The 108,941-nt window shown below is 38.4% G+C and overlaps 1 protein-coding gene and 1 long non-coding RNA gene across 3 annotated transcripts; one reads left to right on the forward strand and one right to left on the reverse strand.

Moving 5' to 3' along the window:
* Positions 1-7,427: 7,427 nt before the first annotated feature.
* Positions 7,428-10,371, reverse strand: LOC135183424 (uncharacterized). Its single transcript, XR_010305554.1, has 2 exons — positions 8,815-10,371; positions 7,428-8,676 (listed from the first exon to the last, which is right to left on the reverse strand). It is a non-coding gene; the product is annotated as an uncharacterized LOC135183424 (long non-coding RNA).
* On the forward strand, positions 9,531-106,257 carry LRPPRC (leucine rich pentatricopeptide repeat containing). 2 transcript variants are annotated; one of them, XM_064158399.1, is made up of 38 exons: positions 9,531-9,802; positions 23,743-23,948; positions 26,943-27,065; positions 27,674-27,795; positions 27,884-27,942; positions 28,660-28,746; positions 29,207-29,333; positions 30,384-30,528; positions 31,242-31,384; positions 31,658-31,763; positions 31,840-31,947; positions 37,660-37,778; positions 38,480-38,573; positions 42,107-42,176; positions 46,060-46,087; positions 48,294-48,351; positions 49,445-49,551; positions 49,764-49,841; positions 50,186-50,239; positions 50,926-51,039; positions 52,191-52,321; positions 53,631-53,716; positions 55,326-55,530; positions 62,921-63,045; positions 63,634-63,740; positions 76,388-76,456; positions 77,749-77,839; positions 81,049-81,191; positions 81,292-81,379; positions 87,516-87,639; positions 91,192-91,280; positions 94,659-94,863; positions 96,272-96,411; positions 96,570-96,685; positions 99,719-99,793; positions 101,650-101,734; positions 104,710-104,852; positions 106,140-106,257. In XM_064158399.1, the coding sequence occupies exons 1-38, from the start codon at positions 9,693-9,695 to the stop codon at positions 106,194-106,196; spliced, it is 4,137 nt and encodes a 1,378-aa protein (XP_064014469.1). In that variant the 5' UTR covers positions 9,531-9,692; the 3' UTR covers positions 106,197-106,257. The 2 variants fall into 2 exon arrangements, with proteins under 2 accessions (XP_064014469.1, XP_064014468.1); XM_064158398.1 differs by having other exon boundaries at positions 9,611-9,802; positions 23,746-23,948.
* Positions 106,258-108,941: the final 2,684 nt, after the last annotated feature.

Consider the following 108,941-nt stretch of genomic DNA (forward strand, 5'->3'; position numbering starts at 1 on the left):
TGTGCTTAGCGTTGCCATCCATTCACTTTGCAATTTAGAATCACAGAATCATAGAATCAACCAGGTTGGAAGAGACCTCCAAGATCATCCAGTCCAACCTAGCACCCAGCCCTAGCCAGTCAACTAGACCATGGCACCAAGTGCCTCAGCCAGTCTTTGCTTGAACACTTCCAGGGACAGTGACTCCACCACCTCCCTGGGCAGCCCATTCCAATGCCAATCACTCTCTCTGGCAAGAACTTCTTCCTAACATCCAGCCTAGACCTCCCCCAGCACAACTTGAGACTGTGTCCCTTTGTCCTGTTGCTGGTTGTCTGGGAGAAGAGACCAACTCCCACCTGGCTACAACCTCCCTTCAGATAGTTGTAGACAGCAATGAGGTCCCCCCTGAGCCTCCTCCTCTCCAGGCTAAACAACCCCAGTTCCCTCAGCCTCTCCTCACAGGGCTGTACTCCAGGCCTCTCACCAGCTTCATCACCCTTCTCTGGACACCTTCCAGCACCTCAACATCTCTCTTGAATTGAGGGGCCCAGAACTGGACACAGCACTCAAGGTGTGGCCTGACCAGTGTTGAGTACAGGGGAAGAATAACCTCCCTCGTCCTGCTGGCCACACTGTTCCTGATACAGACCAGGATGCCATTGGCTCTCTTGCCCACCTGGGCACACTGCTGCCTCATCTTCAGCTACTATCCATCAGTACCCCCAGGTCCCTCTCTGCCTGGCTGCTCTCCAGCCACTCTGTCCCCACCCTGTAGTGCTGCTTGGGGTTGTTGTGGCCAAAGTGGAAAACCCTGCACTTGGCCTTGTTAAATCTCATCCCATTGGCCTCTGCCCACCCATCCAGCCTGTCCAGGTCCTTCTGCAGGGCTCTCCTACCCTCCAACAGATCAACACCTGCTCCTAGCTTGGTGTCATCTGCAAACTTACTGATGCTGAACTTTATTGATGATCGTCCAGATCATCAATAATGATGTTGAACAGGACTGGGCCCAGCACTGATTCTTGGTGTACACCACTAGTGACAGCTGCCAACTGGACGTGGCACCATTCACCACCACTCTCTGGGCCTGGCCTTCCAGCCAGTTCTTGACCCAGCATCGAGTGAATCTGTCCAAGCCACGAGCTGCCAGCTTGGCCAGGAGCTTGTTGTGGCAGAAGGTGTCAAAGGCTTTGCAGCAGTCCAGGTAGACTCCATCCACAGCCTGCCCCACATTCACCAGGTGGGTAACCTGATCATAAAAGGAGATCAGGTTGGTGAGACAGGACCTGCCCTTCCTAAACCCATGCTGGCTGGGCCTGATCCCTTGGCCATCCTGTAGGTGCTTTGTGATGGCACTCAAGATGACCTGTTCTTCAGTCATGAAGCTCTGCACTCTCATTCTAATGACCACACATTTACTGCTATGGTTCCCATAAACCAGTTCAACCTCCCCCCATATGAAATAAGAGTCCCTCGTTCTCCTAATGCATTGCTGTTTAGGGTACTTTGAATTAGCCAGCACTTGGACTCTGCTTTGTCAGCCAGTTGCATCCTTACTGCTCCTCGTTCTGCACAAGCCCAGAACAGCTGCAGTTTGATCTAGATTGAAATTTGTATTTAAGATTTTAGTTCCTTGTAGACCAATGTGTAAAGAGGCCAGACCAATAAACAATATAAACTGTTACCAACATTCAGAGCAATAAATAAGTTTCTGTAAGGTCCTAGCTGGATCAGAGTACCTGCCACTTTAACACACATGAACAACAGAAAATGCCCATTGTTATGAGTAAAAGTTAGAAATACAAAGGAAAATGTGCTGCTCAAGACCAGAATAAGGAGTTGTGACATTTTCAAGAAATCTGAGTTTAGAAACATAAATGTAGCCATTAATGTACAAATAAATGCATGTACAGGACTGGTTTTTTTCATAACTGGTAGATCATGATCTCGCTATCTGCAGGTCTAAAGATCTGGAATCAGCTTTATCCAAACCACAACCCGTCCTACACTTCATGAGCAAGGGATTCTATTACTATAAAGCATTGAGTCAGCCAGGTGGTAGTAATTATAATGTGATCTGGGATTATCCCTTCTGTTCAAGCTCTCACTCTAAACCACCACCCGGCTGGATACAAGATGGCAGAGACATACATGTGGGTGCACCTGCACAGATGACCCTTCTCACTCTTTTCTCAAGGACCCACATCTGACACTGGCAGCAGGAGGGGGAAGGAACCTGTGCCAGAGGGACACTCTCTGCTTGGATCGGGAGAGAATAATTCCCTGCAGTTTTTATTTTAAAGACAAGGGGGAAACAATAACGACTCAGAACAAAACTAAGACAGAAACCATGTTTCTTAAGCCTCCAGTCCTTTTATATACTTACACAGTGAAGACAGGCAGTGGTGGCTGTGAAACCATGCCACCTAACCCCAGGCAAGATTGACTTGGCACCATACTACTTAATTTTCCTTAAAATCAAATTAGATGCCTAAAAATAGCAACACTGGCCAAAACGTTTTATGTTTTTGGCTTTGCTTGGCTGTCTTTGCATTCAGAGCTGCTTTCCTCTCTTGCACTATACCTCTGGTTAGATTACATATCTCCTAGTTGTGGGAGCTGGGATTATGCCTGAGCTGGGAACTAGAGGGAATTCAGTAAAGCAGCCTAAAAGGGTAGGGTGAGTATTTCTGACATCCCTCCCAGTGAAAGCAAGCAGCAATTGACAAAACATACTATACATCCACACTCACTGCTTAACACACTGTGTGAAAGGGGCAGCCCTTGATCTCTCTGTCTTGACTTACTGCATTTCCCACAAGGTATTACCTTTGTTGACAGATTCCATCCTTCTGGTCAATGAGGACTGTCACCTGGTCCCTCTTGACTGCTTCAAGTGGTCCTTTAGTTTGCTTTTATTTCTGGATGCCATGCTATCACTGTTGCCAGGATTTTGTACGTGAGCATTACTATAACTAAATGATTGCTCCTCAGTTTTAAAAAAGAAACAAAAATACTTAAAAAAATAAGGTTGTAAGAAATATTCTTGGTTTTCTGTTGATTGCATTTAACATTTCTAAGTGTCACATCCCTCATTTTCTTCATTCCCATCTGCTGCCATCAAGTAGCTCTGAATGACTTTCAACCTCACTGCCAACTACTGCAAAAAAGAATAAATCAGGTAGTAACTGGTTTCAGCCAAACTCTACAGTGATTCTTACTGGCATGGCTAATTCACAAGGGGCTTACAAAGCACTGAGATGGCAGAGATTGTTGTGGCAGAAGCAACTGGAAAATGTCCTGAGATTGAAACACAGATATATTAACATTACCCTTGTGGATGGTAATGACTTGCACTTAAAAATGCCAGAGGCTCATACTGCCAGCTAAAACAAAGAAAACCCCCACAATTTTACTCTCCAAAGACTTTAGATCTTTCCAAACTCTGAGGGCAAATTCAGCTATAATGTATTTTTGCAGTAGAGCAGAGCAGCTCATGCATGCCACTGGGGGAATCATTGCCTGGAGTAGCTGTAGGCAGTGTAGTCGGTATAGCTAAATAAAACAGCAGCTGAAAACCTTTGAGAGGTTAAACTAGTAATGAAGCATTCCATAATGCAATGCAATCAAACCTAAACAGTTTGAAGGCGTATCTTGCTGATGCTCACAGCTCTTGTCTTTCTCACTGAAATGGATTTAAAGGAACAACCAGCAAACCTAACGATTTCTCCAAGAGCTTTACAATTTAAATTGGCACCTGATTAGAAAATAGTTTACTCTTTTGATTTAGTAACAATGTCCTACTTAGACATTTCTAGATGAGGAATTCTTTTAAGAGCTTAGGAGTAATGGCAGATTGGCCTGTATCAGGAACAGTGTGGCCAGCAGGACGAGGGAGATTATTCTGCTTCTGTACTCAGCACTGGTCAGGCCACACCTTGAGTGCTGTGTCCAGTTCTGGGCCCCTCAGTTCAAGAGAGATGTTGAGGTGCTGGAAGGTGTCCAGAGAAGGGTGATGAAGCTGGTGAGGGGCCTGGAGTACAGCCCTGTGAGGAGAGGCTGAAGGAGCTGGGGGTGTTTAGCCTGGAGGAGAGGAGGCTCAGGGGTGACATCATTGTTGTCTACAACTCCCTGAAGGGAGGTTGTAGTCAGGTGGGGGTTGGTCTCTTCTCCCAGACAACCAGCAACAGAACAAGGGGACACAGTCTCAAGTTGTGCTGGGGGAAGTATAGGCTGGATGTTAGGAGGAAGTTCTTAGAGAGTGATTGGCATTGGAATGGGCTGCCCAGGGTGGGGGTGGAGTCACTGTCCCTGGAGGTGTTCAAGAAAAGACAAAGCCTGGCTGAGGCACTTATTGCCATGGTCTAGTTCACTGGACAGGACTGGGTGCTAAGTTGGGCTGGATGATCTTGGAGGTCTCTTCCTACCTGGTTGATTCTATGAAATTGAAAGGTAACAGGAAAGGAAGTAAATCAGATGCTGACAATTTCTGTACAGGCCCACTCCTTGTCATTACACAGTGTTGCCACAAACATCTGCATGGCTGTGATGTGTAAAGGGCTGGGGAGATGATCTTGCTTAAAACTAGATGAGACTGATATACCCATCTGGTTCATCAAATAGCTATGGAAATACTTGTGCCAGCAGAAAAGGATGGTGCAGGTGAGGACTCAAAAGAAAAATATAGATTAAGGGAAATACTTAAAAATGGAAGGTTTCTCAGCTCTTAGTGACAGACTGATTTCCCCAAAGATATCAGACTGCATTTATTTAACAGCACCCCACTTTGCTATCTACTCATTGTCTCAGAGAGGACAATAACTGTTCAATGTATAAACATCAGGCTAAGCTTATTTTAATGATTAATCAAAACATTTTAAGACATTTATATATTACCCTGACTCTTAGAATAGAATCAACCAGGTGGAAAGAGACCTCCAAAATCATCCAGTCCAACCTATCACCCAGCCCTGTCCAATCAACTAGACTATGGCTTTTTTTTAACACCTCCAGGGATGGCGACTCCACCACCTCCCTGGGCAGCCCATTCCAATGCCAATCACTCCCCTGCTATTTTGCCCTGCTCCAGCACCTTTATCTGACTTTGATGCCCTGCTAGACCCAAACCAAAGTAAAATAACATGCCTTACTATCAAAGCTATGCAGTTAGGCTTCCATGGACTACGAGAACAGCTGTAACTTAAACTACAGCAAGGGCAAGAGCTTGCTTTATTGTGGCATGAGGGGAGTAATTGACACATGACACTTGAATGACAAATGGCCCAAAGGCATCAAAGCTACAAAACTGAACCTTAAATATCCATGGAAAAAAAAATCCATGGATTGCCAGTGTCTTCTTGCAAGTGAGCTGCACTTACTTGCATCTTGGTTTTGGGAGGCAAACAGCAGTCCTTCCATCCAGTCAGCACCATTACCAGTTACTGAGTTACTGTCATCTCACAAATTTCTTCTTTCTGTCAAACTACAGTTATCACTCTTCTCCACTTTTTCTTGAAAAACATGGTTTGTACCATGTCCATCTCACTTCTATAGCTCTAACTTGACTTTTTATCCTAAACAAAACCAACCCAAACCCACCCCTGACTAGTTCAAAACACTTGTTGACTTGAATTTTATGTGTAACTTGAGATGGAAAACCTGCCCTGCTGCAGGTAAAGCAACACTGGCCAGATTATGAGACCTGAAAGACAGTTGTAGATTAGCACACAATGGACTCCATCAGGGCATGCAGAATCAACTTTATTACAGCCAGAGCTACTTTTACACCATAATACAGAAAGAGCATTAACATAATACAAATGATTTATAGTTCTGTTTTGAACTTACCTCTTCCACTTATTTTCATTCCTTATTAGACTTCCACTGAGTCTCCTTCTCTTCCACAAGGGAGACACCCTGTGACTCTCACAATTAACACTCTTCATAGCTAATCATTTTTCTTTATTGTGTGCCTCTTTCTTGCATTCCCACAGACACTTAAGTACTAAAAGTTGAAGGTAATTTGGGATCCTGGAAAAAATACCATAAATTATTGCCAACATTAAACAACACAATATGGGGGTATTGGTAGATAGTAGCTGAAGATGAGCCAGCAGTGCGCCCAGGTGGCCAAGAGAGCCAATGGCATCCTGGCCTGGATCAGGAACAGTGTGGCCAGTAGGATGAGGGAGGTTATTCTTCCCCTGTACTCAGCACTGGTCAGGCCACACCTTGAGTGCTGTGTCCAGTTCTGGACCCCTCAATTCAAGAGAGATGTTGAGGTGCTAGAAGGTGTCCAGAGAAGGGCAATGAAGCTGGTGAGAGGCCTGGAACACAAACCCTATGAGGAGAGGCTGAGGGAACTGGGGTTGTTCAGCCTGGAGAAGAGGAGGCTCAGGGGGGACCTCACTGTTGTCTACAACTACCTGAAGGGAGGTTGTAGCCAGGTGGGGGTTGTTCTCTTCTGCCAGGCAACCAGAAATAGAGCAAGGGGACAGAGTCTCCAGTTGTGCTGGGGGAGGTCTAGGCTGGGTGTTAGAACTTCTAAGTTCTGGGAGAGGTAGTATGCATGTAGTTAATGCCCATCTGTCAGCCTGAATAACCAGAAGCAGTCTGGAGACTTCAAGTGGACTGCAAGAGTTTGGCCAGAGTTCTTATTTTAAAATCCTCCTGCTCTCCAAGACAGCTAGGCATTGCCAAACTGCCTACTAGCAGCAGCCCCAACCTAATGCTAACTCCTCAGACTATGCCAGGCAATTGTCTGCCACAGGCTGAAAACTTAAGAGAACAGGAACTCAATACTAGAGACAGCTCCAGAGCCTCAGAACATAACCTGGCACTGATCAGTTATCTCCAGGAATAGTCTCTTTGGAATGATAAACAACAGGAATAAACTCTCTGGGCAGAGAGAATCAGGCCAAGAATCTTGGAGGATGTGGTCTGTTCAGAAAAAGGATAAAAATTCAGTAGAGGATTTATTTTAACTTTCTGAAGCTATTCTTTCTTTCATTGGTGGAACCAACAAACCAGATTTCACTAGACTGCCTCCTTTATCTCTTGTCTGCCACATTTTCCTTTCCATCTCTATTAGCCTGGACTTCTCAACATCCGATTTTTCACTTGCTCCTCATGAAGCAGACCACAGCTTTTCCTTCTACAACTTACTCCTTTCTCTAGCACATCTTTTGCAATCTTCCTAATTGGATGACGACCTTCATTTGCCTCTCTGGATATGTTTGTGCTTTTGGCCTTTTCTATATCCTTGTACCTCTGGATTTTTATTTTCTATAAATATAGCGTAGCTACTGTACTGTGCACCCACAGATACACCTCAAGTTTTGTCCATACTGAAATCCCAGTGCCTCATTCACATTTTGTATACAATTCAAGCATGGCATGGCATAACTACTTTTTCACCTAATAACCCATTTCTCAGCTACTAGAGGTAATTACTATCATACAGTGCTAGATTTTCACATACAAGCATCAGCAATTTTTCTGCACAAATTACACATCTAATACACAACTTAGTTTCATCCAAAGAAGTAAAACTCTTGACTAAACATCGTTTCAATCTACTGATTGTTTTTTTTCTGTTTTTCAGATCTTGATGTGAACTAGATTCAATCATTCAGAGAACTTTAGTGAATGTAACTTCCTGTCTATGGTTTCACCTATAGCTCATTTTTAATTAATTCCTCAAGACCTCCTATTCTTTTCACATCCAGCAAATAGCTCTTTATATCTAAAACATAGTAATATCTATAACCTCTCACATGGCAGTGAAAAGACAGTTCCTCTTAGAGCAGCTCATCATTTCAGTTCCTGTTATCCACTGATCAGATTGTCAAACCTTTGCACTTTTGTTGTCCTTTGAAGGAGTTCCTGGAGAGCACTTGTCACATTGTTCTCCTAAACACTTCTCAAAACGGTTCTTTCAGTAGCAGTGAAGTCTCCACAACAAGAATTTACTATTATGCTGATGATCCTCATATCAATATTCTTTCTTACTCTTTCAGTCATTAGTTTTATCATTTTTGCTCCTTACTGTAAGAATTGTAGATGTTCTTTTATCGTGTTACTACAGTGAGCTCCCAGGAGCACTACTTCATAACAAAGTTCACTAAGTGCATAACTAAGCCAGCCCAATAGCATATGCTACTGGGTTTGTACTTGAGTTTAAAATAAATGAAATGCTGCCCTTCTTCATTAAGACTGAATGCAGAATTCATTAATGCTGTATTCCATGAAATACTGATCACAATGCCATATGACAGAAGCCCTGATGAGCAGTAACATTACAAATATTGCCCTGCTAGATGCAGTTTATGGTTGAGTTATCCTTATAAATAAGAAAAGCACCTGGGCCTTCCAAAAGTCTTTGCAAGTGTTTCCAAGTAATGAGGAACAGCTGACTGTAGAAGATTTGACAAAAGAAATCATTCTGGCCTGCAATAATTATTTACAGTCTATGGCAAACATAACTACATTATTTTTTTGTATGAAAACATGCAATTAACTTGTTAAATAGCAATCCAAGTTAACACTATGACATCGGAAGCAGCTTAACTTGCATGCTAAAATCGAGTGTCAGTGCAGATGGCCTATTAGTAAATCTAACCAAGCTCAAGCAGAGATGTACAGTTAAAAGGTTTATTAGAGTTCGTTCAGGTGCCACTCACTCTCGGTTGGTTCCTCACAGTATCACAGTATCATCAGGGTTGGAAGAGACCTCACAGATCATCAAGTCCAACCCTTTACCACAGAGCTCAAGGCTAGACCATGGCACCAAGTGCCACGTCCATCCTTGCCTTGAAGTGCCCCTTGAAGTGCCTAGAAGGAAGCAGGGGGTAACAAGATTTCACAGGTCCCAGTCGCCTTGTAAAGGCTCATGGCAGCGTCACAAGTGGCTTTCCCAGCCCTACCGTGGAAGAACTGCTTTCTGGGAGCAACGCGGATAATCCATTAAAACGGGAGCTTTCCTTACTCTAGAGAAGGGAAAGCTGAGGAAGTTCTTCGCGCTGGCACGTTACCTCCCGTGTTCTTGGCGTCTGAAATAACCCACGGCGAATGGCAGTTCCGTCCCGCCTCAGTCCCCGGGAGAGCAAAAGCCCCCCGGAACCGCCCTTCTTCCTCAGGGCCGTCGCCGTCCCCGCGCGGCCGCAGAGCGCCGGGAGCCCCATAGCCCAGGTCACTGCCACCTGTGGAGGAGAGCAGGCGGGTGCCACCCACACGCCAGACGCTCAGGGGTCCCCCATCACGCAGCTCAGAGCCGCACGGACGGGACGGCGCACACACGAGTGACCTGCTCCAAGAAGAGCCTGCTGGGAAAGTCGCTACTTCCACCTGTTTCCTTCCGCCTCCGGGGGCGCGGCGAATCACCCCCAACCCACGCTTCCCTCCGCGGCCGGCTCACAGCACCCTTCAACCGCCTTCCGCTGGAAGCAACTCCAGACTGGCTACCGACCCGCCCAACCAGGAGCCGGGGCTGTACCGCGACCTGGCGCGGGATGTCTCATCACTGGCAGAGCCGGCAGTGAGGAGCAGGCCCCTCCCGAGAGCCGGGCCCGCAGCGCCCACCCGCGAACAATGGTTCCGTCCGTCACGTGGGCGAGCGGGGGCGGAGCGCCGGCGCCTGCCGCCCCTTGCCCCCTGCGCGCCTGCGCAGTGGCGCGGCGCTGGGTTCACGTGCTCCTCCGCGTCTGGCGGTCATGGCTGCGCTGCTCAGCTCCGCCGGGCGCCTGCGGGCGCTGTGCTCGCGCCTCCTCCCGCTCCTCCGCCCGCCCGCCGCCGCCATCGCCCGCCCGCCGCCGCCCGCCAGGTGAGACTTCATGCTGCGGGGCTGCGGGCAGGCCGATGAGGCGGTACGGGGCGCGGCGGGGCCGGCAGAGGCGTCAATCCTCATGCCCAAGGGCATTGCCGGCTAGGCCATCTCGTGCGCCCGAGGCCGTAGCCCTGCGGCCCTTGGCTCCAGTTGCAACGGACCCCGGGGCGACTGGCGGGAGCCCTAAGGCCCGGCCGACCAGGTGTCTTCCCGCCACCTGCGCGCGGTAGGGTGACGTCGGGGTCAAAGGTCGCGGACCACCCCCGCGGAAATCCCTGCGGCTGGGTCGGCGAGGGTGAACTTTCTCCTTAAGGAGAATGTTTTCTTTGGGTTCACACAAAATCTGAGTGCTCGCCTTTGCGAAGAGCAAGAGGTTCAGGTCTCCGGAGGCTGCCGTTAGAGTGGGAAAGGCTGTGTAGAGGGAGAATCGAGGGAGAGGGGAGAGACCATGCAGAAATGAGCAGTGATTGAAGGTGGGTGGCTTCACAGTTGAAATCTAGGCTTCTTCCTCTGCTGGTCAGACTCCACTGAGTTCGCTGCCACGAGGAAGGAATAGCATGATTCCTTTCCTGTGGCTCCCTATCGTTTGTCACATAGGTAGGATGGAAAACTCAAGCCACCTGTGTGCATCCCAGTCACTGTGTTAACCACTAGCACGTGGTTGGTGCCTTGTGCATCTGAACTTCCTGCAACTCCTCCCTTAACATGAGAACATTTTATATTGCTTTGGGGGGAGGTAAACATTCTATCTAGTGGTGACGCACTGCAGCTTCACATTTGGGATGTTTGTTGTGGTCACACACACCTGGTTATAGAAATGCACCAGGTTCAGCCCTAAATACATGAACAAACATATCAGAAGCTGTGTTTATAGGGAACACACAGTATTTCAGGATTTTTTTAAATAGACCTTTTTAAAAAGGAGCTCACAAAGATTCCAGTGGCAACCTGGCTTGCATCAGGAATGGTGTGGTCAGCAGGAGCAGGGAGGTCATTCTGCCCCTGTACTCTGCACTGGTTAGACCACACCTTGAGTACTGTGTTCAGTTCTGGGCCCCCCAGTTTAGGAGGGACGTTGAGATGCTTGAGCGTGTCCAGAGAAGGGTGACAAGGCTGGTGAGAGGCCTTGAGCACAGCCCTACGAGGAGAGGCTGAGGGAGCTGGGATTGGTTAGCCTGGAGAAGAGGAGGCTCAGGGGAGACCTTATTGCTGTCTACAACTACCTGAGGGGTGGTTGTGGCCAGGGGGAGGTTGCTCTCTTCTCTCAGGTGAGAGGACACAGCCTCAGGCTGCGCCAGGGGAGATTTAGGCTGGAGGTGAGGAGAAAGTTCTTCACTGAGAGTGTCATTGGACACTGGAATGGGCTGCCCGGGGAGGTGGTGGAGTTGCCGTCCCTGGGGCTGTTGAAGGCAGGATTGGACATGGCACTTGGTGCCATGGTCTGGCCTTGAGCTCTGTGGCAAAGGGTTGGACTCGATGATCTATGAGGTCTCTTCCAACCTTGGTGATACTGTGAAAGATGATGTTAGCATTCTGGGATATAGTCAAGCTTGTCGCTTTCTTAATTTCTTCCTTAATTGCCTGTCCTAAGAAGGCAGCACCTTGTGTAGATGATAACTTGTCAGAGTTTGGTGTTTATTGTTCTGTATGGTATGTGACAACTAGGCAGTTACAACTACAAAAAGATGTGTACAGATTATTTTTTAGCGCTGAAGGTTACTTGTCAGCTAGTCCTCAGACTGCTTGTGAATGAGAGTAAGGTTTGCTTATGACTTGAGTCTCAAAGAGATGAGGTTTTTGTTGTCTGCCATGCTCAGTTTCTAAATCTTGAAAGAGGGAGTTTGCAATAGATTGAGATGCTTAACTTACATGTACATCTGATAACTTGCTGTAACTACAGTTGATAACTAGAAATTTGTGTAAAAGATAAAGTAATTATAAATAATTTCTAAAGGTGAGTGCCTAGGTAAATAGAAGGTTATATCTTTTTCTCTAAGGCTATGTCCATTTGCTGTATTTTTTACATTTCAAAACCTAGTGAGGATCCAGTGTGAGAAGAGGATATGATGCTCCTGATGTGTGGAAGTGTCACCTTACAAACTATTCAATTAGCAGCTAATGTTGCCATTAGCTCTGTATATGGGAACACAGCATTATTATCTGAAAGAAAAATATTTGCCTGTAGCTTCAGTTAGCGTTAGTAACTGCTTTTATTAAATAACCAAAGAATGGTATAGACAAAATTGTCATGAAATTTTAGGATATAAAAACATTAAACATACAGACAAAGTTTTATGAGCTGATGTAACAATGTAGTGCTAATAAAGGGGAGAGAGCTCTGTTTTGGCTTGCCTGTGCCTTGTTACAGCCTCGATGCTCCCTCTTTGTCAATGTTAATTTCAGGTAGAAAACCAGAACAGTTTTCTGCTTTGGTAGATAAGTATGTTCAGCAGAGGACTGATTTGGGAGACAGGGATGGAAACATAAGAGTCAGAGAGATAGAGGGAAGTCTCACTACTAAAATGCTGTAGTCATTGCTGCTTGCACTAGCTTTATTGCTTGTCAATCTTATTGTGAGTTGATTTAGTTTGGAAGCCTGACCAAAATCTTACCTAAAAAAAGAATGTTTTTCTGCTGGTTTTAGTAGTTGATAGATTCATAGAATGGTTTAAATTGGAAGGGACCTTAAAGATCATCTAGTTTTGGTAGACCAGGTCACTCAGGACCTTGTACTTGGCCCTGTTGAACTTCATGAGGTTGGCTTGAGCCCACCTCTCAAGCCAGTCCAAGTCACTCTGGATGGCATCCTTTCACTTCAGTGTCAGCTGGACCATACAGCTTGGTGTCATCTGCAAACTTGCTGACAGTACACTCAATCCCATTTTCTGTATTGCTGACAAAGATGTCAGCACTGGTCATAGTACTGACCTCTAAGGGACACCTCTTGTCACTGGTCTCCATTTGGACATTGAGGTGTTGACTGCAACTCTCTGAGTGTAGCTACCCAGCCAATTTCTTGTCCAGTGAGCAGACCATTTTCCAATTTGGTGACCAGGATGTCATGCAGGAGTGTCTAATGCTTTACACAAGTCCAGGTAGATTACATCAGTTGCTCTTCCCTTATCCATTGATACTGTAACTCCATCGTAGAAAGCTACCAAGTTTGTCAGACATGATTTGCCTTTGGTGAAGCCATGTTGGTTACCACCAATCACCTCTTCTTGATTTTGTTTGCTTTAGCAAATTCTTCAGGAACATCTGCTCCATGATCTTGCCAGGCACAGATGTGAGACTGGATGGCCTGATTTCCAGGGTCTTCCTTTTTTCCCTTTCCGAAGATGGGGGTTATATTTCCCCCTTTCCAACTAGCAGAGACTTCACCAGGCAGACATGACTGAAGTGTAAGATTGTTAAATGCCAAAGTCGATACGACAGGTGGGCAGCAATGACCAGGGAACCAGGAAAACACCAGTTACCAACAGAACTGCAAGTTTAGTTAGCTGAAAATCATAAACGATTTTTTCTGCTTTGATTTTACTTTTTCCTCAACTGGCAGTATGTGAGTTTGTTGCAAGGAGTCATATTCACCGAAATTCACATGTGACTTCTTGAAGGACTAACTGCTTTTTTTTTTCCCCCTATAGCTGCATTTCTGGAAGGAAAGTTAGGAGTGCTTTATGTGATGATAATTTGACTCTTTAATAGTTGGGGTTTGGTTTTTTGATTGTGTTTTTTTTCCTGCACAAATGATACTTTTTATCCTTCACAAAATTACTCCCTTTTATACATTTTCAAGTATAAATGAGATCATATGTGGGATATCATGCTGAAATCCTAGCTAGGTTTAGTTAACTAGGTGATCTTTGAGGTCCCTTCCAAACCTAAACTATTCTGTCATTCTGTGTGGGAAAGGTGCTTGATAGAGAACAGGAAGGAGCTGTGGTATTTATTTAGTTGCTTTTAGATTTTGGTCTAAATGGTGACTTACTGGACTAAGACTGACCAGCACACGTAAATTTGTGCATTCTTTCTGTCCAGTACTTTAGTTCCTAAATAAATTTTTACACAGAATCTTTGTCCTACAGTCACTTTGCTGTTTGTGTTTAGGTATCCAAGCATAGAAGTGATGCTCTAGTACCAAAGTATAAAGCAAATATAAAACTTAGGAGCTGCAGTGGCACATACAAGCACATGATCTCGTGCAATTTATTTTTACCTTAAGTAACTAGTGACTCTTGGGTTTTTTCAGCCTGAGCCTTTATTTCTGGAATGCCTGAATCTTTACTTCTTGAAGGACTAGAATGATGTACAGACAACATTTTGACTTGCTGTGTTTGCTCTCCAGGTCTCGAGATGGTACACAGGTCTTGAGTAGAACACAGTCTGCTGCAGTAAATTCCAGAGAAGTTCTAATTGGACTAGTGGGGTGAAAACCCCACCGTTTTAAGAGCAAATAAATGTCAAAGAATAATCTTAGTATTTGCAAGAGCACTGGGGAAATGATTATGCTTACATGTGTTTGGTATAGTTGCTTTTAGCACTGAACATAATACAGTTAGTTCAGAGACAGATTTGAGACTTTCATTGCAATAGTGGCTACGGAAAAATTACATATTTATTAACGTCTTTAGACATGTGTTCACTTTCAAGAAGAGATTTTATTGAAGCATTATATTGCTCTAAAGTTGAATTTAAACACCATCCCAAAATGGGTTGGGACAGTAGGCGGGTATCCCACTGCATGTGATGGTTGAGAAGCATTTCATAGCAAATCTGATCTAAAGCAAATTTACTGTTTCCCTCTACTACATAATGTGAGTTCTGTTTTCCCACTGCTGTGCTGCACCTCTACTATGTGATGTGAAATTTACCGAGCTGCATGTTGTTCCTCTCATGCCATGCAGTTACAGCCAGTACAACAAACATCAGATCTACAGCAGCAAATTTTAGTACTTTCCTAATTCATGTAGTACAGGTGATTTGTTGAAACTTTTTGTTCACAGGAGTGCTTTAACAAGCCTCTCAGTTGATGAGTGTTCAGAATAGATTTTGAATTAACATCATAATATCCTTTGGGGACTTCATTCTGCATATTGTAGGTGATTATGTTATAGTTTGATGTTACATCATGCTGCTGTGGGAAACTTAGGGTTGGGAGGAAGGATATCCCTCCCATTGCTGGCCAGCTGCATTGGTGAACTGTACTTCAGAATGTGTCAGTGCTGTTGTACTCATTCTGTAGCTGACACCGTATCTGTCCTGAGGGAAGGAGGACATTTAGGCTTCTTAGGCACAGATCATGAAAGCATAGCTGAGGAAGAAAATCAGTTGGAATCTCTGCATGCAGGTCTTTGAAAATATCTTTGGCTTTGCTCTCACTTCTACAGTGTGAGATTCTCATCTTTGAGTTTAAATGTAGGTTTTCGGGACCGCAGAGCGAAGAACATCTCTCCAAACTCTATACTGTGATGTGGAGAAACCTGCTTTCAGCAGGATCTGTGTTCTCTTCAGAGGAGTTGGAGTTGGTAAGAGACGGCCACACACAATGTTTTGCAAATTGTCGTTGCAAAAAACTTGGTGAGTTGGGAATAATACACTTAGAAAGAATCTTGCTTCAGATACAAGCGTGGTGTAAGCCAAACATTAAAAACTCAAGTTGCCTTTGGCAATTCACCATCCTACTCAGCAGTCCATCACCAGTGGACAAAAATGTAAAGCAGAATGCTTAATTAGACTAGCAAAATGATAGTCTTAATGTGCTTTAAGCGCAGAGGTGATGTTCAGTAGGTTTGCATTTTGTAATACTGAAGCAATGCTTTGTTCCAGTATAGTTTTACAGTCTGTGCTGTTCAATTGTGTTCTACTGACAGACATAAAATATCCAGATATTTTCTCAGAAATAGCACAAACCAAAGGTTTTTTGCTTTGCTTCTTGCAGATGATTTAGGCAGAGTTTTTAGATCTTCTCCAAGAAACTTGAGGTTTCTCAGTCTACATGAAAAAAATACAATCTTTACTGTCTTGTAGGATCCTATTCTATCTCACTGAAATAAGGATATGCTGACCTGAATGTTGTGGTCCTTTTTTGAGGGTGACCATAGCTAAGTCAGGGGAGATAGACCCTGTGACTAGGGAGTCCCCCCCTTTAGCAGTCATGTAAATCATACTAAACCTTCAGAAGTGGTATATTTAGTCTTCTGTCTAGTAAAATTAACTTGTGCAAAGTCTGTACTGCTTTCATGTACAGTATTGAATTTCAACTCTTAAGTTTGCCATTGTTTAACTTTGAGCATGGCTTATATAGAATAATAGAATGGTTTAGGTTGGAAGGGACCTCAAAAATCACCTAGTTCCAACCCCCTGCTATAGGCAGGGACACCTCCCACTAGAACAGGTCGCTCAAGGACTCATCCAGCCTGGCCTTGAACACCGCCAGGGAGGGGGCAGCCACAACCTCCCTGGCAACCTGTGCCAGTGTTTCATTACCTTCACTGTAAAGAACCTCCTAACATCTCCCTTCATCCAGTTTAAACCCACTGTTTTGTGTTCTGTTGTGATGGTTTGGGTGTTCCCTGCCCGCCCCCCTCCCCAACTTTAGAAATCACCCAGATTAGACTCAGCCGGCTCTGGAAATTGAATGAAGCTTATATTTACAGCTAGCACAATGTACAAGCAGATATTTACAGTATATACAGTTATAGACAGAAATAGACAAGGTAAAAGGTGATACAGAAACACAACAGCCTTCCCAGAAACCTGAGTCCCCAGGAGGGGCTCTCAGTCACCCCTTCACCTTTCCCCTACCCCTCTCAACCTTACCCCAGTCCCAAGGAAGAATGGAAGCTTGGCCAAGGAGTTAGGAAGCAAAGTGTATTAGTCCAAAATGGAGTGAAAGGTTAGAGAGTAAGATGCAGCTCAGCCCATTCCCCAGGAGCAGCGAGAGAAGACTCCCTTATCTGTGTTTTGCTTTTATTCTTATACATCTCAACAAGCCTATGAGTGAAGTAGCCATCACCATTGTTTTCCTTTCACAGCCTGTGATCTAGTCCTTCTCACAAGAGCATTCTAGCTACCTTCAAACTAGCACATCTGTCTTTACAAGACCTTGTAAATAGTCCCTCCCCAGCCTTCTTGCAGGCCACTTCAGATAAGTCATAGCAATTACCTTAGTGTGGCTTCAGTAAAGGGAGGCAAATAGCTGTATGATGGCTTCTGTTTTTTTTTAAATGTTGGAATTAGTGAAGTTCTGCAGGAAGTAAACCTTCTGCTGCCAGAGAGAGCAGTGGAGCTACCTACTTTTTGAGTTCTGGGGAAGAGGGACATTTTTTACCGAGGCTGTTGTGTCAGATTTGTACCAGAATGAAAATTTAAGGCACTGCTCTGGAAATATGGAATAAGAACTGTGCTAACCTATCCTCAACTACTTTACAAACGTTGTAAGCTAAATTGGAGGTGAAAAGTTAACACTAGGGATTTGTGTGTTGGCATTAGGAGCATATAACGGTTTAATCTTTCCTGTATATGTAAGGTCTACTCTTTTAATCCTCACATTGTAGAGACAGTTTGAGCTGTTCTGGGTAGGTACTAAGAAACAGTTTTGAAGCACAGTAAACAAGACATGCTGGGGAAGAATGAGATTGCTAATTCAAACAGATCTGAAGTTCATTGTGCAGCTTCATGTGCTTGCAAGTTCAGGGTTTCACATGGCGAGTCTTAATATGCTGAAGTTAATTGATGAAATAAATAATTGGCACTCATTGAAGCCCTTGGAGAGGTATGCATTTTTTTTTGGTGTAGCACAGCATTTAGTTCTAAACAAAATTAATTAAAATAACTGAAAAAATAGGATTAAAGCATAAGATTATGTAATCCAACACTTAGCACTGAGGCTTTACCAGAAATGTCAAGGTCATGCATTATAGTTTTTCATTTGGATTTTTTGGGGGGGAAATATTTTCAGTGTTTTTTGTTTCGTTGAGTGGTTTATGTTGCTTAAATTTATTTTTCATTTTGTTTGTTTTTTTGTGTTTTTTTTTTTCCCTTCCTAATCTTACTTTATAAGCTTCCAACTGAGAAAGTTTCACTGTCCAAGTATTCTGTTTTAATATTTCATTACAGCTAAATGTTACAATAGTTATATGTTACCGGTGTGATGCATGATGGATTAGGTACAGCTGCTTCTCTCCTTGAGAGCAGGATGGGAGAGATGAGTGCAGACTCTCTATAGATGAGTCTTATTTTTTTTTCTGACTAAACACAACATGATAAATAATTCTCTGTTTTACCTATGTTACATTTATAAGGAGTTGAAGATTTTTTTCTCTTTTGCTGCACGATGATGCGTGTATATCAGTGGCTCATTTTCAGTACCTTTCTGGTTGTACTGTTAGCTAGCCAACTGTACACCATCTTATGTTTCTCTGTGTGTTTGGTGGTGTTGGTTGGGCTTTTAGTTTTGGGTTTTTTTTGTCCAAGGCATACTGCTTTCTTTGGTCTGTATTGAATTTTTTTGTTGATTCCAAGCCATTGCATCAAGTAATCAAGATAACTGAAGCCTGAGGCTCTCTTAAAGAGTTTGCTACCCTTATGGTGTCACACATAAATTGTCCAAATTTATTAACTGTTCTCTCACCCAGATTGGCAATGAGATTATTGAGTGGATGTGAATTGTGCCAGTCCTGTCCTAGCTGGGTCATGAGATAGCTTAATTTAGAACCTCACAAAATACATGCCTGATTTTGCAGCAAACACTGCTCTGCATGTTTTAATTTTCTATGTATATGTGGTTTTTAAGTTAACTACTGCACCCATATTTTTGTAGCTAGAAGTACATTGTATCTCCTTGTTTTGCTTAGCAGATTGTTGTGTACATTGTCCAGTCAGGTACAAAATTGTACATCAGTCTGTATTTTTAGTGATTATAATCATGTTCCTCCCAAAAATTTTAATGATGTTTTGAAGGTTATTCCAAAGTGCTGGAGAGCGAATCAGGTCTTAAATATAGCATATCTTAGTTTCCAGAACTCACTTCACTTGTGCAGCTGTACTCTTACCAACATAGTATATTTGCGTTTCACATTGTTCAAAAGCTAAACAAGATATGATCTGTATTTATTTATATTTAAGAGGTACATGTATTTTCTAAAATAATCTTTATTATATTTAAAAGGCTTACTGCAGTCTTATTACTTCCTTACAGCAGTGGTTAACATGGCCTTCTTGATTTTCATCTTTGCTTTTCCTTTTTTTATTTGTCCTAATTATGAGTTCTTTCTCAACTTGTGAAGAATCACACAAGGTCGTTGAAGATACCTGATGCATGAATAACTGCTTCGTTTTGTGAGCTGCTTTTTCTGTGTCGTAGGGAGGTTGTGCCATTAGTATCAATTTGCAGTAAGTGTGTGGTTTTCTGTTCTTCACTTGAGTGCCTGAAATCAAACCTGATACCGCGTCCCTTAATTTGTTTGCCTTTTTTTTAAGCTATCTTTTGGTCTGCTCTTCAGTCTTTGAGGATAGTGAGCTCTTAGAAGTTCTTTTTCCCCTCCTAAGTTTTATGTACTTAGGTGAGTTGTAGTGCTAAGAACCAAATTCAAGACACTGCATGCCTGCAGCTTCATTCAGCTTCTGAAGCCAGAGTTGCTTTTAACAAATATTCGCTGTGGCTTAGTATTGCACAGTGCCTTAAATCATGCTAAAAGTCTGCACCTGATGCTAGATGTATCTCAGATTGGTAGTGATAATTTAGGTGGATACCTGTGGAATTTTGAGTTCCTCAGGTTTTGTACTCTCATACTGTTCTCCCCTGTCTAAAGCTGAAGCTCATACTCTAATGTTGCCATTTCTTAAAATCTCTTTAAGCAGTATAAATTCACAGAAACATCTGTACCAAATTTGATAACCTGGTATATGTGTAGGGTGTAAATAGAAATACCCAGTTTTGCTGATCTTTCAGAAGGTTAAGTGATTGCATGAAGAAAATAGCTAGTGTATGACTATAATATTTTACAGTGTGCAACTGATATAATATTCTAAACGTAAGTTTTAAACAGCGTCATCCTACATGCTAAGCAAGGAGAGTTCAGTAACAAATGGAACACTAGTATCCTCTCATACTGTTTTGGTCCTCAGACAATCTGGTGGAGCTATGGAAATGCTTTAAAATGTTTGATGGCTTTCTCAAAACAGATTGACATTTAATCTAAGAAATGCAGACATCAATTTGTGGTTACAAGTGTGCTGTGTTACATAAAATCTAATTCAGGCACTTGCAAAATACTGTAAAACAACAGCAAAACAGCAGGTTGTAGAAAAAAGACACATTAATCTGAAGCACAGTAATTTTGTTTGTTTAAACTTTGATTGCTACTGGAAATCAAAGTATGAATTTCTGTATTACAAAGGTTTGTTTCCAAATCATTTTTCCAACCTGACTTGAAATAGTAAGAAAAGCTTTCAAGTAGCTTTTTTTTTAATGAGTGGATAATAAGTCTTTTGTTTTCTTACCTGTATCTTTAAGAAAAAACAAATGATTTGTAATTATTATGTTTTTGGAGCTGAACATTGCGATTCATGTGTTATTAAAGACTTGAAGTTGTGGACATCTCATTTGCTTATTGCATCCAATAGGACTTCAGGTTTAGTATTTGAACTGTTTTTTCTTGACCTACTGCTTGATTTTACTCTAGTTAGATTAAGGATTTCTGGTTTATGGAATGCACCCTGTCTGATTATATGAGGGAAAAGAGGGAAAAGAATTAAATAATCAGGAGAAATGACGCCCTCAGAAATACTTCCAAGTGAGAGATGACATTAGTAGTAACAAAAAACAAGTTTCCAAGTGATGATGTGAGTAGCTGCTTACTGTCAGAAGTGGTTTGTTTTTTCCATTTCAGGTTGGGGTTTTTTTCCCCCTAGTTCCTCTGGTTTTAGGACCTATTTCTACTCCTTTTTTTCTGGTTCGCTCTGGTCCATTATGTACTTCTGTGAGATGTTTCCGCTCTAACCTCATGGAGCACTATTTGGTTTTCTTTGTTTTTGTTTTGTTTTGTTTTGTTTTTAGAAGGGGCTGAGTTGGTGTTGGGCTGAGTTAGTGAGTTAATTTCACAGAGGGATGCGAATATAGTGCGAGCTATCCCAAAGGAATGGCTGGGAAAGAGATGGCACTGAGACTGAAAGAGAGTATCTCTCCTTTTTGGGCAGGGTTTTTCACCCTCCTTCAGGTCTTTTCATTGTCTTTTCTCTAGTAAAATGAAATGTAGATAATTTGCTGGAAAATCTTTCATGAGGAAACTTGAGGAGATTGAGCAGTGTAAAATTTGCCTGCACGAAACAGATAATGCTAGATGGCACTGATGTTCCTCATTACTAAGGGATTTTATTTTTTCTAATGCCTTCAAAAGCCAAACATCTACTAAACTTTAGTCACAGCTCCTTTACTAAAGAGATTCTTCTTTAGGCTGGTTTAATTTAAAGAATTTAACTCCTACACTTTTGACCTGCTTCATTGTCAGATCAAGATTTCAAGCAGCAAGGAAAAAGGTGGTCTTTGGGCTGCTTCCTACTCACAAGAAGCAACTAGATGGTAAATCACTGGTCTTGTTTTTAACGTCACACTGATAGGCACCACACTAATTTCCCTGGCATTTAACAGCTCGCTCCAGTGCTGCTGCAACAGTGGACAACCAGGGGGGTGCCAGTTAACTGGAAGTTAGCAAATGTAATCTACAGCAAGGACCAGAAGGATGATCTGGGGAAGTACAGGCCTGTGAGTCTGATGTCAGTGTGGGATAAGGTTATGGAGCAGATCATGTTGAATGCTGTCACATGGCATGTAAGGATAACCAGATGATTGGGCCCAGTCAGCATGGATTTATGAAAGGCAAGTCCTGCTTGACTAACCTCATCTTCTGTGACAGGGTGATAGTGCATGAGAGAAGAAGCTGTGAATGTTGTCTACTTGGAATTTAGTAAAGCCTTTGACACCATGTGCTGTACTATCCTGCTGGAGAAACTGCTCATGGCTTGGGTGGGCGTTAAATCCAGTTGTCAGCTGTTCACAAGTGCTGTTCAGCAGAGCTCAGTGCTGGGGTGAGTTCTCTTTAATATCTTTATCGATGATTTGGACAGGAGGATTGAGTGCACTCTGAGTAAGTTTGCAGATGACACCAAGTTGGGTGCAAGCATTGTTCTGCTTGAGGGGGGAACGCGAACTCTGGATAGGCTGGATCAATGGGCCAAGGTAAATGGTTTGAGGATCAACAAAGCCCAAGTCCTGGGTCTTTCACTTCAGTCAGAACAAATGCAGGCAACACTACAGGCTTGGGGTAGAGTGGCTCGAAAGCTGCTGGGTTGAAAAGGACTACAGGATGCTGGTCAACAGCTGAATGTGAGCCAGTGGTGTGCCCAGGTGGCCAAGACCAACAGCATCCTGGCCTATATCAGAAATAGTGTGGCCAGTGGAACTAGGGAATTGTCACCCTGTACTTTGCACTGATGAGGTCACACCTTGAGTGCCATATTAAATTTTGGGCCCCTCACTACAAGAAGAGCATTTAAGGTCTTGGAGCATGTCCAGAGAAGGACAGCAAACCTGGTGAGTGGCCTTGAGAGCAAGTGTTATGAGGAGCCACTAAGGGAACTGGAGGTGGTCAGTCTGGAGAAGAGGAGGCTGAGTAGAGACTTTATTGCTTTCTACAGCCATCTGAAAGGATGCTGTAGTGAGGTGGTTATAGATCTCCTAAGCAACAAGCAATAGGACAAGGAGTGCCATCAAGTTGTTCCAGTGGAGGCTGGATTTGGACATGAGGCAAAATTTCTTCACCAAGAGGTTTGTAAAGCACTGGATGAGGCTGTCCATGGAAGTGGTAGAGTCACCATCTCTGGAGATGATGTGCTGCTTAATGACTTGGCAGTTGTGTTTTAGGCTGACATTTCAACAAAATGTGCAGCTATTTCTGCATAGGACTCCTGAAGCATCTGTAACAGCAGTGCTGCAACTGGTTTTTGTGAACTAGTCTATAGATCTTACAAAACCTTAGCTCAGGACCTGTCTTGAGAGGCAGAGATGAGGGAGGACAATTTCAGAAGTGACTGCAATCACTTCTTGCCATCCGACATGTATTGCTTCTGGAGGAGAGTAGTCTGGTTTATTTTATGCAGTTGTGAGGATAGTTGAGAGCTGACTTCCAAAAATGCTTGTATCTAATAATTGAGTTGGGTTTGGGTTTTGTGAGTGGCAAGCTTTTACTGTTTTGACAGAAATAAAACTTTCTCATTGTTTCTTTTTGTTGTCGTAGTTTATTTTGAGAAAATAAACAGTAAATGCATCCAAAGTTGATATTTGGGCTGCATCATAGGATGGCTGCTTCATACCTGTTAGTGTAAATTCTGCAGCTGTCTAAAACGTTTGCCTCATCATTAGTTTTTGTGTGTTTATAATTGAAAAGAAAGGTTGCATTTGCTGCATTGCTTTGTTGTGTTCTGGGATAGATTGCCCTGATTGTTCTCAAAGTGATTTTTGAAATACATGTTAAGTTTTTCTGAGAAGCTGTAATGGGACTGCAGGCTTTAACTGCACTTTGATGACTTCAAAAATAGGGTGTGTTTTATTGTTGTTGGTGGTGTTTTGGGCAGTGGGGGGATGGGTTGTTTTGGGGGGATTTTTTTGACTAGTATTTGAACCATTTCATTCATGAGGTGAGTCCAACTGAAAAGCTCAGGGAAACAGTTGTCACTGTAAGACAGTATACTCAACTGTATCTTTTAAAGTAGAAAGACACCAAAATAAATCACATGTATTTATTTGTTTCTCTAAAATATTCCATAGTGATGTAAATTATACATCATCAAGAAGTACATCATCTTTCTGATGTTGTGTGACCACTGTGGTTGGAAATGATTCACAGAATTGTAATCAATATTGTTTGGTTTTATTTAAGCAGAAATCAAATACACCAAATAAGGTTCCTTACAGTTGCACCTCAACAGGAGGGGAGTATTAAAGAAGAAGCAATTCCAGAAATTCAAACCAGGCGGCCCTGGCAGTTTGACCTGGCACTAAGTAAGATGGATAACTCTGTCAGAAAAACTGGCCGCATCCCTAAAGCCCTTCTACTAAAAATCTTCCATGATGTATGCAAAACAGGTAAGTTTCTTCCAATTAAAACAAAATAAAAACTAAATTTACAGCTGCAATATAACAGTTTATTAAACCAAGGAAACCAGTTGAAAGAATTCTGATTTATATTTTGTCTTTGAACGTTTTATCTGCTGCATATTTTGATTAAAAGATTTTAGATGCCTTAGAGATGTTATTTTTCTGTGAACACACACACACACATTTACCTTTTTTTTTTTCCTCTTTGGAGATGTCTAAGTTTTGTAAAAATATCTAAGAAATATTGCCTTGCTTATTATGGATTTTTTTATTGGGTGATATTACACCTTCCTCAGGTAACTCTGTTGTGCATTCTGAAGGGGATCATACCTGTCTGGTTTACACAGTATATCTTTACAATGTCTAATAAATGGTGCTGTTCTCAAGGGGTTATTTTTTCGAATGGCTGTTTAAAAAAAAATTCTTTCTCTTATAAAGGGAGAAAATGTTGGGTGGTTTTGGTTTTTTAATTATCCAAAATTGAAGTGAAGGCAGGTTTAATACCCCTTTGGCTAGACTAGCTATACTGTATTAATGTTTTGTAAACCAGGTACAACAATTGATGAGGTTTGGTAGCAGCTACTATCAGCAGAGATATTTTCTAAGCATACTCACTGAGTACTACTGCCAGTATTTATTAGTGGCATCATGCAGTGTTTAATTTTAATTGTAAACTTTGCTGTGTGTTGCTCTGGACTGTTGTATACCTGGGGTTACACCTTTTTTTTTGGGTTGTTCTGCCTTTAAGGTTTTAAAGCTGAGTCTTCAATTTGTACCCTTTCTGTTCAACTCCTTAGTTTTTGCTTGTGATATACTTTCTGATCTTTACTGCTTTGTTTTTTTTTGAAGTATACACTTGTAATTTGCAAAAGTGGGATGGCAAGAATGTATTATCTCTAAGGTTATCTGCAAATTATAGTTCTTCATGATCTTTGAGTTACACTGTAGGAAGCTCTATTAAAAAGATTCACTGCTTATTGTGGTTTTTTTTCCTATGTAAGTATATTGAAAAAAAACCTAAGCACTTCACAAGAGGTTCAGCTAGACTGCAGCTGATGTAGATGACAAACATTTCCATATGAAATAATGTCTATCAAAACCTAATTTAGCAAAGTGTGGGAAATTAGTTTTTTTTGGTAACACGAACAAGCAAATCTTCTTGTTCTGCCATTTCTAAGTGTAACACGAGAAATGCCCAAAGAAAGTGTTTGCTTTTACACTGCCAAAACTCTTTTCTGTTTCTTTCTCCTTTCAAGGCTGCTAATATAACATTGACATTGTGAAACTGAAGATGTGCTGGTATTTTTATTGCATGAACTAATTGTATGCAGGGTTTTACAAGTTAGTCAGGTGTGACTTACCACTACATTTTACCTTTAGAAGTTAACATTCCCATTTGCAGTTTGTACCTGATTTGTCAATGTTTTAACTTATGTCTTTTCTTTTCTCATAATTATTTATTCCCTACTACTAGCTGTGTTTTCTTCCACTTGAGCTTACTCTGTGTAAATAACTTTCCTTCTTTAGTTTGCGCTCCTGAAACAGTTTTCAATAGTTGTGTGGTGTCCTAGGTTTCCTTTTTGGTACCTGTGGATCCAGTTCTAGACAGTGTATAACTTTCTGTTGCAGAGGAATTCTCCACCCCACCCCCACCATTAATTTATAGCTGTGTAGCTGTTTCTACAGCTCTATATAATTAAAAATTACACTTACAGTAATCAGCAGCGTCTGGAGATGTCTTTACTGCCAAGAACGCCTGCCTCTGTACTGGGCTATGCGCACTTTCAGTGTTTGCATGATCTGAAAGTAACTTACAAAGCATTGATAGTGCTTTAGACTTCAGGTCACTTTGAAACTCTGAATCTGTCAAGTCTGCATGTTTGTCTCTTAGACAGAAAACCTGAGTTATTTTTCTTCACCATTTACGTTGTGTGTGAACATGTTGTATCATTCCTCTGTAGGTGAAATTGCTTCTAAAGTGTACCTTTCTCTGTGAGAAAGGAATAAACGTGGTTTTTGGCCTCCCCCCCTTATTTTTTTTTACAGTATGCTGGTTTCTAAAGAAATTCATTTTCTTAGAAGCTTGTGGATTTGCATCTGAAGACATGATTGAAAAAAAATGTTTCTATCTTATTAGGTAGTCTTTGATAGATTCTGCAGCTCTGCTTTTCTTTGTCTCGGGTGGAGTAATGAAGTCCAAGAAAAGACATAGGATTTAATAGTTTTTCAACATAATGTGATTAGTGCAGAGAAGCTAGACATTCTTACAGTTTCCTTCACTGTGCTGTAGATGTAAATAATCTAATTTATGTTGATCATGGGCAGAAGTGCAAATAGAAATTTAAATGCACAATGTCTCAAAATGTCAGTTTTGGAATAGTATGGAATGGGTATGAAGTATTTTGACATTTTTGAAATGTACCAGAAAAGTATGTCCCTGTTAGGATGAAATGATCTATGGATCTTGGATGGGGAAACTAAGTACTAGATCATCTGAGTTTAATATTTGTGGTGCACTTTATTTCTGCTCAGCTGAGCTCATTAATGCCCCAATTCTTTTGAAATTAGAGAAGAGCAGATTTAGATTTTAAAGAACTTTTCCCTAACATCCAGTAAGGGTGGTTGAGCACTGGAACAGGTTGCTTAGAGAGGTGATTCAGGTCTTATCCCTGGAGATGTTCAAGGTGAGGCTTGACGGGGCTCTGGGCAACCTGCTCACTGCACAGGGTTTGAACTAGATGAGCTTTGAAGGTCCTTCCAACCTGCATGATTCTATAATTAGGATGTTTTATCATAAATCTTTTTCATTATAGCCTTAATAGTGTTGTTATTTAATCATTTGGGTATTGTGTTTAGTAATAATCTTTATTTTATAGTATACAGAATGGTTAAGTATTTCAGTTGGTCAGTCTCTAATTTTTTTTCCTAATCTTAAACACATAATTATTTATGAAGATACTTATGGTTGTTTTTCACTTGCAGGGTGTCCAGGGGGTAACCAGACCTTGCTTTTGTTGCGAAGTTGTGGTGCTCTTTTACCAGAGATACTGCCACCTGAAAGAACAGAACTAGCCCATATGATATGGGACAAGATGAAGGAACTGGGTAGGTTTGTTTTGTTAGTCCCTCTTGCAAGAATAGCAATGTGCTTTAGTTGCTTTGTTTGTAATAGAAGACTGAATGTATTTTAATAGTGTTTAAGTGAATATTCATTACTGAATAAACACCAGGTTTTATTGTTCAGGTGAGAGACCTATTTCCTATTCTGGGAGTTATACTGACATCTAGGGGTATTAATCTCATGGACTTTGCTTGCTTTTGATTATTTTAAGAATGTATTTTACCGTTCTGTTAAATGCTTCCTTGCTGCTATCTGATGGGTTGAGTATTCTTATTACTACCAAATATTCTATTGGCTGTATCTAAAACAGTTTTTAGTAATTTTCTAGGGACTAAGACTTGTTTCTTGATTAGTAAAATTGCTGAGTCTGTAAAATAAACACAGCTGAGGAGTCTGTGGAATAGCAAGCACATGAGCATTGATGTTACTGTGCCTTTTGTAATTGTGTGCTGTTAAGTTGATCTTGGGTATTTCCAAGGTGGGTAAAATGATTATACATGAAGTTCATACAGAATGAAGTTACCAGAGAAAGCTATTAAAATCATGTTGAATGTAAAGACTCTATATTTACTCAATGTGAATCTTCCCTTAGGTGCTGTGTATGATACAAGCCATTACAATGCTTTACTTAAAGTCTACCTTCAGAACGAGCACAAATTTTCTCCAACAGAATTCTTGGCCAAAATGGAGGAAGCTAATGTGCAGCCCAACCGAGTGGGTACCCCTTTATGATATCTTAATTCCTAATAGTAGTATCCATTTGTTGGATGGAGGTAATTAACTTCCCTTTCCTTTTTCATAGGTTACATACCAAAGGTTGATTGCTGCATATTGTGATGAGGGAGACATTGAAGGGGCAAGGTATTCTTATGCATTTATTTAAGGGGATTTCCATGAAGTCTATTTCTCATATTGCCTTCCCTTAATGATAAGACTCATTTCAATATAATTATTATAAACTGATCAAAGTAAACAGGGAGTTTATTTTAACCAAGCACTAAAGAGCATTTTCTTAGATGTGAGCTACACAAGCAAAATGTAACTGATACACCAGTGTTTTCAAATCTGATTGTATTCAGGTTGCTCTGAACATAACTTATCATTTTTAAGAGCCAGTATGGAAAACTGTAAGATCATGGAGAGTTACTGCCCATGAAAGAAAATTCCTACTAAGAGAGGCATTTGAAAACTAAGTGGGCTAGGGAGCAAGTAGTAGTAATTCTGGGTTTTGTTGTCTGTATATAGGACTGGATATCTAACATTTTAATTTTAGCAAGCTAAAGTTGTAATAGTGTGATTGCTGAAATAGAGAAATAAGTAAAAGGAAGATAAAAATACAAAATACCAGCCCAACCCTTGTGTCTGCATGCTTCAAAGTGACAAATACAGTTAATCTGAAGGAATATTAACAAATTATGTGGCTACTACACAGTACCTCCCAATACAGTTGCTCAGTAGTGTAAAGATTTGGTTTTGTTTGATGGTAGAGTATTTGTCCAGCAGAACAGAAATCGCTCAGTAATTTCTCTTTTTGAAGGCCAAGAAAATGTATTTATTCATTGTCTTGTATTTTTGCAGTACAATTCTTGGATTTATGAAGAACAAAGATCTCCCAGTGACTGAAGCAGTATTCAGTAGCCTTGTAAAAGGTCATGCAAGATCAGGGTAATGTTTAATACCTTTTTTCTTTTCTTTTAATCTTACTACAATATGGAGTAATACTGTACAGAAAAATGGCATGCTGCAGAATAGTGTGATAGGTTTAAATAGTAATGTATAAAAGACTGTCTTTTTGTACTTTCTTGAAGCAGATCAGGGCCATTTCACAAAGGAAGTAGACTTTCTTGTTTTGCTTGAATATCTGGAAATTTACTATTAATGTACATTTACACTGTTTGGAAAACAAACTCTTTGCACTTAGTTTAAAACTTCTTCACCTGTTAAATTGAAAGAGTATAATAAGTAATAAAATAATTCAAATATTTGCATTTTGAGCTGTCACAATTTGCTTAGTTAAAATAAATTTCACTATGCTTGTTGCAATCCGTTTTCAGGCAGTGTGGATGTCACAGTAAACATTATAATGATTAAATGTATTAAGAGTCTTTGTTTTGCATTCTGTTAGAGATATAAAGAATGCAGAAAATATCCTTTCAGTCATGAGGATGGCAGGTGTTGAACCAGGTCCAGACACCTACTTATCGCTGCTGAATGTGTACGCCGAAAAGGGTGATATTGATAGCATCAAAAAGGTATTGTAAGTTTGAATTTAAATACAGATTACTTGATCTTTTTTTCAATTTAACTTTGGAATGCTCTTTTTATCCATGCAGGAGAAACAGTAATAAGTTTTATAAACTTGTGCCCTCTTAGTCCACATCAATTAAACTTCTTTTAAAAAGTGTGAACAGATGGCTAACTGAAAGCAGTCCAAATCTTCATGAAAAATATTTGCCTTTTGAGAGTTACCTTTCACTCTGAGAAGATTGGTTTGCCTGTGAGTGATTTCATAAATCAGGTTTTGTTTTCAGAGGCAAACACTGCATGTGAGATATTTCTAAGTTTATTTATAAAAATAAGTTAAAAGTTAAACTTGATTATCCAGCTTCTACTGAAGCCACAGAATTTTTTTTTTGAGAGTTCATGCCAACAACTTAGGTATTCATGAAGCATGGATAAGGTGATGCACTACATCCCTTTGTGTAGCCTTTTGTTTTTCAAGTACTTTTTCTTATTTAAAAAAAAAAAGGAAGAAATTAGAAAAGAAAATTGGTTTGAGCTTAATAAGTTCCATCAGATGGAGAGGACTATATCAATGAAGAGATTGTAGGAAGTGTAATATTGTTCTGTGACTCATAAATTAGACAAATCTTCATCAACCAGTCTCCTTGCAAACACTTTAAAATTCTGATTAATTACTTCCCTTTTCAAAGCAATTTCTTTTGGAAGTCATCTCACAATGGAAATAACTGGTATCTGTCTGTGATTTTCATATATTATTAGGTATTGGAGGGAAACTATAACACCCTCTTTTCATGTCCTTTTCTTTGGTTGGGTATTTTTGGTTTGGGTTTTTTTGTTATAATCTAAAAGTGTATGATGCTGTCTCTGTGGAATACAGCAGAGAGAATATCCAAGAGCTATGTCTCTAAACCCACGATTTTAGAAAAGAGAAAAATCCTCAGGTTTTCGTGGGTGTGGTGGTGGTGTTGTTTTCGTGCTTTGTTGATTTGTTTTGTTTTGTTTTTTTCACTCACTTTGGAATTAATATATATATTGGTTAAATTTATTCTGGTTTACAGACTCTGGAAGAGATAGAGAAGACTGAAGGGTACCTTATGGATAGGATTTTGATGCAGGTAATTTTTAGCCTTGCCAAGGCTGGATATCCTCAGTACGTTGAAGATATTAAAGAACGCATAAGATTTGAAAGGGAATTAATTCCAGGTATGTCCTTGGTTACTACGGCAGTGTTTTGCTGGAGTGGGGAGGGAAAGCATTTTCTTCCTTTTCTCTCTTTTGTCTTTTTTCCCCAACAAGTATGTTACCAAAAATAAGTAATGTTATACTTTTTTGACTACATCAATTCATTTGTGCAGCTGTAGATGAATTTTAAAGAAATTAAACACAAGCAGGTTTTCATAATTTACGTAGAAAAATAATAATCTTTTTTTGTGTCTAAAATTCCTTGAGATTTGATAGGAATGCAGAATGTGTGTCTTCAGACAGCACTTCTGCAATTCCTATTCTGTAATTCACACAGATTTCTGTGAGTGCCACAAAAAAGGGAGACTAAACACTGACTATAGTTAAAGGAGCTTTTGGATCCCAGTTTGTAATCTAATATTTATTGGTTTGTTTTTTTGGGTGTTTTTGTCTCTCAGTGTGTCTGGTAATGTGTTTCTCTTGTTTAGTATCATTTTGTTAGGCCACAGTGCTGATGTTTAATTTTTGGCATGGTCTTCTAATGGGAAAAAGTAATTCAATAAAAATCTGAAAAGGGGAATCTTAAATTTGATTGGTTGATGCCATTTAGAAGTTTGCTAATGATACATGAAAAAACATTTTTTCCCCCTGGCTTTCACTCATTTTAGTAGTCTAATGTGAAAATAGTTGCATGCACTTCTAAATTCTGTTGTTCTCTGCTTTTCAATTGCTAGATGCAATGAACCTGTGTTTGACTCTGGTAACTCATGGCTTTGAAGATATAGGCTTCCATATTTTGAAGTCTTTTCATCATTTATCACGTGAGAATATGGACCAGGGTAGCTTCTTCTTGCAGCACTGTGTAACTAGAGATATGGTATGCACAATAGTAATACTTTTTTTTTCTTAATATGCTATTAACAGTGTATTTATTCATTGCAACTGTGAAGATGGATAGTAGTGGATTGTGTTTTTTACACTGTTCTTATGGAGTAAAATAGGGATATCAATTTGCATAGTAAATTGAAAATCACAAAGGAGTTTTTGGGCATGTGTGATACCTATTTCCTAAACATGAGAAGAATCTGACATTCTTAACAATTTGAGAAAGTGAAGAAAGTATTAAATTACTGTTTCTTATTATTTGCAGCCTTTGAACAAACTGAAGCAATTTTGTGTTGAGTTAAAAGAAGCAAAAATGCACTCAGCACCATTACCATTTATTTTGCGTTGTGCTTTGGAGGCAAACAAATCAGGTACTCTGCTTATTTAGTTACTTTTACATATGAGTATTCAAAATACTTGATCTAATCATCTTGTGAATGTTTTCAGCCTTGGCTGTTGATGTAATGAAGATGATGAAAGAGGAAGGCTTGCCACTCAGACCTCACTATTCCTGGCCACTGCTAGCTCAGTTCCAGAAGGAGAAGAATCTTAAAGGTTTGTTACCTGAGAAGTGCTCTTCCAGCTTCATTGCACAAATCTTTATGGAAAATATTGCTATGAGATTCAGCAAACTCTTTGAGACTAGATGAAGACCTTGCTGCGTGTCTTACTTGGCTGCAAACAGGTTTTTTGTTCAGAGTGGTGTTTTTTAAAACCTACTTTCCTACTTAATCGCAGTACAGTTCTATAAATTTTTGCATAGAAAGATGCAAGAGAAGGTTTAATCTTTTTAACTCTTGACATTCTTTCTGCCTTCCATGTGTTCTTTTTGCCACTCATTACATTTCAGAGTTCACTCTTGAAGAAACAGAAATGGAGAAGATGTAAAAGTAAGGTTATGTTGTAAGAGCTCTCTCTGACTGCAAACCCAATCTTTTTTTCAAGCCAACTTCTTACCAGATAGGCCAAATGTGATTTTCGTTACAGTAATAAAAACTGCAGGAGAACTTATATTGCTGAATGTGTGAGTCTGACCTGACAGCACACTGATTGAAGGACAGAAATGCTCAATCTTTGGGATTCTTAAGTAGGTTTAAGCATTTAACATACTTTCCCCTGTTACACATGGGGATGGCTACAGGATATGAATAAGAATTGAACAAATACTAAATTTTAGAGTACAGTATCTAATTCTTTGGTTTGCGTTATTGGTAATTCAGATAGAATGGTATTGTAAAAAGGTGCTTTTAAGAGAAGTACTTCCCCCTTGGGGAAACAAAAAACCGTCTTTTTCATCTTATCTCACAGTATAATGTGCTTTAGAATGAGATGCAGAGTTGTTAGTGTGACACTGGGTGACAAACAAAATGCACAAACAAAAAAAAAGTGCTTTTAGCAGACTCTTCACATCGCAATTTTATCTTAAATATACAGTCACATTCCAGTTTGGAAGAAATGCTGAAACAAGTATTCCCTAATTGTTTCTGGCTATAAAAATGTCTCAAGTCTTTTTCAAAAAGCCTTCATGAAAACAATATTCAGTTTTTATTAACTCTTTAGTTTCTGTTCCTGCTAGACTACTTCCGAAGTTTATCTTCTCCCAGGTTTTCAAATGCTTTGAAAGTTTTATGGTATTTTAAAAAGTCTGGCACCTTTGTTTTGTTTGGGTCCTTTATGACTTACTTGAAGTATAATATTGTCAGAAATAAGCATATTAAAGTTGGTATCATACTTGTACAGGGATGCTGCCAACTGAAAAAAAAACATGCTTCTGGAACTCTGGAAAACTTTTATCTCACTAACACCATTATGTGAGACATGAGGAATCTTTCTAGGTTTAGACTTGGCTTCTAAAATGGAAGCAACATCACGAAACGTAAGTGTTCGTATCCCTTTTGATCTCTGGCAAGATCAGAAGTTGTCTCAGTTTAGACTCCGGCTGTAGAAATCAGTCATGCTTTGGCTGGTAGTTCCTACTGGAAGTCATAAGAGCAAGTTGAGAAGAAAACTGATGAAAGAACATTTCATTCTGGCTTTGTCATTTTTTAAGAGCCCATATTTTTCTATCTGTAAAGGTATCAGATACATGAACTTCTGTAGTGTGTTTGTGTGATGATACTGTGGGTTTTCAACACGTTTTTGTAACCTGGTTCTCAGTCTGTTCAGTTTAAATTAAGACGAAACATTACTTCTGTGTGCATACCTACAAAATGATTTTACAATTCTTAGTGTATATATATAAGAAATCTAAGCAATTTCTTCTGCTTTGAAGAATCAGTGGAACTATCCTGCTGCAGCTTGTTCTTTCCCATACTAAGCTGACATTCATTTTTTAAAATTTAGTATAGAAGAAATGGTTGAATGAGAACCACCATCCAAAAACACAACCAATACACTTGAAGGAAAGTAAATAAGGGGTGGGAAAAGCCTCCCAATCTCCCTGTAGTCATTACATTTATTAGTAACAGCAAAAAATACTGCTGCAGTACAAACCTAAGAGTAACAGCAGATAGTAAACTAGCAGAATGGTGCCTTCTAACAGCAGAAAATGATAGAGCTGGGTGAAAAAAAACAAGTATAGATAGGCACTATATCACATCTTAGATCAAAAATGAGGTTTTAATTCCTTTGTCCACAAAGTAGTTACTCCTGGCCTAATGCATGTAATTTTGTATCGCAGTGTAGGTAAGGCTGAAAATGGGAAAGAACTCTGAGGAAAAACTATTAAATATCTGATAGGATATGAAAAGTGGGAAACATAATCATTAAATAGCACAGAAATAATTAAGAGCCTATCTGGAACTGTAGGGTAGAAATGTCAAGAAGTGCATGTATTGAGACCCAAACAATCGTGCAACTAGTAGCAATGCTTAATGACACACTTATCTAATGTTCATTACAACAACAGCTGATACAGTAGACCAAAGGGAATTCTCTAGCTCCTGTACTGCAGAGCTGAGTTTGAAAGAGAGCTAGCAGTGAAGTGGTGGCTAAAAGGAATGAGACTAAGCAAGGCCATTTAAAAGTACACCATAGAGAATGCAACCATTCTGAAACAGCAAACAGCTTTTGAATCATTTGACACAGACACATGATTTCAGTTGGACATTCTTGCTTTTACATGCATCTGCTATATAAATTGGTAGTTACTTATTTCCATATTATATATATAGGTAAATACTCTTATGCTTTGAGAGCAGAAGATGCTTGCAGGGCTTAAAACATAGTATGAGGAGGAACTTCTATTGGCACTGAGATTCATCTTTGATTAGATTATATACTAAAACCAGGAGGGCCTGGTATAATTGAGCAGAGACTTACTGTTAATGAATATAGCTCCTCTTCATCTTTGTGCAGTCATCATATTTTTATGTCACTTGTATGTTTTGTTTTCTACTAATCCATATGTCACTTGTATGTTTTGTTTTCTGCTAAACCATTGTTACATACACAAAGCATGGTTACTGAATGGTAGTTCAATTTCTACTTCAGGAAGTAAAGGAAATAAGCATTTCTGAGTACAGAAAGGAATAGGGGTGGTGATTTCAGACAGTAACTGTGCGAAATACTGTTTTGTAGAGAGACCTTTTTGGCATAGAACTTCCAGAGGACATCTGAAATTAAGAGCACAGCAAAAGTATCTTAAATATGTTGTTTCCACCCTTACTTCTTGAAACGGAGCTTTTTTGATGTTTGTTTCCTTTGAGAAGCTTCTTAAAGCAAATGTTACTGCCTTTGCACATCTATATCACTATCTTAGAAATCCTCTCTGTTCTGGTGGGACTGCTTTAGTAAAAAGGCATGACTTAGTGTGAGAAACTTAGGAAACATGGACTGATAGGCAAACCACACTGCCTGCAAGTTTCTCTGCTGTCTCAGAAATATTATGACTCTCCTGTGGTTCATCTCTTCTGTATTTATTCTTGGATATACTCATTCAAGGATGGAATCTGTTCTATTGAGGTGTTTGAGTGCTGTTGCCAGCAATGACAAAGTGAACAACAGAAGTTTGGCTGCATTTTGTTCCTGATTTCTGTCTTTCTACTCCATTATTTGAAGACAGATACTCAGATCCTGTAAGCTGTACATATCTCAGCCCAAGATCTCAAAAACTTATTCTTGATCAAGCAGGAAGATGACTGGCAGACTTTAATTTGGGTTTTAGCCATACTCAGTATTTTGGAGTGGTATATTTTAAAGAGGAGTGTGGCAAGGCAATTCATGACGTTCTGAGCAGCCTGTTTAGAAATAAAATAAATATTTTGTCCTTTTTACTTTATACTTTTGTGTGGTTTATAATGTTCATGATACATTAATACTGTTGTACATGTATTTCTAAGTAAATTATTGGTGATGGGGTGTATTCTCAAAAGAATTTGGAAGACCAGTGTTCTAGATAATGTTACTAGTTTTATCTCTCTCTTATTTTCTGACCATTGTTTGATTTGTGAAGAGAAGTCCACGCACATAACTCTCAAATCTGTTTTCATGCATACATTTGATGCTTACAGTATTTTGTTTAAAGTTTTTACAGTACAGTATTAAAAGTTTTACAGTATTTTAAGTGCTGTGCATTGTGGAAGATATTTATGGGGATAACAAAGCAGTTCTGTTCTCTGCCAGGCAGAAAATGTATGCGAAACTGCAGGGTTTCATTTGTTTTTCCTTGTTCTTCCATTCCTCCCTCCCTAAAGTATACATCATCCATCTTAGAAGTTACATCTGACAGCCTTTTTCAAAGTTTTTGATTACTTTGTTTATGTGTAGCATCACTTCTGGTATTTCTCCTTAATCTCTATCTCACTTCTATGCTGGTGCTCTAATCTTCAAATCTGCCCTTTCCTACTCAGAAACTGTGCATTTGTGACAAGTATCTGCTAGAGAATGGGAATACTTAACAAGCCTGTTTTCTGTTGTATTTTAGTCACAAATCAGAACTCAGATCTCCTGAGTTTACCACACTTTATTAACTGCTGTGTCTAGTTCTTGGTCATCAGGGTCCTTTCTAGTGATACAGGTAGATTTCTTTTAAAAAGAGGACCTGGGAAGTTGAAAACAGGAAATAAAAACTAGCTGTCAAAATTTGAAAGGTATCAAGAAGGACTCACTGAAATAAATTCTTTATTCATATTTTTGCAGATTCTGGGCCAAAATCACAGTTTTGTTTAAGGCAAACTCGAGCAGATGATGCGACTTTAATCTAGTGTGACTTGCCTGCATGTATTTTCAAGTGCTCAAAGGGAATTCACATTTGATTATTTGCACCATAGTGCACTGCATAAAATATTCATGGAAGTGTCACTTTTCCATAGGTGGCACTCCAGGGCAAAGACAGGGACTTTGGGAAACTTTACATTTTTAAAGTATTAAGTATGAAATGTGTGTTGAAAAAAAGCATATGCTGTTTGGTACTGGTGTCCTGCAGCAACTGACAAATCATTTTTAGATCAGCAAAAACTGATAATACCTGTATTGATTTTGATGGGGATTCAGAGTTTGCTAGCTAGGGTTACTAGTGTAAGAAGTTTCTGCAAATCAGGAGCATTCACAGTTAGAACACATGACATGTCCTCTAAAATTTTAATTACTGGCCTATTAAGATTTAGTATCTGTTGTCTTCAAATTCATATCTCCTGTAGTAATATACGGTCAAGTTGTGTGAATTGATCTGAACCCTGTAAGAGATGATGTAGCTTCACTGGGGTTTGAGAAATTCCAGCCTTTCCCTGAATTTTCAGTTTGAAGCTGTTGCATTGATAGGTTGATCAACCTATTTGCTTACAGGAGTCACTTGTTTTAAAGAAATCCAGAGACAAAACTTGAAAGCTTGCCTTGCTAGTCAGGGTTGAATTCTGGGAATAAAGCAAAGAATGTATTATGCATTGAAGAATGCAGTTATATCTCAAATTTGATTATATACTTTACACCAAATTCCAGTTTTGTGTTTTGTGCAAGATAGTCTGGACATCTTAAGCTGTTCAAAGTTGTTTTGCAGCCATGGCTAAGAGTAACTGTCATGTGTTCACTGTGTTAGAAAATAGCTTTGTATACCAGTTTGGTAGTACAGAACAGGAAGCTTAATAAAGCTATTTTAAAGTTTCACGATTAAGAACTTTGTTAACATCTAAAATAACAATGCAAGATGCTTAGTAGTTTAAAGGAAGGAAATTGAGGCAACATGCTTTTAAAAACCCCACATTTTTAAATGTTGAGCCTAAGGTTTATATTTTTCTGAAATGAGTAATGTTATCAATTTTGCCTTGATAGGTGTCTTTGAGGTTCTCAAAGTGATGCACGAGTTGGGGGTGGAACTCGATGCAGAAACATACACAGACTATGTTTTTAAAAATTTTCCTGATAGTGAAACTGCCCTTGCCCAGCTGAAGGTAAGTTTACATTTGGAGTTCCTAAGAATGACACGGTTCTGCTTTCTGTGTTCTCTGTGAAGGCTTTAGGTCACAGTAGTGCTCTAAATGTGAAGTTGGTATAGTGAAGCTTGTTCAGAACATGTAGTTTTTAAACAGCTGTTGCACTGCTGGTTTATTTACCATGTGTTTCTTTTGCTGTTTTTCTTTCTGCTTTTCATATCTGACCAAAATACTTTGCTCAAGACTGACTAGCCTTCTGTTTCCTGAAGTGGAAACCTAACTAAACTGAACAATGTCCTTTATATTTTAGAATAGAATAGAATCAACCAGGTTGAAAGAGAACTCCATGATCATCCAGTCCAATCTGTCACTCAGCCCTATCCAATCAACTAGTCTACAGCTAATGTTTAGAAGTATTAAAATTGTTTCTGGTGATTTTTTTTTACTTAAGAATTCTTTAACAATTGCAGACTAAATTTAACTGTCCCACTCCTTATCTGTTGGTAACTGTCTTTTGCATTTGAATTTAATAGAAAAAAAGCTGGAGCTTTTTTCTCAGTAGCAGCTTAACTGGCTAGCCATGTAGAGCACTTTCTGTGTTCTCAACAGCTATCAATACAAGAATGCCAGTGTTGTTTGTAAACGAAGTGTTTAGAAATTCAGAGTGTCAGGAGGTCTTCTCTATGTGTGCTTCCAATGATTGATTGCTTTATCTCTAGAAAAATGACTGCTTGTTTGAAACTGTTGGACTCTCTGTAGCAGAAATAAGATATGCAGCAGCACATGGAAGACTGAATAAGGTTCTTTCTCTGTGTAAGTACTTTTTGTGTTGCGTGTTACTGTGTACTTAGCAGTAGTGTTGGTTGCTTTTGTAGATTAAGATTTATGTGTATCAATATGAGGGAATTAATTACATGGGGAGATTTGAGCAAAGGTTTTATTATGTGAGGTCCTCTAAGATTAGATGTCAGACTATTTCAAACTATGAATTCTGGACAATCTATCATGGTTTATTTTTTTTTTTTAAGTATTGATCTCAGGTGTAAGATATTTACAAATCTGAACTTTCCTCAGGTTTGTGGTTGTGATCTGCTTGTACTTAGAGGGCATAAGGAAACAATTTTCCTCTCACAATGACTGTTAAGTTGTTGGTGCAGGGATTATTTCTGTTTGCAGCATGAATTATAAAAGATACTAGTCTACCAATATGGCTTTAAAGAGTTGATTGAACTGAGAATGCTCTGCTGATCTGTTGGTCATAGAAGTTGTGTATATATATATAAATTTGATGGGTAAATTAGGTGATGCAGTTGTAACAACATGAATTTAATTGCTTTCTAAGACTTCTTTTGATGCTCAGTGCTTGCAAAATTTAATATACAATGACTGAATGCATGGAATGGGATGATTTGCTTGGTTAGCTAGGAGTATGTTTCTCTGACAGATTTTTGTATTTGCCTAGCATACTGAAACTAATAAAATATCAAAATCTGGACTGAATCAGATGCAGAAAGATTTTTTTTTTTTAAACAGTTCTACGTGTTCACGTTTCCTGAAAAATGAAAGCAACATGCTGCAGTTGTCATTAACTGGTTTATATAACAAATACATGCGGGGAAACTGCTGTGTCAAAAATGGGAAAATTAAATGAGTAGTTACTCATCAATGGTTTAATTTTTGCATTGGACATTTATTAATTAAGTCTTCCAGAGAAAACTTATATTCTGACATTGTTTGCCCCGGTGCCAAAAAAAGCCAATGGCATCCTGGCTTGTATTAGAAATGCTGTGGCCAGCAGGGATAGGGAGGTGATTGTCCCCTTGTGCTCTGCTCTGGTGAGGCCGTACATCAAGTATTGTGTTCAGTTTTGGGCACCTCGTTACAAGAGGGATGTGGAGGTGCTGGAGCCAGTGCAGAAGAGGGCAATGAAGCTGGGGAAGGGCCTGGAGAATAAATCTTATGAAGAATGACTGAAGGAACTGGGGCTGTTAAGTTTGAGAAAGAGGAGGCTGAGAGCAAGACCTCATTGCTGTCTACAGCTACCTGAAAGGACATTGTGAAGAGGCAGGTGCTGGTCTCTTCTCACAGGTAAAGAGTGATAGAACAAAAGGGAATGGCCTCAAGCTGTAACTGGGTAGGTTTGGACCGGACATTAGAAAATGTTTTTCACATAAAGAGTGGGCTGCCCAGGGAAGTGGTTGAGTCACTAACCCTTGGTGTGTTTAAGAGTCATTTGGATGTGCTTGGGGATATGGTTTAGGGTAAACTTTGTAGAGTAGGGATAACAGAGCTGGTGATCCTGAGGGTCTTTTCCAACCAGAACGTTTCTGTGGTTTTTGGGTTTTTTTCTTGTTACTTTAAAAAAAAAAAGTCATTGACCATGAAAAATGAAATATGTAAAATAACTTTGACTTTTTAAAGAAAAATTATTTGCTAAAAGCTATGAAATGTCTTTGGAAAATGAAAAAAATAGACCCACCCCTGTACACGCATTTTGGTTAACTGAATCAGACTGAATGTGTGATAAGGCACAAATACATGTGCCTGGTATGTGGTAGATGTATGATACCAAAAGTATGGTAGAAACACATAAAAGAGGCTGCATTATGTCTTACTGTCATGAAATTAGTCACACATAGTGTATTATTTAGCTGTTAGCGTATTGCATTTAAATCTTGCAGGGGGTATTGGTCTTCACAAAGATTAGGGTTAATAATTCATGGAAGCATAAAAAAAATCTCTTTTGAACTTGAGCTTTAAAGGAAGGTATTCCTGTAAATAGTTTACCAAGCTGAAGTGAATGCTGGTAAACCTAATTAGCACCTATGTAATGATAAGGCACAGATATTAAACAACCAATTTTTTTTAAACTTGGCTGCTTTTGCAGTATTACAAAGAGGGGGAAACAGATGCAGTATGGAAAATAGTTCAAGACTGTCTCATTAGTGTAGTTGAAGGTGGTCAGTGTTGGTTACTAATGGTGGATGCTATCTAGATGTATTGATTCAGCTTCTCGTGCCTTATAATGTATAGATTTCTGCTCCTGACAAGATGAAAACTACAAAGCATGAGCTGAGGAATCTGGGCACATAAGGCAGTGTGCATGAGAGCCGCATTTTCCTTTATCATGCCGTTCCATTCCCCTTCATTGTCAGCCCCTTGATTTTCTCAGACTTGTTTGTTGCTAAGGAAACCAGGTTGCTGATTGTCAGCAGTAGCTGAGCACACTAAGATGCTTTTCTGCTTGTCTTTTTATGAGCAAAAAGTTTAATATACCACCGGAGAAGTGTTTCTTTTGAAGGTTTGTTGAAACCAACTTTACCTGAAATTTTCATGCTAAAAATAGTTCTACCACTTAAAACTTTTAATTTTCTGCATACCTGAAGTTAGACTAAGGAGTGTTTAAGAAGTGTTTAGACTAAGTTTTAGTGTGTTGCTGCTTTTTACTTGCCAGGTTTCTATAGAACTGGTGTTTTTATTTCAGTTCTCTTGTTGAAAGGGTCCAATGCATCCGGTTTTTAAAGGGTTTAAAATCCATTGAGATAGTGAAGTTAGATGTTGATAACCTTATACAGGGCTTAAATACAACTATGTTCTTAACTGGACTGTGGTGCTGGAATGAAACAGCAGTTCTAGAGGAAGAAGGTAGAATGATTTGGAATACTGAGCCAAGAAATGATGTAAAGATGAGGATGTGGGTCATAACTGTATATAACCTCTCAAGACATGTAATTTTCAGTAATTTTACAGCTTCCTTTGTGTTCAACCAGTATTGCAAATATCAACCTTTAGAACTTGGTATCTTTATCTTTTTTTTCCAGTTTAACTTAATGGAGAGCAGTATATGTGGGGCTACTTTTTCTTTCTTGTCAGGCAGTTTACAGCAGCAGAAGCAAACATCTAAGAAAGTGTCATTGTGTGTGGGGCTTTTGTGGGGGATTTGTGAGGGCTTTTTTTGTGGTGCTTTTTTGGTGAGGAACACACACATTAAATAACAAAACAGAAGGGAAATTATTGAGGCAGGTATTTAGTCTGATGAATCTTTTCAATGTTTTGGTTCCAGCTCTAGTGACTGAAGTTTTCTTCATCGGGATTGCTTGAGTTCTCTTTTGCTTTCTGGAACATAGTATTTTCTTTGATCTTGGTCTTTGCAGATGCTTATGTTTGTGTAAAAGACTCAATATATTAACTATTGATATTAAAGGCAATGCGGAGGGGAAAAATAGCTCTATTTTAGAGTAATGAAATGGTTCTATTAATGACACTATATTTACACGACCTACTAACTTATTGCAGTTCAGGAATTGTTTACAATGGCTGTTTAGACACATTTCTTTCGTTTGCAGTGTCTTCAGCAAGCACCCCTCCTATTGATTTTCGTCTGTTTAGAAGCAGCCTCATTTCGGGTTTTAAAAGGTAAGATTGCTGTATGAATATTTTCCTCTGTAGCAAAGTTCTCTTTCTTTTTTGCCCTGTTGAGCACAAGTTTGTGCAGTCGTTTTTCACCCCCCACTAGAAAATTTTCGAGGGTTCCAGGAATTGCAGATCTGAGGTGTGTCTTGGTTCCACTCTCCTGTCTCTGGTTTCCTTGCCTCTGCTGTATAAGAGCATCCATTTGAAGTATTTTAACTTTGCTGTTCTTGTTTGTGATATTTGTTACATTTGACACTATATAAACTTCTCAGAGTAGTAAACAGTCAGGATTTTATCTTATTCACTTTTTTGTTCATAAACTGCTATGCTAATGTAAGCATTCCCTAAAGATCATCATACTGACCCTCTAAAGTAAATGGGTGCTTAATTAAGTAGAAATATCAATAGGAGCCAGGTATGTTCTGCTACTGATAGTCTCCTGTGCCTTCTGGGTTAGTAGGGCTATTGAATGCTGCACTTAATACACAGTATTGTGCTACATTGCTGGGACTTTGTATTCACATCCATAGAGTCCCATTTTGCAAGGAAGGTTCTTTGCCAACTTGCAGGGCTGTTTCAAGCTTATGCAAGTATATCTCAATTAAAACATACTTCTGTTTGTGCAGTCAAGCACTTAGGACTGTGAATGAGATTATTTTGCATCATACCACTGGAAACCAGAGGTCACTAGAGTCCAAAGCCCTGATTTTATTGGCTGATATTTTGTAATGTGTATGAGGTATAATGAACCATGTAGATGTGACCAAAACAATTTTCCAGTAAATTGCAGGTTCTAACTGGCTGTTCTCCTCCTTTCATGGTAGAGCAGGGAGAAAAAGCAAATTAGAGTTCATACTGGTTTTGCTAACTAGTCCTTACTTGTCCTTGACATCTGAGGGATAATTGAAATACTGTCTTAGTTGCAGCAGGGATATTTGGGATATCTTACTCTTTGTTTTAGTAGTCAGCCCCTAGATCATCTATGTGTCGTGGAGACAGGGAATTAATGTGGCCAAGTCAGGAATATATATAAAAATAGTATTATTTTATTTTCCTGAAACCCACCCCCAAAACTATATACAGAAATTTAGTTTTAATTAAGAGATTCAGTTTGAGAAGATCTTACAAGGATACCATAGATAAATTTGACTATTCTAAAAGTCAGGAGATGGAAAGGCTAAGCTACTAAACATAGCATTCCCACTATTAATCAGGCTGAGCCAAAGTTTACTCGCAGGTGAGTTAGGCTGTCTGAGAGATGCCTGTGAGCTCTCTCCCTTTCAAAGGACATCCGAGGCTCCTTAACTTGCACAAAGAGTGCTTATGGTGGGAAGCCGCCCAAAGCAGGGACGGTCCTCTCCATCAGGAGCTTGTCCTTCAGAGTGCCAGAGGACTCTTTCTGCAGGAACTATCCAGGTGGGGGAGAACTCTAAGGTGGGAGCCCCAAGGCAGGAAGTCCCCCAATATTTATACTCTTCCTAGACAAAGAGCAGAGTTACCACTGCCTAGGCGTGAAGACCACAGCCAATGCCCAGCCCGATTCCAGTGCGCACACTGCACGGGCACCCCTCGTGCCAGAAGGGCTCTTTGCTCCCCTGCCTGCAGGACAGGAAGGGGGGAAACAGATTTTTTGTGCCTTTCCTCGCCCATTCAAACCACGGAGGGAGAGGAATTCTGGGGTAAGCAGGACTGCAGGACGCTGTGTTAGATGAATCATGCTTTCCTCAAGTGAACAGGTACTTTCCTGGGTGCTGAACAATTGCTGCTGTTGTGATTTCAACAATTGCTGGACATTTAGACTCAAAACATTACATTCTCGGAGAAAATAAGATAGGGACGTTTTGTGCTTAGGTGGTGGTGTTGGTTGGTTTTGGTTTTTACTTCAGTTTAACTGTTTGATTCTCCTTGCCACTTTTAACTATGGCATGAATTTGAGTTAATCTCTTGTTTGTCTGTATTGCTACATCCAGACTTAAAGTACGTGTTTCCTCAGAGCTTTTGTGCCACAGCCCTATAAATCCAAGTTTGCAGAGGATCCACTTGTCCTTTCAATGAATCAATATGAATACTTTTGAAATATCAATACATTTTTAGTTTCAAAACCACTTTACAAGTAGTCCCATGGTAAAGACAGGAGTAATGGGTACAGGTTGCTACAGAGGACTTTCAGACTGGATGCCAGACATCTTTTTTCACCATTCAAACTATTAAACATTGGCATAAATGCCAAGGGAGGTGGTGGATTTCACTACATTAGACAGTTTCAAGGCCCAGCTTGACAGAGTGCTGCGCTGTCTCATTTACACTGTATTCTTACCCTGAAAAGTTAGGCTAGATGATCGCTGAGGTTCCTTCCAACCTGGTATTCTATTCTACCTGGCTTCAGAAGCTGTCTACCAAGTTGGCTGTGCCCTAATACTATTTCTGAAAGCATGCCAGTTCACCTTTCCTTTCCTATTTGAAACTTAATGTCTAGAGCAGCCTGAATATTAAGCTTTAGGCTATGATAGGGTAGAAGAAAAGAAGGTGTGCTTTTTTGAACGACTATAGCAAAATTTGATGACTGAGTGTGGGTCTAGAACATTCAAATGATGAGAGTTTAGGACTGGTGTACAAAAGCGTAGAGTGTAGATGGCAGGGACTCATGAACGAGCAATGTCTGTGTCAGGCTAGTGTATGAATTTGTGTTGAAACTGCTCTAGTAACTACTTGGAAGTATTCAAATTCTATCTGCCTGATGCACCATTACTATTTTAGAGTCAAGTTCTTCAGGAAATTGATTCATTTGATATCTGCAGTTTGTTATCATGCTGTCAGTGGTGGAGCAAGTTCACCCTGGAAAGCTTACCTCACAGATAGCATTCTCCATCCTGCCCTCTCCCTGCCTCCCCACACCTGACCTGGACATGCACTTGTTTCATTTTCAAGTACAGGTGGCAGTAGCACAAAAAGTAAATGTTTCATAAGCCTAAACCTCATAAATAAAACCCTAAACATCCATGAATGGTCTCAAGGTTCTGTGTGGCAGTTCAGGCTGAAATCTTGTTTTCCTATTATGAGAATTACAGGAAAATAAGGTTGTAAGCTTTTGTTCTTTTTGCCTTACCTAGGTTAATGCTGCTCAGTAGTTATGGAGAAGTTACAGCTTCTAGTGAGAATTTCTGTGTCCTACAAATGACAGGATTTTTTTTTTCCATTTTCTTACACCTCAGTGGACAGGTTAACATTTTACTGTGTTGGTTTTTTTTATACTTTTGTGAACTGATGAACATTTGGTCTTTGGTGATAACGTGGTGATGTACAGAGAATTGCTCTCCGAGTTGCTTTATTTTGTTTTCTTTTTAATACATTATTATCTATGCATCTTCACTATAGCTTGAGTAAGAGATTTTATTGCCTTTTTTTTTTGTGTATGGTGAAAGTGCATTTAGAGCTTCCTGTAGTTCTCTGTCTATACTAAAAATCTAATTTTTGCTTTTTCAAATTGTATAGCAGACAATTGATATATGTGAAGTGTGACTTGTTTGAATGAAGCTTATTTTCTTGAAATGCTGGATAGAAATAAGTGTAAATTTAAAAAAAATAAGATTGACCTAAAAATAAAACAAGAGTATATTCTTTGTAGTCTTAATCATTACCTATTGTCTTAGTTATTACCTATTTGGATTGCTGCATTGTTGTATTTAGCAAAACTGCTAGGTGAACTGACCATATGCATTATGGTCATACACACACATTCTGTACAAAGTTGGATTAAATATGTGGCAGTGATTGTGTTTTTATTTAAGTAATTTACTAAGATCTTCAATGTAAATTATCTTTGTTTTTAAAAAGAGTAAAATAATTCTCTTTCTTTTAATTTGTTGTCCTTTGCTGCCCTCTTCAGCTCAGATGATGTACAACTTTGGAGCAAGGTAAGTGGAGATAAAGCTGTAAATGAAATCAAGTTCTTTAGACACTGCATGTTTATGGTGCATTTCTGTAAATCTGAATTTCCAGCCTGATAATTGTAGACCTGATTGAGCAAGGCTTCTGTCAGTGGCACATTGTACAACTGTGTAAAACTGAGTTTTCAAACAGGACACTTAAGTGCAATAGTGAGAAGTCAGATTTAGTGTAGTTTGTGCTGTGCTGGTTTCTAGATCGATGTTGTTAGAGCTGAAGGTAATAAACAGTTGGAGCTTCTGGAGTAAAATCTGACATGTGCAGTCTGACCTGTTTCAATTCCCTTTTCCACCCCCTCTTCCTGAAACTTTCTTCCTCTCCCTACACCAGTACTAGCAAAAGAATAGGTCACAATTAGAATTTCTGTCAGCTAACTTAAAACATTGAAGGCAAAGCCAGATAAACTGTGATACTGTGATAAAAGAAATCATCTGCATGATGTCAAGGGGAAATGACTGGTCATCTTGCCTTCCCTGGTATGAGCTACGTAATATTAAAGATGCTGCAGTCTAACTTGGTCAGTACATTTTTTGGAGCAGTAGAGTAAAGGAGATGTTGACAGGTACTGCCTGAGATGTGGTGGCACTGTTCTGTTTCACTGTTTTTCTTCTCCACTGATACTTGACCTGCTGACTAATAAAGTAGAACGTGGCTTGTGGTATGTTCTAGATTTTGCAAAGAAATCTTGGAATTAAAAGGAAGTTGTAACTAGGGAAGTTACTCATGAATTGTTTAGGTAGATCTGGTACAATTTGAGGCACAGTGGTTTTGGTATTATGCTACCTTGTTCTGTTGTGTGAAGACTCTGGTCAGGCGATGGTTTTGTCTTCTGTCTCTGTCTGAGGCATAAAAAGGAGACCTCTCCTTTGTGAAATTAATTATTAAATTAATTTTGAAGAAGAGTCGACCAACTGAAGTAATAATGGTCTGCACATGTAGTAGTGTCTAGAGGGTTTTTTTTGCTGTTCTTCACCATGGAACAAAGATACATTTTGTTTGTTTGTTTTCTCTAAATTTTTGAGTAAATACTTGTATGTTCCAAAAGAAAAACTGCTAACTTAGGAAATAAATGTATGCTTAGCATTGAAAATAAGACAGCATGTTCTTTTCTTCTGTGATCCATCCTTTTTTATATTCTCCTGATACTTTACACAGAAGAACTGTGTTATCAGTCATTCATTGATTTCTTAGATTTTCCTGTAGGTTCTTCTGTGTGTTAGTTTTTCATAGGAGGATGAGGGAAAAAGGGCAGAAGGAGAGCTGTAGTTTTAACTATGCTTATTATTGATGGTGTTGGTAGAATAAGAAGTGATAAGAGAATTCTGTTGGACATTTTCCACCAATTGAAGGCGAGGGCTCCTTTTCTCTTTACTTGAAACACAGCACCTTGACAGCATCTCACTCTGACTTCCAGGAGGTTGCATTCTAGAAGCATGGCAGCTAAAATAATTTTTTAAAATACTTCATCTGAAATCTTAACTACATATTATGTAAGTTTGTTAGGAATAGTCAAATGGATTTTTAAAGTGGCATAGTTTAAAATATTTGTGGTAGGATGTGGAGGCTTTTGTGTAAATGTTTCTGATGAAGAGAAGTTTGTATTCCTTCCGTTTGTGTGACTGATGCTACATTTAGTGAAATGCAATTTTTATGGATCGTACTTTGTCATTCGCAATTGCACTTATTTACAACAACTGTGCTCGTTATCTTAAATCTAGTGGAGCATGATAAATCCCGTTTCTGTATTTTCTTTATTTGCATCTTTCAAAATTTAAGAAAAAAAAAAGAGAGAAAAGCCTTTTATGGGTCAGTTTCAGCCTTCTGGTAAATTGGAAAATAATTGTAACATCTCCAGGAAGAACACCAGCTAATATTTGCTTTAAGTAATATCATACAATAGCTGACTTTCTGTAGAATGATGTAAAAACAGAATAATAGAGTGTCTGTCTCACTGCCATTCCTCAGAAAGCTTTTCTGCTTATAATACTTTTTCAAAAAAGCCCTGTTATTTACCAAAAAAAAGCTTTTTTATATTTCTTAGAGAATTACTGTGATGTGGTCAAGAACAATATTTTACCAGTGAAATGTTTTATTATTTTGAGAATTCAATTTCAGATACTATTTGTCCTTGCTTGCTTCTTTTGGCTGCAATGTACGATTATTCTGTTTTACCAGATAACAGAACTGTTGTACAAGGATGAACGTTATTGCCTGACGCCTCCAGGACCAACTGGTAGAGTTTCAATTTCCATGATTGTAACTTATCCGCAAATCCGTTCTTCTGTGTAATGATGGGTTTGAGGGATTACAACAGTAAACACTGATTGCTTCTTTTTGAAAGTGAAATTTGAAAACATGTTGGGTAAAAACCTGATTCAAATGATCAGCATATTTTGTGGGATTCTGGAGATCTTTTTTAGAATTATAAACAAATCTTGCTGGTAATGATTAATTTCTTGTCTCAAATAGGGGTTTAGAATGAACACAGTATCACTGCTTCAATACTTAAAAAAAGGCAGGCTTTCAGCCCACTTTTACCTTTAGAGTCTCTTCTGATTTTGTGAAGCAAGCATCCCAAGTCTTTTACTTTGAAATAAGTATAATTTAAAACCCAAACCCATAGTTTTTATTTAAATGGGAGGCTTACCTTCTGTCAGAGTTGTAGGGTGAAGGGGTGTGGAGAAAACCGATCTTTGAGAAAACTAATTTATGCTCTTTCTGTTGTCTGCTGCAGGGTCTTATGTATTTTTATGCTTGTATAAATGAGAAACTTATCACTAGTTCCTAAAATCAGTTAATCTTGGTTTTGATTCATTCATAGTCAACTTTTTCAGTACTAGTTGAACTAATGGTTATTTTTTTTTATGTTTTTATATTAGTATTATAATGCTTGATGTAGCTTGATAATGGGATATAATGGGTGAAATGTACAGAATAAATATGCAAAGTGTTATAAATCTGATTTTTCTTCTGAGGAATGACAAAATATTTGTGGCAACTATTTGGGGTAGCAGGCAGGAAAGGGGGGGAAGGCCTTGGGCAGTACCACTTCTGTCACACAGTAGTGGAAAAAATAGATTGAAGTAAGATTCTGTGCTGAAAAGCTGTCACTAGGTCTGAAAATAATTAATATTCCTTTCACTCACCAGTTAGATATGTGCTCCCAAACCACATAATCTCTATGCCTCAGTGATCATTGTTGCCATTTCAGAGCCTCTCATCAGGGTGACATCTCACACCAAAATGATTTCTTATAAATTAATCTTGATAACATGACAGTCTCAGTAATTTTAGTGGAATGCTTTCTCTTGTTTTTTTTTCTACAGAAGCTGTTGGCTATTTTCTTTATCACTTGATTGACAGCATGAGTGACTCAGAGGTACAGGCCAAGGAGGAGCGTTTGAGACAATACTTCCATCAGCTGAAGAAGATGGTACCATTTCATTTTTTGCTACATAATGCCTGTCCTGCCTGACATGTATCTATTAGATTTGAAATTGCTGCTTTTAAGTACAAGCAGACCACTTCTCAATGACATGCAAGAGCTAGAGACTTGAATTACGTCTGAGATAATTTCTGTTAGACAAATTTCAGTTTGGTTGTGTTTCAAAACTCATATAATTTTTTCCCCACCTCTTGATACAGAACATAGTTATCCCTACAACCTTCTACAGCGGCATTTGCAGACTGCTGGACTCCTCTCAAGTTCCTGAATTAATTAAGGTCTGTGGTTCTATAGCAATTACTTTAAAGCTAAAAAAAAAAAGTGGAGTATCTGTACTCTCTGAATATGTTCTCCTTTGCAAAAGAAATATCTTTATGCCATGACTGTTTAAACCTTTTAACCTTTTCATGGGTTTTTTTCATTGTTGAAGCTGTTTTCATATGTGGAAGAGATAAATTTCCTAAGTGCTTTTTCAAGTCAATGTGATAATGCTGCAGAATACAGCTTTTTTAACGTTGCATTTATATAATGAACTTGGAACTTCTTTTGCATGATATGCTTACTTAGCAGTTGAACTTTTTGGGGGGACAGTTAGTGATATCTTTGTTTTATGGCATTTTAGGAGGCAAGGTTACTGTCGCATGAAATATCCCCATCTGCAGAAAACATTCCAGAAGTAAGTAAACTCACAGATAGTGATGGCTATCCTTACTGTAATGATAATGTTTGGAATGGGTTTTAGATGAAGTGTAATCACTAGCTTTCAGATCATGGATGTATAGTAACAATATTTAAATCTACCATTTGAAGTTCAGAGGTTACTTTCCAGAGTAGGAGTAAAGGCTATCCAGACTTTCACACAGATCTGATACTTGGCCTTGGAGTTGGCTGAGGTTTTATGCCTCAGTTTCTCTGTCTAGTGAATGTTATTCCCTGTCTAGTAAATAATTTTTTGAAAGTTCTATCTTGTTAACAGTTGAATGGCAGGACCTATATAAATCCATACTGCTTGTAATGGTGGAGTGTCAAGTTTTACATCTCTGATTTTAGCTGAGTGGAGATGGAAGAAAAAACAGGCTTCTATTCCCTGTTTTTCTGAACACAACAAACTGAGTGCAAGAGAAACAATAATGTTGACCTTTGTAGATCTGCTACTTAATGCCTTTTTTTACTGTATTCTGAATCAAATCTTCAATTAGTGTGTACTATCTAAACAGATAAAAGCACTTTAAATGATGAAAAAAAATCTTGGAGTATCAAAGAAGATAATTATTTTGCCTGTCTGTTAATAAAGCAATACGACAAGTTGTTCAGGGAAGGGTGTTTTTGCAATTGACATTCTTTCTGTTACCTCTATTTAAGAGTGCTAAATCTGACGTGTCTGCTTTGGAGAAGAAACTGGAAAAACGAAAAGCTGAAAACCAGCCTATTACAGATGTCTTGAAACAACTCATACATGCTCTTTGTGAGGAAGAGGTATCTTAAGCAATGCAGAGATAATTGGAAACACACAGCTGTATTTTTAGAGGAACATAAATGACTATTATGGAAAGACATAGTAAAGCAAAGACAAGTGCAGTGCTTGAGGTTTCATGGTTGATGCTTATAAATCAAACATAAGTGCAAAAAAGCAATTAAATCGAAAGGTTAACTAATTTCAGCAACACCTTGAATGACATGTTTTGGGGGGTTGCTGAAGTTTGTTTACAATAATCTGCAAAGTGAATGATAGTAACAGCTGTGATAGGTTTATCATACATGCCAAATGTCCTTTCAAGCCATGGCTCCGGTCTCTACTATCTAGATTGTCAAGCAACTGATACATGCACTAGTCATTTGCAATTCAAATATTACTAGGTTGTTAATGCAGGGATTGAAATTCCATTTTCCTGCAGGAGGAAAGCTCTTCTGAGATAAAGGCTCTCTTGCCTTCGTTCGGCAGGCGTCCAGCTGTAGTTTACATTCATTTAGTGTGTCTGTAATTTGTGGGGTATCACCACACTTTTATTCAGTTTCTTGTTCAGTATGATCATGCCTATAAAGCTGTGTATATATAGGAGTAAGAGTCATGCAAATGACAGCACAATATTCTCTGGTGCCAAAGAGTACAATTTGAAAGAGTATTTCTCAACTGTTTATACAATTTTTTGCATCTGAAATGAGAGTAGAAGTAAACACCGCTGTAAGTTCGAAGTGGCCAAATATGTGAATAGCAGTGTGTAAAAAAGGGAAGCTTTCTCTGGGATCATTAATTAGATTATTATTCTTCCACAATAGTCATGTTATGTGCTTGGCAAATTAAAATTGTTAAGAATTCCAAACATATAAGAACTAATTTAGAATTTGGGTTAATAATCTTTATACTTTGTTTAGATTAAAAAAACAAGTCCTGCATTAAAATAAAATGAATTAGAAATCTGCTCTAAAGTTAATCTGAAAGATTTTTGTTAGAAAAATACTGATTTCTGCAAAATAACTTCCACTCTTAAAATTTGCTAATGCATTGTAGCCTCGTGTTTAGTTTTAAACTAAGAGCACTGAGGCAGTCATTTAGCTGCACGTTGAACATACAAGAATCATAATGTCATATTCCTCTAGTTCACATCTTTGCTTTGTTCCTTTTTTAGAATATGCAAAAAGCCCTTGAAGTGAAAGCCAAATACGAACCGGACATGGTTGTCGGTGGCTATGCAGCTTTAATAAATTTGTGCTGTCGACACGATAATGTAGAAGAAGCAATGAACCTGAAAGAAAAAGTGTAAGTATACCGGCACTGAAACATGTCACAGAGATTTATGCTGATACACAGACCTTGTTGAATTAAGTAGGTTGAGTATTAACCCCGTCATCCATTTTTAATTAGTTAGCCCCACCAATCTATGTGCATTTAAAACAGTCGTAGGTGTGGTTCTTTGAAACAAAATTTGCTTTATATAATGAAACATCAGAAGCAGCTCCTGGCTATGGTGCGTAATTATTTTTGTTTAGTAGTATTATTTTAAAAAGCAAAGTACTGTGTAGGATCTGCTATTCTAAATGTACATAGTGTTAACATAAGAGTTTGTCTTAATTAAATGGGAAAAAACTCACCCCATATTATATGTTAGGAAGCACCTACCTATTTAGAATATGCTGCACAATGTATATTTCCTTAGCAGTGTTTAAGTGACACTACTGTAAGACTCAACAAGCATTCTGCTTTCAGTTACAACTTTCAGAGCTTTGTATCTTAGCTCCAAGCTTAAACGAACTATGCATGACCTGTCCTACAGCAAATTCTTGCAGGTCGTTGTTTGCTCCATTTTCTCATGAAAGCCTCCTTTCAGTCTTGATGCTACTATGACTATAGAAGAAGTTACGTCTTACTTTGAGGTTTTCTGTGTCATGCACTCACAAATTACTTGCTTTGGTTTTACTGTAGGTTAGCAAGTAGGTGCTTATTACACTGTACTAGTGTTTGAAATTAGGTGAAGTGATTGATCTATAAATATCAAGAAATAGTCTGTTCTGCAAGTAATTGCAAGCTTTGGCTTTGGCCATATTACTGCTTGCATGAAGTAAAGTTGTCTTCTACTGGAGCTTTGCTGCAGCAGCACATTTTCACTTTCCTGCCTCAAATGTAGTGCAATATTGCTAAGGAGTGGCTCTTTAACAGCAATACATTGCAAAAGCTGCAAAATCTTAGGGTTTAAGTTGTTACTATAGGCGAATAGTTTCATATTCTTTATTAAAAATAATATAGCCCTGCCCTGGCCATGTGGACTGACTTTTCTTCCAAAGCTTATGTGAGAGAACCTGTTTTGTGCAATAACTACCAAAGAATCAAACCATTTAACTATTTTAAATGCAACTTTGGGGCTTTAAGGGTAGGAAGGTGCATGGATAGTAATTCAAATCGTATTTTGGTGGTACATCTTTTAAAGTCTCTTAATTTTTTCCTTTAATACTTATTATAACTTTTAGGTCCCGGTGCTGTTTTGTTATGTAGTTTTAAAAAAGCAGTCTTTAAGCTGAATCTGTGAGCTGTGAACTTGTGTTGATTCAAATCTTAATGACTTAATTTCTAGCTTCCCTAAGGATTCACCTGTTGCTCTTGATACTGGGAAGTATATAACACTGGTAGAAGCCTTGGGAAGGCACGGTAGAGTAAAAGGTAATCCATTTTCTTTCACTGTGTATTTCTGCTATATAATAAAGGTATCTTGCCTCAAGAATAAAAATGTGAGTTGATATTAATGGTATATCATGTTCTGAAAAGTGCTTGAACATTTTGCATACAAATTTGCATGTGAATTCAACCAGAGATGCTTGGACAGTGCAGGCCATTAGTTTTAATGGATTGGCAAGCTTGTCATTTACATTTGCACAGCTCAGTGCTTTTTGCATTTCTGCAGCTAGTTTTTATTAGCATTGCTGTTTGGATTGAGTTTGAAGATCATGACTTATGGCATAAATTGCGTATGTGCCTAGACTAATGGCTTTGTTTTTGCTTAAGAAGGTCTGAAGGCTGAACATAAAATCTATAAACATAACCTTCTCATAAGAGCCAAGTACTGCAAAAAATCATGTAACTTTTTATGAAGTGTGTGGTTTTTCTGTTAGTAGTATTTTGTGCTACTGAATTTTAGACTCCAATCTGTGAAACTTTCCAGAAATTTGGGCTTTTAATGAATGTTCTGCAAACTGCCTGTTCTGTATTTCTAGATGTTTGCATCAAGCTGTTAGCTTTTTAATTTCTGTCGTTTAGTCTAACACAATTCTGTAATTTACATAATTTGGCTGATCCTTGAAAGAACTCTAGACTGTCATCAGCTTCTGAAGGTGTTTCTCAATATCGAATTCTGTGATTTTATAGAAGGCTTCAACACCATACACACATCATCCAGACATAGCCACAAAATGTTACAATTTTACATCAAACACTATTCAGTGTAATTTTTTTTCTCATAAGATCTGTCTTAGAGATATGTCTTGACCTGTTACTAAGCTTTATTTAAGAAAAGTAGAAAACGAAGCTGAGGTATTCTGAATCATAAATCAGATGATGACCAACTCTACATTTAAATCAGATGGAAAAGATTTGCTTGTTTTTAAGGAAATAAATGCCCCTCAGAAAATAAAACAATTCATAAATGTATCCAGATGTGAAGTGGTCAAAACGTTCTGCCCATGCAATAGTTAAGAATGTTCTAAAAATGCTCTTATTCCATATACCAAAATGTATGTTTTTGCCTTGCTAATGAAGCTTAATGAACCTAATGTTTTAACATGCAGTCTGTTGGAAAGCTTTCATTGGCTCTCCTTGGCTAATTAGTATCGACACAGCAAACAGGCCCTATCGGTATCAGACCATTAGTCTGGCTGTATATACAGTGTAAACATATCTTTATTATCTGGCCTCGTGACAAGCCATCTGCTGAAGAAACAATGGAGTGATTTAGCAGATGTTAGCATTGAATGATAAAAGCATCCATTTAGTAGAATCTTGCAGCTATAGGGCAGACTGTACAGGGTTATGTGGTGCAGAGTGGGCACACAGTTCCTATCTATAATTTGTAGTCAAAGTTGCAGCAAAATGATAAAACCATGCTATTGTGGATTTATAATTGTAGTCTCGTTTAGAAATGCAAGTAGTAATTAACTTGAAATCGGCATTATATGCCAGAATTTACATTCCTGCTGTGTTTGAAATGCTGTTTTAATAGCAGTTTGTTTTCCCTACATGAAATTACCTAAGGGTCTTTTGTGTTGTTTCATTGTAGATGCTATTAACATTCTAACAGAGATGAAAGAGAAGGATGTTCCTATCTCAGACAGAACAGTTGCATCTTTTTTCCGCATTCTTAATGCCGCTGCCATGCGAGGTGAAGTTGAAACAGTGAATCGATTACATGAGACCATTGTGAACCTGGGGTTGGCAGACACTGCTGTCCTTCATTCCCCTCTGATTACAGTTCACCTTGAAAAGTAAGCTGTGTTTGGACTTCTGATGAAAGAAGTTGTTACTATTTATTTGTCTTAATATGACCTGTGTATGCCATACACAGCTGCTCGTGCTTCAAAGTGCTCCGGCACATAAATGTGCGCATGTGCATGTGTTACTGAAGTGATCACGGAACGGTAATCAATGAATATGTTTCCATCAATTATGTGTTACATTGTGGTCTCTGGAAACAGCAGCTATGTTTTATGGACACATCAGAGATCAAGTGGGTATATGTTGAAATATGCTTATTAATTAGTTGGTTCTAAAGTCTGTTTGACAAGATAACTATTTGAAACATGATAGGTATATTCTCAGGTTTTGTGGTTAAGCAGCATGTGTTTTCCCATCAAAACAGCATTATTTTGCTGTGCCATCCAATACATCACCAGTGATTTGAAGGATGGTTGTTGTACACAGAAATATTTTTAATTCACATAATTAAAATAATTTGACATTACTGCTAGTAGATTCCTGTGTTACTGAATTTAAAATGCACAGTCTGGTTTGTCTGTTGTGATTTCTTTCATCTATATATACTTTTACATCCGTTAACAGAGAAAAGGAAGTTCATTCTGGCAGGAAGTATCTGTAATTCTATGTGTCATGTTCCTTTGCATAAATTTTTGTTATGAGATACGTGATATTTAAATTAATGTAAGTATGAACTATAGGATGGTTTCTTACTAAATTGAGCCAAGAGTTCCTTTTCGTTTTCTTTACCTTAGGCACAAGTCTTTTCTTTTTCCATTGTGTCATTTATGTAGTTAGTAAGTGTTCTGGGTGTGCAAGGTCTGTAGAATGTTTTCTGTATTCAAAATTCTTGTTAAAAAGATACAGCTCTTGGTAGGTACATGTACACTCCTAAAAATAGTACTTTAGATGAGCCGTCAGTAGTTAAGAACAGAGCATGCATCCTTTCAGTCACTGCCACTGCCCTGGCACTAGACAAGACAGATGTTTGTGTGAAAGTAATGTAACTGCACTCGTGTGTAACTAATGTATTGGAGAAATATCTGATACACATTGCAGTGTACAGTAGGAGCATCTGCATTTTACATAACTGCTTTATACACCTTGACATGCAAGTTGCATGTGGTGCTGCTTTGATTCTCTTCAATTGAGAAGTAGAATGTGATGACGTAAATAGGGATGTAATTATGTGTAGATACAAAGAGGGACAATCAGGAGTGCTCTTTTCATTTGATTACACATTCATTTGGATTATAAACTTTTTATAAAGTTTTACCAAACATCATATTAATATATAGGGACTTATCTTAAAGGACAAAGTAATTCCAAACTCTGGAATTGCATGGCTGCAAGTCACCGGTACACACACCTAACTCTTAACATATTTTATATGTATACATTTATGATAGAAAGTAAGCTTATTTCCTGTGGAGTTTTTGCCATCTTATGGCTGTAGACACTTGTTTCCTCTCCAGTGTTTTGACACTTGCTTCCTCTCCAGTGTTTTAACACTGGAGGAATTTTTTCCCTTATAATTTGCTTGTAAGGAATAACTGAATTGTGCCCTTTTTTTCTTTTCTTGGAGATGGTTAGTTTTTGAAAGTTAGGAGTGACTGAAATAAGCATTAGTCATTTCTTTCAGCAGTTGTGCTTACTATTTGCTATCCTACATCTCAAGTATCGTGTTGAAATGCTGTCATTTAGCTTCAGGTCGTCAGCATGCCCCTGAAATTAGCTCTGGGTTATTTTTTCCGTGTTCTGCAGCAGTAGCTGTGCTAGTGATTTGCGGCGTTAATTTATTTCAAACTTTTTAACTGCTTGCAAAGGAATCTGTGATTTTCTTTTGAACAACTGCCTGTGTTAAATGTTTTCATCTACCCCTTTTTTTTTGTACCCAGTCCTGAATATCCTGAAATTCTAGGACATGTTAAAAGTGGCAGTTTGCAGCAGAGCATGAAAAATAGGAAGAAATCACACTGTCTTTGAGAGATTTTTTTTTTCCTCTGAGTAAATTTCAGGAGAACCACTCCTCTGCTTTTAACTATATCATCTGTATTTATGACTGAACAGCTTTTTAAGATGACACAATCACATTAAAAATTGAGGCAGTCCCTTCAAGGTGGTAAAGCTGCCATGGTCAAGTATGACAATTTTTGATTTCTAAAATCTTCAAGGATGTGAAAAGCTTGTACTTTTCTGTAAAAGAGCTCTTAGGAACTGCCAGCTGCTAAAAATAAGAAAATGTTCTGTTAACCAATACCTGCTAAAATCTTTGAAGGATTGTGATTTTGCCTTCTACATTTTCCACCATTTGTCAGAAGAAACCTATTAAAACGTGAACCATTTTACAAAGCTGAAAAGGTTAGTGAAGCTAACGAACTTGCTTCTGTGCTGTATTTGGTAGTGACTGTTTACAGGATGAGATACAGAAACCACTCATGACTCTCTTTATGAAAGCCTGTGTCTGAACAACCAAAAATAGGGAAAAACCACCAAGGACTTAAAACCTTGACGTGGTTCCTGTCTTTGCATTAACGTAAGTTTGTTTCTCCTCTCTTTGAATAATATTACCTCTGAGAAAAGAAACAAAACATCTTAAGGTTTGAAATTTACTAATTCTTGATATTAGAAGCGCCCTCAGGCAGGGACAAGAAAACTTGCAGGCAAACTGGGAAAACACTCTTACAGACTGTACAAACACAATATTTTGTAGTTTTAAGTCGGTGAATTCAGGCAGTTGACAACTGTATTTTAAATGGTCAAAAGGCTATGGTTAAATTGTGTTTCTTGAAAAGTGTATTTTAATATTGTAACAGTGTGAAAATACACTACTAACAGAATAACGTACCCTGTTTAATAGTGTCACAGTGTATTTTAATACAGCCTGGTAGAGTAAAGCACTCTATGCTGGTTTGTGATTGATGTGATAGAAACCCAAACCCCGTTTTGTTTAGTTTCTTGTGTAGTAGTTACAGTATGAATGCAGTACCTCAACAGTTCTCCTTCTGTTGTTTTCATGTGGTTAAATTCTCAGAATCACAGAATTTTGTTGGAGATTATTCTGTAGTGTGTGCAAGTTAATTGATTTTTTTTCTTAAAAATAAGCATCTTTTTTTTAAATGAGGTGGTATTTTTAATGGGACCAAGAAGCACTCTAGGAAAGAGAGGGCTTTTTTTCCTAATTTTTAACAACTTTATTTTAAATATTTGTATTAGAACTTTTTGCATGTTACAATGAAATTAGCGACATTTGCCTCTCTTACTTCATTACTGCAATTAGGAATTTAGCATCATCAGTGGACAAAAGTGTCTTATTTGCCCTATGGGGACAGTACAGTGATAAGATGGTTTTTTTTTTTGTCAAGGATCATTGGGTCATAATTAAGTTACGTTCATGGCTATTGCTTTTTGAAGGATGATTGGTAAATGACAGGCTTCATGTGCTTGGTACGGACAGTGTTCACTCGGATTTTTTCTCCCTCTGTCAGAAAATCCTGTTGAGTCTGATAATGTAAATGTGGCATTTTATTCTGAACAAAAGAGCAGGGAAATGAGCTATCTTGTCTAATCATTCAGTTGTTTAACACCGACTTCCAGTTTAGACTCAATTGGCTGGAAAGCACTTGACATGTGAAGTTAGTGCTGTTCGGAACGCATGTTTGAGTAAATTTTAAAGTAAGTGACAGCTAAATTGCACCTAGGGAAATTACAAAGCCTTCAACACAGTTAATTTTTTGGGGAGGATTAGTTGTAATTGCAACACCAGTCTCCTTGAAGATTCCTTAGTATGGCAAATGAACAGAAAAACATTTAGCTCTTTCAAGAGCCCGTTCTCTTTTAGCAGAGTAATTTTTTTGTAAAGCCGATTGTACCTTGCTGAATTGACTTCCCTCTACACTAACGTCTGCTTCAGATTTGTAGAGAGGGATTTGTTTTACCAGTCTACCCTCCACCCCCACCTGAGAGAGTCCCTTTTTTCTTTCCTACCTCTCTAGTGATTTCAGGTTTGAGAGCTTTTCAATCAGTAAACCCCTTAGGTAAATTGCCACTTCGCTAAAGCTTTATGCATAATGTTGCAGCACTTCATTCCAATTAAAATCAATATTTGGAGTCTTATTTTTATCAGACAGACTCTCTGGTTGGAAAAGTTGTTTATTACAAGTATAAAGGGTTAGATTTAGTGCTACATTCTTGAAGCAAATGGGGAGTGGCTTGCTGGAATTGAAGGGGGATGTTGCATGTGTGCATGTTATAGCCAGACCTGCTGCAGAGTGCATTCAGAAGACACTCAAACATCTCAATAATTTTGCCTCTTCAGATAGCTTTGTGTGAGTAAAATTGCCCACAAAAATAATATGGAGGATTGTGCCCTTAGTATCTTGGACTTAACAGGCACCCTAAAAAGAAACCAAATAGATTCAAAACCTTATGGTGTCTTAACACCAGCATCAATGTAGTTGAAAAATAATTGCCAACATAGAACTCTTCCAGGGCCAAGTATAATACAGTGATGACTGAGATTCTTTCAGAAATAGTAGTATATTGTATTTTTTGAAAAACAAGTTTCAGTGAGAGTCAAAATACACCTAATCTTTAAGTGGAGCAGGTATTGGCCCTGAGTGACTTAAAGCTGTAGTGTCTGGCCGACTCAAAATGAAGAGTGGATTATCTGTGTTCACATCTTAAATACTATATTGTCCAAATTGACACTGGAAGTAAGAATTTCCCAACATGCATATGTGTATACTGGCATTATTACCTTTGTTTTTCACTTGATCCACAATAATTAATTTGTAATTTTGGACCAGGCTTTTAATGTAATGATGTAGTAAGTAATTTTGGGAAGCTAAAAGGGTCTTACAGATGTGTAAGTTAAGACAGGAAGACTGCTAAATATTTCCAAATAAGCAGCTGTTTGTTAGTTGAAGGTCCATATGTCTAAATAGTATTGTCTTGAAATGTGAAAAATCTGTTTCTGTGCAGTTTGTTTTTTTAAGGTAGACAGTCATAACAAGAAACATTAAAGTGGTACCTATAATCGACATTTGGAGTCTACACTAAGTTCCTAATTTTGATTTTAATTCATTTACTGCCAGAATTATAAAAACTGCTTACAAAAGTAGCTGCTGGTACTTGGAATTAACCACAGTTTTTGACAATTAAGAAATACTACAGGTTGTTGCATAAATCATATTAACTCAAATAGAAACACAAGTACAATGCCTTTGTAGAGGCTGAACATGTGTGGCTTTTATTGCTTTGTAATTGGTTATTGCCGGTTTTATCACTTACCTGTTCCATAAACCCTAACTCTGGGTGACTGGTTGGCTGCTTGAATGCAACTGAACAAATATATCAGATTTAGATTAAAAACAAATGTACAGGAAGTTGGTGTGCAAGATACTGACCTCCTTAAATGTGGACTTATTCAGGCATCTTTGACCAGTAGGTGCCAGTAACAAGTACATTATTTCCTTTCTTTCCCCTCTATTCTTTGCTTTCTTTTTTCTCTACATGTACAGTAGTAGTGCCTTTAGAAGTGTACATTTCGAGACCAGAAATCTGTTAATGCTCCTGTTTGAATGACACTCCAATTACTCGTTCATTTATTGATAGCTTTGACCTAAAAGCAGTCACTTCATTCCTTTAGGAATACAGCTGAGACAATACTATGGCTGTTTAAGTATCTGTGCAAAGCTAGATTTACCACTGAAAACTTGACTGTACAAATGTTGGTGTGCCTCCTTAGGAACTTGAGTGGCTTTTTTGTAAAACTGGAGGTTTTTTAGATGTTAACTGAACTTGCATCTAAAGCAGCAGAAAAGTACTGATTATATAAAGCTTCATATCTTACTGTGGTAACTACCATAGTATTTCTCTTTTATGACAGTAATCTAGCTTGCAACATCTACTTGCAGTTTTGAAATTAACCTGTAATTTAGTCTTCACCCCAAATGACAAAAATTCAAATGACTCCATGGGGTGCCAGGAGATGCACTGTAAACAGGTCTCAGTAAGGGGGTTAAGGTAGAAATCCATCATCACTTTGAGCATGCAGGTATTAGCGAACAAAATTACTTCTTCTGTCTTTTAAAATATTGAAGATATTAAATGAAGATGGTAGTATGTAGTAGTCACTTCATTCTTTGAAAAAGTAAAATTTGTGCTGCACAGGCTGGAGAGGAAAGGGCATCTGGATTTGGCTTGTCCTAAACGCTAGTATTTTTATTTGTTAAGGTTTGGTTGATCAATAATCAAGTTGCTTCAGGAATGCAAAATCATTCTTTCAAGTCAGTTTTATTATAGCCTTCAACTGCTGCTCTTGAGTGATTTTTTTTTCCATTTTTTTCCCCACTGTTTTATTGTTTTCACAATTTAGAGTGTTAGTTTGTATTTACTGTTGTTTTAAGATCCTGATCTGATGATTTTCATGGCATTACTGAAGGTGTGAGTACTGTATAAGTAGAGGAAAATTGGTGAAGAACAGAGATAACAAAAATGGAAATACTATACTTGTCACTGGTACTTACTGCCCAAAGGCTCCTGAGTTAAGTGCATTTAAGGTCAGCATCCTATTCACTAATTTAGTAATACCATGGATATAATACTATTGCCATGGCTCTGTGACATGGATAGGACAGTATAAAATATATTTTGCACCTTAATATATTGTTGAATTAATTACAAAAGTTATGCTTTTATTGCAGAAAATATATGTTAGCTTCTGACAATTATATAGAATGCAAAAATGGTAGCTCTTCAGCTGTTATAAAATGGGAATTATCAGATGATTGGTAGCTAATGTATTAAGGAGTAAAAAAAAAATAAAATATATATATATAAAAAGCAATCTAAAGAGCTGTGCTTATCTTACCTAACTCTGAAGATCTATACTGAAATAAAAGTGCAATAAAAAACATTTTGAAGAGCTTGAAAATGAAAAATGTGCAGGCAGACATTTGGAGGTACTATAATGTGCACAATATTAATTATTAACAAGAAAAATAGAACTCTTAAATGAAAATTGAAATGGCCATAAAATTGGGAGTTTCAGCACACTACTCCATAGCAGAAATTAAGAATTTAAGATTAGATACCTTTGGTTAATTTGTAGTGAATAATAGTCATGCAATCAAACAATACAGGGTCAAGAGGTTTAAGTGTAAATCTGTAGTTCTGTTTTCATTTCTGTGGCTGCCAAGCATTCTTGGTGTTTATTTGTAGGAAAACTTCAACTGTTGTTTAAAAATAACTGTAGTAAGTTGAGGGAAACAAATACGCTCTTGGATTATGGAATAACAAATGAGTTTTCCCTGAAATTTGCAAAACTAAAATGGGTCCAGCATGGACTGCTCCTACTCAGAATGTTTGATTTATTCTTGTTTTATTTGGTTCCACAAGGGATGACATGCCTGCAGCTCTGGAAGCTTTAATCGACTGTTACAAGAAGTACGGCAAAGTTCTTCAGCTTCATAACGTCTACTGTAGACTGATAGAAAAAGGAGATGCTGATCTTTTGCAAAAGGGTTAGTTGCTTGTGGTTAAATCTTGTCTGGTTACATGGATTGTTTTCTGGAGGCTTTTCCTCCAGGGTTTGAAAATTCATTCCTTTCCAGTGAAAGAGGCAACTTAGATGGTACTTGCATTCTTCAGATTTAGAACTATTTTTCAGTGTCGAAGAATCCCAGTATTTGGGTAGTACAGCATCAAGCTCTCAGAGATTAGTGTTGATGCTTACTCTAGCTGTGTATATTGCTATTAAGAATCAACTTCATAGTAACACAACACACTAGTAAGAGACTTTTGCTCTTTGGATAGTTATGCAGTTAAGAAATCCTTTATCTTCACTCTGTACAAATGGAGAATGCCAATCTATAATCTTTGCTGAATAGAATTTAAAATCTATTGCAGAATGTTTGAAATATGCTCGACTGCAAAGCTACAGCAAACTGGGTAATAGGTTATAGGCATTCCATATGTTTCAGATTTTTTTCACCTGTAGCCTATTGCTAGCTTTATGATACTTAGAAAATGCCACTATAAAAAATATCTGATGAATGTATAAAAATGCTTCAATATATGTAGTAAATTAATGAGTTTTGTTCTTTCTTTAGTTTCAGATTTTATAAGCAGAGAATACGGTGACATGATGGCTCTTTATGATCTCTTCTTTGCCTTCTTGCAAACAGGAAAATACAAAGAGGCCAGGAAGGTCATTGAGGTGGGATTTTAACCGCGGTACTCTAATCGCGCCGCTATTTAGACTCTTAATTAGAAACATTTAAAGTTTTTAACCTTTAATTAGACTTGTTCTGATTCATGTTAATAGAATTCAGTCTCAATAATTAAAAAAAAACCTCAACTAGCTTTATTTTCTATAATTATAGCTCAGAAACAAGACAGTCTTGTATATGGAAACTGTTTCCTCACTTTTTCAAATTTGCTGTTATATATCAAAATGATATTTGCATATTAAATATTGGATTGTGAAACAATTAAATTAAACTGACATTCCTGGGTGTAAAGTTGCTAATCCTCTTTCAGAAGGAATTCTTTGTTCTTAAAAGCACTGGAATTTAATTTGTTGCAGACCATGCTCAGATTTATTTGTAATGCTTGTCTTCAAGTTAATCAGCCAAACAAGCACTGTCTGCTACTGTTTGGCATTTAATTTAGCATTTCTTCTCTCTTTTTCAGGATAGTAAGCAGCTTATAGAAAGTGGTAGGTGACAAACTTGGTCTATTTAGGATTAGTATATTTTATCTAGACTTGATTGAAATTGTGTTTACTGAAATTGATAAGTCAAAGGGGCTGTTGCAAAGTCTGCCCAGATGGTGATTATTTTGTCTTCTTAACATAGTTGTGTGTTTATAAACGGTGCATAAGTTTTTGGTTAATGGGTGGAAAGAGATGTCTTGTAGAAAAAGTGACATGTAGTTCTCATGAATTTTGTGCTATGTACATACACAACTCTGTAACCTGGGTTTTCTTGTGATTTTCCCCCCGCTCCTAACACAAAGCGTACTTTTTTTTCATAATTCCTCCTAGAATATCTAAAACTCCAGTTATCTCTGCTTGGATTATCTAATAGAATTAATTGCATTTCAAAAAAATCTTAAGATATGCTTCTGTGATGGAGCAATACTGTCCTGCTGTGGGATATGTGAAAATTGCTATGTGCAGCATTAAAGAATTGATGTTGGTTTTGTTTGAGAAGATTTCTTGGAGCTCAAATCTATTAACAGAGAAGAATAGAAATAGTGATATCTGGTGGAAAACAACACTGAGAACTTGAGTTCTTTTTAATAGTGGTTAAAGTTTATACAGTAGGTAAAATTATGAAGTCTGACATTTGGAAGTAAAATTAAAAGAGTGCAGCTTGTACTTGGTGTGATTTAGCAACTATTTCTTTGATACCAGCACTTAACATCCTCAAAACTTGGACTGGTGGGTAGGATGATTGGGGTTTTGAAACATGCTGTCATTATTTTACTGGATGGCAAATTATCTCTGCAAACGTGTTTGTTGTTTGCTTCCAGCTACTAATTATTTATGATCAGACACTTGAATGCAAATCTCATCTAGCTTCCATTCAATATGAATTAGAGCTTTGTACATGCTGCTGAGAAGAAGAGATTTTAATTTTTAGGAGTATAGGCATTTAGCTAGGACTAATGTGCATGCATTTTACTAGTGGATGAAATGGCACAAAGTCAATTACTGGGTGATATGTTAGCTTTTTAAGTCCTCTTTCATTACATGCCAATATGTTCAGTATTTTCCACAAGAGGGGAAAAATAAAAGAAAACACAACAAAACTTAAGTTGGTGTTTTCCTGAAACACAAAATAGCTTTCAGCCTGTAAAAGAGAAGGCTTCAAGGAGACCTTCCAGTATCTGAAGGGGGCCTACAGTAAGGCTGGGGAGGGACTATTTACAAGGTCCTTAATGATAGGTTGAAGAGTAATTGGTTTAAACTGGCAGAGGGGGGATTCAAACTGGATGTTAAGAAGCTGTTTACAGTGAGGGTGTTGAAACACTGGCACAGGTTGCGGCTGCCTCTCCCTGGAGGTGTTCAAGGCCACGTTGGATGAGCCCTTGAGCAACCTGTTCTAGTGGGAAGAGTCCCAGCCTATGGCAGGGGTTTGGAACTGGATGATCTTTGAGATCCCTTCCAACCTAAACCATTCTGATTTCATTGTTTTGAACTATAATCTAGGTAGAGTTTGTGGGGTGCATGTTGGGAAGTCAAAGACTTAACTGGTATGATGTCAAAGGAGGAGTATAAGGTGTATGTGTTTCATTTTTCTCTACACCAGTGGTGTTTCTCACTAAATTTCTTCTCTTATTAGTCATCTGATTGTTTTTCATTTTTCTTTTGTCATGAAACAATTTTCAGTGAAGGTGGTCAGTTTGCACCACTTTGGAGATGCTCTTGCCTATTGAACAAAGGCAAACTTTCATGTATTGCTGATTTCAGGGATAGCATTTATTCTGGAATATCTGTGGATATAAGGAATGGTATCTAAAAGGGCAGTAATAAAGCTAAAGAAAAAAATCTTTAGGAGTTAAGGAAATGAAGAGCATGGCAAATATAATCAGTTAACTGAGGTCTTACTGAAGACTTGAGCCTTGCTTGCTAATGCTACGCAAGGTGATTATACGAACCTTAGTGACAACTGCTGCTCTGGAAAGCTTTGAACTCGGAGCCCTAGGAATAAGAAAATAACTCTTACATTTCAATCTTTGGTAAAATACAACTGGTTACAATAGTGAGAAAGGAAGAAGGGAAGATTTTTTAAAATTTTGGTTTTTCCATTAAAAAAAAAATCAACTGCAGTACCAAGCCAACAAGAAATAAAGACAATAAATTTTGACTTCAGCTAAGTGAAATGGGATTAAAATAATGTAGGCTAAATGAAAAGAATGTAACTTTCAATATATAAGGTTGGGGAAAACCTACCTTTCAGAAAAAATATTTTCTTTACCTGTTATCTAAAATACTGTCTTATTTTGAAAATACCTAATACATTTTCCCATATAGGGAGTCTTAAGTAATTGTTCATATACTTTGCTCCAGAGCCCCAAGTGGTACATCAGAAAGTCTGAAAGAGTTGCTTGGCTTAGTGTTCTTTTAGGTGTGATACACATATGGTAAGAGAGTTTTCTAGAGCCTAGTTCCTCAAGTCCCTCCAATCCACATCTGCTTACTTGTAGCCAGAATTAGCCAAATAGAATTTGCTTCTGTTTGCAGCTATTCTCTCACTTGCAGCTGTTCTACTTGCCTGACAGTTGGGTATTTCTAGACAGGCCCTTTTTTCTAATACGTTATTCTTGCTGTGTGTAATAATGAAAATAGTCTCAGAATCTGTAATTAGGCCTAGGCCCATGCTTTGCTCTTTCTGGTATCAGTAAGTACTGTAACAGTTCTGCAGCAGATGTTCAAGCAAGCACTTCTATAAATCTCCATAGCAAAAGTCTTAACTGAATCTACCCAATTGTAGTTTTTGCTCCATTCCATCTAGTCTTGTCACTACCTGACTCCCTAAAAAGTCCCTCACCAGCTTTCTTGTAGGCCTCCTTAAGATACTGGAATGCCACAATAAGGTCTCCTTGGGGCTCTTCTGGATAGCCTCAACTCTCTCAGTCTGTCTCCATAGGAGGGGTGGTCCAGCCCTCTAATCAATTCTTTTGGTCCTTCTTTGGACATTGATATCTTTCCTGTAATAGGGGCTCCAGAACTGGACCCTAGTACTCAAGGTGGAGGTCTCATCCCAGTGGAGTAGAGGGAAAGAATCACCTCCCTTGACCTGCTGGCTACGCTTCTCTTGATGCAGCCAAGGATACAATTGGTTTTCTGAGTTGCAGGTGCACTCTGACAGCTCATGTTGGGCTTCTCATCCACCAGCATCCTCAAGTCCTTTTCTTTAGGGCTGGTCTCAAGCCAGTCTCTGCCCAGACTTAGTGCTTGGGGTTGCCCTGATCCAGACGTGGACCGTTCCACCTATGGCTAAATTATGCAAGACTTTGAAATGGTGCTAAATCAATTTCTGCACTGCACTGATAAAACCATTACACCTTAAATTGTATTTCATTGGACAGAAAAAGAATTTTGACCAGGAAGAAAAGGCAAAGCAAGCATCACATTGAGGAAGTGTGTCAGGTCACTGACATTTTGAATTAGGTTATGGACTCTGATTGGACCTAGGAGTTGGTAGAGATGTTCAACCATCTCGTTTGACATGTGCTCTTGAAATCTTTCTAGTTAAATTACATAAGCTATTAAGTTAAAATTGTGCATTCAGCGAAAGAATTAAATCTCTCTGGTTTTGTAGTTTTAGTGAAAATAAAGATTAAGAAGTGCTTACTGTATAGGGAAGGATCTCAGAACTGTATGGCCCAATTTTTCACTAGAAGACCAAACCTGGATAAGTTTGCTACAACCAGAAGAACCTCCATTTAAAATGGCAATGCATAATAGGCACATATGTCTTCAGAACTCTTTTCACCATATTCTACTTTCATGTGACTCTTGCCTTGTCCTCTGTTACACTATTTAATAATATATAAATATATATCTCAATGTACTAATGTGAATAATTGAGCAAGAAATTATTGTGAAGTATTTTAATGACATGTGTTCCTATGTGAATAAATGGGGGGGGGGAGGGAAGAGGGTTGGTGTTCCCTGCTGAAATTCAAGACCTGACAGAAGAACTGGTTTGGGTGAGTTTAGTGTACAGGAATATATCTATCAACAGATGTCAAGTTAATTCAGTAGGTAAATAGATTTAAGCACGTAATTGTGACATCCACTGTCAGCAGACCTCAAGATACCAGTTGCCATTTGATTTAATCTACCATAAAAACAATGAAAATAGTTCTGCTTGATGCTGAGAGCTTAGAACCTTCTTTCATCCAGATTGCCTTTTCTTTAAGAGTCTACATCATAAAACTGAGTCTTACTGATTTTATGCTGGAGATAAACTCTAGGGAGAAGATGCTTTCTTGATCTGTCATATCAGGATTTGCGGGGGGGGGAGGGGTTATGTGTAATTTAATTATGACTATATATAGCATCTGAACTTACCTACAAAGACTTTTTTTAATTCTGTTAAGAAAAGAGTGGAGGTGATTGGAACAAAATTTAAATGATTGTGGATGTGGCCTACAAATTGTATTAGATAACAGTTATCTGACTGAGTAGTAGTTCGTCAGCGGTGTAGTAGCTTTTATTAAAGTAACTGTGTACAACTGAGAAAAGAAGGGAAAGACTGAACAGCTTTTAGGCACTCAAGCCCTATAATTACAAGGACATTTTCCTGAATATTGAGTGTCCTATTAGTCTAATAAAAGCATTACTTCTCCATATGAGACTGGACTCTGATATAGCTATTAGTGAAGTTAGATTTGGTTTCTGTGCATAGGTGCACGTGTCTGTGTGGGTTAAGTTTAAAAAAGGGTGCTTACTAGTTCAGTGCATATTCAATACAGCCCTCCTAAGAGAAAGCAAAGGAGTGTGTTTCAAAGGAGTATATTTGGTAAGGGAGATAACTGCTGAAAATTTTCCTTTCAGAAATGGAGAGAGTCATGTGTTTGGAAAGTGGGATACAGGCAAGAGTTTTGTATCCTCTCTTAGCTCCAGGCTGTTTGAATTTGCAGGGAAGATACAACTGAATTTTGTAATTTTTTTTTCATTCATCATACAACATAAAACCACATTACAATGCAAAGAAAAAGTATTAAGTCTTTTCAGCCTAGAACAGTCTTGGGGAATTGGTTTTGGAAAGAGTTTCTTTTGCATTTTTGATGTGAGCTTTTCTTCCGGTGCGACTGTTGTGAAATTATCTTACTGTTTAATGATTATTTTAATGGCAATACTTTACAGCATAATTTATCTTGTAAATCTTACTGGTAAACTTCTGCCTAACATAAAGCAGCATATACTTCTGTTTCAAGTGAAATACATAAAGTCATGAGATATTAAGCGTGTTGACCAAGTCAGTAAATCACGCAACTGACAGAAGCTTTGAGGCAAACCTGCGCTTCAAAGGGGGGAAAAAAAAACCAAACCAACAGTAAAATTTTTGCAAGTGGAGACTGTAACCTTTGTATTTTCTCATTGTAAACTACTGCTGCTTTTTCTGTAAAAAATAACCTAGTGGAAGTAGGCTAGTTGGTACCTTGGGTGATTGAAGGATAGGTTAGCTTGAATTCTAAGCAATCCCAGCAGGAGAGTTAGGGAGGGCAAATAGTTACTCTTGGCCCCCAAAATTGTGCAAGTGTCCAGGTGTTTCAGATGAGCTTCTCATTAAAGAAAACAGTTTTATGGGGATTGGGCTATGTTTAATCATTTATTTCTGGGCACAACTGCAAACAAGAACCTAAAGTAATTACTCATTTTTTGAGAGAATTCCCATCTTAGTTGTAAGCAGTTTGCAAATGTTCTTTTTGTTTAGCAATAGTAAGTTGAAAGAGTATATCTCTCTGTGCCATTATCAAAGAAACTACTCTTGAAATCCACTAAAACTAAGCTTCTTTCAAGGTGGAAAATAAACTTGTATAAAAAGTGTTACATCCATTGCCTACCATATATAAATGTGTCAGCTCTAATGTCATCCTGATAGTGACCTTAAAATCTGAGCTGAAGAAAAGTAATGAGTTTTGTTTCATAGTGGATATGACTGCAATGGGAGGGATGCTTTTTCATACACAGATGACTTAGATCCTGTAGTCTGTAAAACTTGGCATCTTTTACAAACTCTCAGGTTTGCTTCATAGTTCATACATTCAGAATGAGGCTTGGGGCAGTGTGGCTGGGGAGCTGCCTGGCAGAAAGGGACCTGGGGGTTGTAATAGGCAACTGAATGTGAGCCAGCAGTGTGCCCAGTGGCATCCTGGCTTGTATTAGAAATGCTGTGTCCAGCAGGAGTAGGGAGGTGATTGTCCCCTTGTGCTCAGCTTTGATGAGGCCACACCTCGAATATTGTGTTCAGTTTTGGGCACTGCAATACAAGAGAATTGTGGAGTTGCCAGAGAGGGTCCAGAGGAAGGCAGCAAAGCTAGAAAAGAGCCTGGAGAATAAATCTGATAAGAAGTGATTGAAGGAGCTGGGGATGGTTAGTTTGAAGAAGAGAAGGGAGACCTCATTGCTGTCTACAACTACCTGAAGGGACATGATGGAGAGGCTGCTGCTGGTCTCTTTTCACATGTAATTGGAGACAGAACAAGGGGAAATGGCCTCAAGCTGAGACTCGGGAGGTTTAGATTGGATATTGGGAAAAAGTTTTTCATGGAGAGAGTGACCAGGGACTGGAATAAGCTGCCCTGGGAGATGGTGGAGTCACGCACCCTGGATGTGTTTAGGGGTCGTTTGGAGGTGGTGCTTGGAGCTATGGTTTAAGTTGAATCTTTTTGAGTAGGGTTGTAGGGTGGACTTGGTGATGCTGAGGGGCTTTGCCAACCTGAATGTTTCTGTGATGCTGTGAATAATCACAACAGTCTTTGGTGTCTTCTGTATATCTTCACTTACCTACTGCTCTAAAGAAACACACTGAGGTGGTTTACTCATTTCATACATGTGGACACAAATAAAAGATAAGTTTTAAAAATCTTACAGTAATTGCTTTAATCTGTAATTTTAAAAGAACCACAAACCCTAATGCATTACTTTTTGAAGATAAGGAATAATTAGAGACAAAACTGTAAGAGTATTAAATACCTCATCCATCACTTAGATGGCTATATAAGCTACAGAAACTTTGCATATTCTTTTAGCTTCTTCGTTAAGCAGTGCACCTACTGCATAGTAGATGTGAGGACGTCTGTTGAAAGTTTTAACACGGGAAGGCTCAAGTATAGCATACAGGGTTTATGTTGTAAAAACCTTTGTTCAGGTAAGCTGCCACGTGAGAATATCCCAGCCTGCATGGAAGTTGTGAACGTTTTTGTGGAATCAGGGAAAAGTCTGTCTTTAAGAACTTCCCATCAAATGCTCTGTTTTCACTGGTGACATATATCAGTTCTTATAGCTGTTTGTTTAAGGCTGTCTGTTTGAAGAAGCAACACATTTTTTTGCAAGACATTGGTTTGGCATCTAAATCTCAGTAGCTGGTTCTGGTACTGGTAACATAAGTCTGTTATGGCGGCTGATGTAACGCATCATGAAACATTCTTCTTCCTTCAGCAGCATTAGCTGTCTCTTACTGTTACGGGTTTTTTCAGCTGCAAAAAGAGGAATGAGTGAATCTACCTGTCCAGAAAATATAATCAGAAAGTGCAGCATGTGCATGGCGTTTGTGAAATTTGGATGGTTCTTTCCAGTGTGTTCTGATTGGTGGCTATAGTTGAACTGTCCCTCTAAGAAAAGGTTGACCTTTGGAAGAAAATGTGAGAGAGAAATATAAAACAAGAAGGACAGAGCAGGTAGAATAGGTGCATGATTCCCAGTAAGTTGTACTGCGAAAGGCTAGAATAATGCATCTGGGATATGTAGGAATTATTTCACCAGATTCTGTATGGTAGCAGTTTGTGGAGGTGCAGTATTGGAAGGTTAAAAGAAAAGAGGCATCTATCTCATGTCACTTACTTGCCAAAAAAAATACTACTCCTGGATTTTAACTCACTGTGCATCCTAAGTCAGCTATGGCAAAAATGGTACTGTTTGGGGACATTTTCAACTTGGTTTCTTTGAGACCTGCTTTTGGACAGTACCATAGGGTTTTTGGACTTTGTCAGGTTTTTATGGTCTTTCTCTGAAGCTTTATGTTCAAAGAGGACAAGGTTACTTCAGTCAAGTAGAGAGAAGTAAATATTTTTTCATTTGTCTTCTGTAAGCTACTTTCTTTGTGAAGATTTTTTTTTTTTAAGCAAAATTGCAGTCTATTGGCTGTAACACAAAAGTAAGCAAAACTCAAGTATTTCTATCGTCTGATCTTCTGGGAAAATACTGAATAGGTTTCTCTCTGACAGGTCAGTGTTTTTCCAGGAAATCTGTCTTTCAGCTGTAGAAATTAGCTCAAATTAAAATGTTAGTATGTGTGCGTATATATATTTTTTTTCTCCTTCTGACAATTGAACCCCTTAAAGGTTACCTCTCTGGTTCCAGGAAAGAGAACTGTGATGGTTTGGGTGTTCCCTGCCCCCCCACCCTTTAGAAATCACCCAGACTAGACTCAGCCAGCTCTGGAAATATGAATGAAGCTTATATTTACAGCTAGCACAATATACAAGCAGATGTTTACAGTGTATACAGTTACAGACAGAAATAGACAAGGTAAAAGGGAATACAGAAACACAACAGCCCTCCCAGAAACCTGAGTCCCCAGGAGGGGCTCTCAACCACCCCTTCACCTTCCCCCTACCCCTCTCAACCTTACCCCAGTCCCAAGGAAGAATAAAGGTTTGGCCAAAGGTTAAGAAGCAAAGTGGGTTAGCCCAAAATGGAGGGTGAGGTTAGAGAGTAAGATGTTGCTCAGCCAGCAGCCCCAGCAAGAGTGATGGCGAGAGTGTTATCTAATGTTTTTATTTCTTCTTCCTATACATCCCAGCAAGCCTGTGAGCAAAGTAGACATCACCTTTGTTTTCTTTGTACAGCCTGTAATCTAGTCCTTCTCACCAAAACATTCTAGCCTGCTTCAAACTAGCACAAGAACAAATCAAATGCTTTCAGTGTCTTGGAATTGTTTCATTCACATGATTTTTGTGTGCTGCTTGGCAAAAGATCTTCTAAAGATGCAGTTGTCCTTGCTGTGTGTTAAGTATAGAATCATTGGGTTAGTATAGGGTTGGTTATTTGGGCCTCAGAAAGATACTCTTTTACAAGCATGGTTAAGGAGAGTGTAGCAATCTAGAAGAGCCTTAGGTTTGACACCATAGCATTGTTTTATATTCTTAATAGAATGTAAAATCCAGAAAACCTTCGTGCTTAGTTTGTGCTGTATAAATTGAGAGTCTCAGTAGTAATTTAATTCTTTAAAGCAGTAAATGTCTTTGGAAAAAAAAAAACACACACAAACCCCCACAAAACAAAACACACAAAGCAACCCAAAATCCCCAAAGCACCGAGACTCAATAATAGATTATCTTTTCTGTTGTTTTTAGCCTATTTAAACAACAAAGATCAAAACTGTAAATAGGCATTTGGAAGCATAATTAGAGTAGCTGGGTTTTTTCCTTTTTATTTTTATTTGTTCTGCATTTCAGTCTGTGGTACTGTAGAAAGTCTGCTAAATGCAATGTTTAAAATTCTCTAAGATGTTAAGGGATAAGCTACAAATATGGACTATCAGGCAAGCCCTGGAGCTTTAGTTAATCTGACCTAGATGTTCTTTTGATGATTGAGACCTGCAGTATGTGAAAACACTTCTCAATTTCAAAATGAAACACAAGGATATCTGTTGTATAACTCAGCTGTCCTTGTAGTGACAGCCACGTCAATAATCATTCTGAACAGGAGAGGATTTGCTATAAAAAGTTTGTAGCTTTGGAGCTGTTGAGTTCATTGGCATTCGGATCAGCAGTGATATTGGAAGTTGTAAGTGAATTCAGCATTTGAATGTTACCATGTCCTAAAGAGGATTAGCTACAAATGCAGGCAGCATACTTTTTTCTTTTTCATTTTCAAGAGCCTGTTGTGTAAGATGTTAATTCTTGACTTAGTTTTCAGCATCTTTTATGTGAAATTGCTTGGTAGCTTTTTAAAAGGCACTAAATAGGTACCCATAAACATAAATAATGGTGAGAAAAAAATAATTGGCAAAACCTCAAGTACCTGGAAAGCAAAACTGTTTCTGTATATCACTTTTGAATAAATGAGAAGCTGCTATTCCATTGTAGCTTCTTGGGTTGAGATTATTTATAGTACAGTTAAATACATGGAGAAGATGTTCTGCGTTGAAAACCCGGGGCTAATGCTCTGTATTTTTCAAAACCTTACAGTGGTTGCATAAACCATTTTGAGTGATTGGTAGGATTATATGGCCTAACATTAACAATTGATGTGTTTAGCAAATTTGAAGTTTTGTCTGAAGTTTTACATGCTGGTTTTCAGGAAGATGTAGTGCTAATAATTCTGCACTTGGAACTTGGAGAATACAGGTAAAGGAAATGGTCTGTGTTAAAAAGACAGAAGTTAAATTGTTTCCTCTGTTTTGGAACTGAAAGTCCCTGCTTCTCACAGCTTTTTGTTCAGATGACCTCTTTCATGTGAAGTAGGGTTCAAATTTTGGAAGTTGCAGTTCACAGTCAAACAGTAGAGATTTCCTATAATATTAATAGCTGAAAACCTTCAAGAGTAAGAACACTGAGTTCTTGCAGTCTTGGAGCTATATCATGTAAATTGGGGCATGTGAAATGAGAGCGGAGTCCTCTCTAAATGATCCTTGTGCTAAAACAAAAGAGTAGTAAGAAGTAAATCCAAGTAGTCTGTAGGAAGGAAGGAGAAGGGATGAAAATTATGGATGTTTTGTACACAGTGAGGTGTTTTAGCATTTTTCTTTTATTAGATATCTTGAACATAAATAGTGGCATGCTTGTAATGTTTCTGTAAGAACTTAAAGACTTTTCATATATTAAAAAAATAAAGTGAAGGAAGTGGTATTTTGACTGTGGTCTGGGATGCTGATAAGCTACAATATGACAGTCTCTGTCTGATGGAGTTTCCAAGGATTGAAGCCTTTTTGAAAATCACAGAATCAGTCAGGATTGGAAGGGACCACAAGGATCATCCAGTTCCAGCCTCCCTGCCAGGGGCAGGGACACCTCAAACTAGATCAGGCTGTCCAGACCCTCATCCAGCCTGGCCTTAAACACCTTGAAGAATGGAGCTTCCATTGCCTCCCTGGGCAACCTGTTCCAGGCTGTCACCACCCTCATGTTGAAGAACTTGTTCCTAACATCCAGTCTGAATCTACCCATTTCTAGCTTTGTTCCATTCCCCCTAATCCTATCACTACCTGACATTCTAAAAAGTCCCTCCCCAGCTTTCTTGTAGCCTCCTTAAGATAGTGAAAGGCCACAATAAGGTCACCTTGTAGCCTTCTCCTCTCCAGACTGAACAACCCCAGCTCCCTCAGCCTCTCCTCACAGCAGAGATGTGTATGCTGTAGTTGTAGTTCATTCAAAATGGCAAAGGAATATGTTAAAAAACGGCTTATCAAACCTGGAAAAAATAATAGCAGGGAAGAACTGTGGCTTATTGACTATTACACACAAGTTCCTCCATGTATACACACTGAGGAGTAAGTCTTTGTTCAGGAATGAGAATTGCCCTGCAGTGAGCGTACTTGGCATCTCCATTGTCAGTACGTTTCAGTTGTAACAGTTAGTGCTCTGTAAATGCCTGTATCTAAAATGCTGTTGAGTTTATGTAGTAGTAGTTACATGAAAACAACTAATGTTAGCCGGGAAGGGATACCCAATTATGGTGTGGTAGTTGAGAAGCATGTTCTTCTAGTTGCAAAGGCATTGCAGTGGTGTCAAATACAGTCGTTTCATTATGAAGACAGTTTGGAAGCATTTGCTGTTAATTCTTTCTGATGAGTAATACAGATGATCAGTATAGGTAGTAGCTGTTACATATGGGTAGCTAGCAGCTACTACTGCTGTGATAGGAATTATTTAATATTTGGGTTCATCTGAAAGTTATTTCAAGTCAGCACTCTCAGAAATGTTCAACCCCAAAGGAAAACGTCTTGAATAAAATTACTGCTATTTTGAAGTCTTTCAAATGCAACCTAACTTGGGTGTTTGTGAACTTGTAGTCTCTTTCAGATTTCAGCAAATAAGGAAAAGCTGTGAATTTTTATTATGAGTACTTTTCCTTGAAATGTGAAGTAATGTGCTGCTTCTTGTGGAAATATTTTACAGACTCCTGGCTTGAGAGCACATTCTGGAAGGCTGCAGTGGTTTGCAAGAAGGTGTATATCAAATAATCAGGTATGTGGCTTGTATGATGTCTTCTATGTAACTGTCACTGCATTTTGATCTCTTCACCCAGTCACCTCGCTGTGCCAGGGCAAGTTTAGGCTGGACATTAGGAAGAAGTTCTACAGGGAAAGAGTGATAGGCATTGGAATGGTGTGATAGTTTGGGTGTTACCTGCCCCCCCACTCTTGTGAAAGCACCTAGACTAGACTCAGCCAAGCTGGAAATAAAGCTCTCCTGATTCTCTTGCATATTCCTTCATAACTTCCCTGATCTCTTTGAGGGGATCATTGGAATCCTGGATATCATCCTCCTCCTCCTCTTCCTCTGGTTATTTTGGTTGTCCTTGGCCTAAAACCAGAACTTTCCTAAGATCACTCTTAGCCATCCTCCTTCTTGGCAGACAATCTCACATAGCTTTTCTTTTTAAAGTATTGAGATCTGAGTATATTGGTCAGATCTCTGAGGTTGTATTTCTCCTCGTCTTCCTCTTGTGCACCAGAGGCCCCCTCTCTTGAATCACTCTTTACCAAATGTTTTGTCTTAGCCTATGCCTTTGCTGGGGCCAGAAAGTCTTTGGAAGTGCCTTCTTGTGGGCCTGAATTATTTAGGGTCTGACCTGATGCCTGTGAATTCGAATCTGGTTTAGGGTTATAGACTGCTGCATTTGACTTAGGCGAAGAGACAGCAGAGACTTGAACAGCTGGAGCTGTTCTTTGGCTGCCTGCCATGTTACTGTCAACAGCCGAGACTTTGGCAGTTGTTCCAGTACCCTGCAGGAGAAGGTGCAGCAGTGGACATGGCAGCCCCCTCTCCTTCTCCCTCTGCAAACAGACATTGTTTTCATTTTCTACAGACCTTATATCTAACTCTGTTTGGGAGGAAACTTGTCTCTTTAAGGAAAAAAAAAGTGCCCACATTTGAATTTCTATTGCACAATGCCAACATTAGAGCTGCCCGGCGTGGGTGGTGAGTTACCATCCCTGGAGGTGTTTAAGAGGAGGCTGGATGAGGCATTTAGTGCCATGGTTTAGTTAATTAGAAGGGTTAGGTGAAGGTTTGACTCAATGATCCTAGAGGTCTTTTCCAACCTGGTTAATTCTGTGATTCTAAGAAAAACTGTCTTGAAAGATTCCTTGATGATTTTTATGTTTAAGAAAAGATGTGTGCCTGACGAGGTGAACTTACTGCTCTGTGTAAATGCTGGTGTGTGTTTAACCAGTGGAATGCACAGAGCATGGCAGTGCACACATGTAGCAAAGTGCTTGGCTACAGTATAACAACGTTCTTCCTTCTTTTGAAAGATGGACACTCTGGAACACTTGGTAGAACTAACTCAAAATCTGTTTGAATGTGATAGAGATGAGATGTACTACTATATGCTTCAACTGTGTGGTAAGTGAGTTTGTGATCTTTCTCATGTTGTCAGGCTGGAGACAGGGAATAACCCTGAACTGGAGAGTTTTACCCTGATATGTAATTAGCCTGGATAGTTTCTGAAGTTCCCAAGTGTTGTGTGTTTTGCTTGTGGGTTTTGGGTTTTTATTGCCTGGAGACCTGAGCACATACATAGAAATTACACAGTTCTGATCTTCCAGTTCATGCTATTGCCTTGTGTCCTGATATTGACAGTTTACTCTGTTTCACATTTTAATATCCTTAAAGGGGAAAAACTGCTTATTTGTTATATCTTTGTAATTGATAAAGCTGCATCCCAGAGATGCTTGCTTGTTTGTTTGCTTGCTTTAAATTTTCACCTGCTTCCATCTGCACTTTGCACCAATTAGAGGAATGAACAAGTTTTCAAAATTGAAAGTTCATTTTATGCTACAGCCTCAGTGTGAGATTTTTTCATAGCATTTTTTATGTCTTATTTTATGTATTTTTCAAGATGTGCTGAATCGTATTTCACATGATAAAAATTCTGGAAGCTTCAGTTCCTGTTAAGATCTTGAGAAAAAACATTTTATGTTAAGACTGGATATGGAACACTAAATATTAAATCGTGACATAAAAAGAAATCATTATAGGCATTAATTGCTCTGTACTTGGCAAATGTACATATATGTATGTATGCATATATATGAGCCATTACACCAGTTTGATAAGTTTGCCCTTGGGAAAAGTTGCACTTGAACTTGAAGTAATTTTAGGCCATTCCCTGTGTATCTTTTTTTGTTTACTAGGGGTAGTGATGATTTAATGTGAACTAAAATACCGTTCAAATCCTGGTTTTATTTTTGTACATTAATAAAAGAGATTTCTCCATCGTTGCACTTATCACAAGCAGATGAGTACTTCACACCAAAAAAAATTACCAGAGACCCCTTGGGAACTTTACTACTTTACACTTACTGTACAGCCTTAGAAACCTTCAAAATCAAACCATGGCATTATCCAGTTCTGGCTTTGCACATACTGGTTCACTATCAAAAATCAAGTGGGCCTTAAACACAATCTTGTCTCAACAGACAGGGAGCCTTCCTATTTGTCCCCTCAAGCTTTGGCAGTGACTAAGTCTGACATTGTGCCTGCTAGGAGGAGAATCTAGGAAGATAGAATTTATCAAATTCTGTCATCAAAAATCTTCAGTCTTCTTTCAGAAGACAAAACCAATTCCATCTATTCAAAGAAGTGGAAAACATTTGTGAGTTTCTGTCACTGTAAAAAAAACCATGCATGCTGCTGCTTTCAACCATTCTAGGCTATCTATCAAAGCTACCTCATGCACAAATACAGTAGAGTCATCATGCACCTAAGCTCTTAACTTCAGACCTATTTTAAGCATATAAAAAACCCCAGTCTACTGGCTAGTCCAAGTCGTGATCAGAAATGTTGAAAACAGTGCATTTGGCTTCTTTAGAGTCACAGAATAATTCATGCTTGAGAGAACATCAGGAGTTTTAAGCCTGCCCCTTTCCCAGAACTGGGACAGCCTCAAAGTTATATCGCACCATGATCTTTTCTCGTGCAGTTTTGAGTGCTGAGGGTGGAGATGGACCAGCCTCCCTGGGCAACCTGTTCCAGGGTTAGCCCATCCTCAGATACTCCATTGCTGTGACATTTAACCATCACCTTTCGCAGTCCTTGACTGTGCTCTTGCAAGGAGAGACTGCCTCGCTCTTCTCCATAATGACTGGCTAGGTAATTGAGAACAGCAGTTAGGTCCCATTTTATCCTGCTTTTCTCCAGGCTCCTCAAAATTCATCTTTGACTTCCTCTTATCTACTTCAGTCTAATGTCTGTCTTGATTGCTGAATTTGCTTTAGTTGCTACTACGTCTTTACACTTGTGGAGCCCAAAACTGTACGCAGTCCTCTAGTGTCAAACCTAAGGACAAATATATGAAAAGATAATGAGACATTCTCTGTCCTACTATTAACCACCATAAGACTCTACTTTAAAGTGGTACCTGCAGTATTTAGTCCTTAAACCAATCCTTTTATTTGCTTTGCTACTCAGCAAGTTTGCTGCCTCTCTCAAAAAGCTGAAGTAATGACAGCCTTGTTGAAAGTGGACTTGTATCTTTATGCATGTGCTTTCCTAAAGCCATGCTGCTCTCAGAGACAAGATAACATTTCCATATTGCATTGTAATATTGTCTGGAAAGCAGTACACACACCAACTTCAGAACTGTTCTAGGGAATACCCAGGTGTGTTGTGCAACTTCCATGTGGCTGGTCCAGTGTTTTCCCGTGTTAAAACATAAGTCTCGTGGAATCCAAACTACAGAGCATTTGCATTTCTTAACTGAGGAGTGGAAAAATAGCTAAAGAGCTGCAGTTGCAGGCTGAGATGTTGCCATGTAAACAATTCATTCTATCATCTGCATTCTGCTTCTGCCTGTTTACTTTGCATCTCCATTTCTGGAATTGTGAATTAAACTGTGGAATGGACAGATGACAGTTTAGCAGATGTTTGGGTTAGCTGTGAAAAGGCTCTATGACCAGAATTCAGTGCTCTTCAAGTGTTCCGTTTTCTTTGACAGAAATCAGGATTTTTATTTGTTTCCAGTAGTGCATATGTACATTTCTGTTCTTGATGAAAACACTGAGTTATTCTGTGAATTTGGTGGCAATTTATTATGTTTTTTCAGAAAACTTATTTGTCTTCAGGTATACATTACCTTTTCTTATCAAAATGGAGGCCTGAAGGCTGAAATGCTATTTTCATCTGCAAGTAGTAAATTTCTGGGATGTACTGTACATGCTTTAACTCAGTAGCAGCATAACCAGAGAATTTTGTGTGGGGAATTTCAAAACAGAGGTGGTACTTCAGAGTGTCAGGGTTTCATAATAATTTAGAAATCTGTGCTTGTGTCTACAATGAATAATCTTGATTGTTAAATCTCAGGAGCTGGAGGGAATGATTTCTCATTCCTTTGAAAATTTATACAAAGCTTTTGTGGTTTTTATTGTTGATTTTTTCCCCCTGTTTGCATTGTACAGTATCCTTTGTATTGAAGGTGTTTAGAACTTCTAGGTTGATGATCTTAAGAAGCAGAAGTATATTATTTATTTTTTTTTCAAAGATATCTTTTTGATTCACATTAGATACATATGTGTACTTGGTGCTTTTATCTGAAAATCTGAATCTTGATTTAGAGAACAACGGTGACTGGCAAAAGGCTGAAGCTGTTTGGACTAAAATTCAAGAAGAAAATGTTGTTCCTCGTGAGAAAACACTGATTTTACTTGCTGATATACTTCAGCAAAATGGTCAGGCTGTTCCATTTGAGATACCTAAGGTAATTGGAGTTTAATTTTCCTTGCTATACACATTTTGAATATATTTGTTTCTGTTGAGAAATGTTAACAGATAGTAACTTACATAAGTTTATTTTAAAGGATAAACGTGAGGATACCAGCAGTTTAGGTGCTTCCAATGTGGAAGAAAGAAAAATAAGGATGCTTTGCAAGACAAACAATGCAAAAGGTAAACTGAAACCCAGTTATTTTTTTTTCTCTTCAACATAAATTTTAACTGCAGAGCAACAGATGCTTGCCACTGCATTTTATTGGTTTGCTGCTATGGCTGTAGTTCACCTGCTGAGTTAACACCATGTTTCAGGCTTTCAAACATATCTATTAAACACCAGAAAATAAATTAATGTGCAGGTTTGATGCTAGAATTACTGGTTTAGTGGTTCCTGGAAAATCTAGCTGTTTGGTTACAAGTTTTATGGTGAGAGACATGCTAAGTGTAGTAAGAAGAAATATTAATATAAAATTAAATAGATGTAACATGTTTATGGGAAGGTAATTACCTATTAAAAGATGTTGTTCAGAGATTTTGTATTTGCTTCTACTGTTGAAACCTTAAAAGATCACATATGGTTTCAATGTATACTTCAGGTGCCTGCCTTATTTAAGCTATAGGTTTGGCAAAGAAATTAAATAGATGAGATTAAATGAGGTGGGACTGTGTAGTGGATATAATCGTTGCTGTCTTCTTGACTTTTATACATTTTCCTATTTGTTACGTTGCAAGACTATTTGTTTCTTTTTGAGGGGAGGTTTCAGTGCTTTCTGTAGTGTCTTTAGTTTCTTTGTAACTAAGATTGTCTGTGTTTCTTGGTACAATTTGCAAACTTTTCATCCGGTTGTTCCTCCCCTAAAGAAATACACAGACTGTAGAGAAAAGATGAAAATCTTGTCCCCTCATCTCCCTGCTTCCAAACCCTTCTGCCTGTGGGTGCTGCCTCACAAATAGAATGGTCTCATTGAGACATCACTTTAGATCAGTTCTGCAGTGAAAAATGAATACTCTTCTACACATGAGTGTTTTCCTTTTTATATGAGAAGGAGGCGTGTACTTCTGTACAGATCCTTTGGGCTTCATCTGTATTTAAATCATGGCCAATCTATTTTGGCCTGTCTCATTTCAAAGCAGGGCACAGAGTCAAAACTGGCATTTCTGGACCTTTCAGAGGGGGAAGAAACTCAGTCCATTTTTAGCAATAGCCAAGGTGGAGAGCATTTGAATATTGCAGGAGTCCTTATTGTCTTTGCATATGCTATGACAAATAATTAGGTAGCACATTAGGTTTAAAAACAGTTACTTTTCCTTAGTGAGGAAACAAAGATCACTTTCTTCTCTGTTACCACTATAGGCTGGACACACAGATATTTTATTAAGTTTTGAGTTTTGAAAAGAATCTGCCAAACAGAAAATTGATTTTCAAGAAATTCACAGAATAGATTGGGTTGGAAGGGACCTTAAAGACCATCTAGTTCCAAACCTCCTACCATGGACTCACTAGACTGGGTTACTCAAGACCTCATCAACCTGGCCTTTGAACACCAGCAGGGAAGGGGGGCATCCACAACCTCCCTGGGCAATCTGTTGCAATGTGTCACCACCCTTACTGTAAAAAATCTGCCATCCTCAAGCTTCAATCACTTTGCTCTCTATGACTACAAGCCGTTGTAAAAAGTCCCTTTCTGGCTTTCTTGTAGGCCTCCTCCAGGTACTGGAGGGCCTCTTTTATCTCCAGGCTGAACATCTCTGACTTTCACAGCTTATTGCCATAGGGAAGGTAATCCAAACCTCTAATTATCTTTACAGCTTTCCTCTGCACCCATTCCAGCAGTTCAATGTCTTTATGCTGGGGCCACCAGAACTGGATGCAGTACTCTCGGTGGGGTTTCAAAAGCGCAGAGTTGAGGAGGAGAATTACCTTCCCCATCCTGCTGGTCACACTTCTTTTGATGCCAGAAATGCAGAAAACTTTTCACTGAAATCAAGGCAAAATTCATCAAATCTATTTTGTAATATTGCTTGAAAAGTGTACACAGCTACTGATACACAGGTGATCAAGTGGAGAGCAGGAGGAATGCTTGGACCTTGCAGGGAGACTGATTTAAACCAAAAATATAAACTGTAACTGCTAACAATCTATGGTGATATTTGATACTGAATTTCCCAGTAAATTATTCCTGCATATTTTTTTACTTAAAGAGGGAGAAAAGTGGTCTGGAGCTACTGAGAATTAAGAGGGGGAAAAAAGACAAATGTTGGGAAATGTTTCCTGCCTTGTGTGGAAACTGTTTTCTCAGTCTTAGAAAAACGCCACAACTATGAAAAACGAATTGTCACTTTTATATAACAGTATAGTGTAGTTTTGATGTGAATGTAATAGAGCAGAATGTATTGTTTTATCAACGTCAGCTTTGTATAGGAGAAAGATTTACTTGTTCTAGTTTTGTATCTCATTTCAGGAACTTACCAACTCTGACATGGAGGTGTTTTGAGAATCTGTTTTCTGATGTGCCTGACTTGGGCAAAGTCCTATTTTTGTTTTTATCTTAATTCCTTGGTGCGAGAACTTGACTCCAGGAGATCAAGTTACCCATATCCCAGCCCACTGCAATTGCTGAAACAAATGTGACTGATTTGAGAAATGAGGCTTTCGTGGTAACTTGTCACTTTTTAAACAAATCTTTCTACTTGAAATAGCTAATATAAACCATATGATTTTGCAGCCAAGAACTTTATCTTTTGAATGCTTCAGTAATTTTAGATACCATCTGAAGAAGTAATAACCTGTTAATACCTGTTCAGACTGATATCTCAATTAGAGATTTATCTAGGTATACTTCAAACGTGCATCAATGCAAAATGAAGTTAAGAAAAACATCTGAATAAGATAATCGTTCTGAATTCAGGAATGACATGCACACCAAAATATCCTACAAGAGGAAAGCAAAATAGGTGCAAGGGTTTTTAGTTCTTCATTGAACTAGTCATTACCAAAAAGAGTTAAATCTGCCATTTCTATAAGGAAATACATTTATTTTGTGGTCTGTAATAACTGATGGTAACATGCTTGACATCGTGTCATCTGGTGGCTAGGTCCATTTCTGTGTCAAATCAGTGGAAAGCAATACTCAAAGAATACTGAAGATGTCATTTATCTAGACCTGAGCAAAGCCTTTGACACTGTCCTGCATGACATCCTGATCTCCTAGCTGGTAAAATATGGGTTTGGCAGATGGACTGCTCTGTGAATAAAGAACTGGCTTGATGACTGCACCCAAAAAGTGGCTGTAAATGGAGCCATGTCTGGGTGGAGGCCAGTGACAAGCAGAGTCCCTCAGAGATCAGTCCTGGGACCAGTCTTGTTCACCATCTTTGGTGACATGGACAGTAGCATTGAGTGCGCCCTCAGCAAGTTGACTGCTGACATCAAGCTGTGTGGTGCAGCTGATGGAGGGCAGGGATCCATCCAGAGGGACCTTGACAGGCAGGACAGGTGGGCCCAAGCCAACCTCATGAGGTTCAACAAGACCAAGTGCAAGGTCCTGCATGTGGTTTGGGACAATCCCAGGCACCAATATAGGCTGGGCAGTGACTGATTTGAGAGCAGTCCTGAAGAAAAGGACTTGGGGGTGCTGGTGGGTGAGAAGCTCGCTATGAACTGCCAGCCTGCACTTGCAGCCCAGAAAACAAATCATATCCTGGGCCATATCAAGAGAAGTGTGGCCAGCAGGTCAAGAAAGGTGATTCTCTCCCACTCTACACTGCTTTTGTGAGACCTAATCTCCAGTACTGTGTCCAGTTCTGGAGCCCCTGTTTCAATAGGGATATGGATGTGCTGGAATGCATCCAGAGAAGGACCACAAGGACAATCAGAGGATTGGAGCTCCTCTGCTGTGAAGACAGACTGAGAGAGTTGGGGGTTGATCAATTTGGAGAGGAGAAGGCTTTAAGGAGACCTTAATTTGCTCCTCCAGTATCTAAAGTGGGCCAGTGAGGGACTCTTTACAATGTCAGGTAGTGATAGGATGAGGGGGAATGGATCCAAGCTGGAGGAGTGTAGATTTAGATTAGATATTAGGAAGAAGTTCTTCACCACGAAGCTGGTGAGACAGTGGAACAGGTTGCTTGGGGAGGTGATGGAAGCCCCATCCCTGGATGTTTTTAAGGCCTGAATGGGGCTTTGATCAACCTGATATGCTCATGGCAGGGGGTTTGGAACTAGATGATCATTGGGTCCCTTCCAACCCTGATAATTCTGTGATGTAAAACTGTATGAAATCCTAGTTCAGCCTGAGGACATCAGAGCTTTTGTAGGCCCTTCCAAATTTAAGGAGGTTTTGGCTTTAAAAAAGTGAAATTTACACAGGCTTTTTGCAGTCAGAAAGAGCAAACTTATCACCAGTCAGCATCTGAGGAGGCAAGAGAGTTCATCACATTGCACCAGACTTTAACATAAGTAAATGTAGTGAAGGATTTCAGGACCTTTTTTTATGTTGCCTTGTTGTTTTGTTGTTCTTTTGGAAGGCAGTGCAATCATTATTGTTGCCAGACATCAGTCATATTCTCTTTCTTCCATGGCTGTCTGTTTCTTTTACACATAAGACCCACATGCACAGAAATGGATTTAATTTTTACTGTGATATTTTTATCCTTTTTTCCTGTACATATATATATAAAGAGAGTCCAAAGTAGATTGTGCACAACAGTGGTAATTGTCATTATAAACTCATTGTCTGCGTCTTCATCTCAGAAGTGATGAAATTCATGCATAGTCATTGTGATGGTTTGGGGGTTACCCCGCCCCCCCCACACTTTGTATTTGCCCCAGCTAACTCAGGCGGACCCTGGGAATATAGATGAAGCAATGTATTTACAGCTAGCAGAATTTACAAGCAGCTATTTACAATATATACAGTTATATACAATTATATACAGAAATATACAAAGGATAAACAATACAAAAGCACAACTCCCTTCCCAGAAACCTGAGTCCCCAGGAGGGGCTCTCAAACCACCCCAACACCTCCCCCGGCCCTCTCAACCTTACCCCAGTTCTCAGGAAGAAGAGAGGTGCGGCCAAGAGGTTAGGGAGCAGGGTTAGAAAGCAGTGATGTTAGAAAGATGTGTCTTGGTCAAAGGCAAAAGCAAGAGTGAAGAGACAAAATGGAGAAAGTTTACTTCTTCTTCCCAGAGCTCTCAGCGAGACTGTGAGAGAAGTTGACATCAATTGTTTTCATTTCACTGCCCGTTATCTAGTTCCTTTACCAAAACATCCCAGCTTGCTTCAAACTAGCACAGTCATTTTTGTGCCTGCGCTCCTGGAGTTTTTTAATGTGTACTATACGGTTGAAGAAGTTTAAGATTCAAAGGCACACACAACAGTTTTAGTTTGGGGAACGCCAGCTTAAAGTTCAGCATCACACTGTAGTTAGTGCTGTTAGCCTGATGCTTCTTGTAAGACTGAAACAGCTGCCTTTCATTCTTACTTTCAAATTACAAGAAAAAACTTAGCCTGTGGAATTCGTGCTGCTAGTCCAGGTGTTTCTGAGAGGTTTTATTTAAAGGTTAGCCTAGCTATGATTTGAAGTAGCAGGGGGATTTTGTTTGTTGGTCTGTTTCAGTCACTAAAGCACGCAGTCACAGTTCACATGTAAAAGACCGCTTGCGATTCTTAACGCGGCGTTCTGGCATATGTTACAACCTGGGTGGCAGTTTGCGCTGCCTGTTTGTAGCTGCATAATCTTGTTTCAGAAAAAATAAACGACTGAAAAGTGTGCTTATCATTTTTCTCCCCTTTTTGGTAACATCTTTTCATACACTGACAGTTATTGTGAATGCATGAAATAAAACTGTTAATCAGTCAAACAAACGCAGCATAGTTTACTTGTTAAATATCTGTATATTTGTAAATTGTATGTTTTGTATAAATCTTGTCGCAGCTAAATAATTTGATCTCCCCATATTGGAATCACCTCCTATATTATTTGCTGAGCGCTGTTGTGATCACGCACCAGACACAATAGCTATATACCCCAGAATTAGGCGTTGCTTTTAAAATTCTGAGTCTTCCCCTTCTAACCAGCTTCTCTGCTATGTGAGCAACAGCCACACAGAGAAAAAAACGCAACAGCAAACTTCCCTGTGCTGTGGAGGTATGTGTCCATTGACTGTGGTATGTGAGCCGTGACCCAACAGCTTTGGGCTCAAAGGTGCGAGCAGGGGATAGCTAGATTTCAGCTGGATCTTTTCAGTGAGTAGGTGATTTCTTTGTGACATTCCATGTTGACTTTTTTTTTTCCAATTTCCATAGAGGCCTACGATGTTTTCCTGAAAATGCGAGAGAAGAATGAGTTTCATTCTCGTTCTTATGAAACCCTCATAAAAGCACTGTTAGCACAGAACTGTCTGGAAGAGGCCATCCAAGTGAAACACATGTAAGGCTTTCTATGTTTGAGAGATTTTAACTCTTTTTAATTTCTGGGTAGTTTTCAGGTTGTTTCAAATGGAACAAAAGGTCACGCCTCATAATTAGAAGCTACAGTAAGTAATTAACCGGTGTTTCATAGGATTATATGCCATGTATTAAAAAAAGTACTAGAGTGACAGTATGTATTGCTAATCATTCAACTAACAGTATCAACAAATAAATGTATTTGGCATCAGAAATTAAAGTCTACCCTTCCGACTCTCTGCCTTTTCAAACTCTTTAGAGCAATATCCAAACAGGCAGGATTCTTTCACTTAACTGCCTGTGAGCCTTTCCCTCAATCCCCATCGCTGCTGCTGTCCTACCTAGCAGTTGGCTGCCTGCCAAATGCAAAAAGGTACGTTCAGCAGTGATGCCAGTGGCTAGAAGATGACCATAAACCTTAAATCCAACTCTTAACTCTTCTGAAATAAATCCAACCTGCTGTCATGTATTATTAGAATCACCAGAATGGAATTAACCTTTTTAAGAGCTGTGCTTTAATTTTTGCCTGTAATGTGTGTTCTGGCCAGGTTATAGGCTTCAAAATACAAGCATTAACCACTCACTATAGAAGTAAGAAAAAAACAAAAGTAAGCCTTTTGGGTTCTTCAGCTGAAAAAAGAACAGTGGTTTTCATCAGGCATATTTCTGACTGAATACAGTGAATTTGAAAGTGTGGGTAACTTAAATGTTCCTAGAGCTCTACTAAAAAAGGAAGAATTTTTATAGTAAATTTAGATTTTTGTATGTTCATGAACCCTATAGTGTAAGCCGATGCGTGTTATTTTCGTGGGCTTCTTTAAACATGCTTTGATTGAATTTGTCTTTCACTGAAAACAACCTGAGTTTTGTGTGCAGAAGAGCAAACGTTTTTGCAAATAGGTTTCAGCAACTGGGCTTTATCGTGAGGAATGCTTGATGTGTGTCTGGCTTATATCAAGGAGAAGCTGGAGAATGTTAACATCTTTGTAAGTGGCAGATGGAAAGGAGATGTTTTAAAACTATAAAGAATATTGAGAAATTTTAGGTGCTTTCAACACATGAATGTTTTCTGCAAATGTTTTAAGAGTCTTAGGGGAAGAAGTTTGAAACTCTAGTGAAGATTTGAATGTGCATTGACTGCTTCCCTCTTCTGCAGCTCAAACACTTGTAAGAAGTTGCACAAAATATTGCATGATACCAGCAGTAATTTACAGTTTGGAAGAGCAGTAAGAGAGTGGTGGCTTGTCCTGATTTTTCAGTGATACAGAATTACCACTTTAGAGAAGTATTTTCCCATGCAAATTAAAAATGCAGGGGGGAAAAATTAACAAAAAGTTTCAAAGACCAAAAAAACTTGGAGATATGTTTTAAAGGATTAAACCTCTGAGCCGTGAGATATTTAGGAAAAAAAAAAAGAAAATAGAATTTTAAAAGGGGTTCTCTTTTTGGTTGCTGGTCAAAGCCAGCTGTGATGATAACCCCTGTGCTTCTCAGAACTCTCACACCCAGTCTTGTAGCATAGACATGCCAAAAGATGACGTTCTGAGAAGCTGTTAACAGCTCACTTTTGCTTCAAGATAGAAAATGCTTCATATTGGCAGTGCTCGTGGTGGTTGTGTCTTTTTTTTTTCTTGTAACATTAAACGTTTTCCAAAGCCTGTAAGTTTTAAATTATTCACCGAAAGAGAGCGAGTGATTGTGTGTGTACTCATGGCTGAGGAATGGCAAATCTGTGTGTTTTGCACACGTTTCTGCATGCTTGACAATTTTTCCAACCTCATATTGCAAAGAGATTACTTCTACGAAGCCTAAATGTGTGCAGTGGCCTGAAACTTGTGCAACTCCTAATATTTTCATAAAATACAGAGAAGCTACTTTCATTTATATAAGCTAACATCTTTTTCTTTCTGCTGCACTTGAAGCCAAATTTCAGTAGTATTTAGAGAGGCTAACTGCGTGCATTTTTATAGACAGCAAACTAACTTGGGTGTTCTTTCATTTCAAAAGGATAGATAATTGTAAAACTTCCCTCCCCTTATAACAACTGACAAACTTCCATGAGGAAGTGATATGGCAGAAGGGAATTGCACTCCTACTCTGAGAAAAAAAGGGAACAAATAAGTGAGTTGACTGCTGTGTTGACAGCCCAAGCCTAGTTGCTTTTGCGTTCTAGCACCGCTTTGAGGAATAATTATTGCATTTGGTCCAAGAAGTTTTAAATAGAAATTTAGGAATATTGGAATGATGGATTAGTTCTGTAATAGTAGCTAACATCTATTTAATCACACTAAAGATTGGAAGATTGGGAGAAAGTAAATCCTTTGTTATATGTAATTTACAGTCTCATGCATGAATTGTTGACTTAAGGGCTTTGACAGATGGGACAAAGGGGGAAAAAAAAAAGGCGGAACTGAGCAGTGGGTGCTTAGGATGGGATTAAGAGGATTGGTTGGGAGAGTAAGAAAATCCTGAGTCCAATGACCGCCTTTGTGAGGCTGGGAGGCTGAAAGTGACTGAGAGGATAGTCGTATTGTGTGCTATGTGAAGGATTTTCTTGAGATTGAGGAGAATAATTTAGCAATGACCCTGCTTACCTCCCAATCCGCTCAGCCTCTAAGTTCAAGTAGGTAGGCTGCTCAGTTGTTTGCCACAAGATGATCAGTGAGGTTTATCTTGATTGCTGATATGGTAAATGGCAGTGCCCCCCTTCTCTGTGTAGAGATTTTGTAATCTAGAAATGAACATGTGCAGAGTTATCCATAAATATTAAAAATGTGGCTATATGTCATATAATGTCAGCAGCAGTGTTTTGTCATATAAGATCAACGTGATTGCTGGTCAGCCTCTCTTGACTAATTTCCAGAGTTGTTAGCAAAGCTTTAGCAGTGTTATTAACAATTCTCTTTGGTATAGACTCGTGAAGTTTTGTGTTACAGCAGATAAAGAATTGATAAGGGAAATAGAATTTTAACGTGGCTAAGGCAGCAGATGTAGTATGTTCCATTTTAAAACCTGTATACATCTAGGTGACAGAAAGTTGAAAATTAATCAAGGAAATGATATGGTGTTAGTTCATAATATGCTTTAGTTTATGTTTAAAATATACAGTGCTGAAAATAAATGTTTCGTTTTTATTGCTGAAAGAATAGTTTTATATTTTATAATTATGGTGACTATTGAAAAAGAAGAAAAAGTATCCAGCTTAGGATACAACAGAACAATGCAGGGCATGCAGTTATTTTAGTCATCTAATATGTCAGCATTCAAGAATCTGAACCAATTGTTTAAAAAAAATCTTGTACTTTGTTTCTTTTGTTGCTCACTTCCAACTTTGTCATCTGTCAGAATGCAAAAAAAAATTATCCTTCTATAACCATTGACAGGGTAACACAAAAGCTGTCTCCGGGTCGATATTTTGCAGCAATATTTTTAACATACGAACAGTAGTTTTTATAATTTCACCTTGGTGCTCAACCATTTATTATCGTATCAGAAGCATGTCAGTAATTCCTTTCTAAATGTCTGCTTCTTTTAGTGCTGAGACCCACATCAAGGGCTTCACACTGAACAGTGCTGCCAGCAGCCTCCTCATCATATCGCAAGTTAGGCGGGATTATTTGAAAGGTATGTCACAATGCTTGACCTTTACGTCACATTAATGCCTCTGCAGATTTTTCTTGTAACGCCCTTCGAATACTTGGATAAAGGAGTCCATTTAGCAAATTACCTGCTTATCAAGAGCCTTTTGTGGTAGCTGAGAGACGTAAATTACTGTACATGCATTTATAATACAGCTTGAATATGAATGTACTTGTCATTTGACCACTTAGTCCAGTTTCCATTCCATTTAACACAAGATGGGTTTTCTTAAGATGAATCACAGCTCTTCAGACATGCAAAATTTGTGCTCCAGAATGAGAGAAAGTACAGGCTTTCAAGTGCGTTAAAATTCACAGCACAAGTCATTTTGCTTTGGAAATTAACATACTTTAGAGCATCTGAAACAATTCCCAGCAGTTATTTCTTGCATAGTGTGTTGGTTGTGTGAGATACCAGATGAGTTAAATTGACTGTTAAATGTGCATGATTGTGCACTAAATGATTATAATATTGATTTAAAAACTTAAATACTTTTTAATAGTTCTCAATACCAACAGTAACAAAACGTTTGGTTTGGTTTTCTTTTTAATGTAGCAATGATGGGAAAGAAAATGGTGGCTGAAATGTGTGCAAGGGTAGCCAGAAAGATGGTGGATAAAGTTTGACAGTTGTGTTGTTTAGTTTTCAGTGTGGGTCGCTTTGCAGCCTAGAGTTCAGCTCTGAAAGAGTACATTCTGAAAACCTGCAAACAGACTTTTAAATGCAGTGTTGTGTCTTTTACACAGTGCAGACATAAGTACAGGCTTGATAGGTGTTTTTGTTGATGTACTTAAGCATTAAATCAGCTACATACAAAGATGTATTACACTGAATGTTACTTTCATAGGAGGGTTTTCCTTTCAGACCAGAAGATATACTAGAAAAAACAATTTCTGATTCTGCTATCAGCTAATTTTATTTCATTCCGTTAAGCAAAGCTATAGTAACTTACACCTATATGCCATCAGCTGCATTAAAATACTCTTAAGATGAACACTTAGACACATCTTCTCACTTACACTCTTTCCTGCATCTCATGAACTTGTCTTCTTCTACCTTCCTTCCCCACTCAGTCTCAAATCTGGTATCATTGGCGGGTGTCACCAGCTGAAGCATGTGCGGTGAATGCAATTGGTTCTCTTGCTCTTCGCAAGTCTTAAGTTCTTATGGCTTCCAAGGCCTTCACCTGACTTTCCTTTCTGGAATTATTCTAATAAGTTTTTTCTTGTCCAATGTGCCACAAATTTTTGCCAATTCCTCCTAAATATTATACACCAAAAATCTTCTCCTTGTCAAACCATCACTGATCCTTTCTATGCTCTGCTAGTCTTTTGCACTATGTGATTTCATCTTAATTAGCATACTAAATTCTCTGCCACATAAATCTTCTTCCTTGATACACTTTAAAAATGTTTTTTGTTTTTCATAACATGAAGCTTCCCAAGAAGCTTGTGGAATTACACTGCTTTGTAAAATTGTCTTTCTTTATCTTGCTCATTGAACCAACTCTACTTTGGTATTTAATTCACTAGTCAGCCTTAACCATTTTTCTGTTTCAGTCTGAAAGATAGTACGTCTCTTTTTGCAAGTGAAGCCTTGAAAATGCAAGTTAGTAAATATTTCAACCATACTGGTCATTTCCTGAAGCTCATAGGTTACCCAAAAAAGGGTCAGGCACAATCTTGTTGTAACCTTTTGTCAATGAGTTCCATTTGTCCTGCATCCTGTGATGGCTTTCACTTCTGCTAAACTTGCTTGTTTTATCAAATACTCGCCGTATTTCTTTGCTGTGTAATGTGACATAAAATTTTTATGTAGGTCCCTAAATATCCTCACAAGAGCCTTAATATCTTCTCACAGGAACTGGATAAAACCCACATTACTTTAAAAGCCAGAACTTGAGTTTCACTTTAGAGAACTTGCAGAGTTTGTAGGAAAGCTTTTTAATTTTTACAGGCTCTTAGCTACCTGGTTTTAAGTGCTGAAAGATTAAGGGATTAAATGATGAGCTGAGAGTAATAGTGGGTGCTTTTGCATTTAAAAACCCAAACCAAACTAGGACACCTCCTCCATCCAAAAGAACAACCAGCACAAAACGAAACCCCCAAATATGCAGGACAGCAGAATTAACCAGCATCCTGCTGGGTCATGCAGTAGTGTTGTGCACGTGCAACTTTCAGATCTTTCTCTGTCTTCGTTCTTGCGAGGGCTGGTCATGCTCCACACTGAAGGGAAGTCCACACCTACTCAGGAGAGAATTTGACCATGACATGTGTTTTGTATTTGCTTTTTAAATATCAAGAATCATGTCTCTGATGTATTGTCCCCCCCCAGCCTTTTTTTTTCCCTAAAAAGAAAGGGGAAGAAAGAGGGTGGGGAATGATAGAGAAAATTCACTCTAAAAGAACCTTAGGCATACAGGATGCTTTTTCTTCCTCTCTCGTCAAAAGTAATCTTTAATTTCTGCAGCACCTGCATATTGAATTGGAATATTAATGCTGTGGAGTTCAAGTGGGTGTATATTGTATTAGAAGTGTTTATCCCTTGGTATTCTAATGGTTATCTGTGATTACTTGTGCCTGTGCTGGTGAGGAGCAGGAGATTTTTACCAGAAGGGCGTATCTTTCTCTCTGTTTGCTCATTGCATAACATAAATTGACAAGAATTCCAGTCAGAGAAATTAGAGAGACTTCATCTGTGGTGGAGTTGGGGTATTTGTGGCAGACAGATGGGTTTGGGTTTTTTAACTGTTTTTAACACAGGTAATTGCTTTAATGTAGGAGTCCTTGAGGAAAGAATTCAGTTCTGAGTTTATTCTTGTATTGAGTTTTGCATCTCATGCTTTTATTTAAAAATTAAATGTTGGTAAATGAAAGTTGGGTGTGCTCTTAAAAAGACATCTGAATACTAGACTTCAGCAGTTTCAATAATGAATTGCATTTTGAAACTATCTTCTTAAGTATGCAACATTTTTGTGTTTTAGTACAGAGAAGTTATAGTTAGGATGTAAAAAAAAAACCTAAGCTGAAACAGTCATGACTCTTTAAGGTCATGAGGGAGGACATTTATGAGATAACTGCTTTCCTTGCGCTGGATAGTAAAATAAATGCCAAAAGTAGTTTAATACTTATTATTGCTCAAATATTACAGCATTTTAGCCTGGAATAACTGTTGGCAGTTTTTATTTGGTTGTGTATGTATTGAAGTTGTATTTCACCATAGCAAATTTGGAGATTAAGTTGAGCAAGAGAACTATTTTCTGTACGTGTTTTTAAAAGGACATGGATAATGATAACCATTGGCATGGTTGCCTACTGAACTAAAATCTGATTACCTTTTCCCTTATTTGTGTACCATTATTAGATGCTATAAGTGTTCTAAAAGGAATGCTTGACAGCGGTTCGTTGCCTACTAGACCAGCAGTTACTGCACTTATTCAGGCTCTGGCAGAAAAGGGAGATCTAAAGAACCTGCAAACACTTAAAGCCATGCTGGAAGACATCACACAACCAATTAGTTTATCTCCCTCACTAATTCCTAATGCTGTTGCATTGGCTCATACTAAAAAGTAAGTACTTCAACAACTGGTATATGTAATTATTTTATGCAGAGCAGTGGGAAATCACTTGCATTGCATTCTCTTTCTATTCTTAGAGTCCTAGATGTTAACATTCTGGTCAAGTTGAGCAGTGTTGTGCAGTTCTTTTCTGGTATCATTTCTGAAACACATTTGTGGAGGAGAACCATTGCAGACCATCTCCAGTAGTGAGCTCTCTGTATTTTGAGCCACTGAAATACAATCTGTCTGTAAAGGGCCAAGCTTCTAAATAGCTAGATCTGAGTCACCCTTGGCACACAATGGTTCTAGTGCAGTGACTTTTGCCTAAATGAAACACTTCAAAGAGGAAAGGTGTTCCAGGATTTGTCTCATAACCTGTCTGTTTTCCTCTGTCTCTATGTCATGGAAGTTTTCAGCAGTCGTGCTGTGTTCTCAAGCTGTAGATTGGTGACAGTAGTAAATAAATAAATTGCTGCATGCAGGCACAGATTCTTTACCAGCACCAACTTCTCTTTTGCTATACCCAAACTAGATTGGTGTATATATAAATACATTTAGCAGCAACATAAATAATAAGCATCTTTTTTTAATATATATGTGTATATATATGATAAATATTTAACATCTTGCAAACTATACCCTGAAAACCATGAAAAAAACAATTTTTTACAGGTAATTTTAATATCTGTTCTTTTATTGTCAGATTCATGTTTCTGATATAGTTTTCAAAGCATTTTTTACAGTTTGCAAATGTGCTGTTCTTCTCCTTCACCTAAACACATTCATTTATCATACTCTGATTTCTTCTTCAGTTAAATCAGTTTTTAGAGTGGATTAGTAAGGAATGTTGTCATGTGCACTTTTCAGAAGTAGAGTTTACACTTCAGTGAATACTTCCTGCATTATTTTATTAGCATTTGCTACACTTAAGCCATAATGTTAAAAGTGTTTAGGCAGAGGTACTGACCAAATGACATTAGTGTTGTCTTTTGCATCCAAAAAGATAGGGATGGAAAAAATCAGGTAAATAATTAATTGAAGTAACATTAAAAAAAATACTTGAGTTGTGTGCATTAATTATTCAGTTACTTTCTGTTAATGTTTTGATTTTGCCTTCTAGATTTACAGAACACATTTTCCTAAAGCAGATATCTGAGCTCTTCTTTGTTAATGATGAAAAAGAGTGTCAGAAGTACTTGGCCTCTCTGCAGGTCACAGATCATTAAAAACTGTTCGGGCATTAATTTATTCAGTCAGTCATAAGTGGTTTCACTTTCACAAGGTCTGAATCAAGTCATAGGTACTCAACCATTCCTGAGAAAGATAACCTTAATGTAGGAAACAAAAACTTTAATTGCTTCTTTAGGTTTAGAAATCTTGATTTCAGATACTAAGACAGTTCAATTTCCTTTCCTAGCAATGACCTTGATGCTGCAGTGGAATACCTTGAGCCTCTGCTTATCTCTGGTGCACAGAATCCTGATCAAGCTGTCAGAAATATTTCCTATTTGTTAAGAAAGGTGTCTGAGGACGGATTAGAGCCAGCTTTGGAAAAATGTAAGTTAATTGCGGTGATATTTAAATATTCTGACTAGACAGAGGTGTTATGAAAGAGCTATTACATGTAAAACCTGCTCAGTCAACATAAAGCCTGTAAAGTTTACAAAAGTGGCTTTTCAATCAAAGATTTTCCTTATGTACCCATCATTTTGCAGTTGGTGTGATGGCAGAACGGCTGGCCAGTCAGTTTGGGATTTACAGACCTGTCACAGATCTTTTCCTTCAATATGTCAGTGCAGACAGAGTCGATGATGCCAGATCGCTGGTACAGGTAATGACATAACAAGAGACAGAAGTGCTTAGAGCTCTTCTGAAGTTAACTGTGAAATTGTCATACAAGCAATGTTGTATAGCATAGGCTTCTACTAATATGCTTTTTATTTTTTCAGTGTGAGTAGCAGTAGCACAGTTCAGACTATTCCAAACCATGAGCTAATACTCTGGTACTCATAGTAGTCGTGGGTGCCAGTTGGAAGGTTTTTTGTCTTCTGACAACCCAAAGGAAATAAAGGAAGGCTTGTGTACTGCTTAAAATTCCTTTCAAAGCAAAAACTGGTTTATGTAGGTTTTCTGCTAGACAGCATTTGCTTTTTGCAGTTTCCTTGCAACTTCTCACAGTAGTGTTGCAAATGTAATGATGTTTTACAATTTTTGTACAGTTTGCAAAGCAGAAGCAGGCAATGTTTGCTTTTCATGGACCTTATTATACTTGGATGCTATAATACTGTATATGCTGGATTCCAGGTCTGTGAAGAGCTGAATTTGCTTTCTGTTCTCTTAAGCACCACAGATGCATTAAAAGATGAATGATGGTTTCTAGGCCACAGTTTCAGCTTAGTTAGTGATGTTCAAGGAATGAGACAGCTGCATTCATGCCTTTTGCAGAAACAAAGCCAAGCCAGAGATGAGGTGAACTGCAGGTGATGGGAGCTGCAGCTGTCAGCATGCACAAACGGGCTCCATCAGGAAGGCTCATCCTAGCAGCTGGCAGTCCAGCAGTCATGCTGATTCTGCAGATTGTTCAGTCATAGAGTACCAGGTTGTAAGAGGGACCTCAAGGATCATCTGGTTCAACCTTTCTTGACATAAGCACAGTCTAGACAAGATGGCCAGCACCATGTCCAGATGAATCTTAAGAGTCCAATAGTGGGGAATCCACCACTTTCCTGAGGAGATTGCAACAATGTGTGATTGTTCCCGTTGTTTGTGCACATAGACTCCTCTCTCAAGCTGAGGGCTCTTGCCACCTCCTAGGAGTGCGTACTATGTTACCAGTTCCAAAGTATTTTGCACAGCTATAGAAAAGGATCTGCTTTGTTCATGAGATCTTTTATGATATTCCAAGGCCATTTTTTGGGAAGAATGCATATCAAAAGATATGTTCAATTAGTTCTGCTATATTGTGAGGTGTGTTATTTATATATTCCCTGCTCTGGAATATGACTTCATTTATTGCTTCACCTAACTTGTCATCCAAGTATAAATTAAAAAGAGACTACCATTTTGATAGAAGAATCCTCTTGCTATACAGCATGAAACAACTAAATGCAGGGAAATCTCAAGTTACTTTTGTTAGCCCTTTGATTGAAATGCAGGAATTGAACAAGTGAACGAAAATCACCTTTTGTTACAATCAGGAGTTGTGCATTTCTAAGTGAAATCTGCACGTTCTTAAATTTTCCATTGAGGTATCCCTTAAAAATTCATGTTACAACAGCATCCAGATTTTGGAATGAAGTTAATGACTCCGTGTCATACTTGTAATAAGATGGCATACACTTTATCATGGGGATAGTATTTCATGTTAACAAATACTAACATTTCTTAATGACCACCATGTTAAGTGGTCATTCAGAGACAAGTTGAGTTGAATTTTCCATGGATGTGAAAAAATTTATTTTTCATATGGTGTACAAAAGCTTTTCAGTTGTTGAACATTCTTCACTGCTGCTGTGGATCAAGTATTCTGCTACTCTCTTAATATCTTCTAGCTACAATCTGTCCATTGGTTTCTTGGAAAGTAAACTGCAGTCTAAGTGAGTTATTTTGCTTGTAATAATCTAAATTATAGTATGTACTTGGATAATCTTTGGTTTCAGAAACGCATTTAAGTCTATTTAAATGCTCAGTAAACAACAATACTGTCTTTTGTACCGTGTGGCAGGAGATGGCAAACTAAAAAGGCAATCTGAGATTTCAGCATTGGAGAGGGCTGTGGAAAACCTTTTTTCCAACTCTCTCTTCTCACAGAGCCCCTACCAATAGTAGGTGAGAGTGGCTTAGAACCAGTAATAAAATGTTGCAAGTTTTTCCCATGAATATTTCACCTCTGTTCATCACCATAAAGCAATCTTTTTTGTCAGAACACTGCAAGTGCATTTTTGTCTCGGTTTGCCTGCTGGCATGAGGTTCGTGGTCCTTAACGAGCACGTCAAAGCGTATTACACAGACAGTACGCTTGTAGCGCCATAGACAGAAACGCGGTTGCGTATGGCCGAAGTGCTCATCGAATGTGGTAAATTCCAAGTGTGTGCATTTTTAGCTGCGTAATAGTCACTTCCTCTGCGTTTTGGTACTGATGAAATGCCTTACAGAGGGTAAAAAGCACTGCGCGCTCTAAGAATTTTAGAGCTGACATCTTTGAGGAACGTACACAAAAATAGTGCCTTGTATATTTCACTTTGCCATTGTTTATAAAGGAAGAAAGATTTTTGATTTAGCTGGTCTGTCTCAAACTTTAAGTTCAACTTCTCTCTCTCTCTCTCTCTCAAATACTGTCTGTTGCAGTGAAAGCCCTTTATAAAATAGAGAGATTGAAATCAGTCCTTTGTATGCATAAGTGTAGGTAATTATACTTTAAAGAGAACTTGCTTTGTACATTTTAATTTTTATAAAGAAATGAGCAGTTATCTCCCTGACACCTTATTAAATGTATAATTAACCTTATGATCCCTAGCTCACTTGTGAATGCTTGGCAGTATAATTGGAGAGGAATAGTGTTTCTCTTTCTCATTCTTTTGCAGTCCTAAACCTCGTTTTTGTGCTATGTTGAAGTATTAGTTTAATTCTTTTCCCTTTTGTTTTAAACAAACTTACACCTACCATTTTAAAAACTCCCTTTACCAAAGTGGTGCATGAAATGAAATTGTTTGGGCTCTTTTTTCAAACTAATAATCAATTATTTCTCTTGTAAGTAGGTAATATGCTATTGTGTTATTTTAAACATCTGTCACTGGAAATTCTCAGCCAAGTAATTCTGTTCAGTACTGACCCTGTGACTGGTACATTATTTCTTTTGCTTCAGAGATACGGTGCTTTAGTTGAAGAGAAGAGAACTTTACTGAGGTTTATGGCTAGATCAGCAACTAAACCTGGACAGGTATACCATTTATTTTCTTTGCAATGTATATCATTGTGTAGCAAAATGCCATTTAATCAACCTCTGCTGAAGTATTTTTGATTTTGAACTTCATAGTTGACCACTCTATCAGGTTTCCTGGGGAGAGGGGAGGTTAATTTGTCAGCTGATTACACAGAATCACAGAAACATTCAGGTTGGAAAAGACCCTCAGGATCACAAGTCCAACCAATAACCCTGCTCTACAGGGTTCACCCCTAAACCATATCCCCAAGCACTACATCCAGATGACTTTTAAACACCTCCCTGGGCAGCACATTCCAATGCCTGACCACTCTTTCTGTGAAAAAATGTTTTCTAATGTCCAGTCTAAGCCTACCTCTTCTTCAAACTAACCATCCCCAACTCCCTCAGTCACTCATCCTAAGTTTTGTTCTCCAGGCCCTTCACCAATTTTGTTGCCTTCCTCTACAGTTGCTCCAGCACCTCCACATCCCTCTTGTAATGCAGTGCCCAGTACTGAACACAGTACTTGAGGTGTGGCCTCACCAGAGCTGAGTCCAAGGGGACAATCACCTCCCTGCTCCTGCTGGGCACAGCATGTCTAATACAAGCCAGGATGCCACTGGCTTTTTTTTGGCACCTGCGTGCTCATGTCCAGTCGCTTGCCAATTAGAATCTCCTGGTCCCTTTCTGCTGGACAGCTTTCCACCACACTGCCCCAAGCATTGCTTGGGGTTGTTGTGTCCCAAGTGCAGGACCTGGCATTTAGCCTTGTTGAGGCTCATGCCGTTGACATTGGCCCATCCATCCAGTCTATCCAAGTCCCTCTACCCTCCTGCAGATTAACATTGCCACCTATCTTGGTGTCATCTGCAAACTTAACTGATGGCAACTGTGTCTTCATTAAGGTCATCAGTAAAGATGCTAAAGAGAAGTGGTCCCAACACTTTGAACATCTATTTAGATTCCTGGCTTTGTGGTCATTCCCTCTAATTTGAAATGTTCTCATTTATGTACCTGTTCTACAAACAAACCAAAAACCACGAAGAACCAAAAACAAACCAAATTCCACCCCGAACCCAGCACCAAACAACAGTAGCCCAAAACACACAGGTGTTTGCAGAACAACACTGATTTCTCTTTCCTAAAGGAGCTGCACCAGAAGACAGTTAAGGCACAAACTAGAATAAATGTGGTTTATTTTCTTTAACTGCACAACTATGTTTTGTGGAAATTGCCATTAAATAGATAAAAAAGAATTCTGTTGAAGTGATGATCTAAATATGATGATATGGTGTCTGGAAGAAATGTTAAAATTCTATATTTTTCTAGCTTTTCCTGATAAAATTTTAATAATGCAATAATGTCACAAAGTTACTCATTTCTATAAACTTCATAGCTCAAGACCTGAAGAGTTTGAAATTGGAATCAGAGGTTAAGGGAGAGAGGTTTCAAATTCAAGCGCATGAGTTAGTGGTCTGACTTCTTTCAAGCACTGATCATTGGCCGCTGGAGTGGAGAAGGCTGCCAAGTGGTCTGCTGCTTTTCCAGTTGACTGAAATCCTAACGTTCTCATTAGTACACTGATTGCTTCCTTGAAGGAAACAAAACTTTTGAGCTTCTTGAGTATGGATTTTAGTGCTGCGTTTTGATTCATTTTGTCCTTGATTTCTTTGAGCATTTTGTATCTACATGTGAGATATTGAGAGGAAGGATACTGCGTGTACTTGCAGTTGCACAATTCACTCCTTGTTATCAGTACAGTGCATTTAACTGAAAATGTCTGAAATAATTCTTCCAACTTTGGCAATGTTCCTTTGTACTTTAAGATTTAAAGTTAATGCTCTTTTTTGTTTGTGCATTAAATTTCACAGGCAAAGAATATCAAGACACTTCTAAAATTGATTCCTGAGCACCTAGATAAGGAAATTGCATACCATTACCTCATGAAATGTTACGGTAATGTAATCCTCCTTGGAATAGTATTTTAGTAAGAACTCTCAAGACGTCAAGAAATGTCATGGGTACCCTTGGAAAGGGGAGCTAGCTTACAGTTTGTGGCACAGAGAGAAAGGGAGTTTGTGTAGGGGTTTTATTGTTTATTTGGTCTGTATACTATCCTAGCTGTGAGGTTGGAGAAGCAGCTGACTTGACCCAGGCCTTGAATCCTTTAACAACTGGAACTGTATTAAAGGCTACTGCTACAATAGATGCTGATTACGGGCTTTGTGGGGGAAAACAAAACCCACCCTAACCCATGGAGAGAAATACTGTAGAAATGATTTTTTTAAAAAATTAATCTAGCTTTTTAAACCCAAATTATGTAGGAAATACATTGGTTCCTGTTACCTGTGTTTAAAAATCGTAATTACTTCTCAGTAATGTTCAAGAACCTTATTGTTACTAATGCATAATCTTTATACCTGTTTTAATATAGCCAGAGTTAATATTCTGGATGCCTTCATTTGGATTTACCTAAATAGTCAATTCGAAATCGAAGCTCTCGTGATGATTTAACTTCCAGTACTCACTTGCTTAGTAAAGTTCAAAACTGCAATCAGAACAATTTTTTTTTTAGCCTTGGTTTCATTCACAGGAAGATAAGTTTCCTAAGTTGGTTTTAAAAACCAAGACTGTACTTGCAGCTTTATACTATTTTAGCCTTTTACTCTTCTACCTCAGTAAAAATGTCAGAAATATTTTTTTTTTTTTCAGTATCCTTTCCAATTGTGACATTGCAGAGAATCTAATCACTTGCTCAGTATTTACACCAGGGGTTAGAGTGTACTGAACAGTGTTCGTGAAGCCACACTGTATGTGAATGGGTGATTGCTGTAGTTTCTTTAAAGCAGAGATGTATTTGGCATGTACCAAGTTCTAGGGCATATGTTCAGTACCAGCATGAAGAGTTTTTAAACAGGTCCAGGTTATTCTGTACAAGCATCTCACCTGAGACATTGAGTCCATGCCTATATCAGGTAGAAGAGTGCACATCAGTTACTTGATCCACTCTGGATGAGTTGTACTAGGGTATGTGAATTTTTTTTGTTGCATCTTTCTTTCTCAAGAAAGTTCAGTGCTGCCTTACTCTCAGGAAATTCTGAGGCATTTACTATATATATACACTGTATATCTATACAGTGTGTGTTGTGTACAGCAGTGTAGCTCCTTCTGCCCCTCATCCCTTCTCTTCCATTTTTGATACTTTGTGCAGCAGGCAAATGTCTTGGCTTCACTTGACTGTTAAGCCTCAGCTGTGCTAAGCATTTTTATTTTGGAAGTCTCTGTTTAGGTTATGTTCCAGCCAAGAGTTTTTATTGAAATGATTGTGTTTTTTTCATTTTGGTGGGGGATGAGACATTTAATTTTATTAATTGTAAAATTAACATAGTTAAAGTTCTAAATCAGGATTTCTCATTTTGGGCAAACTCCAACCTTGCAGTATTACCATTTTCTAGGCAAAGGCTTCTCCTGTCACAGCTATTGTTTTTAATTAGTCAAAGGAATGAAAGATACCAGAGTATTACTACTATTTCTACTCTTGGTTACTCTTGCTAGTTATCACAGTAAATGGACAAATAAAATCATAATTGTGTATTTAGCAAAAATATAGCAGACTATGGATGCTAAGTGAAAGAAGCCTGGTCACACATCACATCCAGAGTGAACAAATAAAGGGATGTTTATTCCTTTCATTGTCCCGAGATGTGATTCACTGCCAGAACTAGATTTCCTTCATCTGCTGAGATGCATAATCCTTTGCTGTATACCTTCTAGAAAAAGGAAATATGTAAAATCACATTTGCATAGTCAATCTAAGTATTAACTCTTTTTGTTTGTAAATACATCTATTTGAAAGAATTAGCAAGTTAATGCTTTCTGTTAGGTTTTCATCAAACCGTCACTTGGGTGCAGTTTCTGCAGTAGCCTCCCACATTCAGAAAGGAGCTCAGCCACTTGCCAGATGACAGTGGGAAGCTTTGTCTGTGAGAGAGGGCTGCAAACTATGTAAATTTCTGCATAATTAAAGCTGTGGGGTTTTGCTTGGTTGTGTTTTGTTGGGTTTTGGTTTGTTAGTTTTGTTTAATTTAAGGGCTGTTGGTATTGTAACTTTGTTTGTGACAGTGGTGTTTCCAAATGTGAAGCATTAAGACCTGGGACAGTTCTCATACTGCAAATGCTTGCATTGTCCAAACCAACAAACTAATATAACTGGATGTGATGGTCTCCTCCTTGTTTACAAGGTGCTAGGAAGTGTACCTAGAGGATACCAATGAGACTGTCAAAGGTCGCTTCAATTTTACCTTGATGCTCCTCAAGCCAATGTCTCGGGAGCAGAAGTGTTTTTGGTTACCTAAGCAGTTATGTTTTGTAATAGTGGGTCAACAAAAATTTTCTAACGCTCAGTAGGATGGATTGGATTCTCCTTAGTGTTCCAAAAAGAGTATCTGACCTCTGGGCTTTTTTTTATTGCTTTAAGTTATAGCTCTGATGTAGTTAGCATCTCTAACTGACAATATTGTGCCCTTTTTTAAGGGAATTAAATTCTGGTTTCGAGCTCTCAGGTGCTGAACTTGGATGACTTTTGGCTTTTTGTCATTTGCTTCAGAAAGAAAGAGATGGCTCTGCATCTCACATCCTAGAGCAGTGTGTTTTCACTGTCTGGTTTCTGCTCCTTTGTGGTTCCAGCACATACTTGGAGTTGGCCACCCAGCCTCAAACAGAAAGGAAGGCTGGAACAGCTGTGTGCTCCGGTCTGCTATGGGAATTGCCAGTAGGTTACGGAGAATATCCAGAATATTCGGAGTATTGTATATTAAAATAGGAAGAATATGTTTTGACAAGGAGTAGGAATGCATGCTATAATGGAATCAGGTGAAAAGAAGAACACTTAATGACTGGAATCCGGGGGGGTGTTTTTGTTTTTCCCTCAGAATTGGATGAGGATGTTGCTTCTGTTAAGGCTGTGTATGAGGAAATAAAAGGAGAGAATGTACAGCTGCATGAGCTATCTCTGAAATCTTTAGCAGCTTTTCTGCGGAAAGTGGGAGAACCTGTCCCTTTCACTGAACCCCCTGTGAGTATTTCCTAATTAAGAAATAGAGCTGCAGAATTGTATATGTTCAGTCTTAATAAAACAAATCGCATGAATAATTACATAGGGATTAGATCTCTGTAGAGACTGCTCAAAGGAGGTATTGTGTGAAGTACTGAGTGTTGTAGGAGCTGTAGTAATCTTGCATTGGATTTGACTTGAGGAAATAAAACCTCTTGGGGTTTACAATATTTGAATTACCTGATCCCTATCAGGCACTCATCTACATGTGCACCTCTGTAAAATGTCCTTGGGGCATTTATCTAAGCAGTTGAACTTGAAAAGGCTTGTAGAATGTGTACCTCTTTCTGGGGGTTAGTTTTCATTAATTGCTTATTTTGTATCTAGTACAAGTTGCTGCTTTAGTAGGGTGGGATTTTAGAACTGTAGAAATTTATTTCTCATTGGCAGCTTTGCTTCTAGCTGCCTTGTCAACAGATATATGCAACTGTGCAAATATATCTTATTTGAGGGTTACAAGTGGCATGACACTAAATCTGTCAAGACTGTAAATACTTTTCACATCCTTTCTTTGAGTAATAGTCTACTAGTGCCATTTAAGCAAAGCAGACTTGAAAGATTCATTGTATTTTCCATCTCTAAGCAAACTTTTTATTGCTGTTTCCTAGCCTCCTATTATAAACCAAATATTTTTTTACAGCTGTAAAGACCTGATTATATGCTGTTTCTCCATGTTGCTTCATGATGTGTGTGATTTTTCTTTTCATTCTTTACAAAGAATTGGAGACAATTTTGTGTCAAGTACTTTGTTTAGCTTTTTAACAGCCACGATGTTGTTTGCTTTTTTTTCTTGCAACCTTGAAAATTTCTAATCTGAATTTTTATTTTGACTGTGTAACTTTATAACCTAGAATGTAAGATTCCTGTGTGTAGCTAATAAAAATAAGAGTGGTTTTTTTTTCAAAGTCACTGAAATTACTAATTTTACTATTTTCCTGCTGAGTTTTTAATGCAGCTTGCTCTTTAAAACCTTTTTTGTTTTGACTCATTTGCAGATTGTAGTTAAGTATTTCATTTAATGAAATTGATAATATTCTTGCATTTTGTAACTTCATTATGCAATTTTTGGCAAGGTTTCCTTTTTTTCCTCTCTGGTATTTCTTTTAATTAGACAGACTTCAATAAATATCTAGTTGTGCATGATAGAAGAATAGATTTTGCTTCTGTAAGGACAGAAGACTTTTGTTAAAAACGAGTAACTTTTCAGGTAAAGCAATATTGATCTTGTTCATTCCTTTCTCTTCACAGGAGACATTCAAGTTCTATGCAGAAAAATGGAGGAAAAGAAAACTGGAAGCATCATGAGCAACTTCAGTTGTTTATGAAATGGTTCAAATATTACATTCAATAAAAACTTTTTAAAGCATGTCATATTGTGTAATTTTTAGTATAAATTTGTGTTTAAGCAGTAGTTTCCATAACTGTAGCTGATAGAAACATTCATGAATAGAAATGCTTGTAAAATTGCTAATGAAATATCATGATGCAGCTTTCCTGAGGTATTTCTGGTTTAATGTATTATTAATCTGCTATAAATGCAACTGTGTTTTGGCTCCCATTGATACACCAAATATGTGTATATCAAGAAAAGTTGCTAGAGGTGTGTGTAACTGTAATTTAAGCAAACTGTCTTTTGTTTTGCTTTGCCTGCTCAGTGTTCTTTGGTGTGAAAGCAGAAGGGTAAAGAACATCATCCTTAGGATTCATCTGTATCTACACAGAACATAAACACATGGGTTTTTTTAGATTTCTCCTAATTGTACTTCTCTTGTGTTAAATATCTCATTAAGATGTTTGTTACAGCCAAAGACAAAGTGTTTCTACCTTTTACTCTAGTTTGTATGTATATGATCTTTAATTCCTACTGTCTCCTAATACTTAGTGCAGGTAATTTAATGCATACAAGACCTACCTATCTGAAAACAGGCCTTTTGAAACAAAGCAGTGGCCATCATTTACAGAGGTAAGGAGGTGACTGCTGAAGATGCTTTATTTGTATAAATGTGGGAATAAGCCTACATTTGTGACATTTTACAGTTCAGAGTCCTAGGACTGTCAAAATAAGACAAATTAAAAGATGAAAGAATACTTAGAAAATACATCATTTTTTTCAGAATAGTGATTGAAACTCACAAATGTGCACATTGGGGTAACAAATGCAGTGCTTCAAAGAAGCTTTAAATGAAAGCTTGGGCTTTGTGCTTTTAATGCCTAAGTTTATTCATCTTTACATTTTCAGTTAGCTGGTGGTTTTGTAATTAGATTTGCCCATGTAGTGACACCCTGCTATTCAGAGATTTATGGGTGCACACGAGGTTTGGGCAAAACTCTGAAATACTTGTGCAGTAATCTGAAAGTGTTAAAGTTAGACATTGGGACCTTATTATTTTTAAGTACAATTTCCAATTCATTTGCTGGTATATCTACAAATAGATAGGAAATTCCTCCTGTACTTAAAAAATGAGATGTAGCCAACCAGAAGCTGAGGAGAGCGGTGAATTCAGTGTTCCAAACAAACTGGATCAATCCTAGGCATGTCTGCTCCATTGGTGGTGTGGTTTTACAATGACCTTCATTACTTCACAAGTGCAGATGACAACATACTGTGCCTACTTGGCTCTAACTGTCTGGCACCCTTTGTTGCTGGCTTGTCAAGATAAGGCATTAACATCTGAAATTTCATTCATAGCCTAATGGTTGTGTGCCCTATCTGAAAGCAAGCCCAGGCAGTACTCAGTTGATTCTATTTCACAAATGGAGATGTTTCTTTTTTCTAAAGCTACAGCTACATTACACATATTTCAGTGTAATAGCAGCATAATTGAAGACCGTGTCAACTAGTTGGCAACCCTTTCGCTAGTGCCACAGCTCTTGTTTTTAGAGGTCATCTCGTGAATCTGTTTCACAGCAGTAGCTGTGTTCCTGTAAGTGAAGACATGTCTGAGCATAACAAGACAGCAGACCTATGTGCTTTTTGAGCAAAGCTAGCACATAGGATAAGACAGAAAATATTATGTGAAGCAAACACTGGTGGTTAGCTGATCTGTGGAACTTAACTGCCTTTTTGACAGGGAGGTGGAATCTTGTGGCGTGTGGACTGGGTGCAACTGATTGCCAGGTGTTGCATCAGTCACTGGGCTGTGCTGTGGTAACTGGCAGCTTGCATTTGCTGGCTGCTACCTTTTGAGATGGAGAAGCAGCACACAGTGTCACAGCCAGATGGGTGGCTGCATGCTTCTCTAACTGGTTTGACTTGAACTCTTAACAGAATAATGCTATATAATTTAACAGTTGCAATGGTGGAAATGGAAGCCTGTAACAGAAGAATACAAACTAAATTGATTTTAGCTCTGAAATAGCATTTTGAGTGACTACATGGAAAGGCATGGGCTGAATGAATCAGCTGCTGAGCTGTTGAAACATCAGTGAGGCACTGCAGGAACATTGGACAAAACAGTACCAGGGATTTTTTTGGTTGCAGAGATAGAGTGAAGCTGCATGCTGATCTTTGGGTTCCCATTGGAATAGCATGGGTCCATGGAGCCTTGTGGCAGAGATTACTCAAAGCTCAGGAAAAGGCTGCCATTGTGTGATAATGTTTCTAGTTTTCTGATCCAGTAAATGTTTCCTGTAAAATTACAGAATGATTACACAAGAGTGAAATCTCTCCTGTCTTTAAAATGTGGGACAGTGAGGGATTTGTGCCACTCTGAGACACAATCATCTCAGTCTGAAACAAGGTTATACTGGGAAGCTTTAGCAGAACCAGTGTTTGTGCTGACTCCTAGAATACACTTGAAATGACATTTCTTGTGCATCGGTGTGCTAAGACTCAGCCATTCGAGCATGAAGAAGAATGCAGTTTAGAAAGGTTAGCATTTCTTCACCAAATAAGTAAGTGGTTTTACAATCTGTTTCCTCATATTCAAAGAAACAGACCTGTAAGATGACAAAATGCAGAATGGAAGACTTACAAACATGGTGATATATTAGTCCAAATACCAAACATACTCTGTCACACTGACCACAGCATGCACCCCTTTAAAGCAG

Source organism: Pogoniulus pusillus, chromosome 18 (genome assembly GCF_015220805.1).
Source record: "Pogoniulus pusillus isolate bPogPus1 chromosome 18, bPogPus1.pri, whole genome shotgun sequence".
Lineage (NCBI taxonomy): Eukaryota > Metazoa > Chordata > Aves > Piciformes > Lybiidae > Pogoniulus > Pogoniulus pusillus.

Coding starts and splice junctions, on each gene's coding strand:
- LRPPRC (XM_064158399.1), top strand. CDS start 9,693: ATGGCTGCGCTGCTCAGCTCCGCCGGGCGCCTGCGGGCGCTGTGCTCG. Junction 52,322..53,630: donor ATGAACCTGAAAGAAAAAGT/GTAAGTATACCG, acceptor CTTAATTTCTAG/CTTCCCTAAGGATTCACCTG. Junction 91,281..94,658: donor TAGGCGGGATTATTTGAAAG/GTATGTCACAAT, acceptor TACCATTATTAG/ATGCTATAAGTGTTCTAAAA.